The 117,421-nt window shown below is 41.4% G+C and overlaps 2 protein-coding genes across 3 annotated transcripts; one reads left to right on the top strand and one right to left on the bottom strand.

The window, feature by feature from the left end:
• The first annotated feature begins 1,143 nt into the window (after positions 1–1,143).
• On the top strand, positions 1,144–22,876 carry stxbp1b (syntaxin binding protein 1b). 2 transcript variants are annotated; one of them, XM_041936687.1, is made up of 20 exons: positions 1,144–1,241; positions 7,004–7,053; positions 7,186–7,267; positions 8,959–9,035; positions 9,220–9,298; positions 9,977–10,080; positions 12,003–12,151; positions 12,449–12,533; positions 12,947–13,077; positions 13,399–13,506; positions 13,716–13,776; positions 14,491–14,556; positions 14,742–14,822; positions 15,060–15,198; positions 15,461–15,570; positions 16,512–16,613; positions 17,780–17,865; positions 18,042–18,196; positions 18,925–19,048; positions 21,911–22,876. In XM_041936687.1, the coding sequence occupies exons 1-19, from the start codon at positions 1,205–1,207 to the stop codon at positions 19,032–19,034; spliced, it is 1,812 nt and encodes a 603-aa protein (XP_041792621.1). In that variant the 5' UTR covers positions 1,144–1,204; the 3' UTR covers positions 19,035–19,048; positions 21,911–22,876. The 2 variants fall into 2 exon arrangements, with proteins under 2 accessions (XP_041792621.1, XP_041792622.1); XM_041936688.1 differs by lacking the exon at positions 18,925–19,048.
• Positions 22,877–33,707: 10,831 nt separating this feature from the next.
• Positions 33,708–116,943, bottom strand: whrnb (whirlin b). The gene is made up of 12 exons (XM_041936360.1): positions 116,233–116,943; positions 84,262–84,438; positions 75,511–75,636; positions 67,473–67,747; positions 65,759–65,787; positions 51,423–51,577; positions 49,788–49,970; positions 46,517–46,591; positions 44,743–45,436; positions 43,499–43,647; positions 39,184–39,315; positions 33,708–33,884 (listed from the first exon to the last, which is right to left on the bottom strand). Exons 1-12 carry the CDS (start codon positions 116,941–116,943, stop codon positions 33,708–33,710), a joined length of 2,883 nt encoding a protein of 960 aa, XP_041792294.1.
• Between the last annotated feature and the right edge of the window lie 478 nt (positions 116,944–117,421).

The following is a 117,421-nucleotide window of genomic DNA, read 5'->3' as shown; positions in this document are numbered from 1 at the left end:
CCACAGCTCATTTTGCACTGGACCCCGAGTACATGGGTTACAGTAATCTGGCCCTGCTGCAAACACTGCAGTTTACTTCAGTATCATCCAGTGCATTGATACAGTCCACCAGGCAACTGCAGTGTTATTTCTATGTTCTGGGTGTTTCTTCTGAAAGTCATCAATCATGCCTCTGCAGCAGAAACCTGTGAAACCAAACACATCTTAGAGAAACATTGTGGACACAAGTTTTTTTTTTCCTCTGAAAGAGTGATGGGTCTTTGCTTTTCTCCTCCTCTCAACTGAAGAGCTGATGTGCTGTTTACTTCTCCTCTGCTGCCCTCTCATGGACACCAACCCTACGTTCACTTTTCCTTGAGTTCACTGAAGTGCACTCCTCCATTAAAAGCAACTGTGGTGTATCTGTGGACACCAGGTGAGAGTTTTTAATATCCCACTCTGCTATGTACCTTTCCTTCATGCATTCCTAACCCCTAGTCTGCAGTAGAGTCCCAAAACTTGATCATCTTTTAACAGCTATGCCATGAAATCATTATACATTATATATTCACTACATTAATCACCATGTATTACTTATGTTGAAGTAATATATTATGTTCAAAACGCCTGTTCACAAAAGAACGGGTATATTGAATTTGACTTTGATTTGTTGTATATTTCTGGTGTTTGTTTGGTGTCTTGTCCTGGAAGTCTTGTCTTGTTCATAAAGTCTTCCTCTCAGGAGGGCTCCAGTTGTACCAGCAGAGATCTTGAGCATTGAACGTTTGTGGTAAGTGCTCACTGCCTGCTGAATGGAGTCAAGACATGGAGCAACAGTCAGTGGACGACTGTTGTCATGCGACTCAAGTTCTATAAGAAGATCATGTCATGTCAGTTGTGTGATGAAGACTGTGAGACATGGCTGAAACATCGGGAGAAGCTACAAAGTAGAGTAGTAGTATTTTGTCACACATGCCCAAGGTCAAGCATGAGCATACAAATGTATTATGTTTTATTTTTTTTTATTATTTTGTTTTATTTTTATTTTATTTTACTTTTTTATTGAGTACTATTTACTTCTTTTGCCAGATGCACTCCAAACGGAAAGCTTTTATTTTGTAAATAATTGAAACGGAAGTGTGTTTCTTATTGTTGTGGACTTGATATCGGCTGTGGCACCGGTCAATTTTCTGTGGAAAGGTGGACGCGCAGCAGAGGGCTCGTCATGGCACCACTTGGACTAAAAGCCATTGTTGGAGACAGTAAGAACTGTTTATTTTAATTCGAAGTTAATTTTTACTTGTGTTGTGCTAACATGGTGACACACCACCCGCAGCTGCTGTAATGATTATTGTTCCAAAGCCATGGAAAGTATTGTAGCCTGATGGACTATCCCCATCACCAAGCCTTCAGTGAGAGTTATGAGCCCATCATGTAACTCTCCTCATTATCGATGTTAACAGAGGACAGTGCAGCTCTTGGTCAAACTTATTATTTTGGGACGTTCGATGCGCAAAAGACGCACGGGCGCATCCGAGGAACGCAGCTCTCCAACTGGTTATTTCTCCAGTTTCATGCTATCAGTGAGATGGATTACACAGATATGGATTGTTTGGTGATGCTCTGTTGGAGTTGGTGGAAGATTCCATCGTTTATTGACATGTTATCATCGTTGGTCTGAAATACGATACAGGAGCATGGAGTCCTGGTTTGGTGCAAATCCTGCCTCGCTAATCTTTGTCTGTGCGGATTAAGTGCTTTGACATCATCCTCAGAGGAGGAGGCCCGATCCGACTGTGACAGCCTCAGTTCCAACTAAGCAGTAGTTTGTTTTAATATCACCTGTGTGTCAACATCAGGACACAGCAGTCCATCATTACACAGAGCAGCAGGCCTTTCCCCTGTGCTGCTGACATGTGTTTTTTCTCAAGCTAAAGTCACATATTAAATGACAGATTTGTACAAATTCAATTCCCAAACTGAAGGTGAAGTGGATTTCCTCCAGCATGCTGTACTTTATAGCAATAAGTTAACTATTACTGATGACTGCATGGCATTGTATTACAAAATTTGATAACAAACACAAAAGTTTGCTACAGAGTTTCTTAAATTCATAGGCATCACTGGGGAAAATTGGCAGTTGGTAATCCAGCCATGCTGCAGGTATCTGTCAGTTTCATAAGTACAACATTACAAAACATATTCATACCTCATTCATACCTTTAACACTCATTTCATTATCAGTGAATAATGGTGAAGGTTCAGTCTCTGAGGGTGGCCTGTCTTCATCACAGACGCCCTGAGGAGAAAGCATTGGTAGTTTAAGTGGCATAAATCAGTGTTTTTATTTTTAAAATAGATCATATAAGTGCATGTAATGTGAGTGAAGTTGCTCATAGTGACTGACCCAAAGAGACGGCTTTGCTCAGCTATAAGCAGCATTTATCTTCCAGCTCAGTGTTTTTGGTTTTTTGGCCGTCAGTGTGTCACTGTTTCAGTCTCAGCGCTCTCATCATCTGTTAAAGCAAAGTTAAATTAGGTCAGTATTCACTCTTTCATAAATGACAAACTAGACCTTGATAAAGAAACCATTTTAATTAATTTTTTTAATTAATTAATTTTTTTCCCCAGTGATGCTGATTCTGCATATTTGTATTTCAGATGGCGTAGCAAAAATCCTGATGTAAATTTCTCTGTTTTGACCCCCATAAGTCCTGAGAAAACATGATTCTGTACTTTGTGTGTCTGTTGTTTGGTGAGCAGGTAGTGTACAGCTGACAACAGCTGAGAGAGTGAGAGTGCCTGAGACTGAACCAGAACAGTAAAGCTGTTGGCCATAAAATGAAACGATAAGTTTAAAGAGGCTAAACAAAAGCGGTGGAGAGCTGAGAGGAACTGCAGCGTTGGTGACACTTCTGTGTCAGTAATATTGATATTGAATATATGTTTTTTGTCTTTTACAAGAAAGAAGACAGTGAGATGATGACGTCATTTCATCCATCATTCTTTTGTGAAATATCTTATCTTTTCAAGAGCAAAGTAAAAACACATTCCTGTCATCCATTGGGAAATTCCACAGGTTGTTGGTTTCACCATTTGTCCTCCAGAGAACAGACACTGAGCAGGAACCTTACACATCACAAAATCATCTGGGTAAATATTCAGAATACGTCATTTAGGATTAAGAGGCACCTCTGAACCAGTGAGGTGGACCTCAGTAAAATAATCAAAGAATATTCAAAAACAACAACAGCAGCATAAAACAGGATCATAATCAGGAACATAAGCATTGTGGAGAACAGTTTGACAGTCACATATGAATGCTCAGCAAACATTTTTTTGAGCCTGCTGTGTAAGATCGTCTGCAGCATCCGTCACTAACAGCTCTAATGGAAGGCGTTCTCTCTGGGCCTCAGAGCAGAAGTAAGAGAACTAGAGCTCACTTAATGATGCTGAACCTGATCAATGTCACTCAAGGACAGATGATGGTGGAACTATTATTAAAATGTGCCCTGATGGAGAAATATGACAGCAAGAGGAGATTTTTTTCCATCCTTTGAACTGTCACTAAAAAAAACTCACCTGACACATTGGTCTGAATAAAAAGGCCTAAAATGGCCATGGAGTTAAGGACCTTACTGATACTTACTTAACTATATATGTTTTATGCTTTTACATTTCAAAAGAAGTGCATTTTTTTTGATGGATCTTCAAAATTATCACTGCCAACCTACTACATTTCATAGGGAAAAAAGGACTGGACTGATTGATTTGTTGTCTTTATTAGTGCAACTAGACCAATGTTTCAACACAGAATGAACAGAGACGTAAGGCAAATACATAAAAAGGTGTACAATCGTTATTGGATAACTGGTCGAACAGGATATTAAGTCTAATGGATAGCTTTAATATAATAAGTCAAAATAATAAGACCTAAGTCCAGTCAGAGTTTGGACTTGGCCAGAGTATTTATCTGTTCAACATGGATTTCTTTTCATCTATTCTCTGTCTCTTGCTGGCAGAGATGGACCTTCACATGACTGCAGGTTTTATTACATAATAGAGAAAAGTGAACGCAGCAGCGTCTGAGGCAGGTTGGACAGGTTACAGTAATGCAGACGATGTTTTAAGTTCTGTTTGACGTCTCAGTGGACAGTCCGTCATTTTTCTGACAGTGTGTAGCTGAGTTGACAGACGAGAGGAGCTGCTTGCCTGCATAGTTCCAGCTAGTTACTGTGATACAGCATCATAAACCCGTATTAGACGCATCTATCTGCCACAGCAGCAGCCTGTTGTTGTTTATCCCGCCCGTGAAATCTGCTCGTCAGGTGGCGTCCTACGCTTTCATCGGCACTCCCACTTAATACTGTTGAATAATTGGATAAACAGGACCATTCACTGCTTTACACATCATTTACTGTCATTACTGGCTTTCCTCAGACAGCAGGGCCTGGCTGACTGTGTGCAATTAGAAATATCTGATCCACCTTCGTGTAAATGTTAAATCTTTGACAAACATTGGTAGCAGCTCTTCAAGTAAAATGTCACCCTGACCATCTGTGGAAACAGGACATGTTGACTTATTTGCCTGTCTGTGTATTTATCTGTGTGTGTGTGTGTGTGTGTGTGTGTGTGTGTGTGTGTGTCTAAGCGAGTGATGCTGCCTCCCTGTGATGTCACGTCCGCTGACACAGAAACGGCCCAGAAATAGCGGTGGGGAGTGGTGGATGGGGTAAGAGGATTGGGAGCAGATTAGAGGCAGTGATTGCAGTGGGCCCGTCCCTCCCAGCACTGAGTCCCTTCATGTCCTGTGACAGACCGGACAGAGGCTTAAACCCCCCAGTGGGGGAAACTGGGACGCTGCTCATCAACACAAGTGACAGGAAGTTGTGAAGTGCTGGAATCTGTCATAAAAACATCAGGTTGAGTCCCACCTCAGGAGCTGACTCATCTCCCTATTATTCTGTCTCTAATCAGTTCAGCCCTCCATTATTGATTATATTGATTATATTACAGCGTACATTATATTATTTCCGTCTGGGATGTCCCAGTTTCCTCGTGAGAGATCATGGTATTCATCTGTCCCTCTGTTTCCTGCTGCTGGTGGAAAAGGATTTGCACAAGCAGGTTGTCATGAGATGTGTGCTTGTGTCATTTCCGTGCGTGTGTTCAGTGTGACTGACAGCTCAGTATTTGGGGATGAGATGATATTTGGATATACTTTACAGACAAACTGATATTTCAGAAATAACTTTTTTTTTTAGCAATACAGAGAGAATGAAATGCTTTAAATCCTCCTGCCATGTGATGCAAAGAAAATGTCAGAAACTTGACATTATCCATGGAATAATTCTTCCAGCTTTCTTTGCTGTAACACCATAAACTCAAGTTATTATTACCTTCCAACGTGCAAGTCCCCACAAACTAATGCCTTCCTATTAACTAACACAGACAAAGTGTGCAGACGCTGGGAGAAGTGGGGAGATCAATAGTGGCTCACAGATTCTTTCTGCCCTGGGTCTCTCTGGGTTAATTAGGCTGTGCTAAAGTCAACTTTACCACAGCCAGCATCAGAATCGCAATCACATCTATTGGCCAGATATATTTAAATTTACAGGAAATTTGATCCCAGTTTTCAGCAGCTCTCACACTCGCTTATTAAAACAGACAATTTAGAACTTCCAGGACAACCATTCAACGTCTTTTGGACGTGGACCTTGCACCAGTGATTGAACCTTTGCTTTTCTGGTACAGCACCTCATCTATGCAATATCCCTCAGTGTTTTAAAATCTAATATCAATGCCTGCAAACAGAGATCGTGTATTTAAATGTTGCCTCAAAATACATTTTGCAATGGTTTCCTAATAAAAATTATCCAAGCTTCTAGGAGTGTTTGACTGCATCTCAATGACTTTTTCAGCAAATGGGGCTGGCTCAGGTACAATGCCAGCTCTAGCTTATAGGTGCCCAACAATGCCACAACTGTAAATACTATGAGAGAGGCCACTTAAATAAACTGAGAACTCCCTGTAATAATTCAGCTGACTGAATTTATTTTGACTGTCCAGAGGAAATGGAGATTAGAGATATTACCTTACTGTATGTGTCTGAATCTATGTGGAAGAACATACACTTGTACTAAAGCACAGAAGGTCTTTTACCATGGGAGGACAGATGGAAGTCCCCATTGTGTGTAAAATTCTGTACACACTGTTCATCAAAAAACAAACACCAACAGCAAACATGTTCCTGCAGCTGGTGGCCTCTGGTATTTAACTGAAAAAGAACGTGGAGAGGTCCAAGTGTGAGCCTCAGCCAACGAGGCATTGCTTGCTTGATGGAAACACTTTTCGTTCTCTCTCCTGTCCTCTCTCCCCCCCTGCCCGGAGCCCCTGCAGGACTCTGCGTCCACTCTTGCTTATTCTGCTTATGTCAGCAGCTGGCTCTGCTCAGGGGTCATCACATGTGGAGCTTTGGTCAAGTGAAGTTAGTTTTATTTGTCAAGTTTTTAAGATATCTGCTGATGAGGCTTTTGCCACTTCCCCAGTACCGTGGAAGCCTTTGGATAAAACTCAAACACAACATTACAGAAGCAGTGTCATGTCAGTGATGTGCTGACTGCTGCTTAGTTATTCTGCTTACTTGTAGTTCAATACTTGTCATACCTGCAGCAAGAGAACAGGATTAAAACTGGACAAAAATGAAAGAAATGGCTCAAGCTTCACTCAGATGATCTGCTTTATCTTGCCTCATATCAGGATGTTGACATTTCTTTCAAAATAAACTGCTAAATGATGTAAAAGTGTTGTGGAAAAGCGTGGTTTTCTCCACACACGGGCAGCTTTAGTCAAACTACCTCACATACAATCAAACATCATATCAAGTCTGCATTTTCACATTTTTATTTTCGTGTTCATACACTCAGTAGTTGATGAGAAACCAAAAAATGATGCCAACACGAAACAGTTCAGCATGATTTTGTGAAGTCTTGTGAACTGTAATCACATTTCTCCTTCTTTACAGAGATAATGAATGATGTCATCAAGAAAGCAAGAGAAAAAGGAAAATGGAAGGTAATGGTCCTGTTATTCTGATCATGTTTGGCATCATTCCCAGTGATCCTGACACTGAATGTGAATAAAATCACTGAAGATATCAAAAGAAAATCCTTATGAAGGCCCCTGCTGTGTGTGGCTGTGTTACAGGTACTGGTGGTGGACAAGCTGAGTATGAGGATGGTTTCCTCCTGCTGTAAGATGACAGACATCATGTCAGAGGGAATCACCAGTAAGTAAAACCACCCCGTCACGTCACGTCACGTCACTTCACTTCACTTCACTTCACTTCACTTCACTTCACTTCACTTCAGTTGTACTTTTGAAGTCAGTTTAATAAAATTTAGTCAAGGTAAAATTCAGTTAAGCTAAAATGGCTTATTCATACCCACCACCATGTGGATGATTAATTTCTAGTATGAATTCAGATGAAATATTTATGAATATTCATGCACGGAACGTGGAAAGAAGCTGTGTTAAAACAGTGGATCACATCAGCTCATAGAGAGTAAATGTATCATTTTTAATGTCTTTCATGTGTATTTATGAAAGGGTCGCTTTAAAGACATACTTTGTTTTCATCATTTCCAAGAGTGAATTGTTAAGATGAATATCTTGTATCTGTGGTATTGTGCAGTCATGCAAACAGTTTATCCATCAACTAAATCCTTCGCCTAAATTCTGTGTGTCTCTGGCTATGGTGCTGGTTTGGTGAGCACACACAGATGCTGCACCCTCGCTGTCTCCCTCTCACTCCCTCACTTACCTGTCAGGGATTTGAAAAAACACACTAAACAGGAGGTTCTCTAATGCCGTCATGTTAATAGTGATCTGCAACATCCCCTTCTCCTGCAGCAGCAGGTGTGTTTTCTCCACAAAGGGCCTGACATGGTCAATCGCCATGACAGAGCCCATACCTCCTGCTTTATTGTGCTTCTCACTTGTGGGGTGGTGACCTGGTGTATGTCGTCTGCTTGTGGGCCTTGGTATCATAGTGGGCCACAGACTACATCAGCCTCACCCCTAACCCAACAGCAACAGCTCTTACAGGGCTACGCCTGCACACAATGGCAAAGATAAGTTAAGATCAAAACAAGTTATTACAGACAGCAAGAATAAAAAAGAGACAGAAAAAGAACAAGAAAGACAATAAAAATGATACAGAATAAAATATATAGCACTGTTTAGTTTAGCATTAGCTGAAGAAATGCTGAATTTCAGGCACAGAGCTCATGGCATGCAGGTGATATATACTGCAAGGGTGGACCTGAGGGGGCTCCGTACAAGCACAACGGCACAAAATAAAAATCTTCATGACTGTGCATGTGTGCAGGTATGAACCCAACAATGACAGCTCTTCGAGGGCTATGCCTTTACTCCTAGATTCTGGAGCTACAATACATAACTGATGTTTCCCTCCATGAACCTTTTCTGAAAACAAAGGATGTAACTCATTTCCTTTCATTTCAGGGTCTCATACATGTTGCATACATGCTACACATGTTTGTCAATAATACAGGAGAGACTAAAGTCCAGCCCTAAGCAACTCTTAAACTAAAGGCTGAATCACTACAATGCCAACATGTTTACACATTTACATACATTACTGGCACTGACTTACTGCTACTATATAGAAGTATGAAGCCTACTTTTCAGAGAACTCAACAGAGAAATAATATTTCAAAACTTGATCTGACATTTGACACAGAGAGTGATTGTATCCCTCCAGCATTCGTTCATGTTTTGAGAAATGAAAACCTTACGACATTTGCCGTGAGTCAAGGACAGTTCAGTCCCTATTCTAAATAAACACTGACCAGAGATCAGGGATATTCCTACAAGCTTCAAGTTGGAGATCATAGCTCTCGTCTAATCAAGCCAAGACATGAGAATTGATTATTACTGTTTGCCTGTACTCTCCAGTTGTAGAAGACATAACCAAGCGGCGTGAGCCCCTGCCCAGCATGGAGGCCATCTACCTGATCACACCCTCAGATGAGGTAAGTGATGTAGCTCTTTGTTGAAAATGTTATGGCGCAGTACATACAGTCTTTCATTGACGTCTCATTGGCATTTTTCATTCTATAGTATTTTGCAGTGTTGTCCAGCCACTAAGAAATGTTATGGTTAGTTGGCCTTTCACATTCACAGCTGTAACTAAAACACTGTTCTCTGCTCTCTCAGTCTGTTGAGGGTCTGATTGACGACTTCAGAGACCCACAGTCTCCGAGGTACCGAGCAGCTCACGTCTTCTTCACCGACAGTAAGTGAATCCATTCCACAACAACAAAATACAGATGGAACATTTACAAACTCAGAGTTGATCTAGAGACTTCTTGAACATGTGTGTAATGTTCAGAGATTTGTAACATGAGCAGGTTATATATACTGTTTACCTGAAAATAACTGTGATGAAAGATAAAGTTATTGAGTCTGTGATAATTCTCCAGAGTTGTAAAATCCTTCCTCATAGTATTACAAAGCCCTGTGTGGTGTTTTGGTGTCTGATAACCCTTCTAACTCACTAATCTGTTACTCAGACTGCATCTCTGGGTCTTATTTCATGTCTCAACTAACTTTAAGCAACACACTAACACATTCCCTTCATAACAGGAAAAGTGAGAACCGTCAAACAGCTCGAGGTGACTTCCATCTAGCGATATTGCTCCTACTTTTCTTGTAATTGTAAATCTGTCTTCCAGCCCAAGATGAGATCACTGATCGCCATCAGGGTTGTTTTTTTCTCAGACTTCAGAAAGTTCCTGTAGAGCCACAAGAGTGACACGACACTCCCTGTGACTACTGAAGTGACCTTTGTGTATAATACTGGTTTCCCTTTTAGAGAACAACATTCAATACTTCAATACTGTCACAACATTGATATTCTTTTATCTAGCTTTTATCTATCTCACTCAGTCACCATGTTTTTTTCAATCTGCAGCAATCCCAGACTCGTTGTTTGGACTGCTGACCAAATCGCGCGCCTCCAAAGCCATGAAGGCCTTGACCGAGATCCACATCGCCTTTCTGCCCTATGAATCTCAGGTAAGACACTGTCTAGACTGGGATTAGACCAGGTCAACTGCTCATAATCATCTACCTCAGATATGATGGATCCAGTCTTTCCTGCAGAGGAAACTGTCTCTCTCTTGTTGCTTTGGATGGTGTTTGTTTTCATGGAGAGCTGTTGTGGAGGGTATTCTTAATGCATAATTTGAATCCTGTGTGTGAACTACAGCTGGGCGGTAGGATCTGAAATGAGATTAGCCAAAAACCTGAGGTATATCCACATATCGTAATCCAAGATAAAAATAAAACTGTATTAAATTCAAGCAACCCATAATGCAAAGGAAACATGCAAGACAAATGAGTTTTTAAATCATTATATCTTGTCCAAAAATAGTTTTTTTCTATTTGAATTTGTCAGTGAGACCTCCTGGGATCCACAGCTTTGGTCTCAACCAACTCCTTACTGTATCTAGCACTGTAGCTACTGTAGCTCTCTGCTGCTGAAAACAGCAGCAGAGAGCAGTGAGACTGAACCAAATCAGTAGAACCTGAGAACATGCCAAAGCTTTGTGTGCTTTATATTGATTACAGCATATTTAACAGGGTTGTTTAGTTCCACAGTTTTAACCATGCTTTAACCCTGTTGTGTCACAGTTGGTGGATATTGTTGATTCCTGTCAACTTAAAAAATGTTGGAATTACTTAAAGTATTCTTCAGCAGAATAGTCCAGGACCAATGTTCTGTTGGCTAAGTGGACTGACAACTTTGAATGAAAAGGCTCAGTTAGATATACGGGGGCATCCCTTTCTAATGCACAATTAGGGAACATTGATGCCTCCTCCCCACCTCGCCCCTGGCACTGAAATAGTTCCTCACCAGAGGGGGGAACAGAAGAAGAGGACCACACCAACAGTGTTTTGTGTTGGATCAGCGTTAGCCGTCAATCCTCTGCTGTTGTCCTGTAGTCTTAATCCTGAGAGGGAGGGACACATCTTTTCAGCCCCACGCCACCGCTCTCCACTCATCCCGTTACCTCATTGGCTGATGGAACCAAAGCTCAGACTCTGCAGCCAATGGGAGCACAGATAAGATAAGGCACAAGGATTGTTATGATCAGATGGAGTCAGTAGCAGATGGGTGCATATATACACAGAGTGTGTGGAAAAGGGTTTAATTAGTGTCAGCTATTCAGTGCTATTTCTAAAATCTTTCTCAAAGCTGAGTATAATAATTATAATGTACTGAGGATAATAAAGTATATTCACTAATGAAGATCACGCCAATAGATATGGATTTAGAATAGTTTATTGCAGGAGAGCCGAGATGATGAGGGAGGGATGTGTACAAGTCTGAAGGGAGGAAAGTAGAGTGACGGGTTAGGGATGAGGGGGAGGGATGAAGGGGTAAGGACAGGAAAGGAGAGGGGTGAGAAGATGAAGGGAGAAATCCAGGTCGTGGAAGGATGAATGGAGGAGTGTGATGATGGACTGGTATCAGCTGGTAGCGGGGAAACAGGAGGGAACCGTGGGGAGTGGAGACTCTGGGTGGGGGAGCATCTCTTAGGATGCTGAGGATTTCAGGTTAGTTCTCCCTGTGGTTCCTGTGTTCAGACAAAAGAGACAAGAGAGAGAGAAAAGAAAAAGGCGGTTTTCAGGGCAGGGATGCCAAAACTGAGTCAAAGGGGGTCAGGTGAGCTTAAATACCTTTGTGTGGAACTGGGATATGTTCAAGGTGTGTTCTTTGTTCCCAAATCTAGTTAGAAAACCTCATTTAATGCATACCTGTTAATTAAATAAAGACATCCTTGTTTTGCAGCAGTTCAGGTTAAGGTGAGGTCTCCCCATTGGCAGCCAGTTGCATTAATCAGTTTAAAAGCTGGGAACAGGAATAAAGCTGAGATTGGGCCTCATGTTGATTCTCTGTCATGTCCTCTGTCTGGCTTGGTGTGGTCTGCCAGGTCTTCTCCCTGGATAAAGTGGATGCCTTTCAGGACTTCTACAGCCCCTTCAAGGCTGACGTGAAGAACAACATGCTGGAGCGTTGTGCTGAGCAGCTCGCCACCCTCTGTGCCACTCTCAAAGAGTATCCTGGAGTCCGATACAGAGGGTGAGACCAGCAGGAGCAACCCACTTCAGTAGTACAGTTTTGCAGGACCAGACCTCGAGTTGTATTGACATTTGTCTTGGGAATACCCCCCCCCCCAATCCTGTAAAAGCTCCCACATAAGAGAAATTTGAAATTTGACAAATCTCTTAACACACTGTTTTTTTTTTACAGTAGCTCACATGTACAAGACACTGCTATACATTCTATACATCCAGAGTGGCTTGATTGACCTTAATTAAACTGCTGACTGTTACACAGTTAATGTAAAATCACAACTTCTTTTGTGTGCTGGTTCAGGGAGTACAAAGACTGTGCAGTTCTGGCACAGATGCTTCAGGAGAAGTTGGACGGTTACAAGGCTGATGACCCCACCATGGGAGAGGTAGGAGAGTGGAGCTACATGACTAATTCCTACTGGTTAGAACCAGACTCATCAGTGACAGTTCACCATGGCAGGACATTTTGTCTAGTCAGGAAAGTACAGTAGTACTCTTCAAATGTGACAGTGTGCATCTATCAGCACTCATAATGTCATATACAGTGTGACCTAATGGATGTGTTTCAAACATAAACACTCAACACTGAATGCTGTTTTTATTCAGCAGCTGTAATGTTGTGTTTTACGTAAAGGTTTGGAGGTAGTGTAGATACCTGAAGTGTGGTTAGAAGAATGAACACACTACAGTTAACTGGATGATGTGTAACTTGGCGATATTGAATGATGAGCTGTGAGTTCAGAGAATAAAATATCAGCCCTCAGTGCGCAGCGTTTTGTGTCTGCTCTGATGCCTCTAGGGTCCAGACAAGTGTCGTACCCAGCTGCTCATTCTGGATCGCGGCTTTGATCCTGTGTCGCCTCTCCTGCATGAGCTCACATTGCAGGCTATGGCCTATGACCTGCTGGGTGTCGAGAATGACGTCTACAGGTAAAGATGCAACTGATGGAGGTCTGACAGCTGCGGGGAGTCACTGAGCTCAGTGAAAAAAAACTCCCCTCAGTTTTTTTGATAGTTTGTTGATTATTGTGATTCCCTTTGTGTGGGTTATATATTTCTATATTTTAGTGGTGGCAGCGTGGCCCTGTGGGTTTGATCCAACCCTTCACTCCCAAAAATCACATTAAGTCTGTGTGCCAATTTTCAGCAGAGAAACATTTCATTCCCACTGGCATAGTTTTGTATTTGCTTTAACAGACTCTCTTTGATGCAAACACGCAGTCTGTAAATGTCTCTCGCCCTCTCCGTCAGGTTTGAGACCAGTGGGATGGGAGAGACAAGAATGAAGGAGGTAGTGCTGGATGAGGATGACGACCTGTGGCTGACTCTGAGACACAAACACATTGCCGAGGTGTCAACGTAAGTGACTTTGATTCTGCAATCTCACATACGCAGTCACGGAACGGATAAACAACCACAGGAGCAACGTCCTCCGTCAGAGACCTGCAGCTCTGTCACAAAGCTGTCGCCGAGTGTTGTTGCTCTCCTCCTCCGTGGAGACAACCATTTCAACTCATTTCACCCGACCTTCCTCATCCTTTCTGTCTCTGTCTCACTCGTCTGCGCAGGGCCGTGACTCGTTCTCTGAAAGAATTCTCTTCCAGCAAAAAGATGAACACTGGAGAAAAGGTAGAGGACACGCTGACACTCTGCTCTGGTTTCAGGATCTGTTACTGTCTTTCAGCTCTGACTGCCCTTCACATGGTCACACAGTGGTGGAAGGAGAAGTACTCTGCTGTACTTTGTAAAGTAAAAGAAAGCATATTTCTGAAGACACTGAATCAGTAAGAGGGAAAAAAATTATTGTTAGATATACCATGTGGCTGTAATCAGCATGTTCAGATAACAGTGTATCAAATATCAGTGTGAAAGGGGTCGCTTGTAGTGATGAACCCACAGAGAGTTATCACCTGAGCATGTAGCTCCCCTCGGATTTTTACAGGATCCTTTTCAGCCACAGCAGGCAGCTCGAAAAACCCACTGAACATGACCTGTTCACACACAGAGAGACAGACTAGCTGCTGAACACTGAGTCAGATGTTTCTCAGGAGCTGGTGGAAACCAAACACAGAGCTAAAAGAGAGACAGATACATGCTCATCAGGTGGACACAGACATGACTCTTAATGCTTATGAAGTCCAACAAAGAACTAAAGTGAAATACATGACACATGGATCATTTTAATGCACCTTTGCTTTGTCATAATTATCATGATTATTATTATTTGGAACCTGCTGAAGGCCATGTCTGACACACTCACTGAAATGAAGCTGCACATCAAATTGTGGTGATATGAAATCAAAAACTGATAAAATTGAATGCTGATTAATGCTGATCTTTCAGACCACCATGAAGGAACTGGCTCAAATGCTGAAGAAGATGCCTCAGTATCAGAAAGAGCTCAGCAAGGTAGGACTGTTACTGTACATCTGTGCAGTTACAGCAGGTCGTGTGACTGTATTTAGTAGTATTTGTTTTCATCCAAAGCACCATGGGACGCTGAGAAACATGCTTCTTTTAGTTTAGTTTCCATCTGATTGCACCTGATTCTCCGTGTGAAGCTCACTAACAGCATCTCTCCTCTCTGACCTCAGTATTCAACCCATCTCCACCTGGCTGAGGACTGTATGAACCGCTACCAAGGCACTGTGGACAAACTCTGTCGTGTAGAACAAGTAAATCACACAGGCACCTCTGCCATAGTTAGCTCTGTCCCTACAATATTTACTCATGTGGAGAGTGAGGGACAGAAATCCACATCTAAAGCTCACTCACATTCAGCAACAACATTTTCATGCTGTCTTGTCAAACAAATGCAGTATAGAGCATATTTGTAAAGAAGTATTTACAATAGCTAGATGAATTAAATTCAGACCAGTATTGAGAGTTTATTTTCCTCCACTGTTTTTAAGGATCTGGCCATGGGCATAGACGCAGAGGGAGAGAAGATCAAGGATCCCATGAGGCTCATTGTTCCTATTCTGCTGGATGCCAATGTCAGCGTGTCTGACAAGATCCGCATCATCCTGCTCTACATCTTCCTGAAGAACGGTCAGATGTCCACTGTCCTGTTATTTCTGCCATTTCTACTAATTACATTAGGATAATCCTACACTAAAAATGCAGAAAACTCAGCATCTTTTTTTAGACTCTTGAATATGTATGCATTCATATTTTATTATTTGGTTTCTTCCTAATGCATCCTCAAGTTTCCTCGTATTTGTATGTAATGTGCATGCTCTCATGCATGTGTGTGTTGCATGACCTGAAAGTCTTTGCTGCATGTGTTTGTGCCTGTTTATGTGTATGTCAGGTGTGACTGAGGAGAACCTGTGTAAGCTCCTTCAGCATGCTAACATCCCACCAGAGGACAGTGACATCATTTCCAACATGGCCCACTTGGGCGTTCCCATTGTCTCCGAGGTGAGCTGTCCTGGCCCGGAACCTCGATGTCTCCTCATGGACCATATGAACCTGAATCATGACATGAAACACCTTTCTTCCTACTTCCTATTATGCATAATACAGTAGCATGGTTCTTCAGGGTGCTATTCCAAATGCAGAACTCATTTGAGATTTATCATTATCTAAAATGTTTAAATTGTAGAAACAACATGGGATCCTACATACAAACACAATAATTACTGTTGTACAGATTACACACAACATACATTTTCAGAATGACTCATCCTTGGAAGCAGGACAGTGTATGTGGGATTTAGTGGTAATGAAGGAACATGCCACTCAGTGCAGCATGTGATTCATTGATGTTTTTGACGATGATAGAGCTCTATGGCTTTGATACAGACACAATACTTCAGTTGTAGTAGTAGTTAGTAGGATGCATTCACTGTTGGTTCGGTCTTTTCAAGCGACAACGAGAAAATATCGAATATCACCAAATACCACAACAAAACAACAGAAGCACCAACCTTAAAGTTTTCTGGTGTTTTTTTTTTTTTTTTTTAAATTTTGTGGCCATTTCTAAGTAAGAAACTTTGCCCAATGATGCCCCTGATTCTCTGCCACAGTGAATTGCACACATGAAACCCACACATGGACCCTGCTAATTAACTGTATTCACATGCTGGCTAATAGTAGGCACGCCAAACTGTGCAGTGGCCACAGAAAAAACACACCAGGCCGTGTTTTTGTGGTGGGCTCAGTCAACCCTCAGTGGACCCACTCTAACAGCAACCTGAGCTTTCACTGTCAGAGCATGGTTTGTGGCTGGATGTGTGCCTCCAACACCCAGTTTGTTTTCAAGTAACTTAAACTGAACACACTAAAACACTCCTTAATTGTGACTTGATGAGCTGCTGTATGAGCTGTGAAAGCGGCTGATCGCTGTCGTTTCTTCACAGGGCGCCCCGAAGAAAGCCAAGAAGCCCGATCGTAAGGAGCGAGTCAGTGAGCAGACCTACCAGCTCTCCAGGTGGACTCCTCTCATAAAGGATCTCATCGAGGTGCTTCTCATGTGTTACATTACCCAGCGTTGCCATGCAGTATGCTGTATGACTACATACTAATATAAGGGACTAGGGCATTATCTTTAACCACTACAGAGACACATTTTACAGTAACAGCATTTCAACATTGTGATATAACATTTTAAAAACAATTCTGCTCTAAGTGCTGATTCCTAAAATGTCATTTTTGTGAAATTTTTTATTCATACATTCATACAAACTCTTTTGTTGAAGAAAGCATAACTTCCTTGATATTATTGATTTTTGCTTATGTGCTTTGCTCTCTAATTGAAACATTTTAAAATCATTACATATTCAATAAGATGGATGTTTGTGATGTTTATGTTCACAAGTCCACCTCCTATAAACGAGTCTTAAGCTCTATTGGAACAGGGTTTATTTCTTAAGGGGAGGTTGAACGATTTACATATGAGTGCGTATAAGGGTACATTTTCGTCCTTGTATTTTGCAGTCAAAAATGTTCTTGCTAATGTGATGGACTGAGACTGCTATTTGGGAATCAATATAACGACAGAAAAAGTGGAAGCCATCAGGAGAGCTAACCTGATGATGACACAGAACCATCTGGAAGTCGTCCTTTAGTTACAAGGAAGTTACAAGAGCCAAAACATCTTTCCGCTGCGAGCAGCCTGTAGTGTTGTTCTTTACTCTTCTCTGAGTGACAAAATACTCTCAAATGAACAGTGGCTGCTGTCAACACATAGGACCACTATGGTTTGGTCACAAATGGATTGATGGGTGGACTCTTGGCTTGCGTGATGTTGCTTGATCTCATGTGATCTCATGTGATCTCATGTGATCTCATGTGATCTCATGTGATCCGTCAAATCCAGCTGCCTAGCAGGGTAACAGGACAGCGAGAGCTCATGGAATGCGTTGTTGTGATGTCAGCTACAGGCAGGCACTCTCTTATGGCCTTGTCCTGCTGAGTGTTCATGTCTATTATAGACCAGGTCCTGTAGTTTCATGATGGCCAGAATGCCGTCTTTAACAAGGAGGTAAATCACAGACAAGCGCAGTGAATTGTATTTCCCCACCTCTCCCTGTAATCTGATTACTGTCTGGCTGTGGCTTTAGATGGTGGGAGAACTGAACGTGAGGCTGTTTCTGATGCTTGCTGTAACTGTAACTTGTACCTACAGGATGCCATCGAGGACAAACTTGATCCTAAGCAGTACCCGTACATTTCCCAGCGACAAGTATCTGCCAAAGCCAGCGCTCCATCAAGGTTTGTAGTTTTTTAGTGCATGTTGGCCACACTTCAGCTAACACGTTGCTTCAATAAATGCCTTCATCTTTATCGTTTTAAATAAGAGTCTTACAATATTGACTCAAAGGAAAAAATCACTACTGTTCAATGTGTGCAGAAAATGTTTATCTATATCCTTGTTTCACACCTTGCAGTGCTCGCTATGGTAACTGGCACAAGAACAGGGGTCCCACAGAGATGAAGACAGGGCCGAGGATCATCGTCTTTATTATTGGAGGGATGATGTACAGCGAGATGCGCTGCGTGTATGAGGTCACCCAGGCCAATGGCAAGTGGGAGGCCCTGATCGGTGAGTTCACCAGACGGAAACTCTAAATCTGTCTTTTTGCAAGTCCCCGAACAAGTTCAACACTAAATCAAGTCAAGTCGAGTTCCCCTTGATATTTTGTCATACTACTAAATGTCACTTTCACACAGTCACAATGCAGTATTATGACATGTAGTTTTTATTCAAAGGATCATCTTTGCTAAATGTTAAACTGCCGAATTTGCCATGCTGCTCTCTGTGATCTAGTATTCATAACATGACATATGTTTTGTATATGTATAACATATATTGACTGACAAAAGCATTGTTTGTACAGCCTGACTTGGTGATGTCCTGCTATTGATGGATAAAAACTGGAGTGTTTGGATGTTGCTGATGCGTCTGTTTTGAAATCTCATATTTAAGTTCTCTGTGCTGCTGATTCAGCAGAGCTTGACTCCTGTGAAATGGCATTAATCACATTCTCTGTGAGAGCTGATATGTTGTTGTGACTCTCCGGGAATGGACACAGTGTCAGGTACAGGAAGGAGGAGAGAACACCCGAATCTGCAAAATCATCCATAATTCATCTTTCTTTAAGCCTGTAGCCATGCTGACCTCTTATCTGGCGGCATTTGAGAACTTTTCAGTCAAGACCTCTGTGAATTTGGATTTTTGTTGCGACCAGTCCAGTGTGTATCTTATGTTATGAACTAGCTTTCATCCAGAATTCAGTCCTTGCTGACCTTCCAGGCCTTTGTCCCTGGTAGGTTCCACTCACATTCTCACCCCGCCTAAGTACCTAAAGGAACTCCAGCACCCCGACTTCTTGGACCCCAACGCTGCACCAGAGGAGACAGAGGAGCCGCCTGCACAATGAAAACACATTTGGAAGTAAATACACAAGTAGCGATGTGATTTGTAAATCCCTGTGTTGCCCCGTGCCAGCCCACCTGCCTGTTGTCTTACCTTTCAACCAGTGATCCCTGCAGGATTTGTTGTGAGTGATTTTCACTGACACTCAAATGCTGCCTTATTGTTTGTGAAGAAACTGACCGTGGTCCTCATGTGTCATGTCTTTGTATTAGCATGTTCCATATGCAACAGTTATATAGAGCACAACAAGACAAGCTAAGTGTGCTGTATGTACATGTATAGTTGAATGGCTTTCTGATGTTTGATTGTGTCTGAAAAATTAAGTAATTTTTCAAGACTGCAATCCTTCACGTTCACATCCACCGAATGTTGTGATTGGCCATTGATACAATCTGCATCTATTGGCTCCTGTGTCATGTTTGTGACAGCATCATCAGTATGCGTATTTCATTTTACATGCTTATTGTGACCCTACACAGTTATTACAGGAATTACATTGTAAGTTTTTAAAAGTAGAGTGCTCGGCCACACAGAGGAATTCATGTGTGGAATCGATCGATCTATAAATCATTACAAACCATGGATGGATTATGACACAGTGGACATCTGGGCACAGATATATAAAAGGCTGCCCACCCCTCCTGCATAGGAGCAAGACACCCAGTCATTTGCATCTCTTTGTACTTGTTTTGTATCTCTTTGTAGTGGCTTTCATCTCTTTGTGGTCATTTTGCATTGTGACCCATGGACCCCAGGGCCTGTGCTCAAATAATGCTAACTTAGCACAGTAACAGCCAAAAAAAAAAAGAGAAAATATGCCAATATAATAGCAGTAGCACCACAGCCTGTGACACATAAAACAGTGCTTCCTGTTCACAGGTAAGTTCAACAAAGAGCCACAAACCTACAGAATTCACCTTCCCCAGAGGGACAACCCTGTGGTTTCACAGTGTTGGGCAGTTACTCAGGCCTGGCTTTGATATGGAAACGTCATAGTTCATAAGTTGATCAGAACATCCACTCACCTTGAGTGAGGACATTGTGTGACTTCCTGATTTAATGGAAAATATTTGTCTTTGATTTTAAATGTCAAATTTGTTAATCACAAAAACAACCTTGCCAGTAGTGTAAGATCCTTTCTTTTTTTTTATCAGTAGGATTGTTGAGAAGTTTTATCAAGCCTGGGGGGTTAATTTCCCTCAAACCACAGTTCAATATAGCAGTGATCCATAACTTTTGATTTCACCTTTGTTGCTCAGTTTCTGAATAAAACCTTTTATTGTTATCTTTTTCTCTTTATGCGTCTTCCTGTCAGACTTGTGGTGTTGTGTTGTACCTCACCTCCCTTTTCATACCCTCCAGGGCCATCGTGATCCGTTCTTTGTCTTCCTTTTTGTATCTCCCTTCTCCAAAACAAATCTTTACCACTTTTCTTTCCCCTGTGCAGCCACGACCTTACAGGAAGAAATGTCACTGTAACATAGTCTCAGAATGTCGTGCATGCCGATTTGTTGGTAAAGGGCTGAATGTTAAACTGAAAGAGATTTATCTATCAGTCTTTATACACAAAGTTATTTATATGTAAATTGCATTATTGTCATCTTTATCACTGACCAGCCAAGACAGCAAAATGAACCATGTGTCAGGGGTTGAGAGGTGTGATGTTTCTTAGGCCTGTGGTTATAATTTTACTGGTATGTGCTGCTTGATAGGAAAAGGCTGACTAACAGTTTTCAGATTGAATTTGGTTCTGTCCCCAACTTTGTTCACTTACATTTTTAATATGAGTTGTGGATCTATTAATTTATAAATATTTGAACTATTGAAAGTCTCCCTGTTGCAACAGTTTAACATCTGGGTCTGGATCTCTATTAAAACACACATAGATACAGATTTACTGACATTGAGGTGGAGGTAGGTTACAAAACCTGCTGAAACTAGATACAGTTATGTCGGGATCAGACTTTTAGAGGTAGTCAGTGCTTCAGATTAGACGATGCAATCTTTCGTGGCTTGAGGTGGTGAATAAGGTGCCAGGGACCAACTTCCCTGTTCCACCTGACAGCACCAACAACTAAGGTTTATGTATGCAGTATAATTAGGGTTTTCTAAATGAAGGTAAAGTAGGAACTACTGATGGTCACTGTGCGGTACCTAAGTAAGCTAAACAACAATTCAACAGAATATAATGAAGAGAAGCTCAGAGAGCTCATACTTCCACCATAGCTGCACAGTCCTTTGCATTTATCGGCTGAATCCTGCAGGGGGTGTATAGGACTTAGATTTGAGCAAAAACTCCAGTGACAATAATTCATCAGAATTTGTTAAAATAGTACAATGCATTAATGGAATATTCAATGAGCTGTGTGTCAAATAGGCCATGCGTAGGGTTAATATTAAAAGATAAGCATTTTGCAGTTAGTTTGGTAAATGCTGTTGGTCAAAGTTGAAGAAACATGACATGCTGTAAAAAAGCTGACAGTTTATACAAATGATCTTAACCACTTTAACTGGAGTTAAAACTGAAAGTGAATACACCTGAAACCTTGCTAATAATCCCTCATTGGAAGACTGTGCGCAAGTACAGTGGGTCAAAGCTGAAGCAGGTCGTCAGCTTGTAACTGTGGGTCCTCAGAAACTACCTTATTATGCTCGTGCTATATGGACAATATGGAAGTAACTGCAAAAGATACTGGTTAAAACATATCTGCCATGGCACTGTGTTCTCAGAGTTGTTCTCAGCAATGAACGTGGTTACTGTAATCATGTTATTGCTGACAGGAATGATAACCAAACCCAAAAGATAAAAAAATCTGAGCTGACCAATAAAACATGGTCATTATTCTGAGATTTGATCATACATCGTCTTGTGTCTTCCAGGATCAACTGAAATCTTCACCCCTTCTCGCCTTCTAAAAGCCCTCAAAGACTTGGAGAAAGATGAGCAGACCAGTTAAGAAGCTCCTGTAACTCCTCTTCAGCCCTCATCCAGCAGTAACAGCAAACTGACTGCTCCTCCTCCTCCTCACCCCCCCTCCTCGCCCAGACACAACACATTAAATATACATCTGATCTTGTATATGACTCAGTTGCTGTTAACTCATAAACCAAACTGTGTTTTAAATCACATCACCATGTGTTGAATGACATGACTGTGTTGATGCTGATCAAAGTTTTTTGGAGGAGATTTGGATTTGTGTTGAACGTTGTATAATGTATATTGTGGGATGTTTATTTCATTGGAAAGGTAACGTGTGGGAATTAGTTTAGTTGACTGGAAGCGATTCAGGGATTATGGGCTATAAATGAAAGCTGGTTAAAGATTACACTGGGACAATTAATCACTGCTTTACAGTTGTAAGAACAACACGGTCTTTCTCATTGAACTCTTGTGGATTTGACACATTGTCTGTGTATTCACGTCTATTGTATTATACACAACCTTCTTCTTCTTTTATTTTGTCGAGCCATGCTAGTTTGTATGTAGTGCTTTCCATACATTGCAACCATGCTATATTGTACAAATCATCAGATTTACAATGATGTGTTTGACCTTGGAAATGCCAACCTAAAGCCACTCTGATGCTATATTTAGCTGTAGATCAAGCGTTTTGAAAGAAAAAAAATACAGTATAGTTGGATTGTCTCTTGTGCATTATCTCAATAGTAATCAGTGTTTTGGCCGTTTCTCCTTTAGAGATTCAGTTTCCTTTCGGTTCCCTGTGTTGGACCATAATGTTGTCATTGGTTGTTGTTGTACTGTGATTCTCTTTACCTAGTAATCCACTGTGTATGAAGAGAGATGTCAGTGTTATGACAAGTCTGTGCTTTCATGTCCACATCAGTGAACAATACTTGCTGCGTTAAGCTAATAAAGTGGCTTCCATTAAACTCTTCATTTAGTTTTCGTTTAACTCTGTGCTCCCCCCTGTCAGGTCAAAGTGAGTATGAAACAGTTATGAGCTCTCTGAAGTACAAGGTTGAGCATACACTATGCTGCAGGCAGTAACTTTTAGTGGTGGAAAAAATATTCAAATCTTTATTCTAGTTTAAGTAGAATCAGTTTTATTATATAGTATAATCACACTCACACTCCTCAAAGGGCTTTACAATCTGTACAGCATGTGACACTGTCTGTCCTCATATCATACAATAAAAGTAATAATGAATAGGTCAAATATGAAGAAAGTGTCAAAAGTAAAGTGATTCACTATCCTAAATGCAGGTCAGTGTTTTTAATCCACACACTGGCCAAGTCTGGATGACCAATGCAAATTAGGCATTGGTCCCACGCCTCCACTGGGGGGACCAAATTTGATAGTAAGCTGTCATTTAAGTGTAGCACATTATCTAGCTATGAAATGTAGTGAAGTACAAGTATAAAGTACTTGCTCAAGTTAAGTCATTCTAATACCTTAATTAATGCACTTAACTACACCAGTGGTGCCTTTTGATTACATATATGCTCATGAATACTGATTAAGTCACTTTTTTGGATGCAGTACATTTGTCTGCTTTGATGGCGAGAACTCCCTTGAGTTTTAATGCCATTAACCTGTATGCAGCTGTCGTTCCTCATGAAGCCACTGGAGGGAGCTTTTGCCAAATACTGATGAAAGCTGTTGGAAGCGTGGGACAGATCATGAGAGCTTTGAACATGTGAAGTCAGCTGTGGTCGACTATTTTTAGAGACATTTCCCACTAAAGCTGCATTGATGTTTTGATCAACATGATTTCTCTGCTGAAGGAGAGAGTGAGAACGAAAAAGCGATGAGCTGCTTGGATGTCTGAGCAGTGGAGGGTAGTGTGAGAAGTCAGCAGTCAATAACAGAAATCCTCACACACCTGTATTCTACCAGCCCAGTGAATACTATTCCTGAGGATGAAGCAGAAACAGCCCAGACACTACATTTCCTTTCAGAGGTCTTGTGGGAATAAAGCACTGCTATCTATCTGGTACAAGCTCTGTTTATGCAACACTGTAGTCCGCTCAAGGCCGCAGGCAGAGAGGCACTATAAGATGTTGTGAGTCATTTTAATGCTATGGAAACCAGTGTTTTTCAGAGAAAGAACAGCTGAACACATCTGCCTCTGCTAAGGTAGCACAGTGTGGGACACAACACAAGCTTACACAACTGTAACCAGAATATCTTGTCAAGTACATACGTATGGGGAATTCCACAGTGCTCGGGTGCCAGTATTTGCTCCTTTTCTTTAAATCTCCCCCCACAAGAGACGTGTGTTTTCTCATGTGAAATGCCATTATATGTTTCTAACATATGAGCTTTATTGAAGTGGGAAAGCAGTAACAATACTGCAGTTTCACTGCAGAGTCAGGTGCATATGTACCAGGCTGATATTTCGTATGTGCTTAGTATTCATCACTATAGACCACTGCACTAATTGTCCGAGATAAAAAATTCATTGGTCTTATTTTGAGCTTCAAATCTCGTAATTAATTTATTTTTTGTCAGAGCAAGTCAATGAATGAACCTAAAGAATAGCTTTTACCTTTCCAATACAATCTCTGTAGAGAAATGGTTAACTACTCTTTCAACCTCCAGATTAAATCAGCAGTGATCTTGTTTTGCTCAGATAAGGGTCAGTAGGATTTTGAGGTGCATGTGATTGGATAAATATGATGGCGTGTTAGACAGCTGGTGGTTTTCAGAAACAAAGTCTTCTTCAAGAAAAAAGTAATGATGTTAATGTGATAAAGTTAATTTGCCCGCTGCTGATAAAGAGCAACGCACAGCTGCTTTCTTAAACTTAATCTCAGCCAGACAGAGTCCCAAACGGGGCTGAGAGTCAGGCTGAGTGGGTCACTGTATACTGTACTGAATGGAATATTCACGTATCAGCTCAGCAATAAAGCCCTGCACAGAAAACTATGACTGCTAGAGTCTCGATGTCTCGTTTCATAACATTCCCAGAGAGCCATGAAAAGCTCACTGGGGTTCTACATTTCCAGTGCTGAGCTCATTGTCAATGTTTCACAATCTCTGTTAATAAAATGCTATTAATAATAACTTGGGTCATCTGCCTCCACATCCGAAAAGCTGCTCTCACCTGTTTTTTCCCTAATCGTGACTCTGCTGTTTATTGTAGTGTAAGTAGTTACAGTGAGAGGAGTTTTTCTGTGTAATCTCACCATTAATATAATCTGTGCTCAGATCAGAACATTCTCAATTTTTCAACAACACAATCACTTTTTCTGAGGCTTGTTTATTTCACAAACTCAAAATCTTGTTGACAAGATTTGAGTCCAAGCCTTTGTTAAAGGTTAGAAAGGTCAGACGATGCAGATTTGACATATATACAACATGACAAATACTCCTGTTATCATCCCTCATATTTTTTAGCATTGATGAAAAAAGAAGGACTGGACCGTGCAGTGTCAGTATTTGGCTGTCAGCATGTTGCTAATGGAAAAAGGAACGTATGACAGCTGGATATCAACAAGACTGTCTTCCTGCATTAAAAGAGAGCAATAGCCCAGCACATGTGGTGCACAGGCACCACTGCTCCCCCCTTACTGTAATAGTACTACCTTAGTAATTACTCTTTCCCCAAAGCTGTTCCAAGGACAACAAACTCAAAGACTTATTCAATCAAGTACAATCATTTTCATGCAGGAGTGATCAGCTTTACACCACCTTCACTGCAGAAGTCAGTCATTTTGGGCGTATTAAAGTAGCGTTCACAATGGCCACTTGTTTCTAAGTGAAACCCACACGTTGGTTTGATGAAGCAAAGAAAAGCCAGAGAGAAGGAACAGCCTAGCTGGGTATTCAAGTTACTGAAGTTAGCGTGGTCCTTCCTAGAAAAATTACAACAGCATCGTTTAATGCCTAACAGTAGAGATCAGGGCTGGATTAACCTGTCTGGAGCTCTGATTTCATGTAATTCATTCATTAGTTCCTGTTTTATTTTGAAAAACTCACCATGCCTCGCTTTTCAGTGACTTCACTTCCTGTCCTTGTGTGTTTCCCACCTGTGTGATTGCCTACCCTGCCCTGATTAGTTTCACCTGCCCTCCATTAGCCTCCCCAGTGTATGTTAGTGTGTGTGTTCCCCTCTGTCAGTGTGCCAGACACACTTTTCACTTGCATGATACGCTCTCATTTTAATCTATGCAGCTGTCTCCATTGGCTCTGTTCAGGGTACTCAAGAGCAAAATCTGTTAGTTAATCAATGTATAAACTGACAATCTTTTTCACAACTGATTTAATGTTCAAGTAGTTGACACTGAAAAAATACCATTCAATGCCACTCACTGATTACAACTTCTGCAATCTCAGGATTTCCTGCTTTTATGCAAGTTGAAATTAAAATTATTTTGGCTTTGAATTGTTGGTTGTGCAAAACAACCAACAATTCAATTTGACCAGACAATTATGTAAAGAATCATATTTTTTATTTACTTTATTGATCCCAAGACTGGGAAATTATTCTCTGCATTTCACGAATCTCTGTTGGAAGAAACACACAGACATGCAACATGCAGTGAAACACACACAGGAGCAGTGGGCTGCAATCAAGCACCCAGGGAGCATATTGGGGGGTTGAGTGCCTTGCTCAAGGGCACATCAGCCAGCTAATGGAGGGGGAGGGAATACTCCACCACACCCAAATTTTCTGCCATTTTCTGCCAGTCCAGTGGGGGAATTGAACCAGCGACATTTCCGATCACAACCTTCTCCAACCTCTAGGTCACGACTGCCCATATTTTATATAGATTGCACTACTCATATAATATATTACATGTAGCAGCCCCTCAGCAAAACAGATCATCAAGATGTGGAGATAATGTAGGACTCTGCTAAAGCCTTTTATCATTTCTTTTCTTCATATGTTCCCAAACCGTCCTTCGACACAATCAGGCTTTCAGGGCCCCTGGGGGTCCTGGGTCAGCTGCTCACACTGCCCTGTTGAAAATCCAGCCTTGGTTAAGAGAAAGTGATCAAAACATATAGACCACAGTATATTAGCTTTCACGTATGCAAGCTTTGCATAGCTCACAATTACACACTTTCTGTTCGGAGGTCGGCGTCAAACTGACTGAAATTTCACGCGTGACCTCCACTCTCAGAGGCATGTGGTCAATTAATTTAATTCATGGTAATGCCAGGAGCGTCATAATTCGCCGGTAGACTGCTCTGGAGATTTGTCACTGCGCTGCAGCTTCTCTTTGTGGAGCAGCAGGGCTTTCTGTGCATCCTCTGAAGGCTGGAGGTTTTCTGAGACGTTTGCTTGCTCTTTACAACCTCACTGGACTTTCAGCTTTTCACTCCGCCTCTAAAATAGAGGAAAATGTTCAGAACTAAGCTCTGTTATTTGTATTGTGGTTATTGTGAATAAAATGGAAGTTATTGAAGTCCGATGTGTGCCGTCTCATGACTCACAGCTCTGCTCGCCGAATCTGTCTGTGGCTTGTGCTGATAAGTGACAATCAATCCACTTTTAATTTGTATTTAATTGTTTTTTTTTTCTTGGACTGTACTATAGCATCGTTTTATTTTCCTAAAATCTGAACAGCCCTTTGGACTTCTTCTAGTCACGCACATTTTTTTTTAACGGTTTGAATGTTTTATGAATATTTTTCTCTTTGTGTTGTTAAAGGATAAGGCTGATGGTATTCTTACTGTAATCAAAAATCATGAAAAGACCAAAATCAACAATGCGCTGCGCCATCTCTCCAATTTTTCCAACTTTCCGAGCCTGTCAGTGGCACTCAAGTCTATTGGTCTCTAAAGAAGATGTAAATCTTTCAAAACGCCTCACAAATATGTTGTTATTTTTAAGAAAGGCTAGGTCATAACACCTAACCTAAAACAGCTAACTACTCGAGTTTTTAGCAAACGTTACTCAAAAAAATTGTACATTTGTTGGGGACTATTTTCAGCAGCGGATTAATCCACGTTTGGTGCTGAAGTGAATATTTGGGGTAAATATGTGGGATTGAATGGAAATAAACTACAATGTGTGTGATGATGGTAATGATGGAACATGTCACCCAGTCTAACAGTCTGGCTGTGTATTTAATAGTCCAATCTTATCATTTGGGGCTGTTTTGTACCTTAACAAACCTTGTGTCCAGGGTTTTCTCTTGTTGCTGCATGAGTCATATGAACCTACAAACCTGTAAAAGTATTGAACAAGATACAAATAAAACAAATCCTTGTCAGTGCATTTCTTTAAGCCAAATATTCAACATAACACATATGCTTTAGTTTAATCAGACTTTTTATTGTGTCCTCTGGAAATCTCTTTGGGGAATATTTGGAAGTATTTCTGCCTTTCTGCTATTTGAAAAAAATTTGCAAGAACCAATGCAAGTTACTTGTTCTGAGGGCTAATTCTGTGGTGAGTCAGCTGTGATGGGACATGGGAAGGGAAACACACAAGAGATGTTATGTAGCAGTTACATCAGTCACAGATGGGTTACATAACAGGGGGGTGGTGTTAATCAAATTCTATAACCTCTCTCCATTTACTGTATATACAACTCTACAAATCTATGTGCAGCCTTTTCTGTACAAGATATATAATGTTTGATCAGTTTGCATTCACAAAAACACAGTCTCATTTTACACAGCATTTAAATTGCACAGTATTCGCACCAACACTTCATCCTTGAATCTAGACACTTTAGTGTTGCGTTACTCATACAGCTTAACACTTGAGCTCCTACATTTCTCTAGTAATCAGTATTATCTCACTGCAGTGGGATTATATCATTAGATTACAAAAATATAATATAACCATCATAAATAGAATCAGCCCAAAATACATTTTGAAAGCATACTACTATTTTCTCTGGATTACTTGGCTCTACTGTATTCCTTTGGATCATTGTTACAGTTATGAAGGGAACAGATGCTAAAATATGTCTCTGCTCTAAGGAACAAGCAAACACTTTGAAGGAACAGACCAAATAAAAGCCACATATATGACTGACTGTTCAGCCCTGTTCTACAGCAGTTGTACTTCACAACATGCTGTAGGTAACCGCATGCTTCTGGTAAATCTGTGCATTTGCTTTTATGTCCGCAGCCCAGCGTGAAAATTTAGAATGAAATAAACTACAAACAATTGATTTACCATTTGTTGAAAAGGGGTCTTGTAAAGCAAATCAGAATGGTTTTAAAGGGGCACTCCAGGGATTTAATGTAGCACTGGTTGGTGACTCACAAGAATCAGATTAAAAAGAGAATTGTTCAAATTGCAGCAGTTTTAGTTCTTAGGGATCAAGCTCCCAAAAACTCAAGACCCTGCATTTCCCACAATGCAACTGATAGCATCTTGTTATTAGGTGGGGTTATTTACTCTGCCTGGTGAACCCCTAATAGGCGAGAGCAGGCATATGGCACTCTTCCTGTCATCAGAACCACCACACACCTGTTAGCCTATAAAAGGGACTTTGCATACGAAAAATAAAAAATAAAAACAGCTTACATTTTTCTTTCCTCTCCAAAGACCAAAGGACATGAGAAGCTTCTGGCCATCCACAGAGAGGATGAAAAAGGTCAACTGTGGGACCCAGCCAGTCTTCATCACAGGTGAGTTAATGATGTTATTGAGTAAATGACATGCTGATTGTGCTGTAGATCGAAGCGAATCGGAAAAGAGTCTCAGTGATGATGTAATTAAAGTTTTTACTGTAAAAAGATATGGCCATACCAGGAAACACCTGCTTTTAGAATGGAGTTTGATTCAACAGTGTGTCCACTCTAAAGAGCGCTGGGAGTAGAGGGTATTTTAAAGTGAATAATTCTCATATGTTGGGCTGATCAACCTTCTAACAATAAAAACAGCATAAAGTTACATAGAAACTGGGGCTTAAACCAACCTGTTTTTTACTTCTCTTAGCTCATGGCAAAAGGATGTGCAATAAACACAAACAGCTAAATAGTGACAGCGAATTCGTTTTGCCACAGCTTTGTAATTAGTTGGACAGACTCAATGCGTTCTCATTCTCAAAGAGTTGAAAGTGTGGCGCGTCTCATACAGACACTAAAGGCTACCCTGTATGTCCGTGTGAGACGCAGAGGGGCGTGACAAAGGGCGTATTTAACGCCTGGGAATGAGACCGGCCTGACAGACTACAAAACAGCAAAACAAAGAGTCTTAAAGACAGAAAAAGTGATATATGTCAAACACGTGACCTTGATCCAGTAAGGTTACTTGTTATTTCAGGTTTGTCTGTTTTGATGGGGGCAGGCTGAAAGGACAGAACAATATAACATAATCTCCTGATTGGCCGATGCAATAGGTTTTGAGCTCCTAATAGCTAAAAAGCAATACAGTACTCTAATTTTATGCTCGACCTCAGAATTTGCATTTACTGCCTGTCCAATTAGAGGTGCTGCTTTTACCCAAAAAGGGCATGATGCAAGAGCAAAGCACCCGGATGTGCTGCTCTCATCACTTGAACACTTTTTCTTGTGATCGCAAATGTGCAGTCTCCAACCTCTAGACAAAATATCCCTTCTGACATCATCAGGGTTATTTTCTCCGACTTGAAAAAGCTCCTCCAGAGCCACAGAAAACATTATACAACTGTCCTCGCAGGCTGAGTAGTACTCTTCATGACTAATAGAATAGAATTTTATGTGTAAAATCGGTGGAGTGCCCCATTCGCTGTAACTGATCCTTTCATATATATAACTGCAACACTGCACATACAGTAGAGAGTCATGAATGTTCCACATCTACAAATCTTTGCAACAAAACTCAGCTCAAAAGTTTCTGTCAGTGCATTTATTGTGAGTGCAGTTACTGTAGCATCAGCTCTACAGCAAATCTACAAAGCAACACTTAGAACACATATAAAGAGGTGTTTGTAATATTTACGTCTACCCTCCCTGGTATATTTTAATGGACAGATTATTCTGGCCAAGGCTCAACAATTGAAAACTGACAGGGAAAAGTGAAGGTAGGATTTACTGCAGGGCTGTTAAATTACAGCAGTCTGCACTAGCTTTAGCTGGGTGGACCTAATAAATTAGCAAGTCAGTGTACTTTTTCTATGAGCACGATGGGCACACAACAGCTGCATTTTTTGGCCCGAGCTGAACAGACAAATCGCCAGTTCCCACAGTCAGTAATAGTATGGCTTTCTGATTTGGTCATACTGTCTTCTGTCTCTCTGCTTCTGTTCCTCACAGTGTGTGCACACCTTATCAATTATAACAGGATACTCCAATCTGATCAGCGTTTCCTGTAGAGTGCATGAGCAACTCACTGATTCATTACTGAGTCTCAGTGCTCATCAGCATCCCACCGAGTGCAGGATATGGTTATGTCATATACTGTATGACCTTCGTTGATCTCTGTTTTGGATGTGGTTTCTTCCTGCACTTCAAGATCTTGAAGCCATAAAACAAAATATGAGTGATATGATGTAGTGTTAGAATCTTTGAAAATATCAATCTACTGTAAACTATTTAAACTATCTAATATTGTAAAAAGTTATATAGAGTCATTTCATGTCGGGACTATAAGCAATCTACATTATATACAAACTATCACATCATTAATGTCTGTGATACAGCTATTGAAGTAGATATGGCAATCTTGCTAAAATACTGAGGAGATGTTTCAGAATGGACATACTGAAAATGATTGTGACGGGTTAAACATATATATGCTCTGAAAAGAAAAGCACCATTTTGGTCATCACCAAGGAGCTGCTGCTAATGTATAAATCTGTGGGGACTGAGAGTTTGATGAGGTTTGATTTCCATTAGTGTTTAGTTGATTAGTGAGTAGTTGATTGAAGAATCAGTTTAGTCAGTCCTGTAGTGATGCCCCTCATGCTGTCTCGGAGACTGTCCTGGCAAACCTCACCTGGCAACTGGTTGACATGGAAGGGTCATCAGCCTATGAAACTCGCCTGGCCCTTCGGCTATAAAAGCTGGCCCATGTGTTCACTCTGACGCTCCCTCCCTACAGCTGGCATCCTCTCTGCATCACTGGCTTTTGGCTTGCCATATGATTTGTGTTGACGTTACTTTAATAAACGACTCTTGTTTTCAGTAAATCTCATGTGTGCACTCCCTTCTTGTCACATTCCATCAGTCAGTTTGTGACACTCTTCATAAATTCTCCTTTTAAGACAGACTAATGGGACATGCAGTCATTTTGCCATGATATGCTGGTTGAGATATGGGAGTTATGGGATTTCATTCATGACATATCAGGGTAATTATGCCAAACATGAGTCAAACGATATTTGCAAGATGGTTTAATGTTTGTCTGGGAGATGTAAGTGGTGGTCTGTTAGGTGTCAGACTTTCCCAGTAATCTTCAGCTATAACAAAACCTCTGACGAGCAGAGCCACACAGACAGATATGTTGTCTAATTAATGTTTGACCAAAGTTCAATGAAAAAGTGAGCAGTGACTATAAGAAATTTTTCACATTATGAAATCTTAAAATTTTTGTTTCTGAACAAATACATAGTAGTAGGCTGAAGTTTGAAGCTTTGAAGCCATTCGTCTATCTTAGCTAGCAAGCAAACCTGCAGAACTCTCACAGCCAGTTTGATATTTTTATCTTACACCTCAACCAATGAAGTTAGCCGGTTTTCTCTCAAACTTGTTCTTTGCAACTTGGCCTGCATTCATCACTTTTATCAGTCAAGATAAAATGATCCTCACCAGTTTAATTGCTGGCATATCAGATGTGGTGGCATCGCTATGAAGTGTGACAGGTCAAGAAACATAAGCGGTGAGATGAGTAGACAGGTTGTATACAAACCAGCTCATCTACAGTTAGTTACAGTAGATGTGTTACTACTTTATTTGGAGGCAAAATCTAAAGTGACCACACCTGAAATTCCAGTAATAATTCCTCATTGCACTGGAAAATAGTTGTGCACACAAAAACAGCCAGTAAGGTAACTTAAAATTGAACCCAGAAGTGGGTCTGGAATCTGTGATGGATGTTAACAGTCTAGTTTTCGTGGTAGTTTTACTGATCGCCTTCCTTTTGTCGTCTAAATAAGTCTGACTTACCTGGGGCTATGTTCAAAATCTGATCCTCCAAACATGGTTTTGTGTACATCTGTGTTGCAGCGCACTGAGAGGTTTGTACTGTTGTTTTCAGTTTGTTCACTTTTGGATTTACCTCCAAATTAAACAGCAGCTACTCTGTCTGAACAGCATGTCTGGTCCTGTTTCTCGTCCTGTCTGATGTATTGTCCAAAGATTACAGTATTTAACTTGATGAGTACAATGTTATTTTTTGGCTGAAATGAAAATGACAAAGTCTGACTGACTTTACTGACTGTAATATTGTTGGCTCTTTTCAATATTATTTGGTGTGGCAACCACTCTATTAGTACCAATTGTCCAATGGGTGAAGCATAAAATAACATTCTGAGTTTGAAAACTAATGAAACAGAAGTAACTAATGAAAAAATGCAAATAACATTTGACCCAGGTATGACTTTTATGGCAAATATCAATATCCTTTTCTACATTTAAATTGTGCATATCTCTGTAGAGTGCAATCAACAAATACCCGACACATCTTTCCACTATTTCTTTCCCTGAAATTAAAATGAGGGCCATGATTATAGGGCAACATCATGTGGAGTTCACACAGTTCCCTCAAAGCAGTCAAACAGTGTCTTCTCAAACCAAGCTGCATAAAGTGCAAAGTCCTCATACTAGAGTCCCGGCTCAAACACCAGGAAGTCAATGTGGTCCTTCTCTTTGGTCTTGAAGGCCTCAGCGATGATCCGGGCGGCATCCTTGTGCTCCCGACCTCTTAAGGAAATGCCGTTGACCTCCAGGATGACCTGACCCACCTTCAGCTGGCCGCAGTTATGAGCTGAGCCTCCCTTCTGTCAGCAGGGACATGAAGGAGGGAAAGGAAACAGTCATTTGACATATTTAGAAAGATAGCTCCATTCAGCAACAGATGAGTGAGCAGTCAGTAGGAAGCCATGGTTTTTGGTTAACATTTCTTACAGTACAAGACAACTTTCCTACAGTTTCATACAAACTAGAGTTACCAAAACCCAGGATGTTTCCTTTTGTTCTTGGATGTTTACTGTAGCTGTAATATTAGGGATATATTCTGCACTCAGTGCTACTCTTGTAGGTATAGTACCACTGAAGACCCTGAGGATATGTCCTTGGTATTGTCGTTAACACCCAAAGGAGTTACATTCTCTATTTTTGCATTTCTATGATTTTTTTTAGAGCCAATTTCCTTAAATTTGCCCATAAAAATTAGAACAAACAAAGAGATTTAGTCTTTGAGTCTTTTTCCTGGCATTGTGAGAAAAGACATTAAAACAAAATTTGAATCATTGTGTGAATCATAAAGTATATAGACTATATAATTTAAGAGCTAAATTATTGTATACATTTAAGAAAACTATACAGATATAATTCTTTTTATATTGGATGGTGTGCTGCTGGATTTTGGACTCATGACCACAGTATCTCCATACAGGCCTGCTTGTTGAATACTGCTCTTCACTCTCATTGATTAAAACCCTTGCTGAATTGCCTGCTTGTTTTCCATTTAAAGATTTTGTTCTCTGCTTCACTCACAATCATTCACTTTCATTCACTTGATCTAAAAAATCAATCATGATGCTATCACCTGTTTCCAATGAACCTGTTTACCTGTGGAATGTTCCAAACAGGTGTTTTTGAAGCAGTCCACAGCTCTCCAGTCTTTTATCAAATTATCACATTCTGTTTTACTTGTGTTTTACACAGCATAACAATATTTCTAGAATTGGGATTGACACAAAGAATTAAGGCAGTTCGGAAGCCAAAAAGATGTCTAATCTGGCACTAGCAAGATGTACCTAATAAGGTGGCCAGTGAGATCAGATAACTATATGCAATGTCAGGTGTGTTGCTTGTAGTTTAAACCCCACAGAGAATTAAACTAAACTCGGTGGAGCTCTTTTAGCTGATAACAATGCATTTTATTTATAGGCGCCTTTCTGGACACTCAAGCTCACCTTACATTGTAAAAACAAACACAGAGTTTAAGAAACAAAGCAATAAAAGATTCAAGTGAAAAGAAATGAAAAGAAAAGATGAGTTTTGAGTTTGGATTTAAAATGTGGGAGTGAGTCAGTATTATGAAAGTCAGGTGGGAGAGAGTTCCAGAGCAGCTGAATGCTCCCCATGGTACCAAGGCGAGCAGGGGGGGAGAGTGAGACGGGTGGAGGAGGAGGATCTGAGGGTGCTGACGGGTGTGGCAATATGGAGGAGATGAGAGAGATATGGAGGGGTGAGGTTGTGTATGGCTTTAAAGGTGAGGAGGAATATTTTGTAGTTGATTGAGTATGTGATGGGGAGCCAAGGGAGCTGTTGTGGAATAGGTGTAATGTGGTGGATGGAGGGGGTGCGTGTGATGATACGGGAGGCTGAATTTTAAACCAGTTGTAATTTATGAAGGGTTTTGTGTGGGAGGCCGAACAGAAGAGAGTTGCAGTAGTCTAAACGGGAGATGACTCGACTGTGAACAAGAATGGCAGTGAGGGAAGGACGGAGACGGTTAATATTACGTAAGTGGAAGTAGGCGGACCTCGTGACATGGTTAATATGGGAGGTGAAGGAGAGGGTGCTGTCAACACCCAGACTCTCCATCCACTCTTACCTGAGGGGATGGGGTGATGGACGAGTTATCAATGAGAAAAGAGAAGTTATGGAGTTTGTTTAATGTGGATTTTGTGCCAATTAAAAGAAGTTCTGTCTTATTGCTGTTTAATTTGAGGAAGTTTGAAGTTAACCAGGATTTTATTTCTAAGAGGCAATTGGCTAGGGAAGAAGGTATTGGGAATTGGGTTTGGTTGAGAGGTAGTGCTGGGTGTCGTACACGTAGCCATGAAAGGGAACTTGATGTATATGAAAAATGTGTCCAAGGGCAGGGAGGTAAATGATGAACAGCAGGGGCCCCAGGACAGAGCCCTGGTGAACACCTGTGGTGACGGGGACTGGATGGGAGGTGAATGATTTTAACTGGATGAGTGCGGCCTGAAAGGTATGAATGAAGCCAGTTGAGAGGTGTGTTGGTGATACCAATGGAGGAAAGTCTATTCAGATAATTGTTTTGGTTTCACTGACCCGCAGATTCCACTTTCATTAACCTCGTTTTAAGTGAAAAAGTGTAACTCACTGTACACTGCCTGGCAGGTAGACAGACTACTAGCCTGTGAAGAAAATCAGCTAAAAGGATTACATTTTACTCTAGAGTTGGTGGAGACCAACCCAGAGTTCCAGGGAGAGTGAATAGAGGACTTATATTTATGAAGTGGATACAAACATGGCAGTAAATGAATGCGAATGTTGGTCTGCTAATGCTAATACTGGAAGTGTAAATAAGTAATAGCTCAAGTTCAAAACAGAAATTTTATGAGGTGATAATATGCTGATGTTGTGTTTTCAGCTTGCACCACGAGTGGCCAGACCAAATCAATGAATGCAGCTTTGAAATAGCGTAATTGTCAGTACAATTCCTTCCTGGCCTTCCTACTTGAAAAGGACATTTTTCTTCCATTCCTGTACTTTAGCTGAATATAGAAAGCCATCTTCTTTAAGTAGTGAGCTGCTTTCATGCTTGACATTTAGAAAGATTGGTCAGCGGTTGAAGAAAGTCAAGGATCTGAGTCAATGACTGAGATGAGTCTTTTGCTACTAGAATAAGTAAGTCATGTTACATGACCATTTGCTCTACTTCTACTAGGCAGTCTAACAGAGCCGTCATTCACTGACCCTTCCTCCACTCAGGACAAACAGAACAACTGCCAAAATTGCCCAATTCAATTTAATCCTCGGCACTAAATATGTTTATCTATTCTGACATTCAATTACAAAGTAGCAGTTGAAAGTATCACTGTTGGACAAACAGGCCAATAATAACAAATTTTCATTCTGCAGACTGGCCAAGAAAATCTGAGTTGGGTAATGACTCATCCAAACTCTCAGCTGCTGCAACAACTATCGCTAATATGCACATGAGCAAGGCATTAACCCCAAGCTGCTTCAATGCAGCAGCTCCTGGTGTCCCAGAGGACAAGGCTAAGATCAAAAAACAGCTCCCTGTTGTAAACGCTATAACGGATTAAAGGGGTTCAGGCATCCCAGCAGGCAACATCAGTGTTTTCAGTTATAACAGCTCAGTTATGCCGGCACTTGAAATTTCAGACATATTTCAAAGGAATGAAAAAAAAAGTAAGATTGGTCAACTCTTAATGATTACCTTGTAAGACTAGTCGTTTGTCAGAATCTTTCTCTGTGTGTGGCCGTAAGAAACTGGAGCAAATTCTGATGCTGACCGCGCTTGATTTCCAAACATAGCCATTGTTTTCTACTGCCAGCTACACACTGACAATTTTTGGTGATGCATCAAACCACCTGTCTACATTGAGGATGCTTGAGAAGGTGTAAAGAGGCAGACCGGCTGTTCCAGCCAGGTAAAACCAGGCCTAATTACACACCATAACAATGCTGTTAAGTAAGCATGCATATATTGCCTCTATTATGTTTATTCTGTTCATTTGAACTCAAAATTAAACACAGACAGAACAAGCTCAGAATCTTATAGTTAATGAAACATTAAAGGTGCAGTAAGCAAAAGTTGAAATAGCTAATCACGACCATTGCATTTCACTAACAACATTTAATGGAAAGGTTCCTTTAAAAAAATGTGTGTCTGTGACCACTTTGTATTTAGTTTTTTAAGTGGCTTCACCACTGTGGGGGTGAAACCTGTGAGTGGGTGGTGTACATGTTTTATTTGACATCCAATCGAAAGACTCATTGTTCGCATTGTGCGGTTAACTTTAGAGCAGGCAGTATTTTTTAGCAGTGGTGCGGAAGAACAAGGACCATGAGGCATCTAACTACATTTTTATATCTTAAAATGAAGAGATTTGATTAACTATCTATCCATCACACCAACACACCCAAATTTCCAAGTTGCATTCTGGGCAGAATAGGCATCAGCCCTTGACAAGGAAGAGGAATGTGTGTCATAAAGAGGACAATATATCTGGCTCTGCTGCATCGATTTTGAAACTGTCCATCGTTAGTCTGCCAATATCATGGGAGAGCAATGCTAAAATGATGAAGTGCTACTTTTAATTCACAGACGCAGGACACTGTCATGACATCAAACCATAGAAAATATACATTTCTCCCTTTTAAGTACAGATTTTTTTTTCTTTAAAATAAAGCACCAAACATGTAATTTACAGAGCAGGTCTATTAAAAAAATGCAATTTAAATTCTGTAGTTGTATTGTAAGGGTCGTAGTCTCCAAGCCACTGCAAATATCTTGTAGGCCAGCTCTTTTAATTTCTCTGTCTACCCAACTGGTTTTAAAAAGGCTAAAAAGAGATAAATCAATCAATCTCTTCAACAGCAACACTGATTTCAATGACTGCGCAGCCATTCAGAACACACCAAAGTGAACTCTATTAGATTACAGCCCCTTGATGTGATAGGAATATAATTGGCTAAATGAGCATGTATTCCTGTGCAATGTCACGCTGATTACAGGGGACGTGTTTGACGAGCGGCTAAATGACTGTGAGGGTCATCATCAAACTGACTGACATTCACTGTCATCCACCGTCCTGAGATTCACAGTGGAGGGTGAAGGCAGTCATTGTTATGGAAATCGCTGCATAGTCACGAAAGCTCCTCAAGGATGCCCTGCTCATAAAAGAGAGGGAGGGCTGGGAGCTGCTGAGGCGACTGAGGCTATAACTCATTCTGTGATTAGCTGATGTTATCGCCTCTCTCCCTGACCCCATAAAAAACACTGCTGTTACGGAAATGTACTGCTTTGCTTTCTTTGTACTTTGTTGGACTTAACAAAATGTGAAAGGTGTCAGAGAGAAATATCAACAGGAGGAGTTGTATTTGCAGATTGCTTTATAATGCTGTCTGTGCAAAACAAATGCAAGCCAATAATCAGATGCTGAATGAAGAAGAGTTTCTATTAGAGCAGAAAGGGAAATGTTTTTGCACCAGAATGATTTTTTTCTCTGAGTAATATTCAATTCAAGTCATGTACAATCATTCTTAGAGAAAAGATACTGAACATTGGCACAAAAACAGTGGCTTCGAACCATAAATCAGCCAAACTCTGTTGTATTGCTGTCTCACCTGAATGGTGACTATGCGTGGCAAAGGTTGGCGTGTGTTGGCTCCCCCTTCAATAGCAATGCCAAGGGTGTTGGCATTTTTCACCACTCGTACCAGCGTAGCACTGGGCACTGGGACCGGTGAGCCAGTCTGCTGCGAAAAGGGATGAGGGGGAAGAGCAATTGAGAGCAAGGTTGAACTTTATATTGTCACCACTGCAACATTTTTGTAGATCTAAATGAGACCCACGAACTACCTCTGATCTTTTTTTTTTTTTATTACTTTCTATATCCGACAGTCCAAAAAGCAAGCCCACTTCACACAATGACTGATCAGGTGTGGGGAGGTGTGAAGGGAGGTGGGGTTTAAACTTCTCACTCTGGCTTTTTTCATTCTTCACAGAACTTCTGTCACCTTACATGTGTACAACCGAGTGCAACACCATTGATGCCTTTGAGTACAAATTGACCAAAATTGTGCACTCTTATCCACATTTGGACAATTCATTGTGCCTCACCTCTCTCTATGACAGCAGGCTTTTCAGCCTGCCTTTCACAGTCCTGTCTGCTTTTGTTGTTTTCTGGGTTTTGAGCTGAGATCTGCTAGAAATAATTTCTCTTTTCGTTTGAAAAGTACAATGGACATTAAGGATCTGCTGAGGGACACAACTCATTTTGACTTGCCCTGAGTTTTGGAAGCTCCAGGCATGGATGAACTGTTATGTGGGACTGATAATCTTAGAAAGAACATTCTGGCCATTCTGGATTCCTATGCTGGGTTAAGCACAGAAGTTTGAAAGCTGGCTCCCAGTCGGCACACTGGTTCATTAGGTTTGGGCTTGTGAGCCTGCAGCCTTCCTGTCCTGAGCCAGCCTGCTGGACTGCAAACAGCCAGCCAGACTCTCTCTAGCTAACTAACCTCCTGCCAGCTCCAGCTCGCGGGTCGGCGAGCCACTGGTCTGCCAGCCTCCAGCTCGCAATAAAGCTTCCTCCCTGTCGTCCAGCTCCCTGGTCTCTTTTCTGCTGGGGCTTCGTCTGGAGCTAGAGAGCCTCCAGACTAGATTCCAGCCAGCTGTAGAGATCCTGCTGCCTGCACCATAGTGATCCGACTGTCCAAACCTTGCAGGTCCCACTGCCTCAGTCAATGTCCCTCTACTCCCTGGGTCGGCCACAGCCAAGTCTGCTCCTGAGGCAGCCAAAATCCCTCCGGCTCCTGGTTCCCATTTGGCAGCCAGGCCAACACTCACCCAGGTTCCCAATCAATGGAAAATGTCAGTGCAGGCGGAAAAATGCTACAATGTATTGCAGTTAGCTATAAGCATTTCTACTGGATTATTTTTTAAAACTCTTCCCACAGCAGCAGTTACTGTGGATCACTTCGCATTGCTCCCACACAAAATGCATTCACGGACATATGTCTATAAAATTCATGAATTGTTCTCTCACTCAAACTCAACCTTTAAAATTCTGTATTTCTACTCCATTTTGCACATGTGTGCATTCGATTGTCAAAAACACATGATTGCTGTGATGTGCTGCATTCTGCTATAGTTACATCTAAAAAACAAAAACTAGGAAAGAGGAGAGACTCCCATTTTAACTGAGAAACTACCCAGGTGAGTACTCTTTTAAATTTCATGCCATTATTATAAAAGGGCCAGTCTTTGAAATTAGTTTTTATCAGTAAACATGGAGCCGGCCAGACACAGAGAGGGCTGGCAGAAGAGGAAGAGCAGACAGGAGAATGAGAGGGGGGTATATATGAGTAGTGGAAGAGTGCTGAGAGGGGGAAAACTCAGAGGCGTAGTTTCAGATGAGATTAGCACTTTTATAATTGATCATGTATTAAAAACCATAGTTAATCAGTGGGAGGCTGGTCTGAAAGTGCAGCCCAATCTGCAAAGCTCAACAGTAGCATCTGTCTGAAATTTCCAGCAAACCATTAAGTAAGATGTATGTTCTACAAGAGCATCTGACTGAACTGCATATTTCAGAGGTACTGTAAATTGAATCAACTGAACTTGCTAAACTTCTCTTATATAGTGAATTTCCTTGAACTTTATAACTAAACTAAAAATCAAAAGTATCTTGTTTTCATAATGGGGATTTGGGAAATTTGATGTCAGGTAAAACATTTGGAAATGCTGAAAGAGAAAGAATTACAGCTACTGCTAGAGTACTGAAAAAGCATCAAATCAGCATGAAGCAGTTCTACCCTGCGAAGGAGCTCAGACACCAGGACATGCTGGTAAGCTGACAGTTTGGTTTGGTTGGTTTGGTAGGTATAATGAGAACTGCTGTAAAGGTGTGACACTCAATGCTTCCTTGTGGTTTTATTTTAGAGAGTCATGGAGCTTGAAGCCAGGCCAACACCACACATTCATCTTGCGGATGAGACTGGCTTCAACTTGGTCAAAGCACACTGGCGAGGAAGAAATGTAATTGGAAACAGCAACAGTGGATGTCCCGAGCCAGAGGGGTGCTTACAACAGTTTTTTGTTCACTTGCTTTATGTAAAATGAAAACAAAAAAAAAGAAGAAGAATACAAGGAAGAGAGTCATTGAAACTGAACAGGCAGAGTTAGGGGCTAAGGAGGGCAGGTTCAGCAGTTTTTAATGTAAAATCCATCAGCAGGGTCTTAGTGCATGTGAGCTCTTCAGAAAAGCAGCAGTTTTATCCCATTTGCTACCTGGATTGACATATCCGGCTCTGTCTGCAGTGTTTGTTGTATGTTACAGCATAGCATGATGCCACGCTGCAATACAGTCAGTGTTTGAACCAAAAGGATGGAGTTTCACTGAGGTGTGGCACAGAGGAGAGAAGTGGCTGGCACATGCTGTGTCCCAAACCCATACTTCATACTAATTATTACAGTATGTAGTACATGCAAATTGTCATAGTATACACTTTTAGCAGTTAGTATGAAAAATATGCTGTGAGTGTGTCAGTGACACATTCAAAAACACCTTCAAAGTTCAAAAAAAGACGCAAAATGTCTTTTGCTTGTATGTTTTCCAACATCGCTCTGTAACTGCTTCACCACCACCTGCAACTTATTTAGTTTTTCTCCAGCTGTGAGGAGCTCCTGCATCTTTCTTGTGTGTACTGAATTGTAGGAGAATAGTATCCATCAGCTGCAAGTAGAAAAGTGAACATATTCACTCTGCACACTGTCTATGGTTTGAGTCTATTTCATTTTGTCACTTCTCCAGTGTGAGCATGGATGTCTATGTCTGCTCAACAGGGTGGATGTTTTGACAGGTTTGTTTGATCGTTTGTAACATACCCACAGCAGCTTTATTTTGAATAAGTGATTTGCTTCCCATCCCAGGCCTGCTAGATCAAATAGCACTTGCAAACAGGTCTGCTATAACTCCTGCTAACTGATGACAAAGAGAAATGACTGTGCCCACCCAGAAAACAATGCTGAGGTTTCTATCTGTGTGTGTCCTGACTGTTGGGACCTTGGTCCTTAAACATCTCTACCATGCATCTCTTAATAATCTGCCCCAGTGTTGAGTATCTTTTTTATTTCTCATTGTCCCTTGTTGCTCTAATTGGAAGGGAAACGATTATCCTAAATGACTTCTGAACTGATTTGCACTGGAAGCAACTGAAATGACTTTACTCAGTTTGTGTTAACTTTATATTTATTTTATAAATTTCCATTTCATTGTTTCCTTTAACCATAAAGGTTTTAACTCAGTGGCTTGGTGGCAGACAGTTTAGGTCTCTAAATTAACCATTAACCACAGACTCTGCTCTATGGAAATCTCTTGTTACAATTTCATAATGAAAGAAAAAGTTTAGATTCTTTTCAAATTCTTCACATCTTGTCTTCTGTTAATGTGCTTAATTTCTCCACACCACAGTCTTCTCCTTGTATGCAAATGAGTTGAGACAGAGTATACTTCATTTTACTCTTGTTTTTTTCCTTCATCTGTTCATTTGATTGGTCTGCTGCCATACAGTCATGCACTCCAATGTTACATCATTATGGGACAGCAGATGATGTGCTGCTGCGTAATTAATCACATTTTACAGGATCTGCAGTGCTTTTATTTGTCTCTAATAAGCTGTGGTGTAATGTGTGCTTGCCATGTTTATTAAATAAAGGTAATGAAAGCAACAGAAGTAGTGCTCCAGAGAGCCGGAACCACAGTAAGTCACCTTGGGACAGGGCAATCTGGATTTGTTAAGAACAACTGCAAAACAAAAGAAATCAAGAATAAAAGAAATAAACTATGAGCAATTTGGTGAATCTAATGACTTGTTGAAGTGGTTATATATGACAGAACAAAGTCCTTACTTGTCTGGTGGCCCCCAGAGGAGGTGCATGGGCCCCTGGCTGTTCCACATGGCCCTGCTGGTTCTTGCTGGGTCGAGGGCTGCCATCCTTACTGAGGCCTCCTGCCTCAGCTATATCCACACCACTGTCCTCACTCAGAGTCTGGCCACTGTCTGATAGCTGGGACAGGGTGGCCCCTGGATGGGACAATATAATGTTAGTGCACAAAGAGGTAATACATACGACACCAGAAGTATTGTCTGTTCTTGGGTAGAAACCACTTTTTTTGCCTCAGCTGCAAAGAGAAAGTTTATCTGAGACAGGCTTTATATTATTATTATTATTCATATTATTTTAATCTTGGTGTCGGTTAATGTCGGTTTCAAACAAAAAGAGTGAATAGCTTTTGTGAAGTTGTCCACAGAATAACAGGCAACACGTAATCCAACAAAGCAGCTAACTAGGATGTAATGGAATGTAAAAAAAATAAACCCAATGGATGCATTTTCTAAATTGGTATCCGAATCCTCTCTATATTACAGAGTTAGATTGCACAAAAAATTCAGATTGGGTTGATGATTAGTTTAAAAGTTCAATTTTGTTGAACTTTGATCACAGTTTCTGGCAGAAAATGAGTGTATTAAGCACCACTAGCTTGTGTAGCTGCTCTGTCCATTTGAAACAAAGGCCTACCTTAGACTTTTGGTTTGGATGCCCTGTGGCCTCTTACCATGTAACCACTGCCCTGTGGTTCATGTCATCCCCACTCTCTTCACATGTAAATAAATCTGATAACTTGCAAAGTGTCAAATAAAAAAGTTTATAACAGATAAAAGAGCATTTTCTTCAAAGCTTTTAATGTGAAAAATTTGCAAGAAATGTTGACTTTCACCAAAAAAGCTTAACATCTATTTAAAGATGGAAAAATAAGTGTTTGGAATCAATTAGTTAATGAAAACAGAATACTTGTTAAAGTGCATTATGCAGAATTTATCATGTGAGCCATGAGGTAGTACACATCCGTATGTTTTGGGGACTTCAAGGGGCTATTATTATTTAATATTTTGAGACTTTGAATATGGGCTTTTGTTTGAGAATTCACACCAGCAGTAAATGAGTAACTCAGATGAGAAATTTATTTCCCACAGTCAATGTTGTTGTGGGTATTGGTCACAAATTACAATACAATAAAAATGATTGCAATATTTTGCCCAATAATCTTGTATGTTGAGGCATGCATGGGATGTACTTCTGCACAGGGAGAACACACACATAGCCACCGGCTTGTGTACCTCTTTGCTGTGGTCTGGAGTCTGCAGACAGCCGGTTCATGTCCGTTATGATGACTTTCTGGGTGAGAGCAGGTGAGCAGGGCCGGTCCGGACTACAGGGCGGAGCAGCAGGTGTGATGAGAGAGGGGCAGGGGGAGGGGCACGGTGACGGACGGGGTGATGGATGCGGGGATGGCATGGGAGATGCTGCTTTGGAAGAGGCTGCAGACTTCGACAAGATAGCAGACTTCTCATAGGAGCTGGATCTGGACGAGAGCTTGACGGACGCCTCTGGTTTAGCAGAGCTGGACGAGTCCCGGTGGTGCAAGAAGCCTGGGCAGGTGTGGTGTCCTGAACTGGGCCGGCTGTGGTGAGCGGCATGGTGGTGGAAGTGATGAGCAAAATGAGGGTGGTTGTGCTGTTCAGAGTCGGAGAGCTGCAGGGAACTCTGGCAGGTGTGATGGAGCGCATTGAGGGAAGTGTGATGGGCAGAGGCTGGTGAGGGCTGGTGGATGGCGGGGAGGGATTTGAGTGACTTGTGGAGGCAGTCCTGGAGCAGCCGGGTGGGACCAGTGAAGAGCAGACTGGAGCCTGGCTGCACCAGCCGCGCTGAAGGCTTCCAGTTGAGGTCCTTCTCCCTGGACGGCCTGCTCTGAGCCTGTAGAGGAGCAGCCCTGAAGGGTGGGGGAGATTCACCTGAAGCCTGCATTTCATCCTACCAATGAAAAGAAGGGATGCATGAAACCCACTCTCTGAGCCTAACAGGGTAAGAAACAAAATGAAAAAAGACTTTAATTTAGAATCCGTAAGATTTCAGTCCTGGATGATTTAGTGACACAGTAGTTACTGATTTATTTTTCTCCGAGAATCAAATCAGAAGATCAATCAGTGTTTACAAGAAGTTCAGAGTGTTCAGTTCAGTTCAGGCCATGATTTTGGACTGGGAGGCTTAAAGATGATGATTGTTAGTGTTTTTGTCCACTTGTCCACTGGCTGCACACTCACTCACGCACTGGTTCAGAGCACTTCTAATGATTTTCAGATGTGTGACCTCTTGTCGAGTGCTACTGTGAAATTACACTTTCTAAATCTACAAGGCTGATTTTTTGGAAATTAGATGTGGATATTCAAGGTCGCACCAGAGAATCACTTCTCATCTTTTTGGTGACCCCCTGACCCTCAACTTTCTTCTAGTAATATCATCACCTGTAGACACACACAAGAAAAATCTGAGATCGCAATGAAATTCACTGAGCACATTTCTGCTCCCCAGAGGATGAACTCTGGGGAGCACACATTTTGGACACTCCATAAGCTTTCATCTATTGCCCCCCTCTGGCTAAAAAGTTAGAATTGCAAATGAAATATCGAATGAATTTATGGTAAAATTACCGTGAAATCTGCTGAGCAGAGCCATGTTTCTAAGGGGATAAACTCTATTTACTTCTTTTAGTAACTTTATGGCCTTTCTAGCGTCGCCCTCAGCCGCAGGCTTCAGATTTTAGCCCCAGTGACGTCTTTATAATCCTACTCTTTCTCATCGTGGGCTGTAATGAACATTATAGTTTCAATGGAACTCCTAATAAGGCTTTCGCTTTGTTATGTTAATCTAATCTGTCCACTGGAAATATGGCAGCACTGTGGAGTTATGCCTTGTATCTCCAGTTTTAAACCAAATCTGAAGCCTGAGATACGGGGTGTTAAAAGATGGACAATCATGGAAACTCATGCACAGACAAAATAGCTATCCCTGCATATTCATCTTTTTATGGCAGATCAAACAAACGACACATACCAGTGCCATGTTCTGTAAGGCATTAGTGTTCTCCTCTTGGTCTTTTTCAGTCCAACCTCCGACAGTGCCGTCAGTCTGAAAGGAACAGTAGGAAGCATTGTAGTACTGCAGGGCTTACTCTGTAATAAAAACTTTGTGTGGTTTTCTTTAGCCTACTTAATGTAGATAGCAGATGGATGGGATTTGCCCCACAGGACAACATAATGAGTGCACGAAAGTTTAGACAGTTAGAACAAAGTGGTTTTTTTTCTGTAACAGCTGAATTATTTGAGGCTGGAGGCTTTATAGTTTCATTACTACAGAGCAATGGTTTTCAAAGTGGGCTTCAGGGACCCCCAGGAGACCGATAAAGGGGTCCAGATCAAGAACCCCTTCATTTCACTGTTGTAATCACTATAAATTAGCCCAAGCAAAGACTATGTTGTAAGAGTGTTGTATGAAAATGACTCCTGTTATGCAGTAAAATATACTAATCACTTCAAATCATGAAAGGTGAAAAGAAGAAAACAGTCATTTTCCATTTCTGATGCCTGCAAAACAGGAAAAATGAACTCCTGGTCTTTTGTTCACTTTTTCTAACTGGATGAACAGCTCATTCACACACTGCTGCGCCTGCCATGATGCTCGTCACCTGTGAGTCTTGAGCCACGATTTCTTTGTAACAATTAGTCTTCAGTGAAAAAAACATAACTCATTATTTCACCAGGCCTCACCCTTTTCCACCAGGCAATAATGACTCCTTCACAATTAGCAATTCCAAACTTGTTAATGAAATGTAAAAAAATGGACGATCCAATTTGAATTGTCCTGATTTTAGCTCATTTATAATAAATTGTCCCTCTTCGTGGCCATTTTAATAATGACAGAATTCTCTTAGGCCTCTTTTCATCAAAAACACTGGGAAAACACTGAGAAATGCTGAAACACACCAGTCAAAGGACCCCAGCAATCTGGTTTCTGCCAAGGGTTGCCATGTGTGCAGTTTTTGTTTTATCATTTTAACATTTACACCCCTGGACTATAAAATATTATCAAACAGGATTTTTTTGTTCTCTTTATAAGGTTCAGTCAAAAGGGCTCTGACTCTTCATGCACATCTCCAAATACCCCCTCCTCCATCTCTTGGTGTGGGAGCATGCCAAGAGATGGGCAGTTACAGCTATTGTCTATTCTAAAAGGCTACTTACAGCCAACCTGCACAGAAACATCTATCTGATGAGATAATGGGGTGTCATAACATGCTGTTTCTACAATGAATCGTATTGTTTCTCGCTGAGTAACTAAGTGGCTGTCAATTAAATGCAATTATCTTTTTATCGAGGGGTTGTAATTTCACAGCCACAATAATGAATTTGTCAGCGCAGGCAATTATGCAGACACATGGTGTGCTGTGGCAAGCCCTGTGCCCAGCAAGTTTTTAATAGCAGCATCAAATAGCTAACCATGACAAGACAAATACACCCGAACACCTGTGGGCCCAAAGAGTTTGGTCACCACTTCGGGCAGTGGGCCAGAATCATGAAGCAGAAGATAAAATAAGCCGCACTTTATTCAAGCAAAAACAGCGTCATGTTAATGTGTTGCATCTTTTAGGGGCAGGACTGCCGGAGGAAGTGGATCAGAAGCAGACTGTAACCTGGAAGAATGAGGTCCCTGGATTGATGTGGGCCACAGTAAAAACATCAATACTACATCGTCACTGACCTGCCACAAAGACGAGCTGCTCTATGTCATAGACTGATGCTACGAAGCTGAGACTGAGGGAAAGGAAAAACGATACGTGTCTCTGAAGACATAAAATAAAGGCTGAGGTTGAAAGAGTCATAACAGAGTCACTGTTCCCATGTCTACGCACACATCATTCCACAAATCAAAAGATAAACCTCTATATTTGCTCAGAAATGTTTGATATACTGGCATCAAGTATCAGTATGTTTTACACATGTGAGCAATCCAAATGGATTTACCCATATTAACGTTTTTGGCTGACCAGAGTCACCATCCTCTGACTATTCTGGTGCTTCTCAGACTAATGACAGTCGGATGAATGCTAATTGAAAGTTTTGGAACAAATTTTACAAAACAAAAAAAACTTTGGAACGGATAGGAACATCAGAGGTACCCCACCCTCTGGTAAAGTACCAGAGTGCTTGCCGAGAGGACGCTGCTCAAACCAGGGGTGACACTGCACGCTGAACGATCAGTCATCTCCTGAGACAGCTTGCTACATGCCGAGATGACTTTGACAACATATTGGAAATCAAAGCAATTCGTTTTTTGCCTAAAAACATCAAAACTTTAGTGGTGACACTGTAACAGCTGTAGGATGATAATTAGAATATAGGACTGGCAAATGGCTGCTGAGATACTTGTCAGTTGCTAAAGTAGAAATACATGTGTGTGTGTGTGTCTTCTGAAGAGTGCAGGTATGTTTTAAGCGTGACTGTTAACTAGATTTGATGTGTGATTGTCAGACAACCCAACGTATGTGACGTCTGAGTATTAAAGGCCTGAGGGTTCTTATTTTATTTCTTTGTCACCGTCATGTTTGAGAATATTGATCGGATTACTGCCAATCAATGAGGTGACAATGAGCAGAACGCCAAGCCAACAAAGAATCAGAAACTAATTGCAGAAAATTCCCAAAAACGGATCAGGAGGGGTGGTACCCTGTAAAGGGACCCCATGGGGGAGCTAATCAGGTGATGTAAGGCGAGGCCGTCTGATTCAGTTTCAGTTTTGTGTTCATTAACCAGCCTCGGTTTTGCTGTATTTTGCTGAATTTACAGTAAACCAAAGAATGTCTTCATGTCTTATTTCATTTGTGAATCTTCATCAGTGAAGATTCCACCTGAAGAGACCTTTGAATTGGGCCGTGTTTGATGTCCACAAGAACACAAATTCAGAAATACTGCTTTGTCACCTCTTTTATCCAGTCACATCAGTCCACAAGAGGTGCAGTCTGTTTGGTTAATTACTAATGAAATGAACAAGCAGCACTTTGTGGCAGCCAGTTGGCACAGCTTGAAAGTTGAATTTGGCGTGTAGCAAATCATTTTTAATCAATATTTATTCTCAGATGATTTAGCCTTTTACAAGCTAAAAATTCCAGCATGAGAGTTGCCCCGTCAGCTCTTATCTTACTCTATTACCACTAATGTATTTGATATGCATCTTTGAATGAGGTCAGATTAAAGTGGCAACGTGGAACAAGTCAAGAAAATATTTCAATGAATGTCACATTTTCAGGTTTAGTAGATGAGGGATATACCGTAGCAGGGACCGTATTATGGATCATAGAGGCTGCGTGGTTGCAGTGACCCTGTGGATGCAGCACTCCAAGGCCTCCACGCCAGGCTTGATGGGCCTCCCTCTCCCGGTGCAACACCAGTCTGTCGTAAAAATCCAGATCCTGGGGGGCTACCAGGCTCCTCACCTCAGACAACATGGACAACTGGAGAGAAGGAGAAACGAAAAGAAAACTGGGATAAGAGCGTGCATGAGGGCAAAAAGCAGAACATTGCAGAGATCACAGTACGCTGTTTTAAAGTTACTATGTGCAGGATTTGTATTTGTTTCTATATGATTACAGCATCTTTCAAACTACTTCAATCCTACACACTGTGACTTTGGTTGAATAATACCCACACAATATAATTAGCAGAGAACAAGTTTATGTTGGGCTTTAATGTAAAGTAGAGAAAAAGTGGAGAAAAAAATAACTTTATCACTGCAGACTTTTCACCTGTTCTATAAAATACCAGGTTTTAAGGGTGAACAGGACACCAAACAACGTGTCTTCACAAAGAGACAATGGATCCTAATTTCCATCTCAAAATTATTTCCTGACGTTTTTGTTGTTTTGAACTTATAATTGCCACCAAGAGCAGCTGAATACATCCTGGAAATTGTAGTTAGCAAACATTAGTTATAAAATTTTAAGTCCTTAACTGGAGTTCTGGATATTCATGATAAGTTTAGGTCTCATCTGGTTCTAAACTGACTTGACAACGCCTTAATGTAGCCACATGGTTGGCTGCCAGTCTCTTTGGGGAGGGAAATGTTATGACTGGAACATTTTCATTTTAATGAACCTGCTCATTGGTGGCAGAAAGTGCAAAAATGTGAGAACAGAACATTCCAGCTGATTCACTTCTGACTTTTGAAAAAGCCATTAGTAGAAAATATTTAGTTATGCGAAGTAAATAGTTATCTGCAACAATAAATGTAAATAAGTCATCATTACAGGGTTTTTACAGTATTCTGTCCAAGACTGCAGTTGTAAATGTTAATAAGGTGTTTCCTAGTTGACTGTAGTCCTACTGTGTATCACACGTTTTATGTACAAAATTCCCTTGTGAAGTTCCAAATATCTAAGTCGCTTTTTACATCTGGTGAGACAAAAAAGACATTTGGTGTGAATATCAAGCTATATATCCACACTTTCAGATACACTCAAGCTTTCTTGATGAGCTACATTATGAACATTTTTTCACAAGCTCCAAACACTTATCTTTCTGTTGGATCCTGCAGCCCTGTTCAAACCTGGCATTAATAGTCATCTGGGGTGATCCGATCTCAGCTCTAAACCTCTTGGGTCATGGTATATGGCTGCATTCCTTTAGCAGTGTGAATGTTATTGTGTCCTGGGGCCAAACTGAAGGACTACCTGCTCAACTGATGTCCTGCAGAAGTACATACTCATTTGATCTGTGTGTTTATTTGCATATAGAGCAGCAAAGTTGAGATCCGATCACAAGTTGTCACTCAAGATGCATGTGGAGACGCATTCTACTGCAACGTATGAACTGACCGGATCACCCAAGAGGCATGAGGATGGCAGGTGAGAACAGGGCCACAGAGACCAGCTGTGCAGTCACTCTGCAGCTGCTGCAGGCTGCTGTACCTTTGCATGTGTGTTGAAGAGCTCAAACAGAGCCATGGCCAGCGGCTCCACTCCTATGTGTCCCTCCTGGTACTCCTGCAGGTAGTACGCCATGGTCTGCCTCTCTGGCTCGGTCAACAGCATGTAGGCCTGCTGCTCCAGAGACACCTGAGCACCTGGTGGGCCGACACCTCTGTACACTGCCGGCTGGATGGACAGATACGTTGATGTATGAGGAAAGATAAATGGAAAAAGGAAGAGAGAAAAATAAGGGTTAGACACAGAGAGATTAAGAAAAGCTATCTAACTCTACAAGCCCAATAGCATGCAGACGGAAAGTTGCGTGCAGACCTCCCATCCTCCCCTCTCATCCTGTACACACATGGCAATGGCTGAGCTTATCTCACTCAGGGAAAAGGCGCCACTTCAAAGCTGCAGGGCGAGTCAGTCAGAACTTGTTTGCCTTTAAGACTCAATCATTGTTATCTTCATAAGCAGCTCGACTTGGAAACAGCTCTTCTCACGGTTGGTAGATTGAGAGAGTTTCAGCGAGGTCCTGTGGTTTTACTCTGACTGTGAAAACCTTTGTATGGAATAAAGAGAATAAATAGGAACCTGCAAGCAGGGAAAAGGCTGCTGGGAAAGATTTTCCCTCCCACAAAGTTATAGCTGTGAATGGGGCCAAACAAATAAACAGTTCATTAGATGGTGGAAACTGACTGTTAAAAAGCCTCTGCATGATACGTCTCAATGTTGAGACTTACACGGCTCAGTGATGATGATGCTCAAGTAAAACACAACATAATAACTGAGACTCTTAAAAAGCCATTGATGAGGAAGCATTACGTATAACCGAAGGCTTAATCATTTGTTGAATTGGAAAATTGATACTTTGTGAGAGATTGTAGATTGAATTTGACCTTGACTTCCGGCCGTCAAGTGTATTGGCATGATATAAAGCTCAGGGAAACACTTTGACACTCTGAGCTAAGAAGCTCTGTGAAAGTTCAGTCATGCTTAGTTTATCTCTCATATCTTCCAGCATTCACTCCTCTCACATATGCTCACTCATAATTTCTTTGCTGTCATTGGCTGTTAAGATATCAACTGTTCACATGCATCCAATAGCAGTGACACACCTTCACCATTAGCCTATCATCTTGCTGCTGTCTATTTTAAATCAGATTTTCTCTCTGCCTCAGTTCTTTCATGCACATACCCCCCACCACATCTTCATCATTTCATCATCATCATTATCAACCAACACAGCCATCAGCTGCCTTTATCTTATCTATCTGGGGGTTTTATCTTGCTGCTGCTCAGGGTGATGCCCCTCCATTACAAAGGCTCCCTGTGGAGTCTAAGCACCAAAGACTTTCTGATAAGACTTAATAATCACATATCATCTGTCATAATAAACAATTATCTTTACTTCAGTCACTTGTCTTGCCTGATTGAAATGATTGTGTGGTATCAGGGGCTCATGGCTGTGGCTAAATTGAATTGGAGGCAGTGCACCCAAATTCTTTATTTGAAGGCCATTGCATCACTATTTATTGCAAAAATAGAAGGGTATAAAGGGCATGCAGTGTTAAAACATTAATCGGCTTCTCTGCAGATTAAAAAAACAAATTGCAGTTGAAGTAGCAACGAGGAGGAGGAGGAAGATAATCTAGGGAAATTCTTTAGTCTGTGATCCAAATTGCCTGTCTTGTTCCTGTCTGATGTCCTGTTAGTGACCTTCATCTGAGCAATCTAATCAAATGCATCAAGCTAGCCGAACTGATGTCACAACCAAAGTTTCCCAGAGTCAATATTAATCAACAGACAGAGGGACAGGCACAGAGGAATCACTGAAAGTCCTGCAAACTAATGAACGCAAGAAATTGCTTGTGATTGTTGCCATTAAAATGACAGCAGGAGCAGAAAGCTTCTGTCCTGTAACAAATGTCAGAGTGAAACAGAATATGCAGACAAAGTGTCATTGCAAGACAGATCAAATCTTTCAGGGGTTTGATTGGTTTGCAAAAACAAAAGTGACAGAGGCTTAGCGACCATACTGTAAATCTCTGAGGAATGCAGAGCGATGCAGAGTTATAGAGAACTGCTGGCCTCCACCCACACCTTCCTCAACTGCGGAGGATGGAGAAATTGGCACTTTAGCCACAAGCTTTACAAATGTAAAGTAAATGATTCCCGACTGATTTCCAAACACAAACCTCTGACCCACGACATTGACATGCAGTATTCAGATCCTTGAGAAATCAGCATTATATATATATATATATATATATATATATATATATATATATATATATATATATATATACACATACATGTCTGAGAGGAAAAGGAATAAAAATAGACTGCAGACTAGAGAATGTAGTCAAAGACTAAATCTTTTTTACAGCTTATTATTGCTAATAATAATCAACTAGCTACTAAAGCTAGTTGATGTAAACATCTTTGTTTTTTGGGGTTTTTTTGGCAGCATCAAAGCATGTTAGACTGCAATGAAATGCTTATTTCTACTCTGATGAACTAAGAGAAGGTCATTTTGTCTGTCACAGTCGTGCAGGAGGAGAGGATGCAGGGAGGTGAAGGTCTACACACTGACTGTAGGTATTTACACTCTCTTCTGTGAGTTGACAGTACAAACACGACTTCACTGCCCTTTGAACCTGTCCAGCTTTATTTTTTTCATATATATAGATAAGTTCTTCTCCCAGTCCTTGGAGAATTAAGCAGTGCAATTCCTTATAACCTCACATGTAAGTACTTTGTGATAGACGATGCTGAGTCGTGTTTCCCTTGTAGACTGTTACGGCTCATGCATCACCAGACTTACTGTTTATAGTAAAAGGCTGTGAGAACGCTTTTTCCCCCCTCTTCACTGAGCACCAAAGAAGCTTGTTCATTTCAACTTGCTCTGAGAGGGACCTGACCAAGAAATGTAAGACAGAGTGGAAAGACTGATTGCATTCATCTGGGAAATGCAAGCTGCAGCTTTAATAGGTCCCACCTGAGAAACCAAAGTGTAGTAAGTAGGCCATAATAATGCTAGTTGTATGTTTTTTGTGTAAGCTGTCTTCCTGAATTGTCTCCCACTTTTAAGGTGGTAAAAAATATTGGGTTGTTTCATTATTGGTTTGCCAATATGAAGTAACAGATACATATGTGTGAGAGTAGAATAAAATGTCCCCTGCACTGCACGCTGTTGTTGGCTTGTTTAATGTGTGCAGCTGTCGATGATGCTGATGCAACAGTCATGATGTCGCAGTCGGACGCGCACCTCGGACTGTTGAGATTGCAGGGTGAGACTACACAACTTTACCATTCTTTGCCATTCTTAGAAATAATAAGCTGCACTATCTGGTCACAGGTAATGCATATTGACTGAACCAATTTTTAAGTGTCATCATTAAAATATACAGTAAATAAGCATATCATTTTATGGTAGTCCTTTAACATATAAACTTATATAATATTGAACAATTCAATATGAATCTAACTGTTGCACTTAAAAGTCAGAAAAATATTACTTTATTGTCAGAGCTCAAAAAAACAAATCCCCGGCCAGTTGCTTTCCTCTGGAGGCAGACTGATGCTGTTCTAGATGTCTAAATGTTGAGCACACAGCATAGACCTCTATATGTTTGCACACTGGAGATTTTCTGGCTCTTATTGGCTCATCTTTGTACGCTCGGTTCAGTAACAGAGTTATGAAGGGAAAGAGAAGGATGTGATGCTGATTAATCAGAATATAGTGTCTAGTGTGACATGCTTAACAACCTGTCATGCAGCATCTGGGACGCCCCACGACACCCCGACGAAAAGTCTAGCATGTCAGAAAATCTTTGTCATCTCCTATGACATGTTCCTGAGCGTTGACCAATCAGGAGCTCTCTTCAGAGCGCAGTCAGGTAACCATGGTGAAGAGGAGGAGGAGGAGGGGGGGATGCAGAGGTTGCTGCTGTCAAGTGGGACAGCGAAAGACAGGAAAAGTTTGTTGTGGCAACAGAACCCCTGCCTGTCTGACGTTTCCTCGAGGGAGAACCATGAGCGAGTCAGAAAAGACGAATGTTGGTGAGAAACACTTCATCAGCCCAGCGAGTAGCGGGCTATGCTGTCAGAACGTTATCCCTGGTCCTGACTGTGGGAGTAATCATAACTCCAGGAGCATGTTGTTAGTGAGCTACTAATTAGTGTTATGAGGCAATGCATAGCTCGAGCCACTATTGTAATCTCTCGCGTTTTTTCTTTTTATTTTTCATATTCCGCCAGAATTTACTAGAACTAACTCGTCCCGCAGCTTTGAGAAAACCCTCACTATATATCAAAATGTGTGGCTCAATCGGTAATGGTGTGCTCTGTAGTTATGACAGGATTCGTTAATAATTCGCAAAGTTATTTGCAAAAAACTGTGAAATTTCCCATAAGAAATGAATGGGAAATTTCCTCATATTTCAGCCTTTTCAAGTTTCCACTGCCTCGCCATACTTTCTCCTAGAGACTTCATTCAAACTTTAAAACGTAGATAATTTTGTCGGCTCAAAATGAACCTTAGCTCACTTTTTGATATCTCTTACGGTTTTCGAGCTATGACCATCTGAAGACCATAAAGTTTCTCAAAAAATGCTCAGAATTACTACCCCTAGAGTGGGTGATGTCATCAGCTAGAGTGCGAGAGGCAGTGAGAAATCACCAGAATTTTTTTTTTTTTGCCATAAACTCCAAACGGTGAATAGGAGACACATAATTTTTGGATCCTTTTGTAGACAAACGTCTCTTCTCACGTCTGATTTCAATTTTAAAGGGTTAGCCCCCACCAAATTTAAATAAAGAGGGATCTTGCACCAACTGCCCTGCTCTGCTGCTCTATGTAAGGTGTGTTCCAACACACCTGATTCAAATGCTCAGCTCGTTACTGGGCTCTGCTGAGGCCTGATAACGAGCCATTCATTTGAATCAGGTGTGCTGGAGCAGGGATACATCTAAAACATGCAGGGCAGTGGTACTCCAGGACCAGGCTTGAGAAACAGTGGTATAGATAACACCAGCAGCCCCCTCGTGCCACTGTCAAAATTTCGGCGGCACCGGAATTGTCTAGTTCCAAATATAATGTTTAAGTAGCCTGTTTGATGCAACACAGCCAGGCCTGCTCCGTGTAGAATAAATACGTATGGAAATAAAATGACTATGTGTGAAACTCGTTGAACCTGTCCTAATCCTTATCCAGATGCTACACAGTAGATACAATATTGACCAAATGGGCTGCAGTTTACACCGCCTCTACACTGCCTCTCGCATTTGCTTAAAATGTTTTAGCACATCCACAGCTGTTTTTCTTTCTCTTCTTTGTTTTTCAGTAAACAAGACCACCAGCATCTCACACAAGCTTCTGTCCTTTTGACTGACAGCTGCTTCACCCGCCTCCCTGATGACATCTAAACTCGGGCGTAATCATGAAATAAGTGCTGTGATTGGTCAAGGTCATATGTGTAGTCTTGCCAGTTGCCCGACCAGGACTAGAGTTCATGACGCTGTGATCGTTAGATCTGACACGCTGACCATCGTCAAAGACAACGTTACTGTGTAGTCAGATCCCGGCATAAGACATTTAAGAGTGTAATGTCTAATGAGTCTCCACTGTGCCTGTGTTTTGGATTGAGAAATACTGTATTTTTTCACTACCATTACACTACTGTTGTATGGCCAGTGGCCACACTTCTGTGATGATATCATAGCGATACATACTGTACATAAACATTACGTAGATTAGGATTATTATGTTAAAAACATGACCATCTGATCATGAGTGCAGGAGTACAGATCTAGTTAGCACAGCTATGTTAACAGCCGTCAACGTTTGTCAGACTGCCATGGAAGAAAGCGTATCCTTCCAGCTCTGGCATGAGTAAAACTTATCCGTTATTTGCTAAAATGCAGGTGCCAGGTTATCACTAGCAGCAGATGTCCACAGATATCCACCTACACAATGCATTGCAATCCCACTTCCAGTGCATACAGGAAGTTAAAAGACAAAACAACAACAACAAGGACAAGTCAGAGGACTTTTTTGTTACTAAAACTTCCTGTGTTGGCACAGAACTTGATTTAATCATGGCATGCAGAATTATCCAATAGGGCTGCAATTATGGCCCAATCATTAAGCATTTGAGCAAATGGCAGATGCTGTTGTTTTTCTTGGGATCAGTCTTGTTGAATTACAGTTTTAAGAGCACATTCTGAAGTTTCAGAGGTGTTGTGACTGTGTTTTCAGCAGTTTCACTGTTATTGTGCTAATCATCTGAACCCTGGATCATCTGGAGGAGGTGAAAGAGGCACAACAAAATGTTAATGCACTGCATCTGCGGGCCACATAAATCTGAAACAATAAACATAAACATCTAAATAAAGACTTACAGAGGAAATAAAGGCAAAACAGTGAGAAGGCAGGCAGAAGGATAATAAATTACTCCCTAGAGCAGGTGTGGGGAGTGTGCAGCCTTTGGGTAGCACGAGGCTAACTACATAAAGCAGCTCAGAAATCCAAAACCATTTTCTAGACAGCAAATCTTTTTTTCAGTGATAAAAGCAAATAACAGAAAATGGAAACCTAACACGTCTTTCTGAGTGGTCCCTGAATGCAACATGCACTTAGCAGTTGCTGTCATGTAGATACAGTATCAAGCTTACCAAGAGAAATGGGCAAATGATTTTTTGCTAAAGTAAAAGGTGAGACAGTGTGCCTACATTAGCTTGTGGGGACGCGCTTGCAGTGACGGAAAAACACAGATCATAGGAGCCATTATAGCTCCAAAACTGGGTGAGCTGTGAGGCCAAAAGTGCTCGGATAAAGTTTATGCTCTTCATCATAGTTTGGGTGCCAAACATGCCACTTTCACAGAGACAGTGCTCTGCAGGCAAGTTTTCCAGTGAACAAACTAATAGTTTAGAAGGTGAAACTTCATTCAGAAAGAGAATTTGTGAAGGAGTAACTTGTTGCAGCTGATGCTGCCACTGCTGAAACTGTTCCAAAGTGTCTGTCTCAAAGAATTTATGGAGATGAAGGGAAAATCTGTTGTGGAATTTAGGGATAAGAAGTGTTTATATGATTTGGCCTTCATGGTGGACATTACCAAGAACCTCTCAGAGCTGAACCTCAAGCTCCAGCAGCTTCTCAGCTCTCTGCTTTCAGTGTGAGATCATTTTAAATGATTAATTAAAGCTGATTAATAAAAGTGCAGCTGGAAAGAGGAAACACTGCGTACTTTCCCAAAAAAAAAAAAAGCCTGCTATGACATCTGAATATGCTGGTGAAAACTCCTTCAGGCGTTAGGTCAGAGGTTTCAGGAGATGAAAAGTAAATAAAACTCAACATATTTTTTGCTACATTGTTTTAATGTGGAACCAGCTGATAAAATGAAACTAACAACCTACTGTGAGCAGCTCTTTTTTAAATCTGACTCTTGCAAAGACTGCTGCTCAAGACTGACTGACCCAACTCTGGAAAACTAGCTGCACGTAGCATCATCATCATCATCAGTACCACCTGACACCAGACACCTCACGAAAGAGAAGCAGTTCCAGCAATTGCATTAGAGGCTAGTGTGATTTATATGGTCACCAATTTAGTACGGCCCTCAAAAGATATTACTGAAACTGAAATGGCTTTGATAAGTAAAAGGTTCTCCACCCCTGGCCTAGAGGAGCTGACTTGCATAAAAACTGTCTTGTGTTGAGGGAAAGAAAAATCTTATTATATTTTCATAAGGTCAGGGTTAAATTAGTCTGAAGCATATCCTGACACCATGTGGAGACAAAACAATTAAAGTGGCAAGAGGCCTTATAAAACAGTCAACCAAGGAAATATATAGTTTAACTTTCACTTTGACAAGGAAAGGCAGCAAACGACAACAGAGCATGATTTCTGCCTGTATTTTGAGGCAGTAGAGGGTTTGCATTTTAAACAGCCATAAAGTAAAAAGCACATCAAACTGCATCTGCGCCCAAAGTCCCTCCATCTGCATTTCCAGCAGATGCTGGCAGATGAGACTCCAGACTGGGTCACTGAAATTATTGCGTCTCATGAGAATCCAGCCAGAAAAGCCTCTGTGTGAACAAATGAGACTCTTCCCAACACAGGAACGTTGTTACGAGCACAGATGCTTAGGAAGTTTAGATTTAGTTTTTTAACTGAACACTACTTAGATTACATTTTGCAGTCATGCAAATCTTGGAAATCCAAACTGTGATTTTCCTGATGTCAGCTGCGGTATTACATTATCTCCAGGTTCAAGAAATGAAAACGTCTGAAGAGACACAAACTTTTTATCACAATATTTTCGTGTTTTTTGCCAGCAATCTAAAGAACACAAAAAGCTACAAAAGACTAGGTGGTCTTTGTCGCTCACAGCATGGTACAAGAAGAAGAGAGACTATAAAGAGGTCATCTTGATGGTATGTTACTGACATTTGAAAAGTAGTTTGACAAAATAGTCTTATCAGGTCTATGTACTGGCTTTTTATGACTGGATGGAATTTTGTTAGCGCGAACAGGGACCAGACTGGTAAACTTGTGATTGTTTTGTTTAATGAACAAATGACTGACAATGTCGATAAAATCTGTTTTGATTTAATGTGCAAAACTTCAAAAGTCATCTTTTAATCAAATAAATAATTAGTAAGTCAGTTGCGACTTTTTCTAAACTCTAACATATATACCAGTAATTTGTTTTGCCGAATGTGTTTTGGTTGCCAAGAGTGGATACTGCTGGAAAACAAAAGAAATACATGCAGGCAACTACCCCAGGGCTGCAGCCCCCAGATGTTCAGAAAAAGTGCCCTCTTGGATGCCTGAATGGTAGAAGAAACATGTGCCCTCTAAGAATGCTCCATGTGCAATAAAAAATGTACTTAATAAGTATAACTAAGTATTTAATAGTTATAGTTTAAATCTTTAAAGGTAATTTGGAGATTACATATATTAGGCATGGGCAAGGGGGTTAGGGCAGGGTGGCCATTCGGGGCCCAACATGGCCACGGTCAGAATGAACATTCTATATGGGGTGGCAGTGGCTCAGTCCAAAGGGACTGTAGTTTGGCCAGTTCACAGTCCAGCATGAACCAGTCAATATGGATATTTTGACTTCAGTACTGTTTTTGCGTGTAGATGCTTCAGTCTTTTTTATTCAGTAGTTCAGTCTGTATGATAGCTTGTGTCATTTTTGCATTAGGACATATTTTATTGGTCTGGGAATGTTCTTATGGACGAAATAGAGGAGCCTATAGCTCCCTATACATTATGTAGTTTGTTTTTAGTTCACATGTTGCCTTAGAAGTTGCCTGCATTTTAAGTGCTTGTTTTATGTGACATTTAGTGGGGATAAAATCTTTAAAAAAAAAAAGGTTATGTAAATGACATTGAATGAAATTCTTTCTGGAGGGGAGTTAGAAGGATGTACGTCACTATGCTGTAATAATGTAAATGTCTCCGACAAGCTTTACATCCACGATGGCATGTACTCTAAAGGAAGGATTAGGTGTGATATTTTGTATTTTGTATTTTGTGCTTGTGTTCCTGTTTGTGTGTAAAAATTCAACCGTGAAAAAAAATTCCCAAGGGGACATATTATGTAATTAACATTTCCTTGTTAATTTGATTTATTGATTAGTCATTAGGAGGCAGGTTGGTGTGTGTATTGTAAGTGTATGTGCCTATGTGTGTTTGTGTGTGTGTGAGGGATAGGCATTGTGCAACTCTCAGATGTCCTCTAAATTATGACGTGTCAGCAGTCATGTGCTTACCAATCACATCTGCAGGGCTGGGCCCTAATTAATATACAGCACACTGCCTTTACTAACAAGCTGCTTTTTGATAACTCCCCAGTCAAGTCACTATGATAAAAGCCCTGAATACTACATGTCTTCTCCCTCAGCACCCATTCAGCTTTCAGAGGAGCATCCTTTGTACACTGCTCTTGATTCATTAATAGTTACCCAGCGGCTGTTTAAATGCTTGTTGGACATGCATTAAATCAACATGGCCACCCATCCGATCTTAAATTACAAAACTCATTAGGCCTTGACTGCTTGGGGCATAGAAATTGGACCCTTTTCAGAAGAATAGCTGCTTAATTATAGCAGAGCCTTTGATGCAGACTGTGTCGGTGCACATATTAGCATGTAGCTCAGCTGTTTGCAATGTCAATGCAGATTTTATAAAAGAGCTGATGGGAAGGCGGTGGGGAAATGAGCAACACAGGATATAATAGAGAGTCTTGATCATTACCATAACTGTTACATGAGTGCATTTTATATTCACTGATGTAGTGTCAAAATTATGCAACAATTATGTAATTATGTAAAACACAAAGGGTTAATAATGCAGGTCCACTGCTCCACAGGCATTACCCCCCCCCCCCCCCCCCGGATGTCAAAGGCATGACCCGCCCTACACTGCTTTGATTGGCTTACACTGATATTCTTACCCTAACCTTAACTAATCTCACTCCTCATGCGTAAACCTAACCAACCCAACCAACGGGGAATGCAGTAAGTACTATAAGTACTAGAGGTGCACCGTAAGCAGGTCGACCAGCATACACTGCTCAGACGCTGACCAGATCAGACCAGGACCTCCTGCTGAATGGTAAAAGAAGAGTTAAATGCAATATAATGCTGTTAAACATGAACAGTAGCAGCATATAGTTAATAAGTTCTATAAGTTGGAAGAAGTGTGCTCGATAGGCCCTGCTCACTGAATCCTGTCAACAGAAAGAGTGGAACTTCGGAATTTGTGAGTCACATTAAAATCTGCGGAATAAATGCCATGCCATGAACAGGCCATGTTAAGTGAGTGAGTTAAAGTGACTAGACCTGGAGGTAACAAAATATGCATTACGTGATGAGAAAAGCCGTTAGCTGACTATAGCAGTGCTTAACCAAAAGCTTTGGTAAAGCTTAAAAATGTTAGTTTCTTTCTGGTTAAGCTACTTAAGTGTTTTATACTGAAGCAACATCTGAACTTTGTTTTGTTGAATTTTCATTGTATTGGTGTGGTGAATATTTCAGAGCCCTTAGAGCTTGACGTCCTGCAAACACACAAACAACGCAAGTGTTTCCGGACTAGTTGCTGAAGTCAGGGCCGTTTATCATCCATTCAGTCAATGATTTCATTCAAGCATGTACTCTGGTGAGCATCAGGATTACATGGTCACCATAAGTTCATCTTGAAATTATTCAATGGTCAAATTCTCCTTCTGAAACCTGCTGGATGTGGTCATCAAAATGTTGTGTCATTGTCAAGCACGTTGGCAAGAACCCACTGAAAATGCTCTCTGCAGATATGCAGCAGGTCAGAGTTATTACCTGTAGTAAGTTGCATTTGGATGGCTGGCAAAGGTCTTGATATTCTCAGCAGTGTTTCATGCCTCAGTGCAGACCATCTGACATTGTGAAACTTTGCCAGTTTCAAAAAGTACATTCCATTCTCTAAAGACGGATTATAAAACAACTAACTGTCACACATGAACCTTCATACCAGCTATGTGCACCCCTGCATATATTGTAACACTGGGTGGAAGTTTCTATTTATGTGTATTGTTTTGTAGCGATTTCTCTGAGGCAGGTGACCACCATAGTTGACAATCATAGTTCACAATTTTCCAGAAGCAAGATGCCAAGTTTGTTTGGACAAAAGCCTGCGAGTGTGATTTGGGAGGGGAGAAAGCTCTGGCATCTGAACCTGTTTGGATTGCATCAGATTCTGATGCACCTTTCAAGCTTGCAGTGGATGCCTGCAAGCTTGAAGATGGGACATCACTCTTGCAAGTACATGCAGCCAAACTAGAGAGACCAGGAGCTATTTCTTAAACAACATCAGAAGGTTTATTCAACCATCAAGACAGAAGCTTTGGGTATTGTCTTGGTGGTCAAGCATTTTGAAGGGTATGTGTCTCGCTCAAGTCAGGGGGTTATGATGTTCGTTTTCTTTGCCAAGTTCAAAATGTTGAACCCAAGAGTTTTCAGATGGGCATTTGTTTTACAGCCATACAGTCTGGTTGCACAGCACCAGGCACCACAGTTAGCACACTGTGGTGTTTTTTCTTTTTGTTTTTTCTCCCTATGGGGGCAAGTCTGTAATGATAATGTCTTATAGACGTACGCATATGGACGTCACACTTGGGGGATGGTGGGTCTGACTCTCTGACTTGCCAGGACTTTTCACCTATGAGAGAGAGATTTTGGACACGCCTCAAGAAGGACGTCAAAGGTTTGGTTCAACATAGTTTGGATACAAAAAGAGTCAAAAACAGAGTTTGTTTCACCCATCACCATGAACTGTGTATATACACTTTAAACTGAACATCCACATCAGAGAGCAGGCTAATGAAAGGGGAGTGCACTTTCTTCTCTGCTTCTTCCCAAAGTCGACTATAAGCGGCGTAGTGTTGCTGAAGTTCAGGAGTAGCTTGTTGTCCTGACAGTGGGTCAGGTCTTCTACTACCTTCAGGTAGGCTTTTTCATTGTGAAGGAGGAAGCACTGCGGCTCCAGAGTGCAAGACATCATCCTATCAAATGTGATATCTCTGGCTAATAAGATGCACAAGCTAACAGCCCTCGGAAGGTCAGTGTAATGTGTTTCACTGAGACATGGCTACAAGAGGATGTTCTGGATTCGCCATGATCACTAACTGTAAAGGTGGACAAAAACCAAGAAGAAAGTGGTAAGAGGAAAGGGGGGGGGCTTACTGTTCTAATGAACAACAGATGGTGCAACACAACATCCTGACAAACTTCACCTAGTTTGTGGAGTGTCCCACCAGAGATAATGAAATAATGTAAAATGTAAAAGAAACCCTTGAGCTTCCTAACTTCAGTACCACTGAACCTGAAGCAGTCCCAATTGCATTGTGTGGAATCAATAAAAAGAAAAAAAACAAAGGCATAACACAGCCATTTCAATGTAGTTTGTTCCTGAATAGAGAGCTCCTCCTGAGGGTAAGGTTAGGTTTAAGTTAAGTGTTAGGGTAAGGCAAGTAGTGGCTATGGTTATTGTGTGTGCGTGTGTGTGTATGTGTGTGTACGTGTGTGTGCTTGTACAGTTATCTTTGTGCTAGTTTAAGTTTTAGAACTTGGGAGTCATTTATGCCAGTCAGACCTTCAAGGGAATGTTTGAAGTTTCAGACTTGGTTTTAAGGATTAGGATCAGAATTAGGATCACAAGGATGGAAGTACAAACATGATCTAGGAATTTTGTTTGGTCTGTTCATCTCTATGTTACTAATCCTTGAGTCCTTATAATACAAAATTCCATCATGATGAGATCATTTCATACAGTTTTAGTTGCTGAGCGAACCCTAAAGCAAGTTTTAGGAAATTATTCATGTATGTCTAATTCAGTTGGACTGTTTCACTAAAGAACACTCACCAAAGAAGAGTCAAAAACACCCCCTCCAATCTCGCAAATGATCTTCGGCTGGCTTCATTTTTGCCTTTTGGCATGTAAACTATGGAATTAACAACAATTACACCTGACAAAACCTGCTGTCTGCAACATTTTTGTAACCTCTGCATCAGTGTTGAATGTGTAAATGTGACAATTTGAGGTATCATCTGATATCTGCTGATCCTCCTGTTCTGCACTTCTGTTTGGAACATTAAGAGTTTTCATTCCAGTTTTCAGGTCAATCCATGTAAAAAGGCCTCAAGGTATTACTGTTAAAGTCAAGGTCAAGCTGAAGGTCTTATTTGATTTAGTTGAGTCAAGTGCAGTGTCATCAGAGTAATGACTTGAGTCAGACTCTCGTCCCACCTTTAGTTCAGCAGTCAGAGTGTGGCATGCTCAGATGGAGATTCAGCATGTTTGAGTGTGGCATCTGTCAGTCAAGTCAGTACTGTTAATATGTATACAGAGGCCAGTAATGCATGGCTGCTATTCTTACCTTCCCTAAGACAGGTGTAGCTCTGGCTGAGGATGGTCTGCAACAGAGAAAACAACAATGCACAGCATATTTAAAAAACAAATGATCTCCACTTATATTCATCCTACTAAGTCAAACTGAGAGCAACACATTAAAGTATCAACATAAATACCTGTACGCCTCATCAATTCTTATGCATGTAATCATTGAAAGAACAGCAGACAACAACTTCACTGCCTGGCCCAGCCTGAGGCGGGACCAAGGCGATGTGATTTTAATGAAGTGTGGAACTGAGAGCCACCTTGCATGATGTCCAAGGCAGCAGCAGGCAGAGAAATTTATACCCCCCCAAATTCCGATCAGGGCCAGCTCCATTACGGCTCGAGACAGATGGATGAGGGAGCGAGGGGGAGAGAGGGGAGTCTTCACACATTGCTTTGCTGTCAGACACAATGGAGCTGTCAAACACAATCCTCCTCTGCAGGGGAAGGTTTTCATGTCCTGGACCTCCCAAATAGACCCTCTCTCCGTAATGAAGCTACCAATAGATGAGATTTTGTCCACAGGACTGCCATATGGCAAAGTTTCTGTTGTTGGTGAATTAGTTTTAGATGATCTGAATGCGCAAATTCATCCATGATTTTCTTTCCACCTTTACTTACCATAAATCAGGTGTTGCCATTTTTTTCCTGCCACAGATTTCAAATTGATTGATTGATCTGACAACCAGAATAACCATGGAGTGATAATATAGAGATAAGACTCACAGTGTGAAATTCACTGTTACAGATGCTCTTTAGAATACACACAAGGTATTGGAAGGTGCAAATAAGAACAATGTAATTGTGCAAATAAGTAACAAAAAAAAAAACTTTTGAAATAATGGTATCCCATGCACTATGAATTTAAGAAAAGAAATGCCCTGAAATGTTTCAACAGACATTCAGACTGCTCTGATTAAAATGAAAGGTCATTCTCAGCAGCAGCTGTCAGCATCAAACAGAGTTTACCATACCGACACTCTTCAGAGATGGAAGCTACAAATCTGATGATTTATTTAAAAATTCAATTCACTTCAGAGAATCAGTCACTGACGATGTGGTTTATTCTGTTGATAATATGTGACAATAACAACACTGCTTCATATCAATAGTAGCTTGTACTTCAGTTCAGTTCTTGCTGGTCCAAACTGTCTTATTAACTTGAATACAAAATGATATAACCTCTGTTCATGAGGTCGATAGCTCAGTGACCGCTGCTTGGTTTAGACTAGATGCAAGGAATGAAAAGTCCTGTAAAGAGATCCTGTAGGTTTAGATTAGTTCACTGCTGGATTTCACTTCTTAATAGCACCTCTATAACACTATTAAGATGTATTTTACACAATCAGGCCAAATTATGCTTCAATTACTGCATATTCCCCCCACTAACTTTCTTTACGTCATTTACTTAGTGACTTAGAGCAGTGGCAGTGGGCTACACAAGCTTATATTACTTATATAACTGCAGTTACATTCAGGTAACTGACTTGTCATGTGTGTTACTGAAAAGAGAAGATGATGGGAGATTATACCTCCCTTCAGTTTGCTTCATGTTGTGTCTACTTTCAACAATTTCCTGCCACATCTGAAACTTGTAGAAGCAAACATAAGCAGCCCAAGCTGACCAATCGCAGTCCTTGCAATCCACAGGTGATATCTGCCGTTGCCCTGACATGACACATTTTTGAAGAGGCACATATGAGCTATGGTGTAGCCTATAGCGTAGTTCTTGTAACCTCTTACTGGTCTATAAATCAGATAAAATGGAATAATGCAGTTTCCTGTGGCTTTAAGTTTCTTGTGGCAATGAAGGAAGCTACACTCAGCTCAACTGGAGGATTTCAAGTTAAGCTTGTTCATACTCTGAACACCTCTAATTTAATGCAAGGTATATGTTTTTACTGACAGAGTGTTCAATTAATGTAAGGTTTTTCTGTGGAAAAAAAAGGTATCTGAACCAGGTCTGTAAAGCACAGGGGGAAACAAAGAAGCACTGCTCAGTTATTAATTACAATAATAGCAATGTCTTTGCTCCACTACCACTGACAGTTCTAGCATTCTTTTTATGGCAAACGGTCATTCTAACTCAGTAAAGCTCTCACCTTGAAGTGCAGGTGCTGGCACTGACACCAGCGTGGATGCCAGCATTGACACCGGGGTCGGTGACAGAACCTGGGTTAGCCGTGGCGTTGGTCTCAGCTATGGCCTGACTGCAGATCCATTTGGTCTCATCCACCACTGTGCGCGCGTGAGGCAGACGACCCACATCCCTCACCTTCATCAGCAGGTGGCGTCCCGTTTTGAGTATGTGAACTGCCTCATCATGGGAGATGGTGATGAAGCTCTGGCTGTTCACTTCCACGATCTGGTCACCCACCTGCAACAGACCAGTTTAATTAAAAATTCCTATGTAGAGCAACTGTAGACAGGCACCGACATCAGGGTAGGGCATGAGAGATTTGTGTGTAACTTCATTTCTGAGAAATCTGGATGACAAGCCAAGGCAGTGCTAAATATTATACCTGTTTTATCTAAATATCTTATAAAAAGTCACACGTGGCCAAGAACGATGTATGATTGTCACCACTGCGGTGGTATAAATTGCCTTGTCTCGAAGCTAACTGTGTTGCCAGAGGCCCTCCTGCAGAGTGGGCTCTTTAACCTGTAGACAGTGCTCCCCTGGTGGTTTATTTTACATGGAAAAACATTAGATGTCCTCTCTAATACACACCGTACCTTCCTTCAAGAAACTGCAGGACATGTGTTACTGCCAAAACATCCAAAAGACGTTGTGCCAATGCCAATGGACTTTGCACTGCCACTGATACAAGACACTAACCTGACAAATTTAAAAGTAAGTTCTGAAGATAGATACTTGGAACTTGAACCTGGCTTATTTTATTATTAAGTAGCCAAAATCATGGAAAAATCCAGGCCAGCAGTATGCAAAGGTCCACAACTATCACAGCAACACCACACAGAGCTAAACACACATGTACTCACAGGATACTGTATCTCTGTCTTCTCTCTGAGGTTATGTATGCAGAACTATGCGTGCCATGCATCCCAATCCCTGATTCAGACAGTATTTTTTTCATTGTCACGACCTCAGGCCACAGATTTAATACCAAACAAGAAGTGTGAAACCCAAGGTCGTCCCAACTTTCCCAATTCATTGAGTTTTTTGCAGGTTGCCACACACAAACATGTCCACATACATAAACACTAATGCTGCAGTAAAGGTGATGCTCTTGTGCTGACCTTTATTTCATTAAAATTCACCTTGGATACATTTTTTTAGTTGCTTCTCTATGGAGATGTGGGGCATTCAGCTTCTGAAAGGGGACATGCCTGAAAGTTTAGCATGGTTTAGCATTTTAGCATGCTTGCATTTGCTAATTTGCACTAAATACACAGTACAGCAGAAGCTGTGATTAGTTTTGCAGGTATTTGGTATTAAACCAAATATATATTGGAGACATTTAACATTTGATCTGATGATGGTGCTAAATGACAGGTCAGGCTCAACCTTTGTGTACGGCCTTGCGGAATAGGTATCAACATTTTGCACGTTTGGATGATACTTTGTACAAATTGATTCCTTTTGTGGCACATTTGACTACTGGTAAGGCTCTAAGGTAGGAGGTTATCACCTTTTTGGCTGGCTAATTCTTAATACAATAATTACACATGGAATCATACATCAGAATTGCGTGCACATATAGGAATTTGATACCAGTTTTTCCACATTGCACACAATCCATGTCTTGCACAGGAAAAAGGACATACAATTCAATAAGCACAGAAAAAAAACAAAAAAAACAAAAGACAATAATGGAGACTCAGACAATTTAGCATTGAACTTCCACAAAGTTGGGGGATTTGCTGGAGACAGATTAACAGAAGAATGGTCCAAATCAAAGCTGCAGAGGCTGAGATATCCTGAGTTTAAGTCCCTAGTTTTTGCCAAGCTCTAAAACCACTGCATCCTACATTTCCCATTATGAAACCAATACTGTCTCTCTGTAAAACACACCCTGCCTGGTAGCATACCATGCTTGTACCATGGAGCACGCCAAGGTTATTTTCTTAGGCTTGATAAAGCTCCTTCGCGGTCACAGAACACAGACATTATACAGCTGTGTTCACAGACTGAGTAGAACTCCTCAGGACTAATTACAGTGGCCTTTACTCTGTGTGTAACATTAGTCCATTTAATCAGGACTGGATGCTCCATGGAACAATGCAGGGAATATTTTTCTGCAAACATACATTTTTGTTTATAATGGTGATAAACTATTACTGGGGTTCTTATATGAATGGAGTTCATAGCTTACCTCATTTGTATTCAGGCCTGCATCATTAATGATGACCTCCTTCTTTGTCTGATATATAGCACTGTTTTATGTGTTAAGATGTTAATTTGAGGATACAATAATCCTACCTCCCTGAAGCAATTTAGCCCAATGAGGTAAACAAAAATAGAGTTGTCCTGTGTCTGTTTGTGGTCAACAGAGTTTATGTTAGACATATTAAAAGTATAATTGGGCCTGTTGATAAAGACTGGGATACAGAAGGATGCAGGGAAACACTTGGGAGTACCGAAAGCAGCAGAAAAACAGTTTCCACTGTATTATAGCAGGATAAGTAAGAGGCAGAAATTAGTTATCGACGTCTTTCCTTCTCACCCCCCTGCACCACCATGATTCTGTGAAGCAGATGCAGCTGCAATGAAATTCCATAACCGAGCCCTCTGAGGACGAGAGAAATCTTGACTGACATGTTTTGTTCACAAACAGGCACAGAAATATAAAATGCTGGTTATAAGGGCTTGAGACATTGGGCCATACCCTCGTTGGCTGAAATTAGCTTCTGTACAAAGAACATACCATAAACTATTATTTCAGTTAAATGATATTGAATAGACACCTGCTAAGAAATAGCACATGCCACTCTTTGCCACTCTCAATTGACATTCATGACCAGGGCAATATATTATCCCCTCCAACTGCAAGTCTTCCACGCTAACCTTCTCCCTGCTGTGCTGTAATGATTTACAAGTTTCATTGATCATTCATGATGAAGTGTGAAATAAAGTGTGTGTGTGTGTGTGTTTGTGTGTGTGTGTGTGTGTGTGTGTGTGTGTGTGTGTGTGTGTGTGTGTGCTGGGTGTTGGAGGAGCAATGTATTTGTCCTTTTCACGGAGAGAGGGCAAACTGCTATTTTCAGCAGCAGCAGCAGTGGCAGTTTGATGGCCTCGTGCTTACACAGAGAAGAGAGTGGCTGTTAATGATACAGGGACCATAGAGGAGCATACCATGGTCAGTCCCATTTTTGGGACACTTTTTGCCTCATCATAAACCACTGACCACTATATCCCAGTATAGGGCCTAAATTTACAAACTTGCTGTAATTTAACAGTCTTGACTGTAGGCAACCTGTGTTCAGAGCAGAATACACCTTCACTGTAATAAGAGGTGGTAAGAGATTAAAAAAGCACAAATCAGACCTGATGTGTGATGTGATTAGGAACAAGCTTTGGGTCAAAGGTGAGCCGTTGTATAGTCTGCCTGGACAGCTGGATTTCTTTAAATACACAATCTGCAGACTTCCTGCCAAATCCCAACATTTCCTCCTAATTCACTGATGTTTTTACAAAACATGGCTTTCCACTTTTTCAACAAATCATGGTTGACCTCTCTCAGTGGACGTCTGCACACCACCTGAAGCTCAATTTCATCAAGATCAAGCTGCCCTCCCTTCCAGGAATGGCGATACAGTAAGTGTGATGAAATATTGCAATAAAACGCATGAGAAATAACACTGAGCTTAATCCTAAACTAACATTTCTGTTAAAACTGACGTGGCTTTTTTGATTAAATCCAAAAGCTTCTACATGTTCATGGAACAACGACAGGCAAGAGGCTCAAGAATATACTGACCCAAGCAAAATTTCTTCTGACCCTTATTAAAATTTCATGTGAGATTTATGTGGTGGAATGTAACCAAGGACATTTGGCAAGAACTGTATGTCTTCCTTTATGGGTTCAGAAAATTCTCTACTCTTTTAACATGAATAAATGATTTAAGATCATTTGGATTAGTTGGAAAACTGTCACAAAGGTGAAAACAGGGAAGTTTTTCTGAGCTCATGAAAAGACATTTTAAAAATACCTGGTACAGAGACAGTTTATTTAATGTTTGACCTCATCAGCTTCACTGACTTTTATAAACATCTGCTCAACGAAAGACTGGGAAAGTTGTGGACTGCTCCAAAAACACCTGTTTGGATCATTCCACAGGTAAACAGGATGATTGGTAACAGGTGATAGTATCATGATTGGGCATGAAAGGGGCATCCTGGAAAGGCTCAGTTGTTCAAAAGCCAGGCTGGAGCGAGGTTCACCACTTTGTGAACACATGATCGGATAAAGGAGATGAATACATGGGCTCAGGAACACTTTGTAAAAACATAGAACACGGTAAACACAGTTCATTTGTAACTGATTGACTTCTGTTTTTGTCTACATTTTACACAATGTTGTGACAATAGATCAAATATCTATAGATCAAAATATGTAATGTGAAAGGTGTCACTCATAGTGACAAACCCTGGAATTATTATCACCAACTCTGGGATGAAAGATGACAATATGTCAGTGTTTTCAGTTTGTTCTGCTGCCCCCAGGTGGCCAAAAATATATATTAATGCATAAAATGTATTCTTTGCACTCCAGTTTTTTGGGCCACTGCTGTTTAATTTATACCATGTATTGACAAATTGAGGCTGAAATTAACGAGACTGTTGAACTGATAAAGCCACTGTTAAAGACTAGCTTGAAATTAAAGTCTCAGTGTTGTGTTTTCATTGTAAGTTCTTAATTATTTTTAACAAGATGATGTACCTAAATATGCAAATATCCAAAAAACAGCAACAGAGGAATCCAAAGATGTTCACATTTGTAAGTCTGCTTGTTTGATGGCTGAGTTGCTAAAAGCAGCTGCTCTGCTGACTTATACCTCTGGCCATATAGTCCTCGTTGCAGTGAAACACTGTTGTGTCTTTTTATACCACACAGCCACATCATGTTCCCCTCAGAACACTGGCTATCAACATGAATTTTGTTGTGTAGATGTGAAAATATCATGGCACATGTGTTAGCTACAATTGATCAAAGATGGATATACTGAGCGACTGTAGCCTACAGCTGAACAAAGGGCCAATACTGACTCATATACCAGTCTAATGTGACACCAGCAGTTGCAGTTCTTCCTACTCTGTGGCTGTTTTCATGGAAAAAGAAGCCACTCGGCTCTGCCGGCCGCCAAAGACACATTCCAATGCATCGGACATGACGTGACCCCCGGCAAGAGAGTGGCTGACACTCGTTAAAGATCAAGTCACAGCATGAGATAGCCTACTGGGATGGAGTTCACACACACACATACACGCACACACACACACACACACAATCATGTGTCCATCGTTTTTGGGGACACTACATAGATTTACATTAATTTCCTGGAGACTTACCCTAACCTTAACCAGAACGATCACTTGCCTGATCCTGACCTTGACTTAAGCCTAACACGATCCTAGTCTTCATACTAAAATATAATCAGTTATATTATGTTGACTTGAGTTCCTACAATGAGACTGTACAAACAGGATTTTGTCCCCACAACATGAGTAATACATGGCCACACACACAGGCATGCATGAGCACACACACACACACACACACACACAGAGAGACTGGGAAAAAGTAAGGTCATGACTAAAGGAGATCTGTCCCAAGAGGCACAATTCAAACCCAAAATTTAAATATGATATTCAGAGTAACAAAAGATTTTTTTTATCCAAACCAGTTTGTAAATTAGTATTCAACAATACAGACACTGACTTACATTTTCTTGTCATCATATTTCTGTTCTGGTGTCACAGCATCCTTTCCAAGGTTAGGAAACAGCCTCTAATTGAATGGATTTAGAGCAGATTTATATCACTTTCTAATGAATATGGCTGAGCGTTTCACTCTCTTAAAGTAATGAATGGACAACACCGAGTGTCACTGTATTGCACAAATTTAAATGAGTAATATGACTTTCAGGCGGCCTGTTCACGTAGAGCTGCAATGATGGATCGGCTAGTTCCCCAGTAATGCTGAGTTCAACAATATTTAACATTGCAATTTCAAACTGTGTACTAGGGTACTCTGCTGCAAAACTGTAAATTTTAACAGTGACGTGAATAACAGGAAAGGAAATCGTGGAAGGGAAGAACAAACCATGCCTAGCTTCACACACAGGGCTGTCTCAATTAATCAATTGATTTATTTTTCCCTCCATCACTCCTGGGGACATGAATTGGTATTACTCTTAATGGCAGGCTAAGTGGTATCAAACTGATGTATCTGAATAAAAATGCCTTACATTTGCCTTGTGATAATCACCTGCTGCAGTGTCTAGTCAAACCTCCATCTTTATTACTGCCACAACGCTGGCAGACAAGGAGGGAGGGATGGATGTAAACAGGGGAAGAGGGATGGTTTTCCAGGAAATGATACACAGCCTCTTTCTCCGCCTGCTGCTCCCACTCTAATGGCAGGATCACTCAATCTGATGCACCCGGACCACCACACACACACGCACACACACACACACACACGCACACACTAAAAATGGACAGCAGTTCTTGTTCACAAACAACAAATGGCTGCAGACTGGCAGTGAATGGAGGCACATCTGTGAGACTTGGAGAGGTGAGGAGAAGACATCCACTATACTTCTTTTAATATGCGCTTCCTCTCTTTCACCCTCTCTGCTCTCTCCCTTTTTTCCTAATTTCACATTTGCTGTCACAGCATGTCAAAAGCTCCAGTTCTGCAGCATGACCAGCCAATCCTCCATGATAAAAAAGGTGCCTCTTTATCTCTCTTTGTTGGAGAAGCTGTGAAATGTCACACTGCATCTTTCAAGGGACAACATTTGAATTTTTAGAATGCCTTTCAAGTTCTGCTTTTTTAATCTCCTTTCTCTCACTGTAAGTCTATTTTTCCGAGGTGTCCCAATTGGTTTGGACTAGTAAGGAATCAAACCATAATAAATAAATAAAATTTGATGTTTTATTTTTATCCCCAAGTAGGACACAGTGTGATATTATCATGAAAGCCATATTGAGGATTCAGCTATATTGTTTACAGGTAGGAAACACTGGCGTCTGTTCTTCTTGCCTTAGGCAGGTTGAAAAATAGCACAGAGTGAGAGTGGCCTGCTTATTGAGGCAGAAAGCTGACCCGAAAGCACACGGCAGAGATTTAGCATGGCCAATAAAGCATTTTTGCAGGCCTGTCGTGGCGGTGAAGTCAGCTGCCTGACTGAGGCTCTGAGGCAGGTAGCAGATGTTAGCAACGCTAACAGGTTTAGCAGTCTAATAGGGAGCAGGTGGCAGGAGCGCTAACAGGTTCATCACAATCAGGTAGCAGATGTAAGCGGTGGCAGCTGACAGTGTCGGAAATCTTCACGTCAACAACTCATTTAATCCCTGACTAAGAGTTGACGGACCATCCCACCACAGTTTGTGAGTGTCTCAGATGTTCTTTACATTGCTTTTAGATAGTGTTAAAGATGCAGTGCAGAGTTTCCAAATCAAAACAAATGGTTGTTTAGAAAGAGGGAAAATACATTGACATGTAAAACACTACGTCATGTTTGGAAAGTAGACGGTATAGTTTACAGCAGTCAAACATACTGGTGTGGTTCTTGGGGATTTTTCTTTAAAAAGTGGACAGTCACTATTTCAGTCACTAATAGTCAGAGACTATTTCAGCCATTGTTACTGTAAATCAGCAGCTTTCTGCAAAACATCATAAATGAGACTGCTTTGTGTAGGTGGATTGACCTGTCGCTCACACGCTTTGGTTTTCAGCCATGCTTGGCTCTAGTTTATCAGACAGTCACTTTGCTGTTGTATTGGGCTCTGTGTGCTGCTGAAAGGTGACACCTAGAATCATGATAGATAACTTCAGGTGATGATCCTTTGCAAGCATCTCAGAGAGCTCAATTCTCATTAGATTGGACATGTTGAACAGGTTTTGCGGTGTAATAACAACTCTATCAGGACAGGCTGAGTTGGGGTACCTTTAGTGCACCAGCATCTGCAGCAGATCCAGGGTCCACTCCAGTGATGTAGATCCCCAGTCCATACTCTGCACCACCCCTGATCATTAGGCCAAGAGAGCGACCGTCGTCCATATTCAGGTTAACCTGTACGGGAAACATGACAGTCAATGTGTAAATGTGTGAAAGTGTGTAAATGGTGCAACAACATGAAGCATTCAGTTACGCACTCACAGGGGTCATATTAAGGTGTCCCAGTGTGGACTGGGACAGTTGGTGTCACTATTACAGTGAACACTTGCTTGTCAAAGCTGTCACAAGCATCATTGTTTACTGGCTTTATCAAGCAAAGAATGCATGTCAAAGCCGTTTTATACACAGATATTGGTCAGCTTCACTTTGATAAAAATCTCTTTAAATCTGTCTTTTCTGGTGTTTAAAAAACTATTGTTTCCTTGTGAATATCATTAACAATGACATTTAGCTATAGCTGAGCATATATTTTTTTTCTGATAAAACCTGCTCAAAATGTATTGAAAGCTGCTGGCTTTGATTGTGTGGCTGTAGGCTGTGTGCAACTGCAACAGCTTATCGGCGCACGCAGGAAGTATTTGTGCTGCTGTTAATATTTGAGTTACTGTATGATAATTTGCTGGAGTAGCAGCAGAATGGGTCTGTGCTACCTGGCAGTACACTGGTAAATGATGTGGTTGATGCTGCAGGCTTTGAGCAGCTGTACAGCATCTAAACTTATATTTGCTCACCTCCCTATCAAAATGTTACACTGCTATAAATGCATGAACCAGACTTCACCACATTAGTAAGATGAGGTGCTTCATTTAGATGTGTATTACTATATATCACTGATATAGTACCATGTGCCATGTAGGAAGTCAAGTCAAGCACCAGTCAATCTATGTTTCAACCTTCACCTAGACAGTGAGGAGGACGTCTGGGCTACCTTGCTTAACCTGCTTCCACCACAACCTTTACCTAGATAAAGTACAGGATGGAGGATAAATGGAAGGATGTTGTACCGATGCTACAGTGTATGACTTAAGAATTGGAAAATAAGCACACAGCAAGCATCTCAGAACAAACCAGGTTTCATCCTGTGGTCTCTTTTTCTGCAACAATTAATTAGTTGGAATAACTTCTCTTCACATCGTGTGTTATGTGTGGAGATTCTGCACCTCATCATACATAGGGACGTTAGTTTCTTCATGGGAGAAGCTTTTATGGCAGAACCACTCTGGAGTGTTCTCTGCCACCAGCAAATTGTGAGAGTGCTGCGGCACAGAGTGCTCTGCCTTTAAAGGGAAGGAGAAGTGATTGGATTGGACATGATTGAAGCCAGGGCCGTCACACATCTTACTCCAACACTGGTCTCAAACTACATCACAGAAGCACAGCTTACAACTGCCTCAAAATTACCGACACCATATGCTCCATACGCTCACACTGTGCACCTCTGACCGCGTTCCACTGATTGCATCTCACTCCATGCTTAAAGGAAAATTCTCTTTCCAATTTGTCATGTAAATTAAACAGAGATGAATAATACAGCATAGTGTGACAATTAATATGTGGACCCACGTACCATTTCATTATGCAGAAACAGATTGTACACTTATGGCACAAACACACAAACACTGGGAGGGTGAGTTTTTCTACCCCACCCACTGCACCTGCTCCATCTGAAATTAAAAAGACAATATGCAGTAGGTATCATAAACTATTCAAAAACCAAATACTCATTAATACAAAAACAATGCAGTGCCGTCTGGCTGACAATGTACATAAAAAGACTTGAACGCAGGAGGATAAAGAAACTCATAATGTAATAAGCATATGAAAGACAAAGATTAATTAGACATCATGAATGAAATGTCATGACATTTTCTTTTTTCAATTTTTCAAATGTTAGCAAACCCTTATCTGCCCCATGATACATTGCTGTGTCCGGTTTTTGGAAAAGGAAGGTGAAGCTGGCCAACTTAGTTCAGAGCATGAACTGGTTTCTCTAGTAGAGAGTGTTCTTGCCAGAAAAGTTGTTTGCTCACTTGTAAAGTTTTAAATACTTATAACGACCTACAAAGCATCTGACTTTGACACCAGAGGCCGTGGTCCACATCACATCTCAACCATAATTCTCAGTCATTCTTAACTTGAAGCTGCATTAATAGATTTTCTGCTGCTTGAGAGCAGCACAACATGCTGAAAAGATGATCCAAAACACAAGGCCAAAGTTGAACCTTCACTGAGCAGAAGCAGAAAAAAGGGAAGCTCATGAAATGGCCATCACAGCCTTCTGACCTCAATTGGCAAGATATCAAATGTGCAGTTCTAGCAAGGCAACCCATGAATTCATCTGACCTGGAGGCTAAAACGGGCAGCTTTACTGCCTGAGAAAATAAAGGGCCTCATTCACAACGATCAAAAGACTGAAAGCCATCATTCATGCTAGAGAGGACAACACACAATATTAAGAACTAAGGGTATGCAAACTAACAGGGACAATGTCAGTATTTTCTTTATTGCTATGTTTGGTTTTGTTTCTGTGATGCCTTGTTGTTTAATTTGAATCCCATGAAAAATAAAAACTAATCGCTAATCCTGCTGTTGTTTACCTGCTTGTCTGTTAGCTTTCTTAGCTTAGCAAAATCTCAGCAGAAATTCACGGTTCACCACCAGTTCATGTTTCTCCCCACTCAGCGACACACCCACAGAGAAACCAACAAGAAACGTGAAGTTCAGGACACCAACGACCATCGTCAAATGTATTTCTGGGACCAGAGTGGGTGATGTTGAATTAAATTTCAAGTCCTAAGGATGAACAGTGGTCAGCAAACCTAATGTTGAGTCTCTGGGCCGCTGCCAAATCTGACCAGTGTTAACATGTTTAGCTGCATGTCATCATTCGACTGCTGGCTGTCCAGCTGGTGTCCAGCAGAAGATGTGGGCCTTGTAAATAATTAGTCTTTCTGGGGAAGACCTGGTTTGATTCATCCCACTTCCGAAGGAGCTGCTCTCATTCCCAGAAATGTATCTGAAATTTGACTTGTGTCTGCCCCCCACCAGTAAATTAATTACTCAAAAGTAAACAGAAGAGGAGTTACCCATAAAAGCCCAATAAAAATAACACCACCAGTGCAACAGTACAGCAAGATAATTAAATGAGGCTATAATATTGATTTATTTGTCTTATTGAAACCTGCGCTGCCATGAAGAGTATGTTAGCCTGAATGAAGCTACTCCCCTAAGTCATTTTAATACTCAAATTCCTTGAGGCGAGGTCAAGGAAGTGGAGTTACAGCCATATTTGATTCAAGTATATAATGAACTCAACCCAAACTCAATTATCATATATTCAAAAGCCTTGTTCTTAGTCTTTCACACCAAACCTGGAAAACACTACAGCGAATTTTATTTTTTAAAGTATACTGTGCTCCTGGGCTGTATTTTGAGGTTTTAGCTGAATACTTTGAGTTTTCATCAAGTTTAGTCCTTAAGGCAGATTTATTCATCATCATACGTCATTATTACAGGTGATTTTAAAATGTTGAAGTGATTCCATGTGTCACTATAAAAGATGATTCCTATGCTGACTTTAGTTCCTCCCAAATCAACATCTTGTTGATGGTGCTGCAGGCTCCCTGCATATGATGCTTGACTCTATTGCCCTTCTAAAAAAGAAGATAATAAAACAAAAGAAGTTAGTGCCATGGTGTACCCCCAAACCCACAAATTTAAGCAAACATCATGCAGACTTGAAAGGAAATGGTGTTCCTCCAATATGGAAGAATTTCATTTAGCCTTGTAAGATAATCTTGAAACATGTAGGAAGGACCTCCACAATGCCAGAGCAGCCTATTACTCATGGTTAACAGAGGAAAACAAGAACAACCCCAGGTTTCTCTTCAGCACTGTAGCCAGGCTGACAGAAAGTCAGAACTCCATTGAGCCATGTATTCGTATAGCCCGAAAGATTTCATGAGCTTTAATGATTCTAATTATTAGAGACAAAATTCATCACCTCATGCCCTCAACTGGTACTGATGGGAACCTTAGAAAAGGCTGTAAAATCTGATATGTATTCAGACAGTTTTCTCCTGTTGACCTTCACCAGCTAACTTTACAATTTCTTCATCTAAACCATCAACCTGTGTCTTTGACCCCATCCCAACTAAGTCTTACCCTTAACTAGAACTCCTTTACTAGGTATGATCCACCTGTCTTTGTCAACATGCTATATGCCACAGTTCTTTACAGCAGTGGTCCCCAACCCCCGGGCCACGTACTGGTACTGGTCCATGGGTGAATTGGTACCGGGCCACAAGAAATGACTAATTATTTCAGTTTTATTCATTATCTGAGTCTGAACAAGCTTTTATTTTGAAAAATCTTATATTTTGAAAAATGACCAGATTCTCGGTTACATCTTGGTCGCTTGAGCGCTCAAATTTAACCCCCAAGCTCGCAAAATTAGTAATAGAGATGGAATTTATGGCTCTTTGAGGGGAGCCGGCTCTTGGTGAGCCATTCCTTTCAAAGAGCCGTTCAAAAAACTGGCTCATTTGGCTCATTTTTATATTTATTAAGTTTTAAGAAGGCAGTCTGGCCTTAACTCTTTTTATCTTGGAAATAACCACTGGGAGGAATGAATTTAGATGTCCTACCAATATGAGTTAAAATTATTCTGAAATATTGATTATAACGTTATTTGACATGTGTGGATTAGATTTGAAAGTCTGATCTGGCGCCATAACACTCTGCTTTGACAGCGCTATGCTTTTTTTTTTTTTTTTTTGTTACTAGCGCACTCACGTGAAGGCAGCGTGCACAAGGTGGCATGATGCTATTTGCATATCTAATAAGCACCGTGCTGGGCAGCGCTCCTCCCCATGTAACCCGAAAAAAAAAAAGAACGGTTCCCAGCTGCGACTTGGTTCCCATCATTCATGTTAACGAGCCACTCAAAAGAACCAGTTCGTTCGTGAACGTCACAACACTAATTAGTAAAAACAGACGTGTTTGGAAAGTTTCTTTGCAAAGGCGAAAAGGCCCAGCGAAGAGACAGAAGACAAGCTCCGACGTCCAAGAAAAAGAAAGCTTTTAACACACAACACCAGGAGTCCTGCTTGAAATAGGGATTTGTTGAGTCAAAGAATGTGCAGGTGATGGTGTTTAGCAGATTAATTCCAGTATGTGCACGTTAATAATGATTCCTTTATGCCAAAGTCACAGAGTTCCACAAGGGTATATGCTTTGACCATTCGCCCTGTATATGCTTCCTTTAGGCAATATTATGAGGAAACACAAATTTCCATTGCTATACAGATGATTCCCTGGTATATTCATTCATGAATAGAGATGAAACAGTTAACTAAACCTAGATAAACTGCATCTTTCTGCTACTAAATTTGGACAAAACTGAGGTTACACAACTTGGTTATATTTGTTACCTCCAGGCTGGATTACTTTAAAATCAGGCTGCTGATCCAGAGCGCGGTGGCACGTGTTCTGACAAAAGCTATGAAAAGAGATCATATTTCCCACCTATGAGCCTCTGCACTTAAGAATTTAAAATCTAGAAACAGTTTGAAATCCTTCTTCTTACCTACAAAGACCCAAATGGTCAATGGTATTCGTCATATTTTTATTACTATTGATGTTATTATCATTATTGTCATTCCTGTGCATCACTGTCTCTTTCTCTCTGTTAAAAGCAGTTTTTTTTTCCACTATCATCACTAAGCACTTGCTCATGGGGTCTCTGCGCAGTGAAGAGTATGGTCTGGACCTGCGACCTGCTCTACATAGAAAGTGCCCTGAGACAGCTTTTGTTGTGATTTGCTGCTACATAAATAAAATTGAATTGAATTGAATTGAACTGCTGAAAATATCTTTAAACCAGAGATTAAATTTGACTGTTTAACAGCTGTGAAATTCTAGATTCACACAAAAAGCCTCTTATGTACAAAGTATTCCTGACTAGCATAAGAGTACTTAACTAATATTTCTCACACAAGACAGTTCAAAAGATATGATTCATAAAACAGAGAGCTGGCATATTATAGATCCACTGGCATATATATCTGGCATATTGACTGACAAAGATTTATGTGTAATAAGGAGCCAACAAATCATGGCCCCCACTATACAGAAAGGCTAGTTTGCCTCTGTAGGCCTCTACCCAGAGACTCCATGCCTCATCTTTTAATTAGTTCTCCTCCAGGTCATCCAGGCTCATCTCAATACAAGCCAATATAAGCATTTTTTTTATGTATTCTCTTGCTCCTGTGCTTTAAGGCCACAGGCAGAAATCAGCTCCTGGGCAGGTTTTTGACACATCAGCCATCAAATGTGCAGAGCTGCTTTCAGAGGCACTATCACTGGCTGCATGGAGCTGTTTATGCAGCAGTTTTAACTATGGATCTGCTGTTAGATGTTTGGATGCATCCTACAGCGGCAGTGGTAACATCAATTTCCAGCCCCTCCCTTCCCCTGTCAGCAGAAAACTGCCTACAGCCACTTCAACCCTTGTTTCAGCCACTTAAAACAGCACTTAAAGACTCAAAGATAGTGTTTAATTGTTGATCTAATTACCCTGAAGAGCAGCGTAAACTGAAATCAACCTGTTGAACTGATCCAGTTTTTTCAGATTTAGTTCATGGACAGAACTCTGCACGAACAATGCTGAACCTTATTCATATAAATTAACTTTAACATTCTCAAACTACAAAGTACTTCCACTGTCACCCTGTGGAAACAAAGATCACGAAAACAAACTCATCAGAAGGCTGTTGATTAATGATGGTTGTTAACTTGACTTCAGACACAAAGCTCTAACAAGCTGCTAATAATACAATTACATAAAATTTTAAACCAAATGAAACAAAGTTAATTTACAAAATGTGCTACAGATCCAGTTTAGATTTTATTGTGTCGTACTTCTAAAACATAAAATGGAATAAAACCACTTTGTCAGACAAGGACTGTACTGGCAAAAACCACAATACATTTGAAGACTTACAAGACTTCGTCAATTTGAAATGGAAATCCTCATATGATGGTTCTACTGGACATTTTTTTGACAGCCTATTAAACAGCAATTCATAAAAGAGTCCCTTTTCTTTTTCTGGGTGTTTTTTTATTATCATTTTTGTCTAGTGCAGACGTGGCTGCCATGAAGGCAAAGGCCCCCTATTATTCCTACACTGTATCATGATGGCCCTGTCAGCTTTGCTTATGGTGTCTTTGACTCTGTAGTTTATAAAGCAATGTTTGCAAGCTAGTTCAGACAGTAAACTGAAGCCAGCAGCTATACTCAAATGACACTACACTCACTGCAACATATTGTATATACCCTTTCAGTCATGGTGGTGTGCTCAGGCCGTCACTGCTTTGCTCACTTCTGATGCTGTTCATAGTACTTTAAAGTCCCATCACTACTCCAGTATCCAGCCTTTTCATGCTGAATCCACTTACCCCATTTGGAATTTTTATTGCCACTCCCCAGTCCCTGCTGGGCAAAGCTTGGTGTTTCCTCCTGGGGGTTATTTTTGGTGATTTGGTGTTTGGAGCTTAGACCCCAAACACCAAATCTGCACATATTCTGCATTCACAATCTATTCAATGTGAGCTGGCTGACTGAAACCATGTCTCCTAGAAATGATATCTATATCCTACAAGTTCAAGCAGAAAATAGTATGTATTTATTCACACCGTGCTTTTGTTTTGAAAACCTAACCACTGGGGACGCTAACTCCAATCCTGGGTGTCTGCTTTGTACATGTACAGCCACCATCCACCATAACCACCTGCTGATAACTTGAACGTAGAACAGAAAAGGAGCACGTTCTTCACTGGAATAAAGCTGTCAGAGAACATAATCCAGTTCTTGTAAAATGTATTTGGTAAAACAAATTAGTAGGACACACTATAAATGCCATTTCTAGGGAATACTCTTGCTGACTGAAGTAGGGTAACATACCCGTTTGATGGATTGTTTGTTCTACTAATTCATGATTATTTATATTATTAAGCTTATCGTTATCTTACATTTAATATTTGACCCCATTTTTCACTCTTGCATCAAAGATTAAAGACAGCAGCACTCCCACACAACACTGGCTCCCTGCTAACTGCTGTAATTTTAAAACTCAGCTGTAAACTGCGTTGAGTTTCACAGCATCCAACAGAGATCGATGGGTTAGGAAGCAAACAGGCTGGTTTACTCTACTTCTATCACATTTCTAACAGAAACAGGAGATTGACCATATATTTCAATGTCTGTTGTATAAGATGGCTTATTTTTAGGAAGCGTTTTTAAGAGATCATTGTGTAATGGTGACTGATTTATCCAATCAGAAAGCATGGTAACAGGTGTATTTTTCAGATGACTCAGTTTGAGTAAATCTTCTCATGGGGAGCAGCCAGTCACAGGCTTGTGGTGGGTGACTGTTGTAGGATGAGTCTGTCTTCCAAAATGTCACAACACCAAAGGTCGCGATGACTGTCCTCAGAGAGCCACCCTCCAGTCCTGAGCCGACTGCTGTTTGACATGAGCAGGAGGACAATTACACAAACCTCCGTGCTCAGTCCGACAGATGCAACAGTCTCTTTGCTTTCAGGGAATACTCCCTTTAAAGTCTGCTATTCAGATGTTTTATTCATTTTGAATCGTACCATGTGTCACATCTATTATACCCTGGACCATTTTTCTCTTGTACCACCACACACACACTCATATACACACATTGTTCTTACCGTCCTCTCGTCCATGCTGTGCCCTTGCCTCTGGTTGGCCTCCTGGCTGTCGGGCGGTGGGGAGACACTCCGGCCCTGAGGGTCCACCCAGCTGTACACGTGGTTGGTGATGTATCCTCCAGGGATCCGACCCATAGAGCACACTGACATGGCCAGCTTTTTGCATCCCTTCAGCACCTGCATTAGCAGAGGAGGGTGAGGCTGTGAAAGTGCTCCATACAGCAGACCTCATGACCCCACACAGCAATGCTTTCACTATCACAATAAGGCCAAACAAACCCAACACAACCAACACATGTAGTCTTTCATGGCAGAGAATTTTGGCCTAAATACTAAATGAGTCATGTTTTGACCTTATACAAACTAAAAATTAAGGATCCAGGCTTCAAAATCTCCATAATGAGCTACTTAACCCCTCCTGAAAATCATCTTTATGTTCACCTCCAGTCATTTAACCTGTATGTTTCTGCAGTGACGTACAAGTGTGCTCCTAGGTGTGTCAGTACGCCTTGGCATCATTAAGGGTGAGGTTAAAGAGAGCATACTTCTAACCACACCCAACCACAGCCAGCAGTGACTCTGGGTGCGGTCAGAGATGCAACACAAAGAAGGTATTATTGCCTTTGCATTTCCAGAGACAGATTAGGACTTCTTCCTACAGCTTAATACAGATTTTATGAACTAGTTTTTCATTCTAGAGGGAATTGGCAGCACATCATCAAAAGGCTTCCACTTTTGTCATGACTACTGCTTGTATGCAGAGTATATAAGAGGAATTCTGACACCTTACAAAAAGCCTAAAAGAAAACTGATAGTGATTTTTTTTTTGTCATTATTTTTAAAAAAAGATGCTGTCTTTCCTGAATATCTCTGTGTGGCAGTATGGTTACGGTTACGGAAAGACAATGGTTCAGTTAAAAGACAGCAAGTATTAACTGTTCAGTCTCACTCATGAAAGTCAGTGGCGCTACACACTCCACCACCCTGACCCCCACACCTTAACTTTCCCGTTCACGATATCAATCCTGCACGGGTACAAAACAACCCTATTAGTCGACAGTGACATTAATATTGGACAACGACTGCAAAACCTGGAGTTGGGATGAGCAGCTGGACAGTATGACCAGGTCACAGTTTATCAAGTGTGTCAGCATTGGGAGGTGGTGGACTTTGATGAACTCTGGTTGGATTTGAGAAAGTCAACACCTGTTTACCTACTTGCCTTTTGTTGAGAACCTCCTGATTAGTATCCTTTTAAGACCAACCACAGAACAAGGTGGGACTTGTGCTTGGACCAGCTGCTGATGCTGACTCTAGGTAAGCTCCCAACAACCCACTGCCTGCCAGCCTTTCTTTTCGTTCCTTTAGACAGTAGTATATCCTTTCACACCCACACACGAGCTTTATGTTAGAGAGTGACCACAGCCTAGACACTAATAAAGAGCTGGTTGCCGGTCATTCCTGTAAAACTGCCAACTTTTTAAAGTTCTCCATTTCTACAATATGTGTGCATGACAACAACAGTATGGTTATGGCAAGGTGACTAAAACACACAGAATCTAAAGGATAGTGGGCTGGTCGAGGCTAGCACACAAACAGTATCTGCACCCACAATCCTCTGCCACCAGCTTTTCTCCAGCAGGTCTGACTATTTGTTCTTTTTTCATCTGTCAGTATTATAACAAACAAACAAACCAACCACTCTGAGAAACAATGCTTTCCCCAATAGCCTGTTGGTGCACAAAGATTGAGTTGAACCATTGCCTGGTGTTGAATCATTGGAACCTTTCATCGTTTCTCCTTGAGTGATTTCATGTTCCTTTCAGCTCTGCTATTTAAACCACTGAAACTCCCTTGCCTCGTGCATCTGCTGTCAGATCATTTCGGTGTTTTATGAGAGAGGGACAGAATTAGCAGAGGCTTTGAGGCCACAGCGCTGACTATCACTGTGACTCACACAGACGCCGGCAGAGACACTGCAAAGACACCAGGATACACAGAGAGAGAGGGTCAAAGTCAGGTCTGAGCTTCCTCCCAGTCCTTATTTCATCAGTGAAATCTAGGAAGAAATATATTTTCCCATGACAAAATGAAACAAAAGTAACCATTTAAAACAAAACTGATAATTTTTTAAAAATTTTTATTAAATTCATTCATTGAAATTTCCATAAATGTATAAAAGTCTTCCTTAAAGACATGTTTGTATCAGTGGACTCATCGTACACTTGTGATTACTAAAACAGCACCTTCCCTTGATTTAGATACTTGACCTGTTGCACTGATAGCTTACGTTTTAGTAATGTTGTGTCTCTGCCCACAATGTAAAAATAGGGGTTGTTAATGGATTTTATGGACTAAATTCATCTACAACACCAGTGAAAATGAGACAAAATGCCAACAGCTGCTATAAGCCACGAGAACATGCAGGCCAGCATGCTGATATGACACAAATGTGCGGATGGAAGTAACATCTGTGTTACTTTCAGTAGCCAAACAATTTAAATTACTGACTGTAAATGCTTGCATAGCAAAGTTGGTAATTTATCTGCTTATATGAAGTTAAAGCCGGGCAGCATCTGAACAATGTAGTCAATCCAGCTTCAACTGATCGCCTTCCTCTGCTGCCGTAAAGTGAGCAAGCTCTATTTAACAAGCAGAGTTGGGGAGTGACAGCTGGAGCATCTAAGGGGAGCAGCATGAACACTGTATTTAATTTCTATTTTTAACCAAGACTAAAATGAAAAATAATGAAATGATTAAAATATTACTAACACAATGCAATACATACATATAAGTATACGTTTTAATCAAAAGACTAAAATGAATGAAAAGCAGGTGTCTGATTTAACAGTGCTCCCCCTCTGACCACTGGACTGGTGGGGTTCATTAGTACAGTCATTAGACATTATGTTTATTATGACTAATCCAACAGTGACACACCATGCACTTTTCTCTGTCTCCCACATGTTTGTGAACAACATGGCTTAAAAACAAAAGGACTGCAGGATGCATCTTTGCACTATTTTTAGTCAGTGTGATGTTCCTCTAACAACAAGAGCTGTAATTTCCACCCATCTCCATCGACATGAACACAAAAGCACTTTCTGAAAGCTGCTCACTTTTCCCCGTTTTTCTGCCCATTTTTTTTTTCACTGTCCCTTTTGATCAGTTCATTCCTGCTCTTTTCTGACTCAATGGGCCAATGCAATGAGTGATCATGTTCGGGCACTGAGACTTGCTGAGGGACACTTCAACATGAAACATGGCTGCTGTAGCAGGGGTCAGAGTTGAGATAGTTCTGCTGCAGGATGGTCCCTGTGGACTTTAAGGCACCGTGCCATCCTGTTTTTAGATTCTTCTGTCTTCTCTGTCCTGGGGGTTTCATTGTCCTGCAAGCCAACAAAATAATCTTGGATAACTGTAATCCATGCCAGATTTAAACAGTGCGAGGAGTCTGCAGCTGTCATTTTGTGTTTGATGTGATTTATGTTGTCTCTCTTATCCCATGACCTGACCGCTGATCCTGAAACCCTGGACTGAGTCCTCAGACCACAGCCACATATATTTCCAGCAACCCTAGATTCCTTAAAATCATGTCAAAGTACGGAGCCCAGGTGAAAGTGAACTTCTGGGTTCTGTTACAGAAGTAATTTTTCGAGACAGGGATGTCAAAAAAACAAAACAATATATCACTTGTTTAACCAGCCAAACCTTTTTCCACAAGCCCAAGACCATTGTGGGTTAAATGTCACCAGTTTGACAGACTGAGGCCTGGTTAGTGGCTTTCAACTGCAACATGATGCCAAGGAAAAATTACCCCTTCCTGATTTTGTTAAACTACTAGCAAGTGCTGTAAAATACATGTTTATCTCACAACATGGATGGTAAACCCCAGGAGCATGTTTCGATTTTGCGAAAGGCAGATGAGTCCTCAATGAGAGTTAACATTACGACACACATGCTGTTGGAGCAGCAGCTTGCCCACACAGGACTATACAACAGAATAATCTGTTTTCTGCTATAATGCTCATGCTGAACTGTGGTTATGTTAAGGTTATGGGGTGGCTGTGGCTCAGGAGACAGAGCGGCCGTCCACTTATCAGAAGGTGGGTGGCTTGATCCCAGGCTTTGGTGGCCTTGGGCAAGACGCTAAACCTTAAATTGCTCCCAATGATGTGCCACTGGGGTGTGAATGGTTAAAGTTTGTAATAGGTAGTATGCAGTAGCATTAAGTGGTCGTCAGACTAGAAAAGCGCTGTATAAGTACTGTCCATTTACCTTGACTGAGGTTAAGGGAAGATGGTGGTCTTGATAATGTCGGCTTGGCTCGAGTTGGTGCTCTCTGGAGCATTTAGTATCTCTCAGCTCATTGTTGTGGCTGAACAACTTCACTGCTTTGGTTCGGTCTCAGTGATCTCATTAGCCTTGTTTCCAGCAGCAGTAGGCAGTGTAAACGCTCTGATAAACCCACTGTACACAACCCATTCAGCACCAAACAGCAGACACAAAAATTTAGCAACAAGCTGGTGAACAAAGAAGTGTTTAATGGCTAAATGCTGGAGCTCAAAGGGGAGTGCATACTGGACTTAGATTCATCAGGTGGACACACTAGTCCAAATGAATCCTATAGCTTTGTGACTACTGGATGTGTAAATAGTCAGATTTGCTAACACATTTTTGTAAACAATTTAATAAGCTGACAATGTGTCCATGTGTTTAGAGCTTGTTCTTCTGCACAGAAGTGGTAATGCAGCTTTGACTCAGTGATTTGGTAGCCACATTACGTTTCCTTCAAAATTTATTCGGCAAAGCCAGTTAGGCACATGAATGTATTTTGTCTGAGTCACTTGAATATTTTGTGCCGTCTCTTTTTACTCTCTGTCATTATCAGTACTGCTTCTTCAATCCAGTTTGTCCTTCAGATAAAGGACTCAGGTTTAAACCCAATCTGCTCCTGCTGAAGTGTCCTTGAGCAAAACACTCCAAAGGCTCAAGGGCTGCTGTTCTGTGGCTGACTATGACCTTTGGCCTCCACATGGAGGATGATTCAAAGTGGAGACATTTTTCCTCAGGGATCAAAAGAATTACATTATTCATAATATTTTTTTCCTCCTGTCCACCACAATTTATCTAATTACTGATTACAGAGTATTTTATGTGTAAAACCTGTCCTCCGCTTTGCTCTTCACCCTCCCAGTGGTTTTGTGATGTGAGGTTGATGGATGGCTGTCCCTGTAGTGTTGATGGATGTTCAGTGTGTGTCTCGTTGCTGCGACTGCGATGTGTCATTCCAGCAGTGCCGTGGCCATAAATCAGCACCCACTGAGCCAAAAGTAGCAGCCGCGCCCAAGGACTGTGTGTGCTGAGCTGAGCTGCTCCGCCACGCCACCACATGGGCTTTTAACCATGTGTACTGTTCTAAGAGGCTGCACAGCACATGCGCCTTGTGTCTACACAGATGTGCTGCAGCTGAGCATCACAGCCTCCAGAGACGTGCAGCTGACAAACAGTTGATGATGATGATGATGATGATGATGATGAGGTGAAACAAACAACTATGAAGAAGTCTGAAGTCAGACAGGAGGTCTTCAGGTGCAGTTATACTTAGCAAACTCATTTATGCCTCCTCCTTCTTGGTTGCCATTCTCAGAGCACTCTTTTCTTTTTATTCACATGTTTCACTGTGCTGGTGAACTTTGATTTCATTCAAAGGCTCTCTCCCTCAGCCCTACAGCAAGACTTTGGAAAAATATGCATTAAACTCTTGAACTGGCGGTGGCATTCTAAAGTCACACTTTGATTGACATTCAATTCAATAGTGCACACATTGTATTATTTTCTGTTCAAATAATTCAATAAAGTCTTTGAATTTCTTTTATGTGCACTGAAAAAACTGTACATTATGAAAATTACCACATAGTACACACAATACTACTGGTACGTGGTATGGTAGGACACACACACTGATTGGTTTTATTTGGGCTGGAGCTGGGAGGAGCATGTGGCATCAAACGCGGCTGACTGTGATAGGCTGAGACAACTGTCAGTCAAAACATTTTTATAAACCTCTGCATCTCTTCTTTGGAGCAATAATGCTCATGCCACTACAGACAAATATTACAGGGAATGACCCCATCAGCTGAGGGTTCCCCAGTCACTTCAGTACTGTCAGAGTTCAGCCGTGGAGGTTTGAGGAAACACCCTTACAGCTGCATTTAGCAGTATTTTTTCATGCAGTGTAATAATTTGAAGGATGTTGCCGCCTTGTTTGGTTCACACACATCACTCTCAACCATCAACCTTGTTTCCAGCAGCATCAGGCAGCTATTTTCAATTAAAAAGCTCTGATAAACCCGACGTACACCACCTGCCCAGCAGCAAACTGCAGATAGACGCAGTGAGTGACGAGCTGGCGGCTCGTCACTCACAGAGCATATCAGTTGTGCTCTGTGTCTGCTGCATGTGTAAAAAAGGAAATGTCCAATGCTGTTTCTATAGCTTTTTCCGTAGCCCACAAGTAGCAAAAAATATATGTACCAGTACATATTAAACTGCTTTTAATGAGACTAAATCTTAGCTTCACTACACTCAATAGCTCTAGTACTCTGCTCATGTTGAAGATTATGTATATGAATGTCATTTTGAAATACTGTTAGCACAGTTCTTGTTAGGGGGTTGGGAAGGTTAAATAGCAAAGAATGAATAAATCTAATCATTTTATTAAAAATACACTTCCCTTTACATCTTTCAGTTTGCCACTCAGCCAGTGTGCATTTCAAATACATATGGTGCTTATTTATTTAATTAGATTAATCTTGCCTCCAGAGCAGCTTTGCTTCCAAAAAGTGTTTCACACACTGAAACAGGTGCACAAGTGAATCTGCCTTGCTCATGGTGCACTAATGTGACAGCAGAGCAGAAAATGAACAGGGATGGAGCCCTAACCGCAGCCACTGAAGCAGCAGTCTTTTAACAGCTCCATCATTTGTGTCCTTGTCAGGTGTGAGGCTGCGCACTGTTCATTAACCCCACTCCGGCTACAATAACCTGCCCTGCACTGTCCCCTTACCACACATGATGAATTGGCTTGCTACATTGTTGTCTAGCCCAAGGCTGAAGTTTGTGCAAGTTTTGGCAGGCTATAATTCACCCTGCCAGCCTTTTCAATAACACTAGCTGTATATGAACGCACCCTCCCAGAAAGCAGGTTTGACTTCAGCTTCAGGACCAGCCTATCTTGTTAACCAATATTGAGGGAGACGCTGTCAAATAAAGTGAAAAGATTTGCTCTCAATTGAAATATCCAGCTTGTGAAAATGTGAAACCTACTTCACAAAACAATCAGTGAGACACAATGTAAAATGATTGTCCTTTCTGAAGGAGAGTTGGTCGATTATTTTTGGTTGACTAAATCGCAGCGTTTGCAGAGGCTTAATATTCTAATGCAAAATTGATGATAGTTTGGAATAAGGGAATGATTTTCTGCACAAATATTGCATTCTCCTTTAGCTGCAGAGGTGTTGTTGCAAATGGGGGAAAACAGCTCTACAGCAGAGCTATATGTCTCCAAAGTCTCCATTTTATTCTACATCTGAAACGAAGCAGCTGGGAAATGTGGGCAGGGAAAGTGAGTGAGTAATACTTTCCAGGTCCCTAAACCACCACTGCTGAGGGGCCCTTGAACACTGTGAAGCTGCTCAGTGAACAAAAGCAGATCACTGTGTTCATGCTTAGACGCTCACAGTCCCTAACAGTGTGTCGTGGTCGTCCTGGTCAGCTGCCAGCAGAGAATAAATTGGCTGAAGAAATCTTTTTTATTTGTAAAGTTTTCATTTTTAATCGAGTCCTGTTTTTGAAACGTACTGCAGGGTTCAGACTGTGTTTGACACAGAGAGATTCATACTTGCTTTTATGTCTTCATTGCTGCAAAGCCTGTTTTACTCCCCTTAACCATCAGGCAGTGGCTCAGCTCCAGGCTGTCAGAAAGCTGCAGCAGAGCATTTTTACCAGGACTCGAGAGAAGGAACCCTACTCACTCCTGCTGGCATCGTCACATACATCATTCATTCACTATTTCAGGATAACCAGTAAGGCTTGTCAAGAACCAGGTCTTAGCTACATCCCAGACTTCAACATGGAAAATAAAGGGCTCTGATATTTCACATAGCCAGCACTGGGGAGTAACTGTCAACATCGAAATGCTCAATGTCACTGCACATGGGCCACAGCGTTAAGTGGACGATCAGTTATCTGGCGTTTTGGAGATCAATTTCTCCAGATTAAACCTGGCAGGTGGACTGGTGAGTGAGTGAATCCCACAGTGTGTCTGACATGAAATGGTACCTGACTCAGCTGAAGAGCTGCTGGCGCTGACTCTGCGAGGCCTCTTACTGCAATGCCTGCACTCAGTTCTCAGCCTCTCCTATCCACAGGGAGAAACAATGCAATCCCAGCAGATGGTTCTAGTACACTAAGTAGACTGTTGGCACGCTCGGCGCCTCCAGCCTAAAGTCACTGCAGTCCCACAAACACTGTTTAAACAGAGGGTGAAGGGGACAAAAGAACACATTCCTGCACACACATTTCCTGCAAGGCACTTTTTTCGTTTGTTCATAATATACTGTATGATTTTTGCTTAGAAAAGGGAGGGGTCGATGGTGGGCCAATGGATCCTTTTCACAGCAGACGATTTGACTTCTCAAAGCAGGAAAAGCATTTTAATAACATTATAATGGCTGCATTCCATTTAGGTGAGCCAGATCCAGGGCTCTGGTCATGTGCATGTTCACTCAGGGACATTGCTTGCTGGGACATCTGTAATGTTATTATTTATTTGCTTCTCCCGCTTTGACAAGTGTCTGTCTAGTTTACAGATGAATTCATGCAGTCAGTCCTGCGACCTGTCTCCATGAAGTTTAATACACATTTCCAAAATTGCCTGAACACATTCATGCTGCTAAGGACGTTGCAATTCTGGTCAGCAACCTTTGTTGCCCTCTCTCACCCTCCTTTCTGTCTGTGTTTGTCACTTTCCACAAAAGTTGCCACTGAAAGTAATTTGAGGATTTACTGAATTGTTCAATATCAATGTTCTGGCGACATGTTTGGTGGTATTTTATTTTTCTAATTATCTTTGCTGCATCATTGTATTATTATTTCATTTTTACAACACTGGAACTATACTTGTTTTAAACTTAAGTACTCTGCTGTTAATAATTTTTACCATTGCAAGAAATTGCATTAAAATACATATAAATAATGTAGTATAAATGCTTTGCATGTACACTGTATGGGTGAATTTTCATGACACAATTCTAAAGGAAAACTTTGTATTATTCCAATTTAGATCTTATTCTCACAGCTCTGTCCGTTGGTTTACGAAATCTAATAACATCATGCTCACCAAAGTAATTATTGGCAAATTGACAAATTGGCAACACTGTCAAAAATAAAGTCTAATAGTTCAGCAGTGATGGCTGTAACAAATGAATTTCCCCAGCTGGGGATTAATAAAGTCCTACCTTATCTTATCTTATCTTTACAAAATTTCACCAAAGCAGCACTACTTCCTACATGTACATGCAGGACATATGGGTGCTGTTCAGTAGGATATTTTAGTAGAGCTTTAAGCTGGAAACTGGGTCTGGTCTACGCCTCTGCCCTGACGATATGTGTGATGGATGATCCTCATCCAGCAGGCCTCTCAGATATGTCCCCATTACAGTGCCACAACAGCTTTTTGATGGGATATGAAAAGTTCTCCATTTTGTGTGACAGCTCACTTGGTTCTGTTTGGAGAGGTGGTCGCTGTGACAGATGATCAGTCTTTAGGAGAAAATAACTGTAGATAGTGTGACTGTTGGCTTCAGCCTCTCGGAGCGTGGTGATGCAGGAGCAGGAGCCACATAAACTTCTCTGACTGTTCACAGGTCTGTCCAAGCAACGAAACAGAACACTGCTTATCAGTATAAATGCACTCAGTAGCAGAGAAGGTTAGTGAAGTGTTTTTATGAGGTTGGAAAACCACAAAACCTGGTGAGATAATCGAGTAAAGATGAATTACACTTTCCACTCACTCGCACAGTCCTCAGGCGCCACCACTAACAAGCTTTGTGAAATGAGCAGGAGCAAATTAGTCACTGATTAACAGAAATCAAATGAACCTTACATTCAACCACTATTAAGTTTTGTGCTGACTTGAATTACTGCCTTGGACAAACTGGGTGAAAAGCCGACCATCATTGAGTGCAGGCAGATGTGATGTTAAATATGGAGGTAACAGCTGATTTTTCTCATTGTTTTATCGGGTTTGCACCTTGAGAACTGCAGGTGCCCTCTCATGTTTCCATGTATGCAGTCCTGTTCCTCTGAATTTTAATTTAAGCATTTTCTGTGATGATGATTCAACCAGAAGAGTTCATATCCATCCGAGCTTCAGACTCCCAGTCACATACCATGGCCTATGTATTTAGAACAGTAGATGCAAAAGCTGCTTTCATGAACTGGATTACTGTTGGGTAAAAATCTAAAGTTCTCGAAGGCATTCATAGTGCTCATATTGTTTGCACACACAAAAAGTGACAGAAGCAGCTGTGTGAAGCATAAAAAGAGAGCTTAAGAGGGAAGACCAAATCCTGCTTACACTCTCAGCTACACCTGGCATAATCGCTACGTAAAGTGGGTGTTATTGTCGGATTGTTGATTTCAGAAGTTACTAAAATTGTTGAATACGGCCCACCCAAGTCCAGCTTTGGAAAGGTGTCTCTCCAGCAGCTTATTTCACTCTGGCACAGGTATGAGAGGAAAGAGAGTAATAAAACGGACATTTATTGCTATGATAATGTCGTGGATCATTACTCAAACGATAGTACAGTGGTTATTATCAGAGAGGTGACGACTATTACGTACCTGCTTTAGCACCACTGATGTGATTGCACCATGCAGTGGCAAACGCAGCAATTAAGAGAAAAACATAATGGTGCTAACTATGTGCTAATCATAATTACGATCCATTATCAGACCACAGGCCACACAAAGTGTTTACTTCAATTCATTCCTAAGGCATGTGTCCTCCAAGATGGGGACCTTGAACCATCAATTAAATTTGGTTTCCCATTCATTAACTCTGACAGCACATGGCCCAATTACAGCCCTGATAAAATTTTAAAGTAACAGGCTACCGAACAGCCGAGATAAAAAAGAGCGACCCAGATAAACTAGAGGCAGCAATGGTAGTCTGCAACTAGAGCTTCACTAACAAATGACAGAAAGCGTAGCATGACAAAGAAAGTCTCCGCAGGCAGGTCCATTTAATTTTTTCAGCATTGCATCACAACAGCGAATTAGAGTTTGAGGCAGAAGCTGCTTTCTATTCTGGGCCCAACGTTTCTGCAGGCTCAGAGATATCCAGAGCTAGAGAGAGCCAAAGATCAGCACCATAACCGGCAGAGACGAGTGACACTCAAGTGTGATTTGGGCTATATATACATCCCCACGGTGCTCGAGCTGGAATGGAGTGGGTGGAAGAGGCGCTCTCAGCGGGTCTTGCGTGGGGCAGGATGGGTGGGTGGATGAAGAGCAGGAGGAAGGGAATTGTTGCTATGATAAAGGTGGTGGATGGGTTTATTTTTATGCTGGAGGAGAGGTGGTGTGCGGGACAAGAGGCCAGCGCAGACGTCAGCACTGGTCACTCAAAAGTCGCTACAGGGGCCTCTCTGAGGGCCCTTCACAGCGACTGAATCGCTACTTCAGCCTTTAAGCATCACTTATGCCGAAGTTGCTGCCAGTTTATTCTCTGCTCTGTCTGGAGATGAACGTATGGTCCAAAATAGTCCAAATCATCTGGAGTGACACTTGTCTCCCCGGCTTACGATGCTGATCTTTGCACAATAACCTGGAGTCAAAAAACAGCCCACATTAAACCAGCTGCTTCTGACTAGTGCTGCGTTCATGTCATGTCAGGTTTACTGGAAATATATACATGTCTTCAAGTGGTAGTCACAACCAGGACATGCAGAAGTTTCTTCTAAACTTTGGCATCTCCCATTTCATGAGTTTCCAAAGTACGAAATTAGAGACAGCAAATAATTCACCAAAAATGCCAATGATATGGTTATACAGTACATCTGCTTTGTTGATGAGTAATCAGTAATGTGAATGCACGCAACAAAGAAATCAATATATTTTTCAAGTAACTTGAAAACTCAACACTGGTTTTGGAGTTCCTGTGTTGTGTTTAATCCAGTCAAATGTGTTGGATTTATTCATTAATTAAATGTCCTGTAAATGCATTAGATGTATACACATAAACATTATGCTAAGACAACAAGCCGCCGGTCATCACTCAGATACACAGTGTGCTGAAAACATGTGTTGTTGTGTTTCCAGCACTGTTCTCTCTCTCCGTTTCTCATCCTCCCTCTTTCAGCCATCATGAAAGTACATGTGACTCACACAGTGACGTGTCCCATTGTGCATTCGCTTCACATAATGAAGTGGTGTGTGTGTGTGTGTGTGTGTATACAGAAGCAGATCATGCATTATACAGGAGCACATAAAGAAGCAAACAGAGTAACACATGCTCTGATGGATGACAGCTGTATACTGTCTGACGGTCACCACGCTGATTTTTACAAATAAAGGTGAATAAACATTATGTAACTGTGCATGTGTCAGTGTGTACATATGTGTGTATACATGTAGAATCCAAGCCTGCCATACTTTTGTTTTATTTTTATTTTCTGCTGAGTTTGCTTGTTTGTTTGTCTGATTCTCACTGTGTGTGTGTGCGTGTGTGTGTGTGTAAGTGCATGTGTGTGTAAGTGGAGGGAGTGTATTGACTTAAATTGACTGTCACAGCAAATCTCCCATTCCAGCAGCTTTCATTTACTTGTTCATCTATCACAGTTACTGCATCTGATTACTCTCTCTCTCTCTCTCTCTCTCTCTCTCTCTCTCTCTCTCTCTCTCTCACTCACTCTCTCTCTCTCTCTCTCTCTCTCTCTCAAAAACACAAAGCTATATGCACAGATATGCGCAAAGAAGGATGCATGCAGGCATTGATACCTCTGCATATAATATGTGGCCATGTGTTAAATATTCTTCTCTGTTTTTGTGTTAGGTGTTCATTAAAACTGAAGCTTTGATTGTTGTGGTCCATGACCACAATCATTTCTACTGATTACGGGAACATGAAGTAATGAATCAGAATCATCCCTGAATTTGTCCAACACAGCCTCAGTGAGTGTTTACCTGGTTTTGATCACATGATTGTAACAGTATGTTGGTTTGTGATGTCTTTGATTACTCCATGTCCAGCTGCTCTTCATCATTTTAGTACTGACTGCTGTATATCAGCATTGAGAGTTACTGCAGTTGGCTACACATAATCTCACACACACCACACACACACACAGAGAGAGAGAGAGACCAATACCTATATTCAGCACCTGCACACACTTCTGCTCAGACACACAAAGTATGGCCCATAGCGCACACGTGCATTAAAAAAAAACCCTGATCACAAGCTGTGTTAAACACAAATAAAAACAGAAGTCAATCATTTGCAAACAAACTGTGTTTACTGACTATAGTTTTACAAAGTGTTCCTGAACCCATGTAGTAATCATAGTAATCATAAATAAGCAGATGTTTAGAAAAATCAATAAAGCTGATGAAGCCAAACGTTAAATCTATTGTCTTTGTGTTGTTTTCAGTTGAGTATATGTCACTTGTTTTACACAGCGTCCCAACTTTTATGGAATCGGGGTCAGACAAATGCATGCAAGTAAACAATCACCAGAGATACACAAAGACACACTCTTGCACATACACAGAATACAGACATCTACGGCCTCTCTCGATTGCACAGACACACAATGTTGCAACAGCTGTTCTGCTCTCTGAACTACTGTAGCTACTGTAAGCGTCAGGCTGCTCCTCCACATCAGGGAACTGATGCCCATCGGCCTCTCCCACACACTGACGCCTGTTATCCAGAAGCACTTTAAAAAATGGAGAGCAGCGCGGTAAGACACTTACAGCACCCAGCAGTGGAGTTTTGATAGGGCACCAAGGGAGCCAAGCAGTCAACAAGGTTTGTTCTAATCACAAGCGGTCACATTATGTTGGCCCCATCAAACTGACAGCAAAGGATAACTTCACCTACTGAAATACTTCCTCTTCCGGCACGGAGCAATCTGAGGCAGAGATGCTTTTTTTGGAGCTTGCTGAGGGCCTGATGTGGTAGTGGAGTCATTTGGTTGTGATTATGTAATGTTATTTCTCCACACACAAGTGGAATGAAGCAGTCATTGTTTAAAAATAAATTCAAACGGAGGCCAAAGTTAGACGTACAGCACACTGCCGTGAAATATCAAATTCAAATAGGCTTGATTCTACAGGCACAGGGTGTGCTTCTTTACTAACCTACAGTATAGTCTGACTAGGATTTGACCTGTGAAGACTTTGAAGGCTTTAAGGAATGCAATTCTTCTTACTATTCAACAATAAAGAATAGAGTTCCACTGAGTTTGAAAACTTCTTTGTTGAGTCTGAGTAGTGGACTGACAGACCAACAAACAGTGCCATCACTCAAACCACACCTTTAGAATGGGTAATGAGCATCTGAAACAGCATTTACACCGTCATCTGACACTAATATTTGATCTAGGCCTGTAAATGGAACTCTTTTCATGTCAGAAGCTCTTTATAAGCAGGGGGACTCACCACCACTGTTTAACCCCTTAACGCCAATTGTCGCAAATTCGCATCGTACCGCTTTCATCCACATTGCAGCTGAATCGCACATGCATTCCTCTAATGGCGGTTTGTGTATATTCAACACACACCTAGGAACCTTTTGCAAGCACTGGTTTCTCGTCGGACCGGTCAAAGTGAAAGAACCCCTTTTCTAATTGTTGTTACAATGTAATGGTTGTAAGGCAATTTTATGGCTGTTTTGATGAAATAAATGAATTTTGAATACACAAAAAAGATGTTTTTACTGCATTTAAGTATTGAAAAAAGTGGACATATACTGTTTGTCTGAACCCTATTCTAGTTGGTGAACCTACCTAAATTTATATCTATTGTATGTGCTCCAGAAAAATTAACAAACTCTTAATTTAGGATCAATTTGAAGGCACAAACACAAAGAATTATTTTTTTAATATTATTCTAAATAAATTCAGGCGTCAAGGGGTTAATGTCAGGAGATTCTTGATGACATGGTTGCAATTGCATAAAGACCTAATTTACAACACAAACATTAACGATTTCAGAGTAATTTAAGTCGTCCCTCTTGGGGGCAGTGGAAATGAATTGTGAACAACAATTACACATATCCAGCAGTAACATGATCGTTCGTTTGGAGCTGTGTTTGTATCCACCTGATAAAAGTCCACAAGTCACTCTCCTTGTAGCTCTATCTTTGGTCTCTACCAGCTCCTGAAGGAAATATCTGGCTCGTCTCTTACTGCATTTGTCTGTCTGGTGTTTGCTGCTGAACAGGTGGTGTACAGTGGGGTTTTAAAGCCTTTTCTCTGGAAAAAACACACCAAGAGTGGTGGACCAGAACAGGAGCTAAAACTCACAGTAAAGCTCTGTGAAGCCGAGGGGAGCGACAGATTCAGGTGATAATTCATCGCAATGATCGACCTTTTTCACATCGTCACATTGTCAATTACAGCTGCTTTTTAGATAATGCAATTTTAGGTGAGGCTGTATTGAATTTTCTGCAGCTACGCTCATGCAGAGAGGGACCGTCACTAGAATTCATGTGGATGACACTTACTGCATGATATCTGTTATTTCATGAAAACGCAAAATCCCCCTGTTTCCACTCCCCCAGTATTTCTTACAAAATGTCCCCACATCTCTACGTCTCAAGGACAGCATCCAGGAGGCGTCTGCCTACTCGTCAAAGCTGTGGGGAGACATTTAATGAGGATGAAATCCCAGAAACATCACTACTACTGGATCTCTGCCAGGCAACCTGATTACCACGACAGGATTACCATGACACGACAACAGCCATTAGGCACAGCTGTTGTGCTGTATTGTATCTGTGCCAGAGCGGTTCTGCTCTGACAAACTTCTATTCCAAACGGTGACAACAAATCCCACAAGACCGTGCATGTGCTGTCAAGGTGGAGTGATGCGGTCAGCAAAGCATTGAAGGAAGGACTCCCGGCAGATTTCACCGCATGAATCAAACACGTGCACTTGATACAGCCGTGTAATAGCGCATCACTGAATAGGTGTTCTGTACTGTACAGTAAACATGTTACTATACATCTATGCCACTGAAATGTACTGAACACAAAAATTCCATGTTTGTTTACGGCTTGCAACATTGTGCAGCTTAAAACAGTAGTGTAATTGCTGAGTTGGTGATGTATGGAATAAAAACACTATGTGTGAACACTACAGCATTGCATCTGTTAAATTAACCAGACCAGGCAACAAGGGGTGAGCGATGTCACAATTATCAATATCCCTACTGATCATTAAATGCAGTTAATGTACTATTTGTGAGCAGCCATGTGCCATAAATTCTGAGGTGAATGCATCATTAATCTGGTGATCTCAGATGCGGCCCAGCCTTTGCCACTTTCATACGTAAATTCAAATCTCTGCGGTCGTCCTGTGCCTTTGATTGGCTGCTTTCTATACTGCACTTTGATTTACTTATAGCTGCACTGTAACTGCCATTTGTATTTCATTTCATTTATTTTGTTTCATTTCATTTTTAAAACCTTAATTGATTTCACTCAGGTTTTGTGGATGGAGGGTGTGCTCACTCCTACAGGCAAACAAAAAATAATGTTGTTTTCCAAAATTTGAAGTATAAACAATCAATGTCAGTTTCTTTTAAAAAATGGCCTCTATCTCTCTTAACCACGTAGTTTTAGTTTACCTGCTGAGCTGTACATTAAGTAGCATTGAATGTGTGCCTGTTCTTGGTGTGAATGCATACACATCACAAATACCCTGTTTTTTGTATTGAAGAAAAGTTTGCACTGTGCTTTGGCAAGTCAAGTCAAGGCTAGGAAAAAAACTCTTACACTGTATAGTGTTCCCCTAAAATCTACTCAAATAAAGCTACTGACTGTGCTAACAATGCTGCACTGAGATGAAGACTTAAAAGATCTATTGAAAATCGTGACAGCTTCATAAAAGCTCCACATTAATAGAAATCATTTTCATTTGAAGTATGTGAATGCAGCACTCAGACTGTTCCTTGGCCCTTTAAGACTGTTTCCTTTAATAACCAAACAAGTTTTATTTCCTTTACATTTTTATGTTAGTTTGAATTCTCTCCGTCTATATGAAGTCCTTCTGCAGTACCTCCAGTACACCTTCTATGTACGCCTCACTCATTATTTACGGCTCAGCTTCAGCTGGACACACACAGTGAGCCTTGGCTTGCAGAGCTGCAGAAATAAATAGAGGCTGATCGATGCTCACTGCAGAGCAAACATCGCTGACACCCCCCACAAACATCTCCTCACATTTTAAGTTTCATGCGGTGAGGCACATTTGGTTGGTGCACATTCCTCTGCGGACATCTCTGGGATTAGTATTCTGTCTGAGTTTTCTAAACAGGACACACAACTCTCAGCAGGGAAAGAGAGAAGGCTGGAGGAGAGAGACAGAAGGAGGTCTGAGAGGTGAACGAGAGGAGTTTAGACGAGTGTGGCAAGTCAAGACGAGGTGACAGCCCAGACAAAGGGAAACAGAGCGTACAGTGACAGATCTGCGACCACGGTGAGAGCAACACTAAAGTAAAGTCGGGTACGCCAGCAAACAATACACTGTAGACTAAAGGCCTCTAATGAACTGGGTCACAACTTATCTTATCAAAATAGAGTTCAGCTTGCTGTGAATGGATGCAATCAAAATGGGGATAAAAGCCTGCTGTCCTCGCTTCCCTGATCGCTCACTAAGATTTCCGTGTCTGTGGTTTCAACTTGATTAATTGCACAAATGGGGATAGCATGCACTTGCACTTAGTCGTCTACATGAAGAATGAAATATAGATTGGTAGAGAAGTCCAAACACCGGCAACTTTTTGACCTCCCCCTACCTGGCCAATCACTGCATGAAGAGGGTCTGATTGTAGTTGTCTGTTGGAAAATTACAATATTTTTCAGACAGTTTCCCTTGATTGACAGAGGTTTCATAATGGACTTTTGCACTAATGTGCACTGGGGACTGAGTTTGCGGTTGCAACCTGCGTGTATTCAGGTCCTGACTTAAGAGAGCAGCAGCTCATTACGCAGTCATCTCCCGGACTGATCCTGGTACTGCCCTCCAGACACACTCTGTGAGTGAAGGGAAGTTGAGTAGGTGCAGTTCAGCAGTGGGATTTGGACAAGATCATCAAACTCAGGAAGGAAGTGATAAGTTGGTGGTGGTTGGTTACAAAATATTGACTTTGGGTGCAGTTCAGCTCCACCAAAACACAAGATAGAAAACATACAGTACCATTCAAATGTTGGGTACTCATTCAAAGGTTTTTCTTACTTTCTTATTATTTTCAACATTGTATTTTAATACTCAACATGTTAAATCTATGAAAGAACACATACATATGTAGTAAACAAAAAGTGTTAAACCAATACCTTTCAGATTCTTCAAAGCAGCCACAGTTTACTTTGATGACAGATTTGAACTCTGCTGACAGTCTCTCAGTCAGCTTCCTGAGGTGGACGAGAATTGTTTGGGCCAGAAAACACAAGGAATGGACATCAGACCAGTGGAAAGCTGTACTTTGGTCTGATGAGTCCAGATTTGAGATTTAATCTCATCTGGTCTGTGCTTTGTAGGACCATCATTTGTTTTCCCTGTGAGGGCTTTTTGACCAACAAACAGAGGGATGGAGTGCTGCGTCAGACAACCTGGCCTCCACGATCACCTGACCTGAACCAGCTGAGACGGTTTGGGATGAGTTGGACCGCAGAGTGAAGGAAAAGCAGCTGAAGTGCTCAGCATATATGAGAACTCCTTCAAGACTGTTGTAGAAGCGTTCCAGGTCACTTCCTCATGAAGGTGGAGGGGAGAAGACCAACAGTGTGTAAAGCTGCCATCAAAGTAAAACTGGGCGACTCTGAAGGATCTAAAATATTTAACTTTGTTTACCACATAATTACACACAGTACGTGATCTTTCACAGTTTTATTGTCCTCAGTATTGATCTATGATGTAGAAAATAATTCAAATATATGTTACTCAAGAATTAAGATATAATTATCTTTATGGTAATTATGAATGCATTAAGAGACAACATGTTCATGGGAAACGATCATGCATCGACCTCATTCTAGTTCCACATTTTTGTTTCCTCACCACATACCTCACTCACTCACTCCTGCCCTGCAGGAACCTCTGTGTTCCTACCATTTCCCATCACATGACCTCCTCCACCCACCTGTACACCTCTCCTTGCTTCCCCTTTAGCCTTGCAGTATATATTCTGTCCTGTACCTCCTAGCTCGTCTATTATTGACTTTTATCCGTAAAGCTGAACTCTCTGAGTTCTGCTGGCTTGTGATACTGAGCCATTACAGAACAGTGGAGGAAGTGATGCAATCCAACAGCAGCACAGAGCGGAGCAGACGGAGGTGGAGATGGTATTGATAGCCAAACTCTTACTTAAATATCTCACATCCGCTCAGTTCTGAGGATCGCTTCCTGGAGCGCAAATTGGCTTGGCTCCAAATTAAATGATAAAGAAAAAAGAAATAAATTATTTGGGGAATTTGATTGAAAAGGATGATCTTGTCTTGGTCTATTGGCTACAGATTGTTTTACTGTTGCACAGGGGATGAAAGCTGGACTCTATAAAGTCATTTATTGTTTCTCTTTCCCACTGTGGCTGCATGTTGTCCCAGTGTTGGTGTTCTGTGTGAGGGCTGAGTCAGGTTATCATTGGGAGCATTTCAGATCAGGCCTCTCTTGACTAAAAATTCATTTTTGCAGCTTAGGTTTGGGTGGGGTTTTGATCGGGTTCAGCATCTGTGACCTGTGAAAAGCTCTAATTCAGATGTAGTCAGGCTCTCCAACAAGCACTGTGGTTGAAGCCTAATGAGGCCTGGAGAGAGATACTACTGATGTTAAAACATAATATTGAAGAACTGGACCAGATTTTATAGTATCATATTAGACATTAAAAAACATCAATGGTAAAGAGAAGTATTTTCTATATTTTCAGATTTCTCTCTTTTGTGCCTCATATACATGACATATTTGAAGTTTGAAAAAGTAAAAACAATCAGTGCCGGCAGTCAGCCAATAGAAAGCAGTTTTAAGTTGTGTAACAGAAGAATCTAAGATCAAGAGTTCAGTTAGGAGCTTTTGACTACGTCTCACAGTCTTCTGCTTATTTTCTTCATTTCTTTATTTTGTTTATCATTTTGCTTATAAGATGTAGCTAATAGCATTATTAATAACTGTTTAGCAGCCGTACTTTTCAATACAGTTGGGTTACATGCTGTGTAAAATGTAAAAAATCTATTAGAAAAAAAAATCATTTGTGAACAAAACGTGTTTAGCGATAGCAGTTTTTTGAAAACATCATGTGTTCACAAAGAGGTGAACCTCGCTCCAGCCTGGCTTGTGAGCGACTGAGCCTTTCCAGGATGCTCCTTCATACCCAATCATGATACTATCACCTGTTACCAATCAACCTGTTTACCTGTGGAATGATCCAAACAGGTGTTTTTGGAGCAGTCCACAACTTTCCCAGTGTTTAGTTGCTACTGTCCCAACTCGTCTGAAACATGTTGCTGCATCAAATTCAGAATAAGCAGATGTTTAATGAAGCTGATGATGCAAACTATTAAATCTCTATTGTCTGTCTCCATCTCTGTGTCTGTGTCACATGTCAGTCCCTCTCTCACTCCTGGATCCTTGCTGATGAGGCACACCTGTTGAACCTGCTCACCTGCTGCCCATCAGCTCATCACCTGGCAGTACTTCAATCCCAGCTCTGTTCCCACTCATTGCCGGATCATTGTTTCAACCACTGTGGTAGTTACGCTCCAAGCCAACTCATTTAAACCTCGAGTGCATAACCTGTCTCTCTTATGGCCCCGGGATCATCACCTGTCTGCCAGCCATCTTCCAGCTTCCAGCCTAACCCCTGCACGCATTGCTTCCCTTCTCTGAAGGCTCACCAGTTGTCAGCCCCTGCCAGCCATCATCTCCTCTCCACATCACCTCCATTCCCCAGCATCACAAAACAAACCCTTATAACTGTGTCCTGCATTCCACCTAGCAACTACACCACCGCTAATAACACACTGAAGTTGATGACGTCAAATATTAAACATACTGTCTGTGTATTGTTTTCAATTGAGTATATATCAGAAATGATTATCAAATTATTACATTCTGTTCTACTGATGTTTTACACAGCATCTTAGATTTTGGAATCAGGTTTGTAGTTTGGAATAATTAAAAACCTCCTCACTTTTTCCAAACTGCATAGTTGCACAGCAATATAATCAATAGGAGACAACAAGCACCACCTTGGAGTAATGGAAGCAAGAGCCAAATTGGGTGTTGGGTATGGACCATCATCCTGTTCATAGTGAGGACTGTGCATAGTGATGGGTGAGTACAGGTGGCAGATATGGAAATGGAAAATTAATATTCCATCTGTGACTGTAGCCCTGCAGTAACAACAGAAATTGTACCTATGTTGGTGCACGTTAAGATAATGCCTCTAACACAAGCAGGTCAATGTAGCTTTCCTCTCTAGCTCTGTGCTGCTGGCTTGTACTCTGTTTCGTGCATCTGATCAATCAGCCCCATAAAACACTAGTAAGACAGAAGTACTTCTCACTTTCATGAATTTGATGCAACTCTGATTCCAGAAAAGCTGGAACGCTGTGTAAAACATATCACAACAGGTGGTAGTATCATGACTGGGTATGAGAGGAGCATCCTGGAAAGGCTCAGTCGTTCACAAGCCAGGCTGGAGCGAGGTTCACCTCTTTGTGAACACATGATTGGATAAAGGAGATTACTACATGGGCTCAGGAACACTTTGTAAAACTATAGTCAGTAAACACAGTTTGTTTGCAAATGATCGCCTTTTTTGGAATCAAGGGTGTATTATTCTCTGCTCTATGTAATTCTCGTTTTTTGCTTTCTTTAAATTTTTAACTCAACCTTTTAATTTTTTAGTGTTTGTGTGTGTGTGTGTGTGTGTGTGTGTGTGTGTGTGTGTGTGTACGTGTGTGTGTGCCACAAATGAAACCTTTATAGGAGTGAGTTTTACACAATGAGCTTAATTTCTCATCAGTTTGTACAGAGGAGCTTACATCAGCAGGTTATAAAGTAGAGTATAACTGAGCCCAGACTGATCTTTTGTTAAAAAAGTCAAGCACTGACTCAGTCAGTTACCTCTGATATAATGAATATGACGTACTTTGACATAGTTCACATTTTGATGACAATAATCTGATGATTATATGTATTCTTGCTGTTATCAGTAGTAATGGCATGGCATGGTGATAATAAAATGATGCCCGCTCTCAAAGGTATTGCTGGCAGATGTTCTTAAAGGCTTGCTCAAGCATTATACACTTTTAAACATTAGATTCAGTTCAGCTGTCACAGCTACACATGTACAGATGACTCTGAAAGAGCTTGACCCCTACTAGTGGCAGCAAGTCAGTATATCCAGCTAACATGTTTAGCTTTATGATTAATGGTTGCCATGTTCACCATGTTAGTTTGGCATGCTAGTGTGCTAGTTAACGTTTGATAATTAGCACTAAACACAAAAGACACATGAGGCTGACATTAGTTTAGAAGTACTCTGTGACAAGTGTTGGACATATTTAAATGTTGGCCTGATGATGGCCCTAGATGAAAAGTTAAGGAATCACCAAAGTTTTTCCAAAACATCAACAGGTAGACATTCATGTCTGAACCAATCGTCATGGTAATCCATCCAACACTTGTGGGATGTTTCAGCCCGGGTTGACACTGTGACATATCCATCAATAGAGCCCACTATCATCAACCTGCCATTGTATATTTAATTATTACTAGTTTCTGATTCTTTTAAAGGTTTATTAACTTTAGTAATATTTTAATCTACAGCTGTAAAGTCAGCCTATATTTTTTAACCAAGATCACCTTGTTATGCTTAATTCAGCTTTTATACTTTTATACTTAAAATACTGTAGAATTGTTTTGTAATTATAGCATATTTCAGTTATCGCAATGGTATAATGAGACAATCCCAGAGAAAAGTGGTGTTTACATGGTGTCCCTGGTTATGAGCAGTGGGTCAGACTACCACTAGAGGGCACTAACGTGGTGATTTTTCAAATTCTTCAGGCAACTCTTTTATATATATATATATATATATATATATATATATATATAGTGTGTGTGTGTGTGTTTGTGTGTGTGTGTGTGTGTGTGTGTGTGTAAATGTATGTCATATTAAATGACCCAAAAAAAACTAAGAGCTGTGTGTTTCATATTACCAAATCTGGTAATAATACAATACAAATTTGACATATTTCAGTCACCTTAACCATCACTTTCAATTCCAAATGAGTGATTTAGATAATTAGGTTGAAGTGGAAATTTGTTTAAAGCCTGTAAGTGTTTTTCCCAATTCTGAATTGCCAGTTATTTATGTAGTGTTATTTTTTAACACATCACTCTCTTGGATAAATGTAATGATCATACAGATGTTGTCATGTTAGCTCTGTCATTTTGGCCCGGTGGTCGCTCTAAATACTACAGTATCCATGAGTGTCAGCCACCATTGGAATGCATAGGACGGCACTCAGAGGAACAAAATAGAGCGGCAGTAAATGCAAAATGCATTGTCATTGAAACTGTGAACAGTCCACAGTGCTATTGTTGCTGCATTTCACCAAAAATTGACCTAAAATTTAAAACTTAACTGATCCAGCTTTGTCTCACCGCTAACAGCACACAAGATATTTCCTAGGGCAGTTGTCATCTTTTGCACCAATGATTTAATGGGGAGAGTTTTATGCCCATCTCAGCCATAGAAACCCTCCAACTGTTCCACCTAACACTGCCTATGGGAAAAATGAATAGGACTTTTACTGCAGGAACCAGGGGCAGCCAAAACAGTGAATTTTGTGCTCAAATCATGCCTGTCTGAGCTCAACATTCCAATAACGTGAAGCTATTCTTGTAAGTTACTTTTAATAATGTCTAACTCTGGGCAAGTCTGTCTGTTAATTTCCCACAAGTATTTCTCTACAACACTTCTTACAGAATTGCTGGACTAAGTCTAGATTAAATCCTCTCACCTTCACAAATGAGGTCCTCTGTGTATGCAGCTACCTTCCTGGCCTTTACCACCCTGCTGGTAAACAGCTTTGAAGTCATGCTTAAGATGAGGGGAACCGCCTTGGTGCAGCGAGCCTTAAATGTTAGCAGCTTCATTAAAGGCAGTAATAAATTACTCAGCTCTTGATGAGAATAGGGATGTGGACCTGGAGCATGCAGGGTCATTACAAAAAGTTCAGTAGAGAGACAGCTCAAATACACGTGGCAAATCAATCCTAATGTCTAGGAAAATGAAACAGTGCTACATGGGGGATATTTATAAACCCAGCAACACATTTATTCTGCCGCCTTGAGACCTTTGCCTCATCTATTCTGTTAAGCATCTTTCCTCCTACATGCTTTCCCCGTCTCACGTCATATTCCAAGCACAAGAATCAAATGTGGACGTTAAGGAGTGAGGCACATCAAGAGGAGATGGCAGGAGGTTTTCTGGTTTATGTGTTTTCCTCTTAAATTAAAGCACTAGCTGGCACTCTGTGTGGTTACACTGTGAATCACAGTAGCACCACAGCAGACAAACCAAAGCAAGAAGCTTTCAGTGCCATAACAGCAGCCAAAGTCCTGTTCTGCCCATTCTCTACCAGTCCGCCAGATTCTCTCATACGTTTCCACCTGTCTCCATCACCTGACTCCTACATCCCTCGCTCACCTGTGTCCCATTCTCCCATTTACCCAATCAGAACTCATACCAGCCCATCTCCACCTGCTCCTGGCCAGATTGACAATATTCCAGTCACCTAGCCTCAACCTTATGCTGCCCCACTTGCCTGCCCGTCCACCTGCACCTTTTACCCGCTAACCTTATGCATCTTTTTTTCTTTTTTTTTTCAAATGTATCACTGAAGGGTTTCTGTCTGTCCTTCTGGCCATATTTGAGTCTTCCTTTCCCTTGTCACCTTGTGCACACATGCATGACATTTACAGACTATGGTCTATAATAGGACTGATACCACAGCTTTATTTTACATCATTTTGCCTCAAAGTTGGTATTCTAATCTGGGTAAGAATCCCGTAAGATTTATGCCACCATCCACCGGCGTGGTGTGGCACGCATTTCCACCAGCGGGTTACACATTAGTCAGGTAATGAAGTGCAAATTTTAAATTTGCATTAAATCTAAAGACAATGTAAATGAATGCATGTTTCCATCCACTATTGTTCTTTGAATATTAGGAGTTGGTTCATTGAGATAAACTACTGCTGGAACTAATTCTACAGTTGGGTACCATTAACCTTTGCAGTAGAAGCGGGTGCAACAAAATGTGGAGCGCCAGTAAAACTTGAATGGTTGGCGCACATGTAGAAGACACGATGGAAATATGGTCTATTTGTTTCATGTATTCATTTGACGAATGTTGCGGTCTTCCCATCGACCCACACAGATCTCATGTTGATGTTTCACATCAGTGATCGTCAGATCCCATTACTCAACTGTGGAAAAGGCTCAGGTCGTCCTGAGAGTGACTGTCAGCTTGTCTGAGGACAGTTTTTTTTTGTTGGGATAAGGACTCATTCATTTGTAGTTGGTAGAGCACTGACTGCCTCATCTTCTATTCGTCAGGTTTTTTCACAGTGTAATAACACTGATTTCGGCTCATAAAAATAACATTAATATGGCAAGAAAGTAAATGTGTGAATATTAAACAATACTAGGCTAATTAGTCCTAAATCATTTTTTATTTGAAAGTCCACATTGTCTGCTTAGAAACACTCTGGCCTGTGGACAAGTGGCGTCAAGGACCCCTGCTGTCATCATGATTTAGTCACTAAGTCTGTTTCTAATGCAATTTGTTGAATTGTAAAAAAACGTGGGGAAAAAGTTTTCCCCCACATCTCCACACAGGTTTTAGTATGGTCTGGGAGTGGGTTCAGATTGTTGCTTCTCTTAATGCAGAGCATGCCACTGTTCTGCAGCATGCCTTAAATGCTAGCAGCTTCATTAAAAGCTGTAATAAATCGCTGTGATGAGAGTGGGAATGTGGACCGGCAACAAGGGGAGAGCCCCGGCCTTCAGCTGGAGCTGGAAACATCAGCTGTGCTCTCATCCCTCTGAATGTTAATGTAGTCTAATAATGAAACAGCACACTTCCCAGGGGAAATACAATTACTGATAAGCAGTATGCATAGATTCTTTTATTCACAACAAAGCTGGCCAATATTGCTTTAATTTGTTAACAGAGAAGAAGAAAGCGATGGTTTTATTGATTGTATGAACTGAATCAGGTCTTAAACTGTCTTCTTGTAGCCATTTCACATAAAGTGACATCGTACAAAACAATGTGTTCTGTTTCCTTAAAGGAACAGTTCCACATTTCCAGAAAAAAGTATTTGCTTTCTTTCTGAGAGTAAAATGAGAATAATGATTTCAGTCTTCAGCATCAGGACGTAGTTAGCCTAGCTTAGCACAGAGACAGCTAGCCTGGCTTCGTCCAAAGTCCAAAATTGCACCTACCAACATCTCTAAAGCTCACTATTTCACCTGTTTCACCTCATTTATTTAATGTGTATACAGAAACGTAAAAACAACAGTTTGCAGCTTTAAGGTCAGCTACATGCTGTAGTTATTTCTTGACCAATAGCTGAACACAAGACTTTCCAGTCTTGTTATCACGACGAGGTTGCAATGTTTGCTACCTATACAGAAATCAACAACCTGTGCTCAACAACTATATCTGGCGACTCCCTTCTATAAGCTAGTGTGGGTTGGCGGTGGAAATTAACAAGCCATAGACAGATTACATAGCAATCATTAAACCTATGCCGTAATGCTGTACTGTAGCACTTTTGTAAAGTTTTGCAAAGAGACATGTCTCCATGAGATCCTGTAGAACTGACTACATACTGAACGTGTAGTCATTGAAATGAAACAGAAAAACAGTTTTATAAACTTGACGTCAACTTAACGTAATTTAGCTCAGACGGCCAGAGAAGGACCAAGAAGGTCATCTGCAACCAACACTAGACACCATATTTAAACAGAGACAGGGCTTTCAACCCCTCCACCTGGGCTTGTTAAAACGTGAACCAGATTAGTTAGTCAAAGACCATCTCCATGACGACTGAGCAAACTCCATCCATTGAGTAATACAGCGAGGTCTGGCTGAAATATGCGGAAATACCAACTTAGTGGACCCTTTTTCAAGGTGAAGAATGGCAAGAATGAATCTTCAGGCTCAAATTAATAACATTTCGTATCCATTTTTTTATCTGTACTCAGGCAGAAATGTTTGACACCAATTTGTGGTTTTCTGAGTTATGTGCTGGAACCACCCCTTGATGAACAACGGTTTACTCACCTGCCCAGCACTTCTGTGCAGCATCTCCAGCTACACATTGATCCACCATCTGATTTATGGGCTGCACTCCACAGCCACACAGCCGTTACTGCACTGAATAGAATTTCACAGAGAGTGAAAGCTGGCAGTTGCTCCATTCAGGGGATCAAGGAATGTGAAAGCAGTTCCAAAAACACGACTGTGAAATTGGTTATTGTAAGGCTGAAGAAAAGTAATATTATTGTAGCACCATTTGTTCATCCTCCACAGTATGGATGTGGAAGTGCTGTGTAGTAATTAAGCCCTGAAGCCCACATGTCTTCTCAGAATTTGCAAGCTTCTTATAATAAATCAACAAACTTTCATTCCATGATTTCCCGTACTGTAAACAAATTAAGTCAAATTAAATGCATCATCATAATGTTAACCATGGAGGGTATGCGGGTTTAGACAGAGCTGAAGACTTCTGAAGATTAATTAAAATGAAAATGATTGTCAAGCGGCAGACCCAGCAGCTGTGAACAGCACAGGGTAAGCAGGGTTAAATACATCCAAGAGCTGAAGTTTTCACATGTCTCACTTGGAAGTTTTGTTGCAACAACATTTCAATGACTGCACATCAATGTGTAGCAAGTTCTATAGGACCTGCTGGACAAGTTTCACGGCAAAAGCTGTACAAATATGGTTAAAAAGCAGAGCTCTTCACATAAATCACAGCGTTATCGTGAAGATTTCCAGGTGAGCTGCCGGCACTTGTTTACTTTCACCTACAAGCTGGATCAGTCTATTGTTGATATGGTCGATGAGCACAGGATTTGTTTTTGGTCTCTGCACATAACTGGTACCGAACCTGGAAAGCCTCCTGTGAGGGCGAGAAGCTGCACACTGCCACTGCACCGACTCTGGTCCCTAAAGCCACACATTGGCATCTTCATGTTCCACTTTGGATGCAGATTAAACACAGAAAATACACATGGGCTTCGGACAGTACCGGGCTTCCCCTGCTTTCTGTACTTATGCTAAGTTAGGCTAACCCAACTACCTCGACTGTAGCTCTGTACATTAACACACAGGCAAAGACTGATTGATATCCATCCTTTCAAATCACTCTCAAAGAAAGGGAATAGGCGTATTATGTTAAACTTTTCCTAACCAAACGATCCCTGCACCGCCTGGCCTTCTATTAAAGTCTGTGTTCAAAGACAGAAACCTGGCAGCTATTCTGGACCTGTCAGCGTTGACAGCAAAACCAAACAGCAGCTCCGGCTATATGTCGCAAACACCCAGGATTGCCTGTTTTTCTGACGGGGCGAACAAAATAAGATGCAACTCATCTTTAGAGCTGTCACGGAAAAGCTGTTCAGCTTCTTCTTCCCCTCATGCTGGACTGATTCAATAAAGTCTTGTATAGGCAGGTGAAAAAGCCTCTTTATTTGATCTTAAATAAGACGTCGCCCAAGGCCTGAGCCATTCAGACTCAAGCGAAAGTGTTGTTTCTGTGTGGAAGCTGCTGGAGGTAGAGCGTATTAGGGTCTGACTCAGTGAGAAAGCTTTCAAGGTCATAAAAAAAAAGTTCAGCAGACAGTCCAAACACATGCGGCAAATAAGCCATTAATGTCTATGATGATAAAACAGTACATCATTAGTGGTATTTTTAAACCCGGCAACAACAACCGAGGAACACATTTATTCTGCCGCCTTGAGACCTTTGCCTCATCTTTTCTGTTAAGTATCTTTCCTCCTACATGCCTTTCCCCGTCTCACGACACATTTGTACTGCAACAAGCACAAGAATCAAAGTCATATAAATGTGGACGTTCAGGAGTGAGGCACAACAAGAGGAGATGGCAGCAGGTTTTCTGGTTTATGTGTTTCTGCTTATAAAAAGAGACACGCCTGGTGACAACAATTTTCATACACTGGTCAATTTTGAGATTTTGAGCTATTCTGTTTCCAGAACATGTCCATTTAGGCAAATTTGTGTATATGTGATCAATATTATCTGTTTTGCATATTTAAACCTACAATTTAAGAAAACTTGTAACAGAAAAAAGAATTAACTGTGGTTACATCATAGGATCTGTCAATCACAGCAACAACACACCAGACACACCAAAGCATGATGCTTTAATAACTTTGCCTCAGTCCTGTTTGTCCACCAGATGCCATCAGACTTTTCCACTCCTCCCAGTCACCTGACTCCCACATCCACCTGTTCACCTGTCCCATCCTCCCATTTATACCAGCCCATCTTCACCTGAACCTGAACATGAACCCTTACCTGCACCTGTTTGCATGCCTGTCGACCTGTACCTTTAACCCGCCCCATTCCTGTTTACCTGTGGATTGCTCCCAGACTTCTCGGACTAGCTGCTGTTGCCTGTCACCTTGTGCACACACGCTTGACATCTTCAGGCTACCATCCATAATAAAAGTGATACCACAGCCTTACTTTACATCATTTTGCCTCAGAGTTGATATTCTAATCTGGTTAGAATCAAAAGATTTGTGCCCCTTTTCCACTGGCCTGGTCAGTTTTCCATCCAAATAGCATGATGTTTCCCTCCGTCACTGTTCTTCATCTCTGTGGAGTGGAAGCTTCAGTGGACATTCATGTCACATGCTTCATGTATGTCTTGATTTATTTACCAAGTCTGTTTCCATCGCACTTCTGCACTTCTTCCACCTTCTCCAACTCAACCGAGCATAAAAACTGTTTTTTGCGATATTTCAAGTTTGGGAGTTCTGAACCCTGTATATGTACATTCTCCATCTCCTCACATTCACTGCCATTCATTCTCGTACCTTTGTGGGCCCTCCTCATATGCGGGCCCTGTATACTAGCCTTTCTTAAAGCAAAGCACCTGCAAAGCATGTTTTTAATATGACACAGCATAGTGCTTCTGTTCATCTTGGTGAGATCTGAGCATATGAAGAGCAATCCACAGAGGCAGTGCTACTGCACAATGTTCACTTACAGTAAAAACATGAAAGTTAACCTCACATCCACCCAAAACCAACATAGCAGCAACAGATAAAAATGAATAATACTGACAATAAATGTATCTTACAAAAGAAATGCCAACTCATTTTTAAAACACTAAGAACATGTCAATGCCACGGGTAAATTACCAAGGAGCTGCTGAGATGAGACAGTTCTCCTCCACAGTTTGATGGTGGACTTTACCTAGACCTAGTCTTGCTCTTCTAGTTTGCAAATTATCAGTTATTATTACCATAACAGAATGCAGATGGTTGTCTACACACACACATACACACACTCTCTCTCACACACACACATCAGCTGCTGAAATATCCCTTATGAAATGGGTTTTGAGATAAAGCTCATTGTGAGCACAAGGGCAATGCTAGAGGCTGACAAAATGAAAGGATTTGCTAACAGATATATTCACTCGCTGCTGTTAGCCTGCCAGCCCTGTGCATTATTTCATGTCCTGCACCATTCTGCCCCAGAAGAACTTCCACCCCGCCACTGCTGGCCTGACCGCAGGCCAACAGAGTTCACTAGTTTAGTGTTAATTCTAACAACGCATACTGGCAGTGCAGCCTCAGTCACTGAGGGTGAGGCGGAGTGGAGCCACATGTCACAGACACAGATATCTCAAAACCTGGATCAACCAAAGCTATCTGCATGACTGGAGACCTGTAGAAGTTAAGTGTTAAAATATGTTCGGGTGACTGAACTGACCTGTTAATTATATGTCTGATCATCTAACACACAATTAAGTCTTCCAGAATGTAGAAAAGTGACTTTAATATGGTTTCTGTAAAGTCTCCTATCTGTACATGCAGTTAGTTAATTCAAATTCATGAACAAATGAAATGTGTTGTTCCCTGGGGATAAACCTCACCAAGGACTCCTGGTGTGTGTGACATGAAAACATTCAGAGCATTTGCTGTGTTTTCCTCTTTTTTAAAAAGAGAAAAGGGCATTCATTCCATCTGCGTCTGAATATTTGAGTTCATCCTGGTTCCTGGTGCCAGCGGCACAGAGCATTAAGTCCCAGTCAAGTGGTGTAGAAGAATTAATAAAAAGGAAGTAGCAGCTCTCAACGGGACCCGAGGGCCCACAGAGGAGGCAGCAGTCACAAACTACAGTTGTTTTGTAGGGCAGCTCAGCACGGCCCAGTGCTTCTGTAATGCATGTTCCCTCTGCCTGCAGCATACAGTGTTTCCATCTGGAACACACACACACACGTTGACAGGCTCACACACACTCTGACTGGGTTCTTCTTCTCGTGGAGATGTAGCTGAAGTTGGCTGAGAAGAAATTCTGATTATCAAACTCACGCGCGCGCACACACGCACGAGCTCCTACCTTCACCGCCTCGATGTGACTGACGCTGTCAAACATCAAGTCGTTCACGGTCACTATCTGGTCCCCGACCCTCAGTCCCTCTCTCTCGGCCGAAGAGCCCGGCTCCACTAGGGACACGTATATCCCCACGCCGTGCTCCGACCCCCCGCGGATGCTGAAGCCCAGACCCTCGTGGCTCCTGGAGCGCGTCAGGGTGACTTGGCGCACCTCTCCGCATGGACTCTCGAAGAACGGCTGGGCCGTGGAGGCTGACAGCTCCGCGGCGGCGAAGGAACCGTCCGGGCAGCCCGGCGTGAGTGGCTGCTCATGGATGGAACTGACATATTTCTGCAGGGTCGGGTCGCCCTCGTCCCCAAAGCCCTCCGCGCTGCCGTTGCTGGGGAGCAGGTCTGTCTTCAGGTAGAGTCCCTCGGATGTGTACTGGTCGAACAGCAGCTGGTCGGACCTCGGGATGACCAGGCGCAGCATGGGCAGCAGCTGTCGTTTGCCGGGTGTGTTGAGAATCACTTTGAGAGTTTGGACCAGGTCGAAGACGTTGCGCTTGGCGTGGTACACATTGAGACAGTGGATGAACTGCTCTCTCTCCAGGTCGCTGAGCAGCAGGTTGAGAGCGTTGTGGAGCCGCCGGACGTTTGCCGAGAGCGCACGGCCGCCCGAGCCGGTCGAGTTCACCGATGTGTTGAGCGAAACGCGCTCCAGGTCAGCGCTCATCCTACAGCATAACGGGGAACCAGCGCATCATACAGACCGGGGGACGGATCGGGCATTTGTTAAAGCGCTCCTCAGGTCTGTCCTCCGGTTTGAAAGCAGAGCGTGAAGCAGCTCACTGCGCATCGGGCAACTTCAACAGGTGACCGGGACGCGATGTGTCAGCCCCAAACAAACCGCGTCCACAGTCGGTGCTCGCATTCTTCTTGCGCTGAACAAAGCATAAATATTCTCAGAGTTCTGCTGTCCGGCACCACATGAGCTTTCGCGCTGCCCTCACCGGGACGAGCCTCGCTGATTCCAACAGAGTCCGGTGGAGGCTGAAATCTGCTGTCCGCCGGATTCACATCCGTGGAGCGCTCTCTTTATCAGTGCAAACCATAAAAAGAAACGTTATAATAACACACGACCTTCTCTGTTTACTCTGTCCACAGAACAAACTCCAGAGTCTGCTCCACGACGCAGCCTTCCCTGCGCGCAA

This window comes from Chelmon rostratus, chromosome 5, assembly GCF_017976325.1.
Source record: "Chelmon rostratus isolate fCheRos1 chromosome 5, fCheRos1.pri, whole genome shotgun sequence".
Taxonomy (NCBI): domain Eukaryota; kingdom Metazoa; phylum Chordata; class Actinopteri; order Chaetodontiformes; family Chaetodontidae; genus Chelmon; species Chelmon rostratus.
This window is presented reverse-complemented; position numbering and strand designations above follow the sequence as displayed.

What these genes read in the sequence shown, in the direction of transcription:
- whrnb (XM_041936360.1), bottom strand. Translation starts at nt 116,943, where the DNA reads ATGAGCGCTGACCTGGAGCGCGTTTCGCTCAACACATCGGTGAACTCG. An exon ending in GTCACATCGAGGCGGTGAAG is followed by an intron (nt 84,439 to 116,232) that starts GTAGGAGCTCGT and finishes CTGCTAATGCAG; the next exon opens with GTGCTGAAGGGATGCAAAAA. An exon ending in CTCCAGACCACAGCAAAGAG is followed by an intron (nt 43,648 to 44,742) that starts GTACACAAGCCG and finishes TGTCCCATCCAG; the next exon opens with GGGCCACCCTGTCCCAGCTA.
- stxbp1b (XM_041936687.1), top strand. Translation starts at nt 1,205, where the DNA reads ATGGCACCACTTGGACTAAAAGCCATTGTTGGAGACA. An exon ending in TCACGTCTTCTTCACCGACA is followed by an intron (nt 9,299 to 9,976) that starts GTAAGTGAATCC and finishes TTCAATCTGCAG; the next exon opens with CAATCCCAGACTCGTTGTTT. An exon ending in ATCAGAAAGAGCTCAGCAAG is followed by an intron (nt 14,557 to 14,741) that starts GTAGGACTGTTA and finishes CTCTGACCTCAG; the next exon opens with TATTCAACCCATCTCCACCT.